Here is a 144,179-nt window from a genome sequence, read left to right on the forward strand (position 1 = left end):
TAGCCAGAAGTCACGCAGTACAGGTATGTTGTTTGTGATTTTGATGAGTGCCGTCTCAGTGCATGACTAGGTTTTGAACTCTGAAGAGAAAATAATGTTATGACCAAGTGAGGAGGGATAGAATGGCTCCCCTGTTTTCAAACTCCGCATTTGATCTATTTTTAAAAGGATATGCTTGCCAATTCAGTAAGTGTTTAACTATTCATGTGTTGTGACTATAAAAGATACAAACTGACAGGTTTCAATTAGCATTTTGGAAAGAAAAGAGAATGGTATTTATTGTACTTAACACAGTCTAATTGAAATAATTTTAAAAACTTTCCAACTTTCGCACACACATAGGAGTCAATACTGGCAAATTAAATGGAGAGAGAGAGAGAAAGAAATAGAACCTACTTAGGGTCTCAGTTACAGCTCCTCACACCCTGCTTCATGTAAGGTCCCACGCCTTTCTCTCAGTTCCTTCACCTCCGTAGCACTAGTTACGATGATGCAACTTTCCAAAACGGCGCTTCTGACGTGTCTTCCCTCTTCCTTAACTGAGGTTTCCCACCCACTGTGGTTGACAGGGCCCTCAACCGTGTCCGACCCATCTCCCACACCTCTGCCCTCACACCTTCTTCTCCCTCCAAAAACCATGATAGTGTCCCCTTTGTCCTCACTTAATACCCCACCAGCCTCCACATTCAAAGGATCATCTTCCTCTATTTCCACCAACTCCAGCATGATGCCACCAAACACATCTTCCCCTCACCGCACCCCCCCCAGCCCCTCCCCACCACCCCACTGTCAGCATTCCATAGGGACCATTCCCTCTGGTACACCCTGGTCCACTCCTCCATCACTCCCAACACCTCACTCCCTTCCCATGGCACCTTCCCATGAAATCGCAGAAGGTGCCATACCAGCCCCACACCTCCTCCCTCCTCACAGTCCTAGGTCCCAAACACTCCTTTCTGGTGAAGCAGTGCTTCATTTGCATCTCCTTCGATTTGGTCTACTGCATTTGTTGCTCCCAATGCGGTCTCCTCTACATTGGAAAGACCAAACACAGAACACCTTTGGTCAGACTTTCCTGTTGCTTGCCATTTCAACACACCACCCTGCTCTCATACCCACATGTCCATCCTTGGCCTGCTGCAATGTTCGAGTGATGCCCAACACAAACTGGAGGAACAGCACCTCATCTTCCGATTAGGTACTTTACAGCCTTCCGGACTTAACATTGAGTTCAACAACTTCAGATCATGAACTCTCTCCTCTACCTTCACTTTTTTTTTTAATCCCCTTTTTAAATTTTATTTTTTATCCACCTAGTTTCATTTTTATTCATTTAGTCATTGTTTTATCCCCTTTCTATCCTTTTTCCATCCTTTTCCCCAATCACTGTCCCCTCCTCCCACCCAGCCCCCAAAAGGGCTAGCTGTTACTTGTTCCATGTTATTCTTTCACAGAATGCTTACCCTTGTTCTGCTATTAACACATTTTGCTTTTTAACCTTTATGTCACTATCAGCACCTCCTTTAGCTCTCACCACTAGCATTAACATTCCCTTTGTCTTTTCGTCCATAACTTCTTTGTCAATCTCTCCTTAGCCCCCACCTATCTGCTGGCCTTCTTTCCTGCTTCACCCCCTTGAACAGTATAAATTTCATCACATTTTTACCACTCTTTATCTCTGAAGAAGGGTCATATGGACTCAAAACATTAACACTGTTTCTCTGTCCACAGATGCTGTCACCTGCTGAGTTTTTCCAGCATTTTCTGTTTTTATTTCAGATTTCCAGAATCTGCAGTATTTTATTTTTATCTTAGTTACTTGGCCTGTTTTTTCAGAAAAAAAAACATTTGTTTAAAGTTATAAAGAGTTGTCTTGTGACATGACCCTCTCTCTCCAATTGCTCAGTGATCTAAGTACGGCCATGGCTAGTATATTCCAGTTGTAACTTGATTAAATCATGACTCGGAAATCCTCTCTCAGCCAGGGTTCCATTGTCCTAGTGATTCTGATTTTCTTCCATGCAGTTGAGTACCCAGTTGATTGCCTGGATGCTTTGCTAATTGGATAGGAGATGGCCCCCATTCATACTCTTTGAAGGCAGTTGTTCCTAGTGAGGCTTTGCAGACAGGTTAACTCCACTTAATGGTCTTCAAATGGCTGGTTCAGTTCAGTTTCTGGTCAATGGTAACCCCTAAGATGCTGATTGTGGAGGATTCAGTGGTGGTAATGCAACTGAATGTAAAGAGGAGATGGTTGGATTCTCTCTTGTTGGAGATGACCATTGCCTGGCACTTGTGTGGCATAAATGTTACTTGCCACTTACTAGGCCAAGCCTGAATGTCGTCCAGGTCTTGCTGCATGTGGATACAAACTCCTTCAGAATCTGAGGAGTTGCGAATGGTACTGAACATTTACACTCATCATCAAACATCGCCACTTCTGACCTTATGATGGAAGGCATTGATGAAGCAGCTAAAAATGGTTGGGCCTAGGACACTACCCTGAGGAACTCCTGCAGTAATACATTGGGACTGAGATGATTAGTCTCCAATAACCACAGGCATATTCCTTTGTGCTAGGTATGACAATTGCCAATACAGCTGAAGAAAATCACAGTCCCCACTTAACTGGAGATAGAGTCAGGAGCAGCAGTAGCAGACCTGGGCCAGCTCGAGTTTGAAAAACTGAGACAAAGATCGAACTCTAACATCACAGGAAGGTCACAAGCTGATTGTCTGGTATTGTTGCTATTTTTTCCCTTTCTCTGAAGGTAAGGAGTTTAGATTACTAAGAGCTGGGTAATTTAAAAAAAAATTAAGTAGTAAGCGTTAACAAGGTATTCGGTTTCCCTATATTTAAGTGACATCAGCAGAAGGGAGTGAGTGGCTGGTAGATCTTTCTCTTCTTTTAAGTAGTAAGTTTTATTAAAAGCAGCAACATTTCTTATCTAATAGATAGAGGAATGGCAGGGCAGTTCTAACCACTCGAGTGCACATCTTGTGCAATGTGGGAACTCCAGGACATGGCAAGTGTCCTGGATAACCATATGTGAAGAAAGTGTCATCAGTTGCAGTAGCTTGAGATCTGGGTTTGGGAGCTTGAACAGCAGCTGGCATCAGTGCAGTGCATCCAAGAGGTTGAGAGCTTCATGGATAGCACATTTATAGGCATGGTCACGCCACAGCTTAAGAGTATGCAGTCAGAGAGGAAATCAATGATCACCAAGCAATCAAGAAGAAATGGGCAGGTAGTGCTGGAGTCTCTGAGTGCATTTCATTCTTCAACCAGTATTTAGTTCTGAATGCTGGTCAAAGTGATGGCTCATCTGAGGAATGCAGCTGAGCCAAGTCCATGGTATGATGGTTGGCTCAGCTGAGTGTGTGTGTGGTGGGGGGGTGGGGGAGGTGGTGGTGGAGGGTCAGTGTGGAGCACAAAGGAGGCTGGAAGAGCAATGGTGATAAGAGATACAATAGCAGAACAGACAGGTATTTCTGTGGCTGAAGACATAAATCCAGGATGGTATGTTGCCTCCTTGGTGTCAGGATATCAAGGATATCTCTGAATGCCTGAAGAGCACTTGAGGTGGGACATCCACCAATAGTGGTCCACATAGGAACCAGTGACAAAGGTAGAAAAAGGGACATGGTCCTGCAGTCAGAATCTATTGAGATATGTAGGAAATTAGCAAGCAGGATATCAAAAGTGGTAATATCTGGGTTATTGCTGAGATCACAGAAGTGAGTATAGAAATAGGAGAATAAAGCTGATGAATGCATGACTGGAAAGATGGTGTAGGAGGGAGGACATTAGATTCCTGAGACATTTGGGTCAGCTCTGGGGGAGAGGGGAACTGCACAGGCAGGATGGGTTGCACCTAAATAGAGTCAGTACCAATTTCCTTGTGGGGTGATTTGCTAGTGTCACTGGGGAGGGTTTAAATTAACTTGGCAGGAGTGCAGGAACCAGGAGGTAATATTAGAGAGGAATACCAAGGTGCACAGAATACTGGAAGAGACCTATAGCATTAGAGCAAGAAATAATAAGTGATTCATTGGGTTCAGAGGAAAGGGGAAAGTGAAGTCTAAATCAGGGTTACTCTGCATGTATGTGAATGCACGGAGTGTAGTAAATATGATTGGCAATTTGCAGATGCAGATAGCTAAGCAGAAATGGTGTGGCTATAACAGAGATCTGGCTCAAAAGAGGGCAGGACTGGATATTAAATATTCCTGGATACAAGGTGTTCAGGAAAGATAGGAATGGAAGGAAAGGGGGAGGGTATTGATTAAGGGGAGCATTGTAGTGCTGGAGAGAGAGGGTATCCCAGAGGTGTCAAGGACAGAATCCATTTGGCTAGAGCTAAGGAACAAAAAAGATGCACCGAGATACATTGCTCAGTATAGCCTATAGGCCATCAATTGTGGAAAGGATATTGAAGAACAAGTTTTCAAGAAAGTTACAGAGGTGCAAAAATTATAGAACTGTTCTGATGAAGAGTCAAATGGACTAGAAACGTTAACTTTGTCTTCCTTTCCACAGATGCTGTCAGACCTGCTGAGTTTTTCCAGCAATTTTTGTTTTTATTTAAAGGGGCAAGAATGAGTCCCACAGAATCACAGAATTGCTATAGAACATAAGGAGGCTATTTGGACCTTCATGTTTGTGCCACCTCTCCAAAAGAGCAATGTGCCACTTCCCTGCCTTCTCCCGATAAACCTGCACATTCTTACTTTTCAGAGAATAATCAAATTCCCTCTTGAATGCCTGACTGAACCTGCCTCCATCATTTTTGCAGGCTGTGCATTTCAGCTCTTAACTACTCCCTGTCTGGAATAAAAGGTTTCTCCTCATACCTCCATTGCTTCTTATGCCAATTAGCTTAAATCTGTCCTCTCTCATTCTCAATCCTTCCACCAATGGGAACAATTTTTTCTCAGCTACTCGGTCCAGACCCCTCATGATTTTGAATACCTTTATCAAATCTCCTCTCAATCTTCTCTTCTCCAAGGAAAACAGTCCCAACTTCTCCAATCTATCTACTTAATGGAATTTCCTCATCCCTGGTACCGTTCTTGTGAATCTTTTCTGCACTTTCTCTCATACCTTCACATCTTTCCTAAAGTGCCCCAGAACTGGATGAAGCACTCCATTTGAGGCCAAACCAGTGTTTTATGCAAATTTAAAATAACCTCCTTACTTTTGTATTCTATGATTTTATTAATAAAGCCTCAGAGCGTTATTAACCACCCACTCAACCTGCTTTTTCTGCTCTGAAGAAAAATCATATTGGACCTGAAATTTTAACAATATTTCTCTCTCCGCAGGTGCTTCCAAATCTGCTGAGGTCTTCCAGCACTTTCTGTTTTAATTTCAGATCTCCAGCATCAGGATTATTTTTGCTTTTCTTTTACAGCCACCTCCAATGAGTTATGCACATCTACTCAGGTCTCTCTGCTCCTACACCCCCTTTGGAAATGTATTATTTTGTATTGTCTCTCTGTGTTCTTCCTACCAAAATTTCACACTTCTCTGCATTGAATTTCATCTGCCACTTGTCCGTGCATTCTGCCATCTTGACTATGTCCTTTTGAAGTTCCACACTATCCTCCTCACAGTTCACAATGCTTCCAAGTTTTGTATCATCTACACATTTTGAAAATGTGTCCTGTACACTAAGGACTAGGTCATTAATATATATAAGGAAAGTAAGGCTCCAAAAGTCAATCGCTGGGGAACTCCACTATAAACCTTACTCCAGTCCGAAATACGTCCATTGACTAGTACTGTCTGTTTCTTGTCACTCAGCCAATTTTGTCTCCATGTAGCTACTGTCCCTTTCATTCCACATTCAATTACATTGCTCACAAGTCTGTTGTATGGCATTTTATCAAATGCCTTTTGGAAATCCATGTATACCACATCAACCATATTATCCTCATAAACCCTCTCTGTTACCTATTCTAAAATCTCCGGCATGTGAGTTAAACACGATTTTCCCTCAAGAAATCCATGCTGGTTTTCTTTAATTAGCTCACTTTTGCCAGATTTTGTCCCAAATTATTGTTTCTAAAAACTTGCCTACCACTGAAGTTAAACTGACTATCCTGTAGTTGCTGGGCTTACCTTTACACTTTTTTGAACAAGACGTAACATTTACAATTCTTCAGTCCTCTGGCACCACCCTGAGTCTAAGGAAGACTGAAAAATTATGGCCAGTGCTTCTGCAATTTTTACTCTAGTTGATCAGTATCCTTGAATGCATCTTGTCCGTTCCTAGTGCCTTATTAATGTTATGTACAGACAGCTTATTCAATACCACCTCCTTAGCGGTCTTAACTCTTTCTAGATGCATTGGTGCTAATTTTCCAAAATTCTTTAGATTTTGGAAATGTTTCATCAGACTGGAAAGTAGCAAACATAACTCCTCTATTCAAGAAGGAGGGAGGCAGAAAACGGGAAACTATAGGCCTGTTAGCTTGATATCTGTCATGGGGAAGGTGTTAGAGTCAATCATTAAAGAGGTTATAGCTGGGCACTTGGAAAAACACAAGGTAATCGGGAAGAGTCAGCATGATTTTATGAAAGGGAAATCATGTTTAACCAATGTAACCAATTGAGTTCTTTGAAGGAGTAATATGTGCTGTGGATAAAGGGGAGCCTGTAGACATACTGGTACTTGGATTTCAAGAAGGCATTCAATAAGGTGTCACATCAAATGTTATTGCAGAAAATAAAAGCTTATGGCGTATGGGGTACCGTATTTGCCTGGGTAGAAGTTTGGCTGGCTGGCAGAAAACAGAGAGAATGCATAAATGGGTCTTTGTCTGATTGGCAGAATACAACGAGTGGAGTCCTGCAGGGGCCTGTGCTGGGACCTCAACATTTTGCAATTTACATCAATGAATTAGATGAGGGGAGCAAAGGCATGGTAGCTAAATTTTCAGATAACACAAAGATAGGTAGGAAAGTTTGTTGTAAAGAAGACATAAAGAGTTTGCAGATGGACATAGATAAGTTAAGTGAGTGGGCAAAAATCTGGGAGATGGAGTATAATGTGGGAAAATGTGAAGTTGTTCACTTTTGGTAGGAAGAATAAAAAAGCAGAGTATTACTTCAATGGAGAACGGCTGCAGAATTCCGAGCTGTAGAGGGATCTAGGTGCTCTCATGAGTGAGTCACAAAACATTAGTGTGCAGGTACAGCATATAATCAAGAAGGCTAATGGAATGCTATCCTTTATTATGGGGGGAATTGAACATGGAAATAAGGATGTTATACTTCAGTTATACAGGGCATTGGTGAGACCGCATCTCAATTACTGTGTGCAGTTTTGATCTCCTTATTTAAGGAAGAATGTAAATGCACTGGAGGTGGTTCAGAGGAGGTTTATTAGATTGATACCTGGAATGAATGGGTTGTCTTATGAGGATGGGTTAGACAGGCAGTTCTTGTTTCCGCTGGATTTTATAAGAGTGAGAGGTGACTTGATTGATGTATGTAAGATCCTGAGTGGTCTCGACAAGTTGGACTTGGAAAGGATGTTTCCTCTTGTGGGTGAGTTCAGAACTAGGGGGCACTGTTTTAAAAATAGGTATTGTCCTTATAGGGCAGAGTTGAGGAGAAAATTTTCTCTCAGAGAGTTGTGCGCCCTTTTAAATCTCTGCCTCAGAAGGCAGTGGAAGTGGGGTCACTGAATATTTATAAGGCAGAGGTAGGTAGATTCTTGTTAGGCAAGGGAATCAAATATTATTGGAGGTAGCTGTGAATATAGAAATTGAAACACAAACAGGTCAGCCATGATCTTAATGAATAGCAGAGCAAGCTCCAGGGGTCGAATGACCTACTTCTGCTACTATTTCGTATGTTTGTATGTTCTAGTGTCTGAATTAGCTTGTCTTTTTCCATGCTCTGCACAGAATCTTTTTCCTTAGTCAAGACAGATGCAAACTATTCATCTAATACTTTGGCAATGGCACCCCGCCACCCCCTGCACCCCTCCCTCTGCCTCCATGCATAAATCCATTTTTTGGATCCCTAAGCAGCCCTACCTTCTTTTACCCTTTTACTGTCATGACTAAATAGCTGTCAGCTGTGGGCATGAGGCTTGTAGCAGTACTAAATGAGGGTGAGGGAAAACTGGGAATGTTCGGTATGAGTTATGATTATTAGAGAATGTTGGTAGGTAACTGATGTGTGAGACTGCAGGTGCAGTTGATGATTGATGATACATTCATGACCTTGACCACTCATGTGTTGATGGAAGTTCATGTGGCACTGCATCCAGGTGATTGGGGTTAGTGGGCTGGCACTGACCCCAGGTCACTGTTATCTGCTCCCACTGCCTTTGCCGTGTCCATCCGTATGGTCTCCCCATCCCTTATGGATGATGGACTTCTCTCTTCCTATCCACTAAGGCCTGCAGTGTAGCTTTGGGGTATCTTGGACCCACTCTCAGTCACATTGTGCCACTTTTGTGTCTTTTCCAGGTCAAATGCACTTCTAAAATGACTTCCAGCACTTGCACCAGTCAAAATGCCAGTCCCCTTAAGTAGTGCAGGTGTTGTAACTCCAGCTATCTTCTCACAATTTTTCAACCCCTGTTTAGGCATGCAATCATTTAACGCTATACTTGGTGTTGACTGCGAACTATATTCATGTAAATGTGCAGGCAGCATGAATTGCAATCCCCATGCCCACTTTTGGGCCTTGATGAATTGTGTGGCCATTCAGTTTAGTAACAAATTTTTAGCAAATGAAGGGTTATTGACCTGAAATATTCATTCTGTTTCTTTCTCCATAGCTGCTGCCTGACCTGCTGAGAATTTCTAACATTTTTTTTTGTATTTTGTCCTTTTCAAACAGTTTGCTTTATTGAAGCAAGGATCCTGCTTCCAAGCATGAGCATTGTTGGAAGAAAATGCCACTGCACAATGACTTGCAATAACAGAATATGACCTTGACGCTTTCATCTAATGGCACGGAATTAAAATTCTAACGTCAGCTTATCAGATATTTTTATTCTCTGTACAAGGACATGAGGCAATATAACATGGGGCTAATTTCTATCTAACAGTAGCTGTAAATTGAAATTTGCATCTGACATCTGCATTGTACTGTAGGCTTTCACAGTACAGACATTGTTAGTGAACTCAGTGTATAAGTACCTGTACACGTGACCATGGTGTCACTCGCAGGCCATAAATTTAGGAGATCCATACACATTGGCCAACAGTTTGCTGGAGCGCTGCATCTTCTGGCAATTAATAAGTTGGAATTCTTAACCTCACCATTGAGATTATAGTATTTTTGTGCTGCAAATTGCTGGAATTCTGAATTGATAAAGGCACAGCAAGTTAACAGGCATCTGGGATCTCATGAATGTTGGGTTCAATAGTTTACCTCCTTAACCAATTAAACAAAACGATAGCGAAGAAACAGAATGAAAGGCAAACAAGGAAATAGGCTGAATTAGAGTCATATTAGAGACAAAAATGAGGAAAAATAAAATTGGTTTAAGAGACAATGAAAAAACATGGAAAGCCAAAGTCAAGAATAAATATAAAAATTTATGGGGAAGCTTTTGTTCAAAGTGGCCTATGCAAATTATGATGTTTCCCGGGCGACAGAGTGCCGTCGACCACTATCTGTGCAGCGCATGCTTTTTTGTACATTGATATCATGAGGAAACCCACACAGGCTGTGCAGGTAGTGCACCGTAGCACTGTCCAATCCCAGGCAATCAATGGAGTCTGCGTAGCACGGCTTTATGCAAACCAACTTTTTCTCAAAATTTAAAAGACCTCTGGAATAATGTAGGATCTGTGTGAGTGATAATCCACAGCTTTGTTGTAGCCTTTCTGGGCCTCCGAGGTGGAGTGACACATCAGGATCATTAATCACGTCGTTACCAGGGTCTTTACGACATTAATTACTAGCTTTAAATGTGTGTGGGGTGATTGAGGGCTTGAACCAGAGATTTGAAATGCAATGGGGAAGGCTCATGACAAGGTGGGTTTTCTTTTGGTTTTTTGAGAACAGCAGGCTGTCAGGAAAATTGGAATGATTAGAGACCCATGTTCTATGTTTCTTTGTCACAAATTGCTGAGTTCGTTTATGAATTAATAATGACAGGTTCCATTAACTCACCATTATTTTTCCAGTAATTTTTGAGTTCATTAGTCTTGGTAGAAGTCCCAGGTGTCTCCCACCGGTGTATATGAGGTCAAGGGATGTTCTCTTATTGTAAGCCAGTGGATGTAGTAATTATTGTTCCGATAAACATAGGACTGTAGCTTTAAGAATAATCCTGTTATAAGATCACATGATCTGTGTAACCCAATCAGTTAGCAGCATGGGTAACCTCTAGGAGGGAGTTCTTCTTTAGTTATAGTTAGATGCACACATGAAGTTGCTACTGCTGTTTTGTAAATAAAGTTCAATGTTTCCACCAAGAAAAGTTGCCTGGAAAATCAACTCAATAACAAATTGGCGATGAGGATAAATCAGATCTGGTACTATCCCTTGCCCAGCGATTGTGAGTATCTAAGATAATTAACAAGAAAGGAAGATATAGTCACCTGAGATGCCACAGTTTGGCAGAATCGATCCCTTTGAACCAGCCATAGACGACTGGTCTCAATATATAGAACATCTTGCATTGAACTTTCAAGCTAACAAAATCATGGGGGAGGAAATGAAGAGAACGATTCTCCTGAGTATTTGTGGGAGAAAGACCTACAGTTTAATTCGAAGCTTGACAGCCGCCAGTGCACCAGATTCAAAGACCTTCAGTGAATTAGTAGACCTCATTAAAGGCATTTCCAACCTTAGCCCTTAGAGGTTCAGGTTCAATTCATGGAATAGAGACCGTGGGAGGTCTTTGCTACCTACATGGCAAAATTAAAACAATTAATGGAATATTGTAATTTCGGTGAAACCCTGAATGACATGCTCAGGAATTAAAAACAAAAAAACTGCGGATGCTGGAAATCCAAAACAAAAACAAAAACAGAATTACCTGGAAAAACTCAGCAGGTCTGGCAGCATCGGCGGAGAAGAAAAGAGTTGACGTTTCGAGTCCTCATGACCCTTCGACAGAACTGTCGAAGCAGTTCTGTCGAAGGGTCATGAGGACTCGAAACGTCAACTCTTTTCTTCTCCGCCGATGCTGCCAGACCTGCTGAGTTTTGCCATGCTCAGGAATTGTTTGGTGTGTGGGGCGCAGGAGGATGCTATTCGGCAAAGATTGCTGGCTGAAGTGGACCTTGATTTTAAGAAAGGATTTGAAATAGAGCTGGCGATGGAAAGTGCTGTAAGCTGTGATTCAAGGTGCAAAAAATTGTGCCATTCTCCTAGGTGGTTGGGAACAAGCAGCTGAAAGTGGCGTGAAAAACCGGGATTCCACCGTGAACCAGAAAACAGCCCCCGCTAACCGAAAATTTAGTGGAAACAGCTAAGCAGTTGAAAACTAATTTTTATTGACGTGGAAACAATCATACTCCTAACGATTGGCAATTTAAAACGTTAGAGTGTTATTTTTGTCACAAAAGTGGACACATAATGAAACCTTGCAAAATGAGATTTAAACAGGCTTCCAGACAACAAACAAAGTCCAATGAAGTATATAGTGTAGAAGAGCTAGAAACAACCAATTCTGATATTTATTCCATATTTAACATGAAACTTGGGAAGACAGAGCCAATTATTGTCACAGTGCAAGTGAATGGTAAACCCTTAAAAATGGAAGTAAACACGAGTGTTTCTACCACTGTAATAGGAGAACACACTTTCAGATATTTAAATAAAGGTACTCAACAATTAAATTTGGAACAAACATCAAGTTGAAAATGTACACAGACAAAGAAATCCAGGTAAAATGTATCACTGGTATAACTGTTCATTATAGACACTAATCCAGACAGCTACCAGTGATGGCGGTAGAAGCTGAAGGGCCAAGCCTTCTAGGTCATGACTGGTTGAAAGAGATGAAATTAAACTGAAATCTTACAGTTGTGAGCAGAGGGACTGGCAGCATGCTAAAAAAAGATGATACCATCTTTAAAGATGAACCGGGAAAAATCCAAGTTCTACAGGCAAGATATACATGGACCTAGAAGCAATTCCTCGCTTCTTGAAAGAAGTCGATGCCATACGTCTTGAGTGAGAAGGCTGATGCTGAGTTAAACTGGCTAGAGAGGCTGGGTGTCAAAAAAGCGATTCAGTTCTCAGAGTGGGCAGCACCCACAGTCCCCTTCCTTAAGCCAGACTAGACCGTCCGGATCTGTACAGACTATAAAATAACAGTCAACAAAGCAGCCAAACTGGATAGGTATCCTATTTCCAAGACTGAAGACCCCTATGCCAAACTAGTAGGAGGGGCAACGTATACAAAGCTTGACATGAGTCATGTATATCAGCAACTTGAACTGGATGATGCCTCCTGAGAATCTGTGAACATAAACACCCACAAAAAGTTATATCAATACACACACCTGCCCTTCGGTGTTTCTTTGGCCTGTGCCATTTTTCAGAGGACAATGGAGAGCTTGCTACAAGGACTACCTCAGGCTGTGGTCTACCTGGACGATGTACTGATAACTGGATTCACTGAAAAGGAACACTTGGCTAATCTAGAGGAAGTCCTGAAATTATTTTTAGAAGCAGGAATGCACTTAAAGAAGGAAAAATGCACTTTTCAGGCGAATGAAGTCATTATTTGAACTACTAGGTAGATGCCCAAGGGTACCATCTGTTGAAGAGAAGGTTAAAGCAATCATAGAGTCACCTGCACCCAAGAACGTCTCTGAACTTAAATCATTTTTAGGGATGGTAAATTATTATGGACGATTTCTACCAAATTTATCAATAGTTCTAACCCCTCTACATTCACTGCTAAAGAAAAACCAGCATTGGGTTTGGAGGTCACCCCAAGAAGAAGCCTTCATGAAAGTAAAACAGCTCTTGCACTCTTCAAATTTGTTAGTGCATTATGACCCCTATTGAGTGGGAGCATTACCATCTCACAAGATGGATGATGGTACAGACAGACCAATAGGCTATGTATCCAGGACACTCACCATAGCTGAAAAAGGACATTCGCAGATCAAAAAGCAAAGTCTGTCGTTTACTCTTCGTGTGAAAAAAATCCACCAATACGTGCATGGGCAACATTTCATGACAGTATCTGACTACAAATCAATTTTGTCTGTTTAGTGAGGAAAAGACTATCCCTCTCATAGTTTCTGCATGAACTCAAAGATGGTCCCTAATTTTGGTGACATATGAATACACCTTTGTGCATAGACCACGGATTCATATAGCAAATGCTGAAGCCCTAAGTCGCTTTCCTTTGCAAGAGAACAATGACCATGTCCCAATTTCCCAAAGGCTCATATTAGTGATGAATTTCCTGGGTTCTTCAACAGTTTGTGCCAGGAAGATAAGAAATTGGACGAATTGTGATCCAGTCCTGCCTCGAGTGAGAGACCAAGTATTACATGGTTGGTCCCAGTAACCACTCTCTGATGAATTGAAGGCATTTTTTCAACCGAAGATACGAGATGAGCAGTCAAGATGGTATTCCATTATGCGGCGCATGAGTAGTAGTTCCTTCACAAGGAAGAGAGCCACTCTTAGTAGAGCTACACAGTGCCCATCCAGGAATCCCACGAAATAAGACGATAGCACAAAGTTATCTTTGGTGGCCGGGGATGGACGGCGATATTGAGAAGGTGGTTAAACATTGTGTGCAATGTCAACAGCTACAAAAGTTGCCGGTGGCAGCCCCATTGGGAGTGGCCTGTGGACCCTGGGTGAGAATGCATATAGATTACATCTGTCCTACCCTTGGAACCATATTATAGATGCTCATTCCAAGTGGCTAGACATTTATGAGGTAAAGTTGCCAACATCAGGTGCTTCTGTAGAAAAACTACGCCAAAGCTTCGCTATCCATGCATTGCCGGAGGTAATCGTCTCAGATAATAGTATTGTGTTTATGAGCCATGAATTTGACAGTTTGTCAGCTTAAACGTTATCAACCACATGAAGACTGCACCATACCACCTGTCATTTAACAGACTGGTGGAAAGTGCAGTACAATCTTTTAAGGCAGGAATGAAAATGTTAACATGTGAACCGTTGTAAACTAAACTTGCTTGTTTCCTATTTCACTACAGAACAACCCCACCACACTACGACAGGAGTAATGCCTTCAGAATTACTGATGAGGCACCGTCTTTGAACAAGACTAAGCCTGATACTTCCCAATTTGGAGGGAAAGGTGGAGGAAAGTCAAGGGAACCAAAAAGCGACTCATGATTTGCATAGTCGTAAGTGACAATTTGCTGTTGGAGAAGCAGCATATATAAGGAATTTCAATGGAAGACCGAAATGGTTGCCTGGTAAAGTAAGCTCTGTGACTGGTCATACCACATGGATGCGGAGGGCCGGATCACCCATAAACATGTTGATCATTTAAGAAGAAGGGAGATACCCCTACAAAATAATATTCCACCTGTGACCATTGCTGAACCTGTGGCTCATGTTGAAGTTGCTCAACCAAGGATAGACATGCCTGATGTCTCTGTCAGAGTGGAAGACACTGAACTGAATGTGCCTAATGAGGTACCTGATGTTAATGCAGTTCCAGAGAAGGTGGTTCCTGCAAAGGAATCAGAAGTCATGGAGCTGCGACGTTCCACACAGATCAGGAAAACGCCTGAAAGACTGAACTTGTAATTTCATGACCTGTGTAAATATTGTAATATCATGAGATAACTATCGTTGTAAATACAAAATGTACAGAAAAGTTAAATGGGAAGGAATGTAGTAATTATAGTTCTGATAAATGTAGGACTGTAACTTTAAGAATAACCCTGTGTTGTAAGATCACATGATCTGTGTAAACCAATCAGTTAGCAGTCTAGGAGGGAGTTCTTCTTTAGTTATAGAGTTTGATGCACGCACGTAGTTGCTGCTGCTGTCTTGTAAATAACATTCGGTGTTTCCACCAAGAAAAGTTGCCTGGAAAATCAACAATGGTGTTGCTACAATGGATTCACCCTGGGGCAACCACCAGAGCTTGTGACAAGGGTTAGAGAAGAGCTACCCAAAAATATGCCCAGTCCATTTGCAGAGGCCTTTTTGATAGAGATTTATTATCCCCCAGTTACATCAAGCTTAAATCTCTTTGGATCCTTGTAAAATCCTAGGGTGGGGCTCTAATCTGGTCAACTACTTCCACCAGCTGGGAACCTGGTATTCCAGCCACCTGCCCAGTGGATCACAGACTAACAATTAGGTCTCCTCCCCTGGCCATGCTCTCCTGCTCGCCTGATTTGTGAAATGACTCATGGAGCAGAAATTGGATCATGTTGGTACCTCAGAGTCAAATGTGGCAAGTCGTGTGAAAGACTGGCATTTAAAGCTGCCCAAGAGTGTGATGAGAGGTGGGTTGGGCATAAAGTAGGGTGGGATGGCAGGGTGAGTGCCATGCTCATTGGCAAATACCAGTGGAGGTAGGTAGCAGTGATGGAGCAGACGGTGGGTGGGCTTGGGCTAATAGAGGCCCTTAAATGACCAGTAAAAGAGGCTTTCCCTGCCATCCCTAGTATTTTACTGTGATGGGGGAGGTGGCCCACAACACCTGGTGATGCCAACAAGTATACACTGGGGGCCTGTCTGCAGGCTTTGGTGGGAGAGGGTTCCTCCTTTCTAGGCATCCTGTGCCTCATAGAGGCCCCATCCCCAGTGGAACAGGCCATCCGCACTTGAAGAACTGCCCTTGTCCTCTCGATTGTGCTCTCCCAATCCACTTAAACCCCACCCAACCATCGTCAGGTCACGCCTGACTGGTCCCAGTAAGCCCACCTTGCCTGATCTTAATTGCACTGCCTCTGGTCCCAGGTCTACTGCAGTCCCAAGAGCGGCCACAGCTCCACTGGTGTTGCTGGAATTAAGCACTGCTGGTCCCCTGATTGGCCAGCAGCTCGTAAAGGTGAGACATCCTCCTACACTGAGGCAGAAACCACGGTTTCAGGCGACTAATTGCCTGACAACTGTCAAATCCACTTGTGAATTCCAGGCCTAGTGGATGCGGTCTCACCCCCAACTTTCTAGCTGGTGGCAAGGCTACCTTCTCCATGTTAAATCCTGGCCCGTATATGCATTCCATACTGGGAGTGTACCACCCACCATCTTGATAAAGGTTCCTTCTTGGGTGTCCAGGGCACATGTCTGAAACAGGCATTAGGGCAGCCTAATGACTAACCCCCTCTACAAAATTCAATTGTGACTGGCTGCAACTTGGGCAATATTTGTCTAATCAACTCTTCAGGTGCTTACCAGCCAAACCAATGACCTTTAAAGAGGCCAGTTGAGGTCACCACTGAAAAGGTAAGTTTCAACCTTTGAGTTACTTCAGTGTGGAGCCAGAGGAGCAGCATTGCCCATTCTGGCTCCACACTAAATCTACAGCTCTCTGCAGGCTGCCACTTGCTCCCCTTTCGATTGCCTCGCCCTCTCCCAGACTCTCAGACTTCTCTCAGAAGTTCCTCCAGGGTATGAGGTGACTGATCTTGCTCCCTCCCCTTATCGAGGATAAATGACATAGATCACCAGTAATAAACAAATGAGGCCAGTAGACAAATTCGCCAGGTCTTCCCAAGATCCACTTTATGGGCCAGTATGTGTGCAAGTACGAATATCAATTTAGTAAAACATTTTCCAAAGTGCTTTAATTTATAAAATAACTAGGAAGTTCAATGGACCCCTGTGCAGTGGTGCAACTTTTAAAACATTTGAGTGCTCCAGAAAGGCATTAGAATGATACACTTATTTCTCGAGCAAAATTCAATTGCTATTCTCATACTCAATTAGTTTTGTCTTTAGATAGCGTTAGGGGAATATTCCATATTATCACTTTGGTAAAGTAACACTATGTTGCACCTCTCTCAATAATGTCAGTAACTAAGCAACTGTTTCTGTCCCTCTGTGGGCTGTGAATGAGGAGGAGGGAGAATGCTACTTACTCCATCTATTTCATTACCTTGCCATAGTGCAGAGTATTTCCACAGTCATCTAAAGTCATCCACAACCAGTAATATATATCATATCATTTCTACTAATCTTATTTCATTAAAAAGTGAGAGTCTATTTTTCCAAAAATATTCTTGCGGTATAAATTGCTGATAGTTTGTTATTGCAAAATAAACATGCATCTGTCTGGTGTTTTAAAACTTTAATTGTAGCTGGCAAGCTATTTGACTAGTTTCTTAATAAGGAGGAAGAAAAAACAATTTATTGTACAGTGTTATTAAAAAAAGAACCACCAACTTCCTACTGCTCTCTTCCATTAAGTATTTTCGGACCAAGTGCAAAAGTGGTGCAAGAATCAAAGAAATGCAAACATTTATTGTAACTAACTTCTTCAGGAGCTTGTGACATAACAGAGACACATTTTGCTTTGAGGTAAATTTTGCAGGCCAGTTTATGCAGTGAGAAAATGTAAGAAAATCCATTGCCATTGCAAGGTATGTGCAGAGTAATTTCTTGACAATAAAGGCTCTTGATTCTTAGCCAGGAAAACCTTAGACACAATAACCTTATTTAACAAGTTAATGCACAAGAGAAATGAGGTTGGGTATTTGACCTTAAGTGTACGTGAGCTAAAATTATGCTTTGGAAATTCTCCTTGAACTAAGAAACAATTGATATAAAAAGTATGTCTTAAGCTCACCCTGAAATTACAGTTCTTCACTTTGATCTCTAATGTTGTAATTGTGTTTATTTCCTTACAATAATAGTTAGTGGCCTCTAGTTGTAACTGTCAGGTTGGAAACCATTGTCAAAGGGCAGATAGATAGTAAGATTCCCTTCATGAACTCCTGCCGTTGAAACAAAAACTTGGAATTTTAAAAAGTATTCTTTTAGAGCATGATCTTAAAATGATACAACTGAAAGTGTTTAAAAATGTTTTTTTTTTAAATTCTTCAGACAGGAATAATCTAGCTGATCAATGAGCAATTTCTCATTTAATTTATCTCACTTTCTCCAAACAAATGGTGTTGCTATGGGTCCTAGATATGCCTGTCTTTTTATGGGATTTGTGGAACATTCCCTCTTTCATTCCTACTTTGGGCCCCTTCCTCAACCTTGTTCTGGTATATTGATGATTATACCATGTCCTGCTCTCACCCTGATTGGAAAACATAATCAACTTTGCTTCCAATTTCCTTTTCTCAACTTTATGTGATCTTTCTCCAAATCTTTCCTTTCCTGACTTCTCTGTCTCTATTTCTGTTGGGCAATAAGCCCACTGACTCCCACAGCTACCTCAAATGCACTTTCTTGCACTTTACACCATTTCATTCTCCCAGTTTCTCCATCTTCACCACCTCAATTCCAATGATGGATCCTTCCACATAGGTCAGAGGTTAGGAATCCAGTGACGAGTAATTCACCTTCTGACGGGGTGTCAGTCCACCATCTACAAGGTACAAGTCAGGAGTTTGATGGAATACTCCCCACTTACCTGGATGAATGCAGTTCCAACAACACTCAAGAAGCTTGTCACCATCCAGGACAAAGTAGCCCACTTTTATAGGCACCCCATCCACAAACATTCACTCCCTCCACCACCGATGCACAGTAGCAGCAATGTGTACCATCTACAAGATTCACTGCAGAAACTCACCAAGGCTCCTTAGACAGCACCTTTCTAACTCAAAACCACTACCACCTAGAAGGACAAGGGCAGCAGATAAATTTGAACATCACCACCTGGAAGTTCCCATCCAATCACTCACCATACTGACTTGGAAATATGTAGCCATTCCTTTACCGTCTCTGGATCAAAAGCCTGGAACTCCTTTCCTAACAGCACTGTGGGTGTAACTACACCACATGGATTGCATGCAGTTCAAGAAGGCAGCTCATCACCACCTTTTCAAGGACAACTAGGGATGGGCCCAGCCAGCAAAGCCCACATCCCATGAATGAATTTTTTAAAAGCACCAGTGTCTCTGAGATGTCTGTTTTTTTCTGCAACCAAGGATTCCTCCCCACTGTGGTTGATAGAGTCCTCAACTGTGTTCAATACATTTCCCACACTTCTGTTCCCATCCCTCTCCTTCTTCCCAAAACCATGATACAATGTTCTTTGTCCTCACCTTCCATCCCAGCAGCCTCCCTATTAAACAAATTGTTTTCCACCATTTCCACAACATACAGCATGATGCCACCATTAAATACATCTTCCCCTCCCCTCCCCTTTTAGCATTCTGAAGGGACCATTCCCCCTGTGATGCCCTGGTCCGTTCCTCAATCTTCCACACCCGACGGCACCTTTCCATGTAACTGCAGGAGATGTAACACATGTCCTTTTACCTCCTCTCTCCTCACAATCCAAGGCCGCAAACACTACTTCCAGGTGAAGCAACAATTTACATGTACTGCTTTCAATTTGGTCTACTGTATTCGCTGTTCACAATGTGGTCTTCTCTACACTGGGGAGAGCAAACACAAACTGGGTGACCGCTTTGCAAAACATCTCCTTTCAGTCCACAAGCACAACCCTGAGCTTCCAGTAGCCTGCCATTTTAATTCTCCACTTTGCGCTCACACTGACATTTCCGTCTCTGGTCCGTTGCTCTGTCCCAGTGAAGCTCATCATAAGCTTGAGGAACAGCACCTCATCTTTCAATTAGTCACTTTACAGCCTTCCAGACTCAACATTGAGTTCAAGAATTTATTTTCTTGCCCCATCACCATTCCCTTGACTATGTAAAACTAATTCTTCTGTCATTTAATCTCTCCTGTTTTCCATCCTATCACAGACCTTCCCTTTATCCTTGTCCTACCCACCCCTTGTTCAAAACTATTACATCTCTAACTTTTCCCAGTTCTGACGGAATGTCATTGACCTGAAATGTAAACTCTGCTTCTCGCTCCACAGATGCTGCATTTTCTGTTTTAATTTCCAATAATCGAGAGGCTGAGGCTAAGCTTAACAAAAAACGACAAATAAATTATTTTGAATTATTGTCCGGTATTTAAAATTTCTGCAGGGCCAATTTTGTATTCCCTGAATAAGTCAGCAGGGAGTGCAATGTGGCTACAGGGAAATCAGTTAGGACATGGATATCCTGGATAATTGGCCAGCCCACAGGTTTCCTCAGTGCCCCTTCGGAGTGAAACCTTTGTCTGCCCAAACATGGCCCATGTTATCAGAGCAGGTAGGGCCAGGGAAGAGAATTCCAATGCAAGAATTTCCTTAGACTTGGGCCAGAATTTTCCGGGTGTCGGATGTCATGGCAGGCAGGGTGTGAAAATATGGCGAGAAGACCAAAAATCAGTTTCACGACATCGTGAAACCAGCCTGCATTCGTCTGCTCCATCCGTCAATGGTGGGTCGCATTTCCTGCCACCGCAAATCGGGAACCTAATTTCAATGCTTTAGCATCTCATTATAAGATCATACACCCATGCTGGATCATTCAGGCACTTCGGCATTATTGCCCGTCAATGTGTTTCACAACTGTACATAAGTGACATGTACCCGGTGAGCTGCACTTCACTTGGGACTTCGAGGTTTGTGTGCTTACTTTGCTTCGGGCAGCGCTCATGGTCATCAGTGCCAAGCTTCACAGGCAGCACCACAACAATTTTAGGGGGCTCACGGGCAGATGTCTATCTAACAGGCCAGCCGTAAGGCGGAGGTGACTTTTCAACAATTGCAGGACTAGGGCTTGCTTGGGGAAGGGGAAGAACTGGCTTCAGGCAAGGGAAGAGGCTGCAGGGATAGGGCTGTACTGGAGATGGGGGGGTGGTATCCGAGGGTGTGAGTGGGGGCACATGTTGAGTTGTGCAAATGGTCTCAAGATGGTGAGGACTGAGGATGCAGTCTCCAGAGGAGATGAGGCCAGATGGAGATGTGAGGGTGAATGTGAGATAGTGAATGATGTCCCTTTAGCTAGCAGTGAGTGAGATTCTAGTGAATATGTGATGGCCTTATGAGTGTATGAGTATAGACTGATAAGATAGTTGCCTTACCCTGGCTGCACGGATGAGATCATTCATCCGTTTTCTGTGCTGGATGGCTGACCTCTTGCAGCATTGGCACAGACCACTCTGCTGCCACCTCCCAAGTCAGAGTGGTGAAACTGATGGGCCTCCTGCGGCCAGGGCAAGGGTAGAGGACATCGCGCCGGGCCTCCACGGTGTCCAGAAAGCATCCCAGGGATGTGTCACTGAATGGGGTGGGTTGGGGGGGGTGGGGGCGTGGGGGCGGGGGTGCTGCACTCTTCTTGGCCTTTGGAGCCATGTCTTCACTGGAGTAGTCCTGGGCTGCAAACATTTGTGCATGGCTGCAGTTTAAATATGGCACCCTGCGTGAGGAAGCGACAAAGTGATGACGTGACAGGCAAATCGCAGGCTGCCCGTAAGCAAGATGGCATGTTTCCTGTGGCTGCATAATTAATGAGGCTGAAATGGGATGATACAGCATGAAAATCTGCCAATGCGGCCAGTGAGTAAAACGGCTTTTGTTCCATGTGCTACCGAACTTGTGCAAATCTGGGATGGTTCCCTAAAACATTAACATATACTGTGAATGCTGGGATGAACCTGATGTGCAGGTTTGCTTAGTGCTATACTAGAGATCACCTTTTAAATTTCACTTAAATTAGGTGACCTCACCCTCACCCCAGTCACGGATCTCTGATCAAAATAGCAGCTGCATCATTAACATTGGCCTGCATTTAAAGGTGATCAATTGGCTGAAATAAAACAAATTTGAACTGATAAAGCAGCTGGTTAGCATCACTTTTGTTGCATCCCATCTGACAGTTACCCAAAGTGCATCAAGAATGCTCACTTTCACTCAAGTTAGAGAACCTCATTTTGCTCCAGTCATTTTGGCAGGGTCAGGGGTCACCAGTGTTTTCAGCTCCAAATGCAAGTACTCTAACGTGTTAGGAAAATGTTCAGTCCTCAGCCTGCCTGTGTGCTTTGCTAAGGTAAAACTGGTGTCACTGATAGAACTGTTGAAATTTACTAACGGTTACTAGCATGCCATTGTAAGGCACTTTTTGAACTGGTCAGAGATACAAGTATTGAAATGCATTGCGTGATATACTTCAGGAGTCATTGATAGAAAATACATTCTATCCAAATATATCCATGAATTGCATGACATTACTGCACTTATTTGTTGTGATATGATGTGCATGCACCTTTAAGGGAGTGTAGCTTGCATAAGAAAGCATCTTAAACTGTTGTCAATCATTACACACCTGGACAGAATGAGATGTATTTGTTCCATGACTTGTATTCAATCTTCAAATAGCAGTGATAAAGATTAGGTGTAGGAAATATAGTCTCCTAGTTAACTCTATTTGAAGATGAGACTATAAACAGATAAAGAACCAACATTATTGTTCCACCAATTCTTGTGTATGATTAGAACATTTATGTCAAAGAGAAAAAGAATGTAACATGGTGGCAGGGTAGCAGCACAGTTTTTGAAGATCTAACTGAGCAAAATATAAGTCTCAACACCTTCACATCCAGCAGAATAAAGAATGTGTATGAAAGTGAAGCAGCTATCAAAAACCCACTGTGATTCTGCAGCTCTGTAGGAACTCACATACCGTCCCTCCATTCTGTGATCCAACGTCACTCCAGGCAGTAGGCACCAGGTCCCAGTAAGATTGTTTAGAATTGGGAGAGCTTAAATAGTAAAAGTCTGCATGCTGCAAAGTTTAAGTCGGAACAGAAAATAAACAGCAGACTACAGGTAGTCATGTTTAAAGCAGAACTCCACAGACAGGAGAATTCATTACTTCTTACTGGAGGTCTGAAGAAGAAGGATCTATCCATAACAGCTCCGAAAAGCTAAACAAAGCCTGTGGGGGGAAAGAAAAGGTTATTTCACTGTTTGCTTTCACTTTTGAAGTCCTGCAGCCTTTTTCCCACCTAACTCTGTTTTGCGGGCAGAACTTCGATTCAACCCGGGAAAAAACCACAGAGTTCAACAGCGCTACGATTCCAGTCAAGCAGTAACCTATGACCAGCTATTCAGTGGTCACAAAAGATTCAACACAGAGCTAAATTAAGCTTAAAAGAGCTAGAAGAAACCTGAATAGCTGTCAAAAGCTCCAGATAGTATTTAAAATCCTGCAAAAAAGTAAAAGGTGACCACAACATTTCCAATGCTCAATTGGAAGGCAACGGATCTCCTAACTGAGTTTACTTTATTCCAACAGCACATCAAACTATGTTTTCTGGACTTCAATATTACCAAACAAGATAAACAAGCCATTAAAATTAAAATTGCTGTAGGTAAATGGAAACCTCCATAGATTGAACACATCAGGCCTGTCCAATGTTCATTAGAAATATCCAGATAAAATATGGTCAACACTTGAAGATCAATTCTGAGTGAAGATCAACTTCAGAATATGCTGTCTAGAATTCAAGTCCTTTAGGCAACAAATAACAGAGACCATTGACTAATTCATAAGTAGATGCAGAGACAAGAGGCATGATTGTGACTTTACAGCAGTAGAGCTAGCTGACAGAATAATTGAATTCGTGAGAGCATCTATCCCAGTTGAAGCTTTCCAATGAGACATGTTGGACCAACCAAAGGGTTACACCATTGAAGCACTACTACAAAATGGACACAAATACAAAGCCATACTAAGGGTAAACAGAGTCTACAGGCTATGTGTAATTTGTCACCATTGGCATGATAGGCAAGGCAGGCCAAGCAGCATCATGCATGCACCCAGGAATTGCCCAGCTTTTAACTCTGTATGCAAAGCATGTGGCACCAGAAGACATTGGAAGTGCGCATACACAAAGCAAAGGCTGGAACAAGTGGTTCAATGTCATTAGAAGCCACAGCCAGAGGCAAGACAGTTCCAGCATTCCAAACAATCAAGAGCGTGTACCGAACTGCGCAAAGACAACATCCACGAAATGTTTAGCCAAGCTACACGGTCAGATGACAAGGATGACCAGACCATCGACAAAATGAGCAGAAATTCAGCACGGTGAACATTAAAGAGAATATTGGCACAGTGGTGTCAACTGAAGCCTTTGCCACTAAGCTGAATAGCTTATGCGCCCACAGGAGAAGGATCGAAGGATCTACATAAGTTATATACAAAACTCAATATAGGTGCAGGTACAACATCCTTCTGCTTCACACACTGAAATATATGTACCCACAGAAGTGGCAAGTGATAATTCAAGCAACCACTGCCAAACTTACCACATACAATGACTCCAGCTTCCATCCCTGGGATCCATTACACTCAAGTGTTGCTAGAAAAATTCACCCTGATCACTCCGGACATTTTATATTGTGGACACCATAGATCCAGTGATTGCTGGCCTACAGGCATGCAAGCACCTCTCCTTGGTCATCATTCATGTTATCATCAACACAATGGTGAAGACCAGAGACCACAAGGAGTACCACCAGAACCCTGTGCTTACACAGGGAGAAGATCACCTAACTCTGCAATGTAGATCATCAGCCAAATGGCTACACAACATTGATTGAACCAAATACATATGCCCATTCTGAACTTGCAAACTCCATATTACAGGACCAATGGGGAATTACTATTTGCAGACAAGTGTGGACAAACCTCCTGACTCATCACCCGTCGATACTCCCAGGAGTACTTGATTCTTTGAAACACATTGCTTGAAACAGGAGAAAGCGAAAGGTGCTCGTGACCAGCATGTGGGCAATGAATTACCCAAACATACATCGGACAGAAAGTTTGAGTACGGCACCCAAATGATGGCCCCGGAATCCAACAGAAATCATCAACCTATGCCCAGAACCAAGGTCGTATCTAGAAGGTATAGCAAATGCCATGACAGTGCAACAAAACAGATGTCAAATCAGAACAATACTACAAACAGAAACACCAGGTAACCCTGTTGTGACTAAACACGAATATTGCACCTCTAACCAGCCATCTGAAACTGTACTGCAGCCTCCAGCAAAGATCACCATAACTATATATGGATGGATAATCAAACCACTTAGACATTTCAGAGACTTGTAAGTATTTTGCACTGTGTTAGAGTACATTCAGACACAATGTTATTTTCTTTTGCTTTCATGTAATTAGCTTGATTCTTTAATGGTAAATCTTTAATTAGAAAAAAAGGAGAATGTTGTGATGTGATGTGCATGCACCTTTAAGGGTGCAAATCTTAAACTGCTGTCAGCCATTACTACCTCAACAGGATTTGATGTGTTAGCCTCATGACTTGTAGTCAGTCTACAAGCAACGTGGTAGACATTGATGTACAATCCATATCTCTTAGTTAACCCTATCTTATCTTCAAACAAAGGAGTTACATTGGGCAGAATTTCTCGTGCCCTCCAGCATCGGGCGTGTTCAGTGGCGTGAGCGGAGAATATGGCGAGAAGGCCAAAATTCAGTTTCAGGATGTTGTGAAATGAGTTTGCAATTGTCCACTCTGCCCTTCAATGGTGGGCCACGTTTCCCGCCGTCGGACGCCGGGAATTTCATTGCAATATATCTGCATTTAATTATAAGGCCAATCCGCTAGAATCATCCCCCAATGCTGGATCATCCTTATATATGCTAGAGTGTATATAAGGCATGCACTTGATGCGCTGCACTTTGAGGGGTACTTAGAGGTGAGTGTACATTAATGTTGCACAGTGCTTGCGAGGGTTGCCTGTTGTACTTCAAGGCTGAGGTGCATTGGAGGTGGGGGGCAAGGGCTGCCCTGCAGTTGAGGTGACTTGAGAGCGGAGGGGGTGGTGCAGTTGGCAAGGGCTGCCCAGTGGTTGATGGTAGTGCACAAGCACATGTGTCGGGAGGTGGTGGGGAAGGAAGTGGCCACGCATTCGGGAAACCTTGTATAAAGTGGCCATTCCTCTGCAGCTGAGATAGTTCAGGCGCAGATACATTGACATGCGTAGTGTTGGGCCTCTAGCTTATCTGCCCATTCAAGCAACGCAGAGGCATGAAAGTGCCAGCGAGTGCTCCAGTTGGGCATGGACTACAAACTAATGAGCATTTTAGTCGGCTGCAGAACAGTTGGCCAACTGGTCATGTTATACAATCTCCTTGCCAAATCAGGCCATGCAGCAGTCACTGGTCGGGTGCGCACAGCCCCTTGTAATGTCATCATCCTGGTTTGGACCAGTCTCCCCCATGGTTCAAGCTAACAGTGCAGTCTTGCAACGCGAGTATGGAGAATGTCTATGTCTGAGCTGCCAACACAGCATGCAGCCCAATGGGCAAGGCTGCTGCCAATCGGTCAGGTGGAGTGGGGTGGAGGAGGGTGGGATTTCGGGCAGCCATGCAGCGTACTAAACTCCGGACATCCAAGCAGTGGCCAGCACTCTTTGGAATGCGTTAAGGGGCCTTCAGATTTAACCAAGAGAGGTTCTTAGAACACCCAAGCTAACCTATGGGTCTCTCTCTTTCATCCTGCGGGAGGAGTTCATCAGGAGCACGGAGCATGGTGACCTAGCTGTATGCCTCATGGTGTACAGAGAGTGGAGACAACAGAGAAGAGATGGTCAGAGGCACCAGGCTGCGCTGAGTGAGCGGCAGCAACCTCAGGAAGAAAAGGCAGCTGGGGCTCCTGGACATGCCACTAAAGAGCCACAGCGAGCTGTCAGTGGTCCGTGCCTAGCTAGACCTAGGGTCTATAGATGCCGCCTTTCATTCCTGCAGATGACCGAGAACCAGTGTCAACAAAGACCGCGCAAGTGTAGCAGTCAGCTCCAATGGGGAGACGAGCTTCCTGAGGAGAAGATGGAGGAAGTGGAGGTCTCCTCCGATGAGGAAGATGTCAACAGGGATGAGGGTGAGGAGGTCCTCGAAGACAGCGATGACAGTATGAGGCCCTCATACTGGCCAGGCGAGGCAGTCATATCTGGCAGTTGCTGCAGGATTTGGCGCCACAGGGACATGGAGGACATTCATTGCCTGTGGCCAGGAAATTGGTCGCAGCCCTCAATTTCTACACCAGTGGCTCCTTTCAGGGCTCCACGGGTGACATCTATGGGATATCACAAGGCTCCATCCACAAATGCACCCATGAGGTCATGGACATCATCTTCGTGAGGGCACACAAATTTGTGGATTTCACGTGGGACAAGGAAAGCCAGGATGCAAGAGCTATTGGTTTTGCCCAGACCTCGGGTTTCCCACAGTTGCAGGGTTATATTGACTGCACTCACGTGGCGCTCAGATCTCCGTTGCAACAAGCGGTCAACTATGTCAACCGCAAGGGTTTCCATTTGCTGAATATGCAGCTGGTGCATGACCACCACAAATGCATCCTGCAGGTCTGCGCACAAATTCCAGGGAGTGTCTATGATTCCTACATTCTCAGTTGGTCACAGATCCCTGACATCTTCCAGGGTCCACAGAGGCATGAAGGATGGTTCCCCACAGACAAGGGTTACCCGCAGATGCCATGGCTGATAACAGCTGTGCAGCGGCCTCAGACTGCAGCAGAGCGAAGGTATAATGAGGCTCATGCTGCAGCTCACAACTTGGTGGAACAAACCATCAGGATTCTGAAAATGAGGTTCCAGTGCCTGGACCGGTCTGGTGGAGCCCTGCGATACAGTCCATGGAGGGTCTCATGCATCATTGTTGCCTGCTGTGCTCTTTACAGCCTGGCGCTCCAACGGGGAGACGATCTGACTGAGAAGGAGATGGAGCAGGTGGAGGTCTCGTCCAATCAGGAAGATGTTAACGGGGATGAGGGTGGGGAGGTCCTCGAAGGTGACGACGACAGCATGAGGCCCTCACACTGGCCAGGCAAAGGCAGGCACTCTTGGGAGGCCCACATAGCTGCTGGATTTGTGGAGGATAATGATGACATGCAGTGAGGAGACATCGTAGATACATTACATCTATGAACGTTTGACACCAGTCCGGATTATGGCAGCGTACATACCTTCTGTGATAATACTCCTGTCATGGAGGTGCAGTGGAGGCCCTAATAATCACTCGATTGCAGGAGGATGATGACAACATGCAGTGAGGACATTCCATAGAGCTTCACATAGACATCTGACTCTTGTCTGGCAACTCGTTTGCGTTCTGTGATCAGGGTCACATCATGGAAACACAGCCATGAAACATTAAAAGCACCTGATTCTTTGTCAGCCTTCAGCACCTGACCCCTTCAGGAGCACAACATTACTGGACACAGATGCTGACAAGATGGGAGTGAGCTCCACCTTAAGGGTGCTGAAGGCATACAGAGAGAATGACAGAACTCTGTGATGCCCGCCCATGATGTTCAGGCAGCAATGACTAGCACCATCGAGGTGCAGGCATCAGTAATGTTTCCAGGGAGTGTGAGGCTGGACCATCATTTTGGTCTGAAGGCTGCACAAAGCACAGGGAAGAGGCTCTGGACTGAGACACTTGCCTTTATCTTGTGCAGAAAGGATTCACATCTGAGTGACGTGAAAACTGCCCATCAGAACAAGGAGCCATAGGTAGGGAGACATTCTTGAGAGTTTATTTACAATAATGAATATTATATACAAGTGATTAACATCCACGCCCAGGCTGTTCAATTGCATCTGCTTAATGTTCCTAACCCTGTCTTGGTGCTCCCTGGACAGGAGGGGTTGAGGCAGCCTGCTGACTGCTATGTCCTGTCTATGATGACCTTCACGGGCATGCTGTGGAGGGCCGAGACCTGGAGGGCCCTGGTCTGCTTTCAGGGGTCCTGCTGTGTGACAGTGGCGCCCTTCTCGGCCTGTGGAGCTGAAGCTGCCAAGGTTGCAGAAAGAGGCGATTTAGATGGGCTGGATTCTCCTGGAGTCATCTGGGTGGATGGCCCCGGGGCGTCCAGGGGCCCTGGCTGACTGCTTGATGGGAAAGGGCAGCTGGAGTGAGATTGAGCTGCCCTACACCCCTCTCATGTCCACACCATTGGAGGCCAACTATAGCATCAGTGATGGAGTTCAGTCCACGCAGCGGTGCAGGAGCGACGTCCTGGACTAAAATGTCCAAGGAAGCTGCCAGCCTACCAGTGTTTACCTCAGTGCATTGGCAAGCCGGTGCCATCACCTCAGCCTGAAGGTGAAGATACTCCTCTATAATGCTTTGTAATCTGAGGAGTGCAGCAGACATCCTTTCCCGAGCTTGCCTTTGCAGCTCCAGCAACTGAGATATGACTGAGTCCTGAAGTTTGTCATCTGATTCAGATTCAGCAAATTTCTGACCTCCAGCAGTCCTCCGAGTGCCGGGACCTGGGAAATCCCTGCCTCTGCCTATTGTGGATCAGAAAGTATAATGTGCTCACCAGATTGTGATCCCGAGGCTACTGTAAAGCTAGGTCCCACCAGATATGTTCCTCTGCGCTAGTGGAGGGTGTGGGTGAGTGCTGTGATGAGTCTTCAATGAGGGGGCCTTCAGCTTACTCTTCAGTGTTTTCTTTGGGGCTTGATTGGAGGTACTGGGTCGTGGACTCCATAGGCTGTTTCCCAGATGCGCATGCGGAAGCAAGGAGAGATAATTAGTGCATGGCAGTGGCCTGTCAAACAGGACTCATCCCTCACAGCATGTTTGTTTTAAATATGTTGCACTGCTGGATCCTTACTTGGTAGAGCAGCACCGACCTAATTGTCAACACAGGAATGGTCCAGATCCTCGCCGGACAGCTGAATGGTTCTATTTTCTATTTGATTTCACGCATTCCTCCACCAGTCAGTGACTTCTCCCTCTTGCTGTGTGCCAGCTTGTCCTGCATGAATAGAGATAGAAAGAGTGTAAGCAGGATGCCTGCCAAGCTAGATGTAAGTATGCCTGGCATGTGTGGGTGGTGAGTGGTCCCATGGATGGGATGAGGACAGTTAAGTTGTGTGTGTGAGAGTGAATGGTGATATCTCTTGAACTGGCAGTGAGTGAGGTCCCTGTGGATGAATGATGGGTGTTTGAGTGTGTGAGTTTAGAGTGATGAGAAGAATGACTTACCCTAGCGGAACGGAGGAAATCATTCATCCTCTTGCGGCACCGAGGCTGTCCTCTTTTGCAGGGCTTTTGACCACCGCTACCATTGCCTCCCAAGCCAGATTTGTGATGTTGCTGCCCATCCTGTGGCCAGAGCAGGGGCAGAGGACATCACAGCGGGCCTCCACAGTGTCCAAAAGGCACTCGATCGATGCGTCATTACACCTGGGGGCTGCCATCTTCTTACCTTTTGGGGCCATACCTTCTGTGCAGCAGTCAGGGGATAGAAGCACTGAGAAGTGTGCATGCAGCTGCACTTTAAATATGGCGCCCAGCATGAGGAAGCAGAGAGGTGATGATGTGCAAGGCAAATGAGAGCCCACCTGCCATCGAAATGGGGTGTTTCCTGGGAATGCATAATTAATGCAGTGGGATTGGGACGGTAGGGCGTGAGACGATGCTATTGCAGCTGGCGGATAAAACATCATTTTTCCCACCCGCTACCACACTAGTGCAAATCAAGGACGATTCTGCCCATTGTTCCACGAATCCTTGGTAATGATTGGATCATTTACATTAAAGGGAATAAGAACATAATTTTTTTAAACTCTATCTTCTGTTTTCTACCAATGTTTGCTCTTTATTACCTATAATGCTGGGCTAAACGTTTCTGTTCCTGCTCCTGGGTGCATTGGATCACCTTAGTTACGGTGCGCAGAGGAAACTCTGACAGGAAAGGAGTGAACGCCTCTAAAGGAGGCCACCTAACTTTTCCAACTATTTAAGTTCTGGCAAAGACTATCTCATTCAGCAAGGTCCTGAATTAAAGTTAGCACCTTTCAGTCTGTGTACCTCAGCTACTCACTGTTTTAACCCACTGGAGAGCTTGTACTTCACTTCCAACCAATAAAACAGAACATCTCACTGCAACTTAATTAAAAAGTACGTTTTATTTTACTGTCATAGAACAATATTTAAAATTGTAATTCAATTTTTATATGTTTCATTAAGAACTACGTGTATTTAAAACTATATAAAAACTATGTGTATTTTCCTGAAATTTAGAAGGTTAAAGGATGATTTGATTGAAGTTTTCATGATATTAAGGGGAACTGAGGGTGAAATAGAGAGAAACCAGTCCACTGATTGGGAAGCCTTGGGCTAAAAGGCGTTGTCTAAAAATTAGAGCCGGACCTTTTAGAAGTGAAATTAGAAAACACTTCTACACATAAAGTATGGTAGAAGTTTGATACGCTTTTTAGCAAGCAGCAATTGATGCTGGATCAATTGTTAATTTTAAATCAGAGATTGATAGATTTTCATTAACCAAAGGGAATACAGGATGTGGAGCAAAAGCAGGTATTTGGAGTTATTTCGCAGATAAGCTATGATATTGAATGGTGGAACCAGCTTATGGGGGAGCTTAATGCTTCTGTTCATATGTACCTGCAGTTCATTATTTGGAAACATGTTTATATACTAATCAGATAATCTTCCTTTTCCTGTAGTTCTTGATTTTTTGTCTGAATTTTTACTGACTTTCTTACATATTTCATTATAAATACGGAGGCCAGAACCTTCTAGCCCCCCACGCCAGGCCTGGCGAGTCATTGAAATCTCCGTTAACATCGGCAGGACTGGAAGATCCCACCAGCATGAGGGGCTGGAAAATTTCAGCCTGAGAGTGCAATGAAAAATAAGAAATTAAACTGTGGCTTGAGATATAACTTGCTTTTATCTCTGCAATATTGCCCTTCCTGAAACAGAAGCAAAATACTGAAGATACTAAAAATCGGAAATAAAAACAGAAAATGCTGGAAATGCACAGCAGGTCTGACAGCATCTGTGGAACAAGAAACAGAGTTAACATTTCAGGTCAAGGACCTTTCTTCAGAACAAGTTGTAGTAATGGTTGTTTTTCAAACTAGAGGATGGTAAACAACTACAGGATGCGCCCCAAGAGTCAGCCCATGCCCTTTCCGCTGTTTACAATGAGCAGGGTACAGACTGTACCCAACCAGACTGTGCTTGCAAAACTCAAAACACAGTGTCCAACATTAGATGTGATCCTGTGATTGTACAACATTTTCTGAATAACGTCCAGTGTGCTAAGAATTACACTGACAATCAATTTAAGATCGTCAGTCAAGCTCACAGTGTGGCGCATTTGCATGTACTGGAAGTTACATATGTTAATACATAGGGACCCATTCTTTGCAGACAGAAAGAATACACATTGCACCTATTTCAACCAAACAAAATAAGTGACAGCCAATCACGTATTCCTCAGGGCAATGACTTGACCAATCACGTCAAGCTCACTAGTTTAAATTGCAAACAATGTTTGGCAGTTAACTGTTAGTCACCATCAACTGGTGCATTCTCCATGGTAACACCTCTACCAATCGGAGTCCACTTTTCATGTGATATAGATTGTTGTTCCCTTTGTTGGTACTCTTGCAAGTTGTCCTGATGAGTGCAAGATGAAAAGCTTTGACAAAAAAAATCTCTTTTTTCAGCATTACTCAAATATTAGTTAGCTGTCCAAATGTAGTCTGAATGAAATATTTTGATTCCACTTACTCTTTTAAAATGCCTGTACAGAAAAAAAAAACTAGAGAAGAGAAGGGAGGCTGACTTCAGTTCTGTGTGCTGTGTGAGGAAGGGCTAGGAATACTCCAAGTCCTGATCAGCACCAGGGCAACGGCACTTCATGATCCCTCTCAATGGTCATAAGAAATAGATAAAGGCAAGGAGCTTGAGATTCTGTACTATTTATACCACAAACACCATTGAATATTCACACTAGAACCAGGCATTATTTGACGTATGCTGATGTATGCGTGGAGAAGATAAGGAGCACTACTGATATTCTCCACAAATTCTGGGCTTGGCCAAGAGCGATTACAGCCTTCAATTCTAAAACGCCCCCAAAAATCTGTGGTGAGTCAATTGCCAGTTTAGTCTAAATCTGTGTATGATAGAATTATTTTGTTAAACTTACTCACCAGCAGGTTTCTGGTGTCATGGTTACATGGCAGTGAGGCCATGTGGTGCTGTCCTTAATTTATTTTTATTTCGTATTATGTCATCAATTTAATTTCTCTGGCAAGCTGTGTATCTGATGATCCGACTTCCCTGGCAGCCTGATGCATTTGACCTGTGTGAGTTCCTCATGAGTCTGGCGGGAGTAATACATATGTTTTCCCTGGCAGTCGAGCAACAGCATATTTGTGCAATAGTCCACTGGGCCGAATTTTTCTGTATTCCCTGGCAGTCTGGTGGATCAGATGCATTTTTGATTTCCCTAGTTTGTCTGGTTGAGTCAGGTGCATTTTATTTTCCTGGTGGTATAATGGTTTGAAGTATCCAAGTTACGCCACTCAGCAACAGGCTGAGTTTAAAACAAAACAGAATGTAGATTGAGATATGGTTTCGGGGACTAGAATCCAGGCACTGAATGTATTCAAATATCTGTCTCTAGTTTGCACCACAGAAATATTTTATTCTTTCTAGAGACAGCAAAGACTATCCTACGGTATTGGATGAAGTCTTCATTAAAGGATCCAGTGTAACCTCAAAAAAAAGTTTTCAAAAAGCCTTTGAAGTTTCCAATATCCAGAGTTGCCAACTCTGATTGTGTTGCTGAAGTTCTGATCATATGACTTCCAACCTCAAAATTCCCCATCTCCACAGCTCCTGCCATTGGTCCATTGTCCAGACACACTGCCTTCTTTGATATCTGATTGAATTAATCTCGACTGTTAGTCAAATATATCCAATATATTTACCTCCAATATATTTATAATAAATGAAAGTAGTCAAAAATAATGAAACATTTTTAATGCCCCCATGATTTTTCTCCTGGGTTGTTTGCAGCACTGCCTTGGTAAATGATTTTCAATTCCTCCAGAACAACGTTGGGAAGGATTATCACTCACCCAAATACCTTTGTGTGCAACCTAGCGGTGAACCAAAGAGCCCAGAAAGTCCCTAGTTTGTGCAGGGCACCCTAATCTGAACCAAAACAGCAACTGAGGCACAAGGCTTTGAAAGGAAAATACCAGCTAGGTTTGTTTCTCCTGAACTTTATTCAATAACTCTTACTGGAAGTAATGTTTGCAAGAGCAGGAATTAGAAGTTGTGTTAGCTGTGGTGTAGTTGGTAGCAATTTTGCCTCTGCGTCAAAAGGTTGTGGGTTCAAATCCCACTTCAGGACTTGAGCATAAAAATCAAGGCTGACACTGAGGGCAAGCTGCACTATTGGAGATGCCACCTCTTGGGTGAGATGTTCAACTGAGGTCCTCTTAGGAAGATATAAAATATCTCATGCACTCTTTCGAAGAAGAGCAGGGGACTTATCCCTGGTGTCTGGTCAATATTTATCCCTCAATCAACTACACAAAACCAGATCATCTGGTCATTATCACATTGCCGTGGGAGCTAACTGTGTGCAAATTGGCAGCCATGTTTCCTACACTATAACAACAAATACACTTCAAAAGTATTTCATTGACTTTAAAGTCTTTTGGGGTGTCTGGTGGTCATGAAAGGCCCCATACAAAAGCAAGTCTTTCTTTCTTATGGTTTAGTTATGATGTTACCCTCCCACTCACCCATATTCAAATTGCCCAACCTACTCCCAGGGTTCATACATGAATTATGGCCACTTGGCCGAGATAGTACAAGGCCCAGCATGACTTCATACCATTCAGAGAAAGGAAACAATAATTGGATGGAAGAGAGCAATTAAAATAAAGGATAATTTTAAAAGTGTCCTTTATGCTGATCTGAAGCAACCAAAAACAGAACCATAATAAAAACAGAAAATGCCGGAACAACTCAACAGGTCTGGCAGCATCTGTGGAAAGGGAAACAGAGTTAACATTTCGAGTCCGTATGACTCTTCTTCAGAGCTAAACATTAACTTTTTCTCTCTCCATAGATGCTGCCAGACCTGCTGAGTGGGTCCAGCATTTTCTGTTTTTATTTCAGATTTCCAGAATCCGCAATATTTTGCTTTGATCGTGTAAGCAGAGCCGTGTTTTGCTTTATCAGATATGAAAGATGCTATATAAATGTAAGTACTCCCATGTTCATAAAAAACTTTCGACTTCATCTTGATCCATGTCCTTTGACACACAATATAACAAAAACACTATTCTTCAAAGAAGGAGTTTCTTCTTGTGACTGAACGACCAAACCAATGACTGGCACTTCTGAGTTTTGAAGGCACAATCCTCCCCTTTGCTCGTCTTTTGAGATTTTTGGCTTCATTTTCTCTCCTGATGTCAAATGGACCTCCCCAATGGTCTCCAATAAAAGTAGTGTCCTCTTCATGTCAAATACCCAATTACTGACCATCACAGTGAGAATATAACACCCAACACCCAATTACTGACTCTCAATGCATATCTCTTTCGAAACTTTCTAACTTTTTTACAATTCATTGATAATTTATATCACAATACATATTGCAAACAATCTTTTTCAGAAGAAGCTCATGACAAATGGTACCAAAAAGATGCAACAATAACCGGTATTTATGTAGCATCTTTAGCTTAATAATGTGTCACAAGGTGCTTCACAAAGGCTTTATAAAACACCAAGCTGAATGAGGAGACATATGAGCAGCTGACCAAAAGCTTGTTCAAAGCTTTTGTTTTGTTCAAAAGGTTTATAAAGAGGTTCTTAAAAGAAAAAAAGTGAGAGAGCTATAGGGAAGGAATTCCAGAGACTAGAGGCTAGGCAGATGAAGACATGGCTGCTAATAGTGGAGCAATTAAAATCGGGATGTTCAAGAGGCCAGAATGAGATATCTCAGAGGGCAATGAGGTGAAGGTGATTACGGAGATGGGGAGGGATGAAGCCATGGAGGGTTTTGAAAACAAGGATAATAATTTTAAAATCTAGGTGTTGTTTAACAGGAAGCCAAGGATGATACATGAATGGGACTCAGTGTGAGTAAGGACAGCAGAGTATTGCCTCAAGTTTATGGGAGGTAGTATGTGGGAGGCTGACCAGGAGTGCATTGGAGTAGTTGAGACAAAAGATAACAAAAACATGGATGAGGATTTCCGCAGCAGGTGAACAGAGGCAGGGGGTAATAGGGCAACGTTACAGAGGTAGAAATAAGTGGCATTAGTGATGATGTAGATATATGGTTAAATGTTCATCTCAGAGTCAAATGTGACATCAAGGTTGCTTAACAATCTGGCTTAGCTTCATATAGTTGCTAAGGAGAGGGATACAGTAGGTGGCTGGGAACATAGTTTGGAGTAGATACCAAAAATAATGACTTTCATCTTCCTAGTATTTAATTGGAGCAACTTTCTGGGAAGGGAAGGAAATCTGCCATCCTTAGCTGGTCTGGCCTACATATGACCCCAGATCCACAACAATGTGGTTGACACGTAAATGCCCTCTGAACAAGGGCAATTAGGGATGGGCAATAAATGCTGGCCTAGCCAATGGTGCCCACATCCCATGAATGAATTAAAAAAAAATGTTGGATAAGCAGTCTGTTAACATGGAGACGGAGGAGTCAAGAGAGATGGCGGTGTCAAAATACATGTGGAAACTGGCACTAATAATGTTGCCGAGGAGCAGCATGTAGCTGAGAAATAAGAGGAGGTCAAGGATAAATCTTTGTAGGACATCAGAGGTAACAGTACAGGAGCATGAAGAAAAGCCATTGCTAATGATTTTCTGGCTCCGTTATGCTGATATATTTTTTAAATTAACCCAAAAATCCTACAATTAATGATTCAATGTTATTTAGTGATTATGTTTTTTTTTTATTTTGTTCAGAAATGAGACCTCAAGATTATGTGACTTTCAGCAAACTTGTGGTTAATTGGGAATGCAATTAGCACATTCAGAATCAATTTGTTAAATCTATTTTGAAGTTAAAACATAATAATCCTAGCTCAGTCAAAGAACGCAAATGTGAAACTATTTGTTGCAAACGTTTTCTGCTAAGCTTTTCTATTGTACCTTTTTCTCTTACTCATCTCCATCATCTACTCTTGCTGAACTCCTTGCCCTCACCAGGCTTCTTTCTTTAGCTAGGATTGTGAATTGGTCTGAGTTGTTTTTGTCTATGACTACAAATGTTGTTTCATGATTGGGCCATGGGAATTGCACTTTCAGGAGACAGGACAGGTTCTACCAGCCTTTTTTTTAATCCATTCAGAGATGGAACATTCTACTGCCATCTAGAGACATAGATAAAAAATGGCAAATATAACTGAACTGAATGTCAGTTCATTGAGTTTGAGATTTTAATTCATGACATCCTGGGTTCGCATTACTCACACAACCCATTTTAAAATAATTCCTTTTCACTTATGTTACAGACAAAGAAGAACATCAGTATCAACATCAATTTTGAAATTTCAGTTCATCTATAAAAAGAAACACTGGTAAGTTATCACCAATGAAAAGAAATATTTTTAATAACAAATGAAACAAAATTAAAACAACAATGCTTCACAAATAAATATTAAAATTAAATTTGCCTAATGCTTTTGGATGGAAATAATATTTGTTAACATATGCAGTATACTCAAAGGTTTCAAGTAACATGGTGTGATTAGAAGGAGGCTGGTTGTTTGCTGTGGTCAGTGAAGCATTGTTATAGTCATAGTTTGATTCAACTGATGGGTCTGTCTGGGGCTGATTATTCATTGGTAGTATGGTTTGTGTGTGTTTAGTGTAGTGTTTGATGCAATGTCTGTCTCAGCTCCTTTGATTATGCTTCCCCTTTGTTGCTAATTTTGTTTCTGATAGAAATTAAATAGAATTTTATTATTAGAAACTGAAATTAAATACAAATAAGAATTCACATAAAACAAGTGAATGGAGAATTCAGTAGAGCACATACCTCTGCCGTGCTGCATTAACTCAATGTTCTTGCAACTACACAGCTCTTCCTTCAGGGTTTTCCTGCCTGGTTGATGCTCTGTAACTACAAAGCTTAAAAAACATAAATAATTTTATTAATTATTTATAAATTAATTTCTTAATAAGAAAGCTTCAGGTCAATCCACACCCAACAACCTGCTCTGAAAACTTTGCTCACATTTTGACAGCTGTGGCAAATTCTGCCAGAGCAGCTGAGACAATCCACAAATTTCTTAAATAACAGTTTTCTAAATAATACAGCCCACAACATTCTGAAAAAAAGTCAATTTTCCCTATCTCCCAATGTTAATAGTTCTTATAAAAAAAATCCAGGATTTGGACCCAGATCTGTATCTTCACCAAAAACTTATTAGTTCTTCCTTGGGCCATGCCCTACCTGTGTACCAAGTTTCACTGAAATCCATCCATTCATTTTTGAGACACATTGTTTACAAGGAAACAGAAAAACCATAAATGGGAACAAAAACATTACCTCCGCCCACCTTCAGTGACAGAGGCAACTAAAAAGAAAAACTAATAATTAACAAGCAACACTAATAAAAATAGAAGCTATAATTAAACCAAGTATAACTCAAACCATTCTGCCAATGGGTATGTATTGTGACGAATGCTACAATGTTAAAACATGCTGCCATGCATGTAGTGTTATTGAGAACATACAGCTTGGAAATTTCATAAATTAACTATTTTGTTATCATCCAATAAGAGGGTTTTCAGCAAATCAACTGCAATCATGTTGACAATCAATCTCAGTGATGCCAATTCTGAGGAGTTAAAAGATGACCTTACAGGAAAAATAAATTGACTGAACTCTTAGAGAGGACATTGAAAACTATGTTCATTATTGACATCTTTGGCTGTTTCAAGTTGCTATTGTGCTGTTAAGTTCTGTTTTCTACCACTATGACATTGCTATTCCATAGGCGAAATAAAATGCTCTAGGACTACCTCCATGTAGTATGAAATTCTAGTACAGATATAACTTTCATTCTAAGTATGGATTTTGGAGAAAAATAAATTGTCTTTGTTAGAAGCTGAAGAAAATATAGGGCGGAATTTTATGGCCCCATCGTGGCAGAGGCGGGGCCATAAAATGCGGCGAGCCATTCAAAAGTCATTGACTGGCGGGATCGCAAAATACCACTGGCGCAAAATTCCACCCATAAAAGAAAATATAAAAGCAATAAGGATGGAAACTGTTAGCTCAGTCTGAACTTAAAGGAAGGATTTAAGACTTGGTTGAAAATAAAATGCTAAGTCAGAAGCAGAAAGTGTAGTTAATTGTCACTGTTAGGATGATGTGGTTGGATACAAGCTTCTCAAGATTGCAGTTTGTAATGTGATCTCAAGAATGTGGATCTTTAATTAGAACAGTCGTAAAACAAATCAGGACAAAGTATATTTGTTGCCTGGAATGAATCTGAGCAACGTAACTGATGGCAGATGCCTGGGATTGCTAGGTGTGACAAAATCAGTTCTGGAAAGTGAAGCTAAAATACATAAGTCTCAGGTTGTTTCTGGACTTGAGGGACACAGAGTCAAAAATCACAAAAAAAAAGAAAAACTTGAGGTGTACAATCAGATCAAAGTAAGTTAAAATGGCATAACTTGTTAGAAGTATCACATCAGGGGACAGTTATTACCACAATTATCAACCACAAAATCTACAAGCAATTCAGTCATAGGGGAGTTATAATAAGTATTGGTAACACATTGATAGCAACCATAGTTGATATTGATGAATGATAGTCTCTGTAGTCTATATGGAAGGTGTAATTAAAATAAAATTAAAGTGAAAGAAAAGCTGATGGTGTTGTTTTATCCATTTATCACTACGCTCCTAAGACTGCAGATGTTTGTGGACTTCAAGTGTTTCATTGTCTAAAACAGAAGCAAAACACTTCCATAAGCACATGGCACTTTATCAAGATACTGGGTCTCAACTTTCAAATTTTGATACATGCAAAGTCTGCTTAAGAGACATTTGTTATTGATCCTGCTTTTAGTAGTTTTATATAGGTGATATTGTTATTTTCTTCAGTTTATGGGAATCTAACTGTTTTGGTGATGAATTTATGGGTCTGGTAATTTTTTAGATGGTTCAAAAAGACTCACTACTTCAGTACAATGCATTAAGAAGCAGCTGTCCAGTATGGGTGAAAGGTTTGTAGTTTTTAATGTGAGTTTAAAACATTAACAATTGATTTCAGCAGTTAGCAAGGCAGCTGCAGTTAGCACCATTAACTGATGGATAGATACAATTGAATGTAGCCATGTTTCAGTTTCCAAATACATCTGCCATAATTAAAGCTCAAACATGTAATTAATAGGTTGAATGATTCATTAAAGCCAGCAAGAATAATTTTGTCATCATGTTTGACGAAGATGAAGAAGAACAAGTTGCTAAGAAAAAATTTAGTCATTTATTTCAGTCAAGAGAATTTCCCTTACCAAGATGAAGGGCAACACAAAATACAACAATATAATATATACATATTTAGACATATGCAACGATGATTGCTCTTCTCGCTCTTACAGAATAATTGTCCCTCTTTTACAGTAAAACCGCATACATTACAAGAACCTCCATGTGTTCCTCATTGGTCACAGTGCTAGCAGCAACAAAGCAAATAAAAGCAAACATAATAGAGTAAATCTTTATCTTTACCACATGGGCAATAATTTGAGAAGACCAGCCATTCATTAGTTTAGTTTGTTGATTTTCATTCTGTTGATTTCATGAACATATAGGTAAGGTTTTTCATGTGTTCAGTTTTTTAATTCTTCATTCACTTTTATTCAGTACTACAAGGTAGAGGGTTTGGTTCCTCATATCTCAAACCTCCTCCATTGTTGTGTTATTATAATGATATAAAGGTGCCAATCACTCATAAGGGATTGCGTAAACAAGTTGAGGGTTTAGTGTGGGTTCAGCTATTTGGACTAAGCACATGAGAACATTTATACAAAGGCTGAAAGCTTGAAGACATCATATGTGTATGCTCTGTTCAAAAGCAAAAGTGAAACTAAGATGAGATCGTATGACACACTTCTCTTCTAGTGTTGTCATGCTGTTATCCCTTACAGGCATATCACAACAACAACCGAGAGACTGCCTTCCGATGATTTAATTTCTTTTGGGATAAAAACTCCCCTGGTTAAGCATACAGTTAAAGTGTCTCGACGGAACTCAATTTCACTGAAGGTTGAGAAAGTTTACTTAACTGGGGGATGTTCTACACCAGGCAGATATGTTTCATGACACAGAGAGTAAGAGGGAATTGCAACAGCAAGGACAAAGGAGGCAGGCTGAAAGCTGAAGAAAAGAATGCTATTTATAAAGATAGTGTACTGCTCTACCGGCAAATCAAATGCAAAACTGATTGATGCATGTGCTCAAAAGCCTTTTCTCTTTTCATAATCACACAAGATTTAATTTAAGAGACTAAAACAAGCTGCTGATGGTAACTGTGAAGCTTATTGTTCTTGTACAATTGGACTGGTGATCTTTACATTTTCTCCTTTTCCCCTTGAAGTAAGTTGTGTTGACTTGCTGCTGTTGGTGTGGGTCAGCAATGGTTTGGTTTACGTGAAAAGAACTGGGCGTTAAGTTGTAAGTGCAACTTAAAATATTAATATTCAATCATTTACATTAGGGACAAGAAGTTTTTGAAGAGTCAGTGGGGACTATAAGCAGTCCCCAGTTTCTAAGTCCCAGAGTTCAGGACCAGTTAAGTGTGGGAGGTCTCACAGCGGGGAGGGCAGGTGAGTCCCAAGGGTGGGTGGGGGGGTGGGGGCAGGGAGAGGTGTGTGTGTGTCTTGATGGAGAGGCCAGAGGTGGAGGGAGCACCCACAGAGGGGCAGACCTTGGTTGGGGTGGGAGCAACTGATGTGGAAAGGGGGCTCTTAAGGGAGGTAACCACGCCCCTCCATTCCTGCCTAAGGCCTGAGCAGGGCGACTTACCGGGCCTCCCCTCCTGCCTCTGAGCTCCTCTTACCAGCCTCAATATTGAGGCTGGGGTGAGAAGTGGCCTTTAATTGGTCAATAATTGGCTATTTAAGGACCTCAATTGGGGCACAGGCAGGAGGGCAGCACTAGGTATTGCCTGCTCCACATAAAATTGAGGAAGGTCGAGGACAGGCAGGAGGATGGCGAGAAGGCAAACTAGGGAGTTTACACCTTAATCTGTAAACCTGCCAGTGGGGTACCGTAAAATTCTGCCCTACCTTTCTGTTGTTCAATCCTGCCAGCTGCTGCAAATATGCAGAACTATGTTTTCCCGCAGTGTCAAAGATAAAGTCAAGTTTGGAACTTGCTATCACATGGTACAGTTAAGGCGAATGGAATAATTGGCCTTAAAAGAAAACTAGGTAAGTATATGAGGGAGAAAGGGAGAGAAGTTATGTTGATGGGATTAAGAAGTGATGCTATAAAGAAGATGAGCAAAACTTACCTCACATTTTCCAACTCAAGGTACTCATGCAGAGCCAGTGGCCCAGTTGACCCAGACTGACAGTACACTGGCTCTGGTGGCAGCTGTAGTTACAAACACATCTTTCGACCTTCATTAAGAGGTAGCAAGCCATTCCAGTCCAAGGAGCATCAGGATACATACATTCTAATCAAGATTCTTATCAATGTGGTTGACTCTTAAAATGCTCTCTGAACAAGGGCAATTAGGGATGGGCAATAAATACTGGCCTAGCCAGCGATGCCCACATCCCATGAATGAATATTAAGAAAAATCAAAATTAAGCAATGGGGAAGAAACACTAGTTGACACATGATGCATAGTTTTGGTATCAATAAATTTAACTTATTTGTACTTTAAATTACTATTTGAGTTTTCTTGGTGCTACATAGAATACATAGAAATTACAGCACAGGAGAGGCCATTGGGCCCAACTAGTCTATGCCAATGTCAGTGCTCCACATGACACCCTCCTATTTATTTCATCTAACCTTATCAACATTACCTTCTGTTCCTTTCTCCCTCATTGGCTCATCTAATTTCTCTTTAAGTCCGTCTATTCTATTCACCTTGACTGTGGCGCATGAAAGCAACCTTCACATTCTAACCACTCTCTGGGTGAAGAAATTTCACATGAAATCCTCCTCATTCATTTGGCGCATGAGGCCAATGGGAAAATGATAACGTGACCTGAACCTGAAAGTCGGAGACCCATGGCTACACTGCCAATATCATACACAATCGGCACCCAACTTAAGTTACCCACTATGTTGCAGCTATGCAATAATGTTGCTCTGACTTACGTGATGGTGATTTTGAAATGGTTTGGAATGTTCTTCCAGATATTTTATGAACAAAGTATATTTTTCAAAACAAAAATAATGTTGCTCTGATACACTGGTAGGAAGCAATCAAGGAAAACATCAAAAGGTTTTTCATCCTCAAAGGCATCCAGAAAGCTAGAAAGGAACAGAAGGAAATGTCTCAACTCCAGAAAAACATGCAGAACCTGCTCTGGCTGCAGTTGATGGGAGTTGATGTCAAGGAGAAACTCCAAGAGGTGAAGAGCAAGCAAGCCTCGCTCTTTGCCTCAGAGGCCTCCAAAATCAGCTTCCGGTCCAGAGTCCACTCCGTGGAGCAGGATGAGACGTGATCATGTTTCTTCTTCCAAAAGGTACACAAAAAGAACTCTGTGATCAGCAGCTTGAAGGAAGAAGACAGCTCAGTAAAGTCATCGCAGTCTGACATTTTGAGATCAGCAAATCCTTTTATGCCGGACTGTATGACATGAAGCCCACAGGCAGTGCGGCCTCCCAGTCCTTCCTGTCCTCTATCATGGAGGTCTTAGGCGACAGTACATGGGAGAGCCTGGACAAACTGCTAACTCCTGATGGACTGATTAAGGCCCTTGAGTCCTTCGAGAAGAGTAAGATTCCCGGAAGCAACAGAGGCTTGCCGGCTGAGTTGTGTTCAGCTCTGTGGGACTGGACGAGAGTATGCTTCTATCCGGCAGCATGTCAGAATCCATGAGGAAAGGCACCATCACCCTAATCTACAAGCACAAGGGGAAAGGGAGGAAATTAGAAGTTGGCGACCCATTTCACTGTTGAGTGTGGACTATAAGATTCTGTCCAAAGTCATCGCCAATCGGGTTAAGTCTGCTCTGTAGTTGATGATCCACCCTGACCAGACCTGTGCAGTACCCGGCAGGAAGATCTCTGACAGCCTTGCGCTACTCAGGGAAATGATCGCCGATATGCAGGACAGGGGTGTGGATGCCTGCCTCATCAGCCTGGATCAGGAGAAGGCCTTTGACAGAATATCGCACACCTACATGGTGGATGTGCTCCCCAAAATGGGGTTTGGGGAGGGAATATGCAACTGTATCCAGCTGCTCTACACTAACATCAGTAACGCAGTTTCAATCAATGGGTGGGAATCAGATAGCTTTCCAAGTAAATCTGGAGTCAGGCAGGGCTGCCGTCTCTCCCCTGTCCTGTTTGTGTGTTGCATAGAACCCTTTGCTGAGTCCATCAGGAAGGATCTGGGCATAAGAGGAGGGATGATCCCAGGCAGTGGAGGCACTCAGGTCAAAGCCCCCTGTACATGGACGATGTCGCCGTCTTCTGCTCGGATCCACTGTCGGTGCGCAGACTGATCCACATCTGCAACCAGTTTGAACTGGCCTCAGGAGCCAAGGTAAATTGTGGGAAGAATGAGGCCATGTTCTTTGGGAACTGGGCTGACCGATCCTTTGTCCCCTTCACCGTCAGGGCTGACGGCCTGAAGTTGCTGGGGATATGGTTTGGAAGGACCAGGGCATGCTTTATAAACTGGAAGGAGCGAGTGTCTATGGTGCAAAGAAAACTGGGCATGTGGGAGCGACGCTCCCTCTCCAATGCGGGTAAGAACCTGGTCATCAGGTGTAAGGCACTCTCGCTCTTGCTGTGGTGCAGGTCTGGCCCTTTCCACACTCCTGCGCGATGGCGATCACCCGAGCCATCTTCCGCTTTATCTGGAGGTCGAAAATAGATTGTGTCTGCAGGGACGCGATGTACAAGCCTCTAGATAGGGGGGAGAAACATGCCCTACATCGCCCTCATCCTGATGGCCACCTTTGTATGCGGCTGCATCAAGCAGTGCGTAGGACCTCAGTACGCAAACATCAAGTGTCACTACGTGCTGAGGTTCTACCTATCCCCGGTGTTGCGAAGGATAGGCACGTTGCCGCGCAACGCTCCAAGTAGTTGGACCGTGCCTTACCATCTGTCCCTTGTGGAAAAATTTATGCAGAGAAACACCTTTGACCACAAGTCCATCAGGCAGTGGTAGGCACGTAACGTCTTAGAGGCCCTGCAGGAAAAGGAGAGGGTGGATCCTGTCAGATGGTCCCCCAAGCAGACTGTCAAAGTCATTTGGCAGAATGCCTCATTACCAGAACTCTCCAACAACCACCAAGATGTAGCTTGGCTGGTGGTGAGAAAGGCCCTCCCTGTCGGATCCTTCCAACACGCCAGGAGTCTCACCCCCTCTGCACGTTGCCCTCGAGGTGGCTGTGGTGGGGACGAGACCGTTGTTCAGCTCCTTGTGGATTGTGCCTTTGCAAAGAAGGTCTGGAGAGAGATGCAGTGGTTTCTGTCGAGGTTCATCCCGAGCAGTACTGTGACACAGGACCCTGTGCGCTATGGGCTGTTCCCAGGGACACACACCAAGACAAACATCAACTGCAGCTGGAGGATCATCAACTCGGTGAAAGTTGCTCTTTGGTCTGCCCGAAATTTGTTGGTCTTCCAGTGCAAAGAGTTGACTCTGACCAAGTGTTGCAGACTGGAACATTCCAAGGTCCAGGGCTATGTGCTGAGGGACGCACTAAAGCTTGGAGCAGCCACTGCAAAGGCGCAATGGGGAAAGGTCGCGGTCTAAGACCTTACTGCCATAGTACACTGGGGGGCTGGGAATTGTATAGACCCCTCGGGCTGTATGGCTCACAATGAATGTATGCATTGAATACTAATTGTATTGAAGCATCTCAGAGTGCAACATGATGTACGTTGATAACTCCAATACCATTGCACTGTTTGACTGTCTGTAATGACCATATTGAAATGATTGTAATATTCATTGATTGTATTGAAGCATCTCGTGATCCATGTGTAAAAGTTGAATCTGATTGTACTTTTTCTGATGGCGATTTAGAAATGTTTTGTAATGTTCTTCCAGATATTTTATGAAAAAAGTATTTTTTCAAAAAAACAATGTTGCTAGTAGTGTACAGGCAGACTCTATCTTGTTAGAGTTAAGAAATAAGGAAACTGCTACTATATGAGACCTCCTTCCAAAGCCACTGATTGTGTCTCTGTTTACCACAATACAGTACCTGTGGCTTGTGTCATTTTCTGCCTATTTCCCATGTCCACCTACCTACCCTCAAGCAATGTGTTCCCATTCCACTCAGGCCTCAGCCTCCTGGTATCTATTTCCTCTGGCAAAGAAATCCAGGAGATGACGACATAGGGCCTGAACTTCTGCAGAGTGGCGATCAGAGTCGGTTTGCCACTCTGCTCCAATATTTTTACCTTGTAATCTTTTTGATCCTGTCTCACCCAACCTTCCGACTCAGGCCAGGTAACAACTGTGCAGGGAAGCATGCTTTGAGGCTTTCAGTTGAGCGCTGCTGAATCAGGGGCAAGGAGCCAAGCACCATAGAGTCATAGAGTTATACAGAACAGAAATATGACCTTCAACATATCATGTCTGTGCCGGCCATCAAGCACCTTCTAATCCCTTTTTCCAGCACTTGGCCCGTAGCCCAGTATGCTATGGCGTTTCAAGTGCTCATCTAAATACTTCTAAAATGTTGTATGGGTTCCTGTCTCTACCACCACCTCAGGCAGTGTGTTCCAGATTTCAACCACCCTCTGGGTGAAAAAAATATTTCCTCAAATCCCCATGAAACCTCCTGCCCTTACCTTAAACCTATGCCTCCTGGTTATTGACACCTCCGCTAAGTGGAAAAGTTTCTTCCTATCTATCCTATCTATGCCCCTCATAATTTTGTATAGCTCTATCAGGTCCTCCCTCAGCCTTCTCTACTCTAAGGAAAACAACCCTAGCTTATCCAGTCTTTTTTCATAGCTGAAATATCCCAGCCCAGGCAACATCCAGCTACCGTAAATCAGATAGGTTTAAAGTCCAGCCAGGGAGAGGGTAGGTTCATCAGGTAAGTGGTTAGAATTTTTGTTGGAGTGGGGGGGTTGTTGTCAGGCAGCCAGAGGTGGTTGGGCAGTTTGGGGGGTGATGGGGTGGGGGCCGGACAGTCAGGTTGCAGGGCTGTCATGGGGGAGGGCAGACAGCTGGGGATGGGGAGGTTTGGACAATAGGCGGGGGGGGGGGGGGGGGGGGGGGGGGGGGGGGGGGGGGGGGGGGGAGGTGGTGGTGGGGAGATTGGATTGGGTCAGGCCTAGTGGGGTAGTCAGGGCTTGGGGCGAGTTCCATGGGAGAGTCCCATGGTGCGGGAGTGTGGGCATATCCTGTGGGGGAGTCGGTGTTGGTCTGTACAATAGCTATCCAGAAGCTAAAAGTGGTTTTAATTCTTCTAGCTTTTTTGGGGGAACTATTGGTGTAAGGTAGTTGGAACCACCCAAAGTTTGTGATTTAAATCGCATTTTTGGATGATTCCCAGTACGGGGCAATTGCCACGCCATCCTTACCTGGGAACTTCCGGGGGTTTCCCCAGCGCATCTTTGGGGTAGCCCCCAGATACACTGCTCTGCAGCTCTGAAGTTACAGCCCAAAATCTTAAAATTTGAGCTAGGCCATGAGTTTGTTCTTTTGCTGATTCGAAAATTAATGAGAACAAGTTAATTCATTCACTCCATAGTTTGTGTGAATCCTAATGGGAGGTTACCAGTGTAAATGTTAAAATAATCTAAACTGGTTGACGTAAAACAATTCAGAAGCCAAATTTAATCACTATTAATCTCTAAGCATAGGCTGAGTGATAAACCCCAGACAATACTTGATGAGGATGTAAGATTCCTTTGGTGCCTTGGTGAATATTATTGTCAGGATATTAATCCACTGTTTTCTAATCTCGTGATCTTCCAACTTGTACCTTTTGTACTGCTGTAATACAGCCAAAACTCCAGGTCATTAGAGCTACAACTGGATGCATTTCAAGACTTGGCAGGAGGATCCACATATGTTGCCATCCTAAGAGAACACTCTGATATACGGCATTCCTGACATACCACTAACACCAGGACCTGACTCCCGTTAGCCACTGATCCTCCAGGAATGCAGATCTAATGATACAAATTTGATCAAAGTATTGCCCTCTGGTGCTTGTGTAAAAATCAGTCCCAATCCTTTCCAGATCTAGCATTTCTGATATCTAAGGAAGAATTCTGAGCATCCAGGTCAAGCAAGGAAGAAATACAGAACATGCTTGGTGTATTGTAGAATCCATTTGCAGATGTCCTACAACAAGCCATATTGAGTCATGGAGTCATAGAATCCCAATTGTTCTGCATGGTACTGCACATTTAAATATGCCACCTGAGGCATATTATTTGGTATTGTCCCAATGTTTGCATTTACTTTTAATGCTCTGCTAACATCTTTTTTCAAAAAACTGGAACAGTGAGATCTATGTCAGCAGGCTCTTTAGCCAATAGCAATGTATCCGGACCCTCCATACTGCCACTTCCTCCTCCTCATGTTCCACCAGCAGCTCTTCCTGCTCTTTGTGTGTTTCACTTAGTTCACTCCAGTTAGATTCAATCTCTCATTTCCCCAGGTTGGATGTTTCCGACTGGGGCTTTACATGGGTGAAAGAAATGATGCGTTGGGCCATGCTGGCAAAGCCCAATCCATTGTGGGGATGGCAGGCAGGGGCTGGCACTGCTTCCTGTGGCATGTGTAGAGTAGTGGAGAGGAAGGCAGACTAGTAAGCAATGTTGCGGAGTTGAGTTCATGGGCAGAATATTTTGGTAGCGGCGAGGTTGTTAGTGGAAATACCAGAAGTGTACGGCACTTCCACTTGTAAGGCGGGACAGCTGGCCATGCACAATCACACAGTGGCCAGCCAGTTAGGTATTTATGCATGAGTAGTATCATGTGGCGGGGCTGGACAGGAAGTAAAGCCCCTGCTGTTACCTCACAGGTCGCGGGTCCAGGTGCCATTTTTACATGGCATTTATTCCCTGCAAGCAAGGAGCATTATTCTCACTGCCTGAAAGGAGGTATTGGGAACTACCACTGTTGCCACCTGTTGATCTCTGGAGCTGATGCCACATGCTCTCCACCTGCTGCCCTTGGATCCCTGGAGCTGATGCCATCCCCTTTCCAGCTATTGATCCTGATCACCTGCTGTGGCGCCAAACTAAAGTGGACAAATGTCCAAGCGCAAACAGCGAGTGGCCCTATGGTTCAGTGATGTCACCCTGCAGGTCCCCCCACAGACCAGTCAAGGGAGCAAATGTCCACCTGGATCTAACTTGTTCTTGTCCTCAGGATGTGTTGATGTGCCAGTGCTCATCTTCACTGAGAGATTCCCTCTCTGGTATTGCCTGCTGTTAGCTTTGTGGCCTTTGTTCTTGGACATTAAGAGCTCTCCTTCATATTCTATCCTCCTGTTCCTGAGGTTGCAGCAATACAGGATGAATGAGATCTATGGTTATTGCAGGTGAGGTGAGATTGACTGCCCTTGACATCAAGGCCACATTTTACCATTTTTGAATGCAGCATCAACGAGCCCTAGCAAAACTGGAGTCAAAGGGAATCAGAGGGAAAACTCTCCACTGGTTGAAGTCAAGCCTAGCACAAAGGAAGATGGTTGTGGTTGTTGGATGTCAGTCATTTCAGCTCCAGGACATCACTACAGGAGTTCCTCAGGGTAATATCCTAGGCCCAACCATATTCAGTTGCTCCGTCAATGACCTTCCTTCCGTCATAAGGTCAAAAGTGGGGATGTTCGTTGATGATTGCACAATGTTCAGCAACATTCGCGACTCCTGAGATACTGAAGCAGTTCATGTCCAAATGAAGCAAGACCTGAACAATATCCAGGCTTTGGCTGACAAGTCGGAAGTTACATTTGCACCACACAAATGCCGGTCAATGACCATCTTCGACAGGAGAGAATCTAACCATCACCCCCTTGATGTTCAATGGCATTACCATCACTGAATCTCCCACTATCAACATCCTGGGGTTACCATTGACCAGAAACTGAACTGGACTAGCTATATAAATACTCTGGCTACAAGACCAGGTCAGAGACTAGGAATCCGGCGACGAGTAACTCACCTCCTGATTCCTCAAAGCCTGTCCACCATCTACAAGGCACAAGTCAGGAGTGTGATGGAATACTCCCCACTTGCCTGGATGAGTGCCGCTCCAACAACACTCAAGGAGCTTGACATCATCCAGGACAAAGCAGCCCACTTGATTGGCACCACATCTACATTCACTCCCTCCACTGTTGACACACAGTGGCAGCAGTGTGTACAATCTATAAGATGCACTGCAGGAATTCACCAACGTTCTTTACACAGCACCTTCCAAACCCACGACCACTACCATCTAGAAGGACAAGGGCAGCAGTTAGATGGGGAAACCACCACCTGGAAGTTCCCCTCCAAGTCACTTATCAACCTGACTTGGAAATATATCACTGTTCCTTCACTATTGCTGGATCAAAATCCTGGATCAAAACCCTTCCTAACAGTACTGTGGGTGGACCTAACAGTACTGTGGGTTATCCATCTGCAGTGCCGGGTTGGCCTCTTCTGACGGGGCTTTTTGTTCATAGACTAGGTTATCACACAGTCAGGGAAAATGCTAGGGACGTTCTCCTGGAGCTGCTCTGTCTCCCTGACATTGCTCGGCTTCTCTAAAATCACCGGGGACATGACCATCTTTGATCCCACCAGGTCATTTCTGAGGAGCTTGTTGACCCCATCAACAGGTAAACTGGGGACGACTCCCACTGTCACATGTCCTGAAATATGATTGCACTCCAGCTGCACTCTCGATAAAGGTATGGGCATGTATTCTCCCTTGATAGTCTTTACCAGTACTTTGATTTGTACTCTACTCTCTAGGGGAAAGGTCATGCCTGTTCCCAGCAGTAGAGATTGGTTGGCCCTGGTACTTCTCAGTATGACTACAGGCTGACTTGCCTCCATTCCAGATTCCTGGGAGTAATTAGGGAATGGTTTCCTTTGGGATGTAGGCTTCTGGGCAACCTCATAATCATTAGCCAGAGGTGTTGCCTGACTGGATCCTGCCACTTTCTATTTCTCTTTGTGCATTTTTATAGGGAGAGGGAGTGAACTTTTGAACTCATTGAGGAGGATTATTTCTTGAAGGTTTTCATACATGGCTTTGGCCTGAGGTGCTCATATCCACTAATCAAACATGAACTGCTTAAGCCATTCAAATTTGATGTATAGACATACATCATGCCTTTTTGGAGGGTAAGGAATTTCTGACAGTATACCTCCAGCACCATTTGTATGCACTTAAAATAGCCTTCTTTGCCACCTCATACATTGCCAAACATTCATTAGGCAACAGAAAGTAAACTGTGTGATCCTTGCATGATAACGTACTTTGTAGGAGCAGGGTCTGGCTTTCTACTGGCCACCTTACTTGCTGAGATACTCTCTCAAAAGAGATGAAAAGGCTTCCACCTCTTCCTTATCAAATTTATGGATTAAATGGGCAAAGTAGAATTAGTCAGTACACAGAACTGAGCTAGAAATGCCTTCAGTGACCGCAGGGGCCTGTGCCTAAACAGTTCACATAGCTTTATCTCCCTTTCTTGCTGTTCTTTTTGGAAAGCTCATTCTCTCTTGCTTTCCTCTCTTTTTCTCTCTTTCTCCTCTCTTTCTTTCTTCTCCCTTTCGCTAGCTTGGAATCCTAGCTCCATTTGTTTCTGCTCTATCTGTATTTTTGCTAAAGTTAGGCTGTCTGTTGCAACCTCTCCAGGTTCACAATCTCATTCTCTAGCCACTAGTTTTAAAATTCCAGGTTTCCTGGCTTTCAGGTGAAATTCTAACTCCAAATCCTTCACTACGCTTTTCAGGTCTCCAAGGGGCAGAACTGTTAAATTATCAAAACAATTTCCATTAGTTCTAGAAAGGTACTGGCTCCAAATGTGGACATTTTTGAACTTTAGTATTGTAAACCCAAGAAAACCTGTGGCAGTTGTTTTCTTTTAAAAGAAAATTTGCTTGTAGGAAACTATTTACTTTCCCAATTCCAATTCTCTTATTGTCTAGGGATCTAAGCTTGGATGTTAGCTGTCAAATTTCAGTTACAACCACGTGAGGAGGGGTAAAAATTGAGTCTCCTAATTTATCACTCTAGGTCTGGCTGTAACAGGGTTTAGTTATACAATTGATGAGGATGTGCTCTGCCAATACTGCAGGAGTCCCACTATGTACACTTTCAGATTATAAAGAATTAATCAGGAAGGTTTTCTGAGTTTAAAGCAAAGAATGAGATAAGTTTATTGACTCTACTTTCCAAATTTAAAAAAAATTAAATTGTAACTCTCATTCATACATGTCACATATTCCCTGGGCCCCACACACGCAAGAGGACAGATGGTAGAATACAAGGATAGAATGTTTTCTACAGTTCACGAGGAAAATAAACAATAAAAGGAACATGCGGTTAACTGGCCTTTGGCTGGTTTCGGCACAATGATTCCACTTTGTGGCCATTTTGTATAGTTGTCTTCCTGGGTGTAGCTGTATAAAACAGATTTCCATGTTTTATCCCCAAAAGATCTTGTTTTACAATGGATTTTCTTTCTTGGGATGGTTACTCTGCAATATGCATGCCCAATACTTCCAAAAGAGAGAGCGAGAGAGAGAGAGAAAGATGGGGCTTTTTGCAGCCTTTCAGTATATCCTTCTAATCTCCGCTCTCTGGCTTGGTAAGCAGTTCTTATAAAGCCTTGGTGGCTGTGCATTCCAGAGAAATTTGATTAACATAAAAACAAAAATACCTGGGAAAACTCAGCAGGTCTGACAGCATCTGTGGAGAGGAATACAGTTAATGTTTCAAATCTGAATGACTCTTCATCAGAACCAAGGAAAAATAGCAAAGAGGTGAAATATAAGCTGGTTTAAGTGGGGGGGGTGGTGGAACAGGTAGAGCTGATAGAGGGCCAGTGATAGGTGGAGATTGCTAAAAGATGTCATAGACAAAAGGACAAAGAGGTGTTGATGGTGGTGATAATAGCTAAGCTGTGAAAGTGCATTTTAGTAAACACCTTGTTAAACACCAGGAGAGAAATGGAAAGCAATGAAGGTAAACAAGGCAAAAGAGATAGGCGGAAATCCTGTCGGAGAGAAGAACAATGCTTCTTCAAGATAGACATTCCTTGAAGAGAGGTGGCATTAAAATTAAACACTAAGATAAAAGCAAAATACTGCGGATGCTGGAAATCTAGAACAAAAACAAAAATACCTGGAAAAACTCAGCAGATCTGATTAGCATGTCTGCTGTTTTCATTGTGTCATAGAACAGGTAACTACATTTTTGATGTCTCATCTCAGAAACTTTTGACGAGTTTCAAGATAGTTTGAAAGCCAAAGGGAGATGGGGTCTTTAACACTCCTCCGGGGTGTTCCCTTTACATTGAACTTGGGTGGAATGTAAGTTGAGTATCATGGCTGTCTAGCAGTCTCCCATTGCCTTAATAAGATTACGATTTATTAAAATCCAGCCAGGAGAACAAAGCATGGAGAAATTGTATCTTTTTCTTTAAGAAAAACACATCCTCGTAACAATCTACAGGAGGTTGGTTTGTATTAGGTAAGCTTGAAGATGGAACCTGGTAAGGGGGAGAGAGGAGGTTCTTTATTTCTCTTTCAAGGAACTGCAATGTGGCCCTTATTTTTAACCTGGCTGATTAGACCATTCATTAGCTTTCTTGTTAGCCCCTTTCTTCCTGTGTGATGAAGTTTTGTCATGGAGTTCTGTCTATTGCTCTATTTTTAACAGGAAGTAAAGATGGCCAAGGTATCGTGTGACCCTGTAACAAATGCCAGGTCATCTTCCAAATGCGACTTTCTGATTATTTAATTACAGTCAGTATCATCCTTTTCCCACCTGCTGGAGTCTATTTACATTTGTTGAGCACTCATTGAATTCCAAATGTCTCAATGTCTGAGAATGCATCCTTTTGCCTCCTCATGAGATAAAAGAAAAATGATTTTAAATCCTCAAGAGAAGTTGTGTGACCTCAGACTCCATTTTGACTTAAAATCCATTTTTAAATATGCAACCTGTAAAGTATAGTATTCTCAATTTATAATACTGTCATGACAATGTTCATTGACATTCTTCCCTTTCTCTTGCAGGACAAAGTGACCTATAACTGTAGGGAGTACCAGAGAACCAGCTGAGGCAGACATGCCTACACCTTCTGGGGGCTGGCAGTGACTAAGGCCATTGCAAAGGGAGTTGCTGAAAACATTCAGGATGACCATATTTTCCTGCCTTATGCACCTTCTCAACTCCCAGCTCACCCTTATCCTGCTACCTGGCTTGATGTACAAGTTGCAAATGGTGTGTCCATAGACCACTTAAATTCCACCCCCACCCCTTCCCTCAGCTCAACCCTTCTCTTCTGTATTTCTGCTTTCAAAAACCCAAGAAGTGCTGCTTACCAGCTATAGCCTCATGAAGAACAGCTACACCTGATTTATGATGAAGAAATACTGCCACTTGATCATAGCAACCAACTCAGACATTTGCACTGCATATATCTTAGAGGATAATATAGCATTTTTTTTCTTTATTCTTTCATGGGATGTGGGTGTCATTAACAAGGTCAGCATTTGTTGTCCATCCCTAATTGCCCTTGAACTGAATGACTTGTTAAGCCATTTCAGAGGGCAGTTAAGAGTCAACCATATTGCTGTGGGTCTGGAGCCACATGTAGGCCAGACCAGGTAAGGATGGCAGATTTACTTCTTTAAAGGGCATTAGTGAACCAGATAGATTTTTTGACAATCAATGGTAGTTTCACAGTCACCATTACTGCGACTAGCTTTATATTTCAGATTAATTAATTGAATTTAAATTCTACCAGCTACTGTGGTGGAATTTGAGCCCATGTCCGCAGAACATTAGCCTGGGCCTCTGGATTACTAGTCCAGTGAAGTACACAACTGAGTCATTGGGCACAAATGGACTGCAGCCAGTCCAGGACAAAGGATGATTCATGTTCCAGTGCCTTGACAGATGAGGTCACAGAGGGATTCTGCTGCAGGGGACTCAGAAATGGATTTTGATGAGACAGCATACTGGAGATCATTAATGATCATTCACGTTAAAATGTATAGGGCATTTGTTGGCCACCAGACAGTCTCTTATCGTTATCTAGAGCATGGAGGAATCCAGCTCCAATTTGCATCGGGCTTTCTGCCAAGCTTGGAGGCCATCCTTTCCAGTGGAAGTGGTTGCTAGCTCCATGATAGCATTTTCTTCTGTCCTCTCGTAGGGTGACAGCATTTGTCTTCTCAATTCACAAATGCCTTTCCTGTTGTCTTTTAGCAAGCCAGCCCAGGCTGCTGCCACCCATGCCAAGGTGCTGCAATCTGAAGCTGAACCCTCAAGGCCCAAAGCTGCTCAGGATTGTCCTGCAAATTCATCTGCACGTCCCCACATTGAGTAGTCATGTTGTAACACTCACATAGGACTGCATAAGTTCACTAAGCAAGGCAAAGATATCAGTAAGAAAGACATTACAGGATTGTGCAAGGCAAATGAATAGTTAGGTTTTGTCTGTATCATTGGAAGTGTCACTGGATAAGTTTTCTATGGAATTTTTTTTTTGGTGGCTATATTTCAAGATTTTGGCCAAGTGGACGTTGTGCTGGTCCATTGCAGACAGATGGAATTGTGCAGAATTGTGAAGCAACTGCGATGGTGGCATGATGCCATAGGGGGTGAAAGTCTTATGGCAAAATCATGGCAGAGGGGAGCAAGATTTGGCAGGAAGCCAGGAAGTCAGGAAATTAGTTTGGAATCTTGTTCCCCTGAATTTTATGGTGGCTTAAAGTCAAGTGTCAAGTGGATCTATTCGGGAACCCCATTTGCATCTCATGAATGCTCATTAAATGCCCAATACACCAAAATCTTGCCTCCCCTCTAAATTTAGTGCCCCACCATCAGGAATATAGAATGTTCTGTTTCACAACTGTACATAAATGGTGTGTGCCTTGGAAGGGAGACTGCCTGGACTCACCGGGCGCTTGACACTGCCTTCCCCATTCTTGTACACTGCTCTCAGGTGCTGGGAGCCAAAGCTGTGCCTTGGCAGGAGATGGTATGCATGGGAAGGGGAAGGGGGAGGCGTGGAAGGCCAGAAGGGGAAGTGAATGTGGAGAGGCTGGAAGCCAGGTGAAAGGCTCAAAAGAGGGTGGAAAGATGGAAGGAGAATGATAAAGTGCCAAAGGCTAGAAGTGAGCAGATGGAAGGCTGGAAATGCAGCTAAAGTGTCAAAGGCTGGAACGAGGTGTGGAAGCTGGAAGGGAGGTGGAATGTCAAAGGTTGGAAGTGGGGTGGAAGGATGGAAGGGGGGGTTAGAGTTTCTGGGGATGTAGGGGCGGAGTGTTTCAGATGGCAGTGTCTGTGGAAGCGATGATGGGGTCCTGGGTGGAGAACTCAGGGTACTGATGGTAAGAGAGAACAGTGACAGTCAAAGGGGGAAGTGGGATTCAGTAGGGTGGAAGTTCAGGGTGTATGTCTGGCATATGTATCAGTTGGGTATGGAGGGGAACAAGAAAGGTGGCATGGATAATGGGAGTAGGCAGGGTCAGGATGGACATGGGCATAGTAACAGGTGTGGACTCCAAGGGGGAGAAAGGCATGTGGAGGTGGATAGTGATAGAATCCAGGGTAGTGTGGGGATGGTTCAAGGGTGACAGAGGGGAGGGTAAAGGTCACATTGGGTGGGTCAATGGTGATGAGGGAATTTGATGGATGCAAGGGGGAGGGTAAACAGTGGTGGAGTGGGTTTGGAAGGAGACACACATCTCTGCAGCAGCAAGGCAATGCCCTCAATATCAAGCTGCAATATATTGAGGTGGGAGGAGGATCTTTTTGGGTGGGTAGAGCTCAAGGTCAGCACAATAGGCTGAATAAAGGGACACCCTTATAGCAATGAGGAAAGTGTATGAAAACTATGGTCAGTTGAGATCCTCATTCTATGGTGAAGCCCACACAGCAGTAGGACTCTCGCAGAGTCATGGGTCCCATAATATCAAGATCCCAGCAATGTGTGGAGCTGTCATTCATTCTGAGCCATTTGCCATTGGCTGCAGTCAGAGGGATGGATGGATGGAAGTGGATGCCTACAAGGAGTATGGATGGTGGATGGCTGCCAACTTGCGACTCCTGTCCACCATCCTTCTGGGTGAAAAGTTGTGGCTGAAAATGGATCCATCTGTTCTCTGTGCTGCTGTGGCAATGCTCTCTATACAGAGTTTTGAGAGTGGTGGTGACAAATGGAAAAGTGTCCATGTCTGGCTTCTTGCACATGGCTCTCATCACCTGGTCGAAGAGTAATGTCTCCGTACACATTCATGCATAAATGGGAGGAACACCCATTTCTGGTTTTCCAGGATATCCTTTAGCTGGCAAAGGGCGATGGTAGCAGGTTACTCAACAAGACTGATGAGCGATTCTCCCCCACCCATATATCTGCCTGAGATTGAAGAGTTACATGTGTATTGGTCAGCCATCATGGTCATACATTATGCGGCTTTGCTGATGGCACAGATGTGGAGATAAAGCTTAGTCACTGTGGTGAGATTGTATCAGCATCTGAAGTTCCAGATGGGAGCTCTTTGTTTGACCCCTGAATGTACGCATAATGTAGTAACACCGGGATATCCAGTGAATCAATAAAACTTGGAGAATGAATAGAGCAGAATATATTTACAAAAGTGCAAAGTATTTACAATGAGTGAACACCATGCCCCAAGTGTGCATTCAAAATTTTTAAATGTTCCTTACTCTACCGCCAAATCTAGGTGTAGCCCCAACATCTGCAGCAGAGGTGGAGACAGCCTTCTAACTGCTATGCCCTGTTGTCTGAGATAACTTTGGCAGGTCCAAGGCATGGAGGGCCCTGGCCTAGTAGGTGTCTCCTGCCCTGGCGCAGGGGCGCCCTCCTCAGCCTGACCTGCTGGAGGTGGTGTGGTCGCTGTCAGAGAGGAGATGGAGCAGCAATGCACCCTTGGAGTGTCCTGGGTGGAGTCCCCTGGGGTGCCTGGCTGGCACACCTCCTCCCAGTGGGTACCAGAGAGCTTCTCCTTGACTTCTTGAGAAGAAGGGGGACCTGGAGGGAGATCAAGGTGCCCTGTCCCCCTCTTGCCTAGCCACTGCTGGATCCCACCCACGGCTAGAGCGATGGAGTGCAGGTTTGAGTGCAAATCTAGCAGAAACTATGCCTTCTGCTTGACCTAGGTCTCCATGGTGGTAGCCACTCTTCCTATGGAGAGTTCGATGTACTCGCATGCCTGAACCACAACATCCGAGAGAGTGCAGATGGATTCGTCCATCTCTTGTCCTAGTCTGTTGACAGCCTCAGACCTGATATTCCTCTATGTCTCTTTGCATCCTCAATATATGTCCTCAGGCCAATTGCAGATTCTGGTGATAGGACTTGGACTCTGCAGGGGCCTGGTATTCAGCAGTCGTCTGAGTGCCAGGAACCTCGACTGTCACTACCTCCACCTGCTGTGGACCCATGTCAGCAAGGTGACCATCAGAGTATGAATCTGAGCCCCCTCTAGATCTATGATCCACCAAAATGTGTGTCTCTGCACTGGTGGAAGGTGCAGGTGAACACAGTGAATGCTCCTCCAAGGTGGCCTGGGGACTGGGTCTTTCTCCTGTGGAGGATGCTGGCCTCCCCCTCTTCTTGCTGTTATTGGAAGGGAGAAAAGTGAGAATGAGCGATCACCTAGGCTGGCTCAAACATTACAAATAACTCACAGCCGGTGTCTGAATGGTGTCTCTGTATAATGGATGCTTCTTCACTGGGCTGTTGAGGGATGCCGATCGTGCCATTGGCACAGCCGCAGTCTGTGTCTTCACCTGCCAGCTCAGTAGCCTGCTCTTAAAACTGCATGAGGTTCCTCAGCTCCACCTCCTACCTTCTCTCTCGCCCTCCTGTTATGGGCTATCTTGTCCTGCAAAAAGACAGGTGGATTAAAGATCGCTTCAGAAGGTTGCATGCCTGCGGTGTGTGCTAAGCCCTCCCCAGTAATGGATTCGGAGGCCTTTTGTGCAGGATCTTAGATGAGATGGTGTTGTTAAAGTGACTGTCCACTATAACCAGAACAACACCAACCCAGCCAACTGCCGCCCCATCAGTGTAGTTACAGTCATGAGCAAAGTGATGGAATGTGTCATTGGCAGTGCTGCAAGCTGGCACTTACTCAGCAATAACCTACACTATGAGGCTCACCAGGGCCACTCAGTTCCTGACCTTATTACTTATTCCAGACATAGACAAAAGAGTAGAACAAAAGAGGTGAGGTGAGAGTGACTGCCCTTGACATTTGGCATTTGACTGATTGTGGCCTAGTGAAGGAGCCCTAGTGAAAATGGAGTCAATGGGAATCAGGGGGGAAAAATCTGCCAACTCAGCATACTTCCAATACATGCATGATATACCCCCATTTGTTCCCTATCAGTCAGAGCGGCAGTGAAAATGACCAGAAGTGTCCTGGCCAACATTGTTTTCAGTTTAGGATTTCAGATGCATCGGAGACAAATTTTGTGGCCAAGAGATTTTGACAATGACAATGACCTGTACATAGGAGAAACTTATTAGAAAAATAAACGATTCAACAACCAATTATAAATGCTCAGACCGTTGTGAATGATTTAACAGTAGCCTAATATCTTTTATTCTGACCCACTTTAGCTCTGCAGGGACTGCAATATTTTTCAATCCGTCTCCCTGTTGTTTAGCAATTTTTCCTGGCTTATGCAGCATTTCACTTACTTTCTACATTTCTAGTAATGTTTTTCTTTGGCCATACTTAAAATGTGCTAGACTCAAGGTTGTTCCTGCCAAAAACACACATAAAGTATAGTATGTTTCTGACCTTTCGCAAACCTTTTCATTGGCTTCAGACCCTCATGAGTTTATTTACAACTTTTCAGTGGATGACTTCTTCCAGGAGCTGTGGAATTTTGATAATTCTGAATGGATACAGGAACCTCTCACTTTGTCCTGTATTTATTTCATAAAAATATTGAAGTTCCTATTTAACTCCCATCAGCAAGTCACAACAACAATTTGATCTATATAGCATGTGTCATGTAGACAAAGGCCAGACGTTTATGCTCCCCCTCCTCTGCCAGGTTTTTAGGCAGGGGTGGGGAGCGTGAAATTGAAGGGAGGAGATTCTTTCCTGGTTCCCACCCACCCCAACCTCACAGTGATTTTACGCTGGGACGCCAAGGCCTCAGGTGGGAAACCCACCCTTGCCCCAGTTGACAACCTTAAGTGAACAATTAATAGCCTCTTAAGGGCTGTTTCCCACCTAGCTTCAATTTTTAGGCTGGTGGGAGGATTGAATCTCCGCGGGGGAAACCCGAAAATAAAGAAAGTTAGATCTCAGGTGGAAAGTGGGTGGAGGGCCACCTCTATCAGAAGCCCCCTCCTTACTGGGGACTTCCTCCTCTTAAAGCCCAGTGATCTCCAGACCTCCCTACCCCCACTCCCAGCCTATCCCCCGAGACCCCAATCGAACCCCTCCCCCCACCATCGTCTCCCACCGAGCCCCAGGCCTTCCCTACTCTCCCCGCCCTAGGCCCCCTCACACTTGCCTGGGTCTCCAGTTCCCGGGACTTAGTCTCAGGCAGCTCTGTGCAATTCCTCTTCTGGCTACTGCAGCACTGTTGCTGTAGGGACTGGAGAGCTGCCAGCCAATCAGATTGGTTGGCTGCTCTCCAAGGGACTTGCTCCCAAGTGAAAGGTGGAAGTCCCACCTAATGCCAATCATTGCATGTTGGGAGTGTAACTTTGCAGCAGGGCAGCCAAAGTCCATGGGGATGTGTTCCCCACCAACTTTTCAGATGGCCCCCATCATGCTCAAAGCTCAGGCCAAAGGTCCCAAAGTTTTTAAATATATCTATAGTATATTGAAATGTACTTGTTATGTGTTTTTCTAATGCTAATAATATAGGCTTGAGACATAGGAACTACATATAGAAGGCTAGTGGAAATTTGGAACTCTTTTCCCCAAAAAGCTGTTGCGAGGTCAACTGAAAATTGCAAAAGTGAAGTCCATCAACTTTGTTAGGCAAGGGTAGTGAAGGTTGCAGATTGCATGGCCGGACAGGTTCAAGGGGCTGAATGACTGATTCCTACCATATCTCCCTATCTTTCTAACCTTTGCATTGTCTGTTAATGATAAATTACTGATCAAAACATGGCATCTAGGGAGGCGTAGTGTTAGGATGGAGTGACTCATCTCGTGTGTTGTGCATGATTCAGTTATCCAATATGCAATGTGAGATCAAACTCCATTTTCATTACAAACAATTCAGTTTTCTGCAGACTTTTGGCTTTTTCTTTTGTTTTGCTATGTTTCAAAACACTGGTGTAAACTTTATCACCCTAGAGATAACTTGAAGGACTGATTTTCATTCTGTTCAAATTAACGAAATTGTTGAAGCAATTTCTTTTCAGGGCTAATAGTAAAGATGAGCATTCACAAATTACCTGCAAAAGTTACATCCATTTTAGTGAATGGTATTCTGCCATCAGACTGTGATGGGGTGTTAGGTCTTTGTAATTGTAATCCTTATGATACTTGGACTGTACTCTATGAGAATGTTTGCTTGTTTTCAGCTGAATGTAGAAGACAATCTTGATCATTATTCATTCCCAAGATGTGCACAGACCATTTCAGCTGCATTTTGATCAGCATGTCCTTGATTCCAGACAAATCAGTATGAAACATAGAAACATAGAAATGAGAATCAGGAGTAGGCCATTCGGCTCTTCGAGCCTGCTCTGCCATTCATTATGATCATGGCTGATTATCCAACCCAAAAGCCTGCTCCCACTTTCTCCCCATACCCTTTGATCCCTTTCACCCCAAGAGCTATATCTAACTCCTTCTTGAAAGCATACAATGTTTTGGTCTCAACTACTTTCTGTGGTAACAAATTCCACAGGTTCACCACTCTCTGGGTGAAGAAATTTCTCCTCATCTCAGTCCTAAATGGTCAACCCCATATCCTCAAACTGTGACCCCTGGTTCTGGTTCCCCCACCATTGGGAACATCCTTCCTGCATCTACCCTCTCTAGTCCTGTTAGAATTTTATAGGTTTCTATGAGATCCCCCCTCATTCTTCTGAACTCCATCGAATATAAAAACAAAAAACTGTGGATGCTGGAAATCCAAAACAAAAACAGAATTACCTGGAAAAACTCAGCAGGTCTGGCAGCATTGGTGGAGAAGAAAAGAGTTGACGTTTCGAGTCCTCATGACCCTTCCATAGAACAGGTCATGAGGACTCGAAACGTCAACTCTTTTCTTCTCCACCGATGCTGCCAGACCTGCTGAGTTTTTCCAGGTAATTCTGTTTTTGTTTTCCATCGAATATGATCCTAAACGACTCAATCTTTCCTCATATGTCAGTCCTGCCATCCCAGGAATCAGTCAGGTAAACCTTCGCTGCACTCCCTCTATAGCAAGTACATCCTTCCTCAGATAATGAGACCAAAACTGCACACAATATTCCAGGTATGGTCTCACCAAGGCCCTGTACAATTGCAACAAGACATCCCTGTTCCTGTATTCGAATCCTATGGCTATGAAGGCCAACATACTATCTGCCTTCTTTACCGCCTGCTGCACCTGCACGCTTACCTTCACCGACTGGTGTACGAGAACACCCAGGTCTCGTTGCACATTCCTCTCTCTCAATTTATAGCCATTCAGATAATAATCTGCCTTCCTGTTTTTGCTACCAAAATGGATAACCTTACATTTATCCACATTATACTGCATTTGCCCACGCACTCATTTTGTCCAAATTGCACTGAAGCAACTCTGCATTCTCCTCACAGCTCACCCTCCCACCCAGCTTTGTGTCAGCTGCAAATTTAGAAATATTACATTTCAGTCCCTCATCTAAATCATTAATATATATTGTGACTAACTGGGGTCCCAACACCGATCCCTGTGGTACCCCACTGGTCACTGCCTGCCATTCGGAAAAAGATCCATTTATTCCTATCTTTGTTTCCTGTCTGCCAACCAGTTTTCTATCCATCTCAATACACTACCCCAAGCCCATACGCTTTAAATTTATGCCATTAATTTCCAGGTATACTGTAGATTGCCCAGTTTAACTTCAACAAAAGATCTGCAGGTATCCCAAGAAAAAGGTTTAGATACTATCCCACCACGTTTGGAATTTTGTCTTGCCACCTATAAAGAAAATATGGGGTCTTAATTTAACATCTCATCAGAAAACTAGCATCTCCAACAGTGCAGCATTCCTTCAGTACTGCATTGGAATGTCAGCCTTCATTTTGTAGTCAAGATCTGGAGAGTGACTTGAACCCACAATCTTATGAGTCAGAGGTAAGAGACCTACCAATTCAGCCACAGCTGACACGTTATGGAATCTACTGATTCTGTGAATCTATGGGTAGAATCACAATTCCACCTTGACACATCACAATGTGTCAAGAATATTCCTGACCTCCTGCCACATAACTATTGAAAGCCTTGATGATGACAGCCATATTTGTAACTGCAGGTTATTCAACCTTGCAAACTTGTTTCCTACCAATGTACAAGCGCTCAGCCTAGCCATGAGGCATGACTGCAGCTGGGTTTACTTGGGCCATGCAAATAGTCAGGGGAAGGACAAACGCTGGCACCTGTTTCCCCTGAGGTGCACTCAGTGGATGCCCATAGATCACGATGTACCCTCTAAAGTTCAATATTTTTTGAAGGCTACAGAAGAGGCAAAACCAATTTGTTTATGCCTATGTGTTGACGTCTTACTTTGTGTCAGAATACATAAGGTCAAGAATCAGGTTCATTTATACAAAATGGCTCAACTTATTTGTACAATACCTCAGAATATAAATATAGGCAACCTACGGTCTCTCTTTTGAAGTGCACAGATGATTTGTTTAAGTGTGTGGCCCCTTTTTATTGCACTGTCATATACACATGCAATTACTTAAAGGGGCTGAATTGTGTGCAGCCTAAGTGGAAACTTTCAGGTTGCTGCACAGCCACATAGTCATGCAGCTTAGATGGAACATTGGCTATACAGGGGGCTGGATTTTCTCTGAAATTCACCTGAGGATGAAGTGGAGATAAGTGGTGTTGGGTCTCTACTGCCTGTGCTTCACCCTGGGATCTCTAGGGCGTCAAAATGCACCAACAGGGCCGATGAATGTAGTAACTGCTTTACTGGCGTAAAAGCCTCTTACGTGGGGCTTGCCGAGTCCACCTGTGCTTTTTCTTGAGTAACCCATATAATTCAGCCAGTACTGTTGACAAATTTGGGAGAAAACAATGTAGTAGTTAACCATTCCTAAGAAGGACTTGAGTTCTGTGGCATTTTTTGGGGCTGGACCCCTCCCACCTTGTCTTTTACTGGGTGAAGGTCCTGCAAGTCGACCCTATGACCCAGGTAAATCACTTCTTTTGCTTGGAAGATACATTTTTCCTTTTTCAAACATACTCTGGCTGGTGAGAAACACTTTAATACCTCTTCCAAGTTAGCCAGGTGTTCTTCATCAGTTAGTCCTGTTACTAGGACATCATTGAGATAAACCACCACATGGGGCAGACATTGGAGCAAATTTTCCATTGTCCGTTGGAAAATGGCATAAGCCAATGAGACTCTGATGGTTAACCTGGTAAACTAGTATAACCCCCTATGTGTGTTGATAGTCACAAAATCCCGAGAAGCCTTTTCTAGCTCGACTTGTTGGTAAGTGTGGCTCATGTCGAGTTTCGTATATGGGGTTCCCCCTGCGAGCTTGGAGTACAATTCATCAGTTTTTGTTCTAGGGTGCCTATCAAGTCTGGCTACTTTGTTACCGTCAACTTGTAGATCCTGCATATTCGCATATTCTGGTCAAGCTTTAGAACTGGGACTATGGGTGCTGCCCATTTGGGATATTGTACAGGTTGTAAGACTTCCAGCCCTTCCAGCCTTTCCAGCCTGTCTAATTCAATATCCACCTTTTCTCATAATGCATAGGGGGACTGGCCTCGCCTTCAAATATCTGGAGGTTGCTCTGGGGTCTACATGGATTTTGGCTTGCAGTCCCTGAATCTTCCTGAGCTCTTTCCTGAATACAGGGCCATATTTCTGTAATATTTCTTGTAGGTCTTTCATTCTGATTTGGAAATTTCAGTCCACTCCAATTTTATTTCCTTAAGCCTATTCCGACCAAGTGGAGTTGGACCCTCCCCTGCTACCATTATCAGGGGTAGGTTAGTAACTGGCCTCCATACTGTACTGGAACCTTGCATATACATTTCACTTGTATATTTTCACCAGAAAATGTCTTGAGTCTGGCATCTGAGTTTTCCAGTGGCCTCCTCCATTCAGATTCCTAAAAACGTGTGTTCTCCTATGACTGTCATGGATGCGCTTGTATCCACCTCCATTCGAAGGAGTTTTCTGTTGGCTTCTACTGTCACGTAGATTGGCTCTGTTTTACCCATTTTTAAATTGTGCAGGGAGTAAATATTTGACTCTGTTTCTTCTGGCTCCTCCATCATATAAATTTCACCACTTCTGCCTTTTTGTTTGAACTTTGGCCTCAGTCTTACTTTACAATATCGCACAATGTGCCCATTGCGATAGCAGTAGAGGCACTCGGTTCTTTTAAATTGTCATTCATTTGTAGGCTCCCTGGTTTGAATGCTGCTGTTATGAATGTGGTTTTTAGCCGTTAAGCCATTGCGTTTTGCTGGTCTGTTAAAGGCGACTATTTCCTGCCTTTTCACAGAGCCCTTCGCTTCTGTGCCATTTCTAGCCGGTGCCTCCCTCCCAACGTGAAAAACGGCGCCATTTTGTGCTCCCTTGACTTATTCTGAGTCCCTGACTCCGCATTCCATTGCGAGCGCCAACTCCAGGACCTTGCTGAAATCGAAATTTTTCTCAGACAGTTATCTTTTTTGAATGGCATCTTCGTTAACCCCACACACTAATCAATCTCTTAACATGTCACTAATCGACGTCCCGAATTCACAGCGCTTTGTCAATTGTTTTAAGGATGCTACACATCAAGAGACTGTCTCTTCAGGGGCACGACACCTCAAATTGAATTTGAATACTGTGTTGTTACTGACAGTTTCACTTAGAAATGGCCTTTCATTAGATTCACCAACTCATCAAAGCTTTTGGAATCTGGCGTGTCGAAAGAGTAAGAATTAGGCTGTACATTTTACTTCCACATGTCAACAAGAGGATTACCTGCCTCTTCTCCTTCCCTGATATGTTGTTGGCCAAAAAGAAAAATGCAAGGAGTTCACTATAATGTGATCAGCCATCGGTGGTATTATCAAACGGTTTGAAGTGGCCAAATTGTGGCATATTGGAGGGAGATAACTTCGACGACAGTCAGGGTTTAGAATTGTAATGTACTTACAATCAGCCTGCAGGGCATGGCTACTTGAGTACAGTTGAGTTTTCGCGGCTTTCCTTGGTGTCGTTGACAGGTGATGTTTTGCCTCATTGCCAGTTGTTATGTTTTAACTATGGGTCGTTTTGCTTGCGAACTGGTTACACACTTATCCGCCGACGAGTCGATTACAATATACTGCACACACAGAGACCAAGGTGAAATGAAGCACATGCTATTTATTTACACAAACAACAGAGCATTAACATGATGTGTGCTTTTCTAGCCAGACCCTACTCTAACATTTACATGGTAGCCCATGTTACAAAGCTATTGGGTCTTACAGTCATGTGGTCAATCTGCTCATGGTCATTAAAGGTGTATTACACCTCAGATTGCCACAGCGCCAGAAACGGCAAACTCAGCCCTGTCAACCATGTAAAGCCCTCCTGTCTAACATCTGGGTCTTGTGCCAAATATGGGAGAGCCTGTCTCAAAGACTAGTTAAGCGACAGCCTGACATAGTCATACTCACGGAATCATACCTTATAGATCATGTACCAGGCCATCATCACCATTCCTGGGTATGTCCCAGCAGGACAGACCCAGCAGAGGTGGCAGCACAGTGGTATACAGTTGGGAGGGTATTATCCTGGGAGTCCTCAATATTGACTCTGGACTCCATGAAGTTTCATGGCATCAGGTCAAACATGGGCAAGGAAACCTCCTGCTGATTACCCCGTACTGACCCTGCCTCAGCTGGTGAATCAGTATTCCTCTATGTCGAACACCACTTGGAGGAAACACTGAGGATGGCAAGGGTGCAGAATGAACTCTGGGCCGGGGACTTCAGTGTCCATCACCAAGAATGGCTCGGTAGCACCACTACAGACTGAGCTGGCCAAGTCCTAAAGGATATAACTGAGGTAGGTGGCAAGGGAACCAACAAGAGGAGAAAACATATTTGACCCCATCCTCACAAACCTGCCTGCTGCAGATGCATCTGTCCATGACAGCATCTGTAGGAGTGACCACCGCACAGTCCCTGTGAAGATGAAGTCCTGTCTTCACATTGGGTATACCCTCCATCGTGTTGTGTGACACAACCACCATGCTAAATGGGATAGGTTTCAAATAAATCTAGCAACCATGAGGTGCTGTGGGCCATCAGCAGCAGAATTATACTGAATAAAAATGTGTAACCACATGGCCTGGCATATTCTACACTCTACCATTACCATCAAGCCAGAAGATCAACCCTGGTTCAATAATGATTGCAGGAGGGCATGCCAGGGGCAGCATCAGTCTTACCTAAAAATGAGGTGTGAACTGCTGAAGCTACAACAGAGGACTACTTAAGTGCCATCAGCTTAAGCAGCAAGTAACAGACAGAGCTAAGTGATTCCAGAACGAATGGATCAGATCTAAGCTATGCAGTCCTGCCACATCCAGTCATGAATGGGTGGACAATTAAGCAACTCACTGGAGGAGGAGGCTCCACAAATATCCCCATCCTCAATGATGGGGAAGCCCAGCACAACAATGCAAAAATAAGGCTGAAGCACTTGCTATAATCTTCAGCCAGAAGTGCCAAGTGGATGGTTCATCTCAGCCTCCCCCAGAGGTCCCCAGCATCACAGATGCCAGTCTTCAGCCAATTTGATTCAATCCACGTGATATCAAGAAACAGCTGAAGGCACTCGATACTGCAAATGCTATGGGCCCTGACAATATTCTGGCAATAGTACTGAAGACTTGTGCTCCAGAACTTGCCGTGCTCCTAGCCAAGCTGTTCCAGTACAGCTACAACACTGGCAACTACCTGGTTATGTGGGAAATTGCCCAGGTATGCCCTGTACACAAAAAGCAGGTCAAATCCAAGCCAACTAATTACCGCCTCATCGGTCTACTCTCCATCATCAGTAAAGTAATGGAAGGGATCATCAACAGTGCTTTCAAGCGGCACTTGTTTTGCAATAACCTGCTAAGTGATGCCCAGTTTGTGTTCCATCAGGGTCAGTCATATCATGACCTCATGACAGCCTTGGTTCAAACATGGACAAAAGAGCTGAAATTGAGAGGTGAGGTGAGAGTAGCTGCCCTTGACATCAGGACAGCATTTGACCTAGTGTGGCGTCAGGGAGTCCAGCAAAACTGGAGTCAATGGGAATCAAGGGGAAAACTCTCCACTGGTTGGAATCATACCTAACACAAAGGAAGGTGGTTGTGATTGTTGGAGGTCAATCATCTCAGGCCCAGGACTTCACTGCAGGAGTTCCTCAGGGTAGTGTCCTCAGCCCAATCATCTTCAGCTGCTTCATCATTGATCTTCCTTCCATCATAAGGTCAGAAGTGGGGATGTTCGTTGATGATTGCACAGTGCTCAGCACCATCTGTGACTCCTCAGATACTGAAGCAGTCCGTGCTCAAATGTAACAAAACCTTGACAATATCCAGGCTTGGGCTGACAAGTGGCAAGTAAATTTTGCGCCACACAAGTGCCAGGCAATGACCATCTCCAGCAGGAGCGAATATAACCATCACCCCTTGACGTTCAATGGCATTACCATCGCTGAATCCCCCAATATCAACATCCTGGAGTTACCACTGACCAGAAGTTGAACTGGACCAGCCATATAAAGTCTATGGCTACAAGATCAGATCAAAGGCTGGGAACTCTGTGGCAAGTAACTCACTTTCTGGCTCCCCAAAGCCTGTCCACCATCTACAAGCCACAAATCAGGAATCTGATGGAATACCCTCCATGCCTGGATGAGTGCAGCTCCAACAACACTCAAGACACTTGATACCATCCAGGACAAAGCAGCCCACTTGATTGGCACCACATCTACAACCATTTACTCCCTCTACCACTGCCGTCCAGTGGCAGCAGTGTGTACCATCTTCAAGATGCACTGGATGAACACACTAGGGCTCCTTAGATAGCACCTTCCAAACCCACTATCGCTATCATCTAGGACAAGGGCAGCAGACAGATGGGAACACCACCACCTAGAATTTCCCCTTCAAGCCACTCACCATCCTGACTTGGAAATATATCACGGTTCCTTCACTGTCATTGGGTCAATATCCTGGAACTCCTTCCCTAACAGCACTGTGGATGTACCTACACCACATGAGCCGCAGTGGTTCAAGAAGGCAGCTCACCACCACCTTCTCAAGGGCAACTAGGGGTGGGTAATATATGTTGGTCACCCACATCCCAAGAATGAATAAAAGAAATCAAGTTGATGTATAGAGCCGGCTTCTTGATGCGCTGTCAATTTTGTTGGTTTAATTCCACTACCTGCTCTCAAACATGCACACTCTTCCACATTAAGGCTCCGCCTGCACTATCTGTTGTGGTGGCATTATTACTCTATCTAAATAGATATCTCTTTTTATGATCCACAAAACCCAATTACCCTGAAATAGTTATAGTCAGTTCTTGTCTTAACATTTCAAAGATAATTGCACATTACATACTGCACTTATATTCCTGATGATAGCAGCCAACCATATCAAGCACATGATAGTACAAGCTGAGGCTATTGCTATCAATCCAAGAAAACTGATTTAAGAGAGAAAGTGGGTGTGATGCATTCAATAACATCTATTCCATACCAATTATATTTAGAGTAAACAGAAACTTTTTTACAGCAATCATTTCAAAGCATAACTTTCACTGAACAATTTTAATGCCTAAAAAGAAATGATGCATTGGTGTCAAAGTAATTGACTTTGTAAAATTAGAACAGAAAATGCACGCAATGATATAAGTTAAATCTGTAAGATGTATATTGTATGAACATTCATGGACGTAGAACCATAGAAATGTTACGGTGCAGAAAGAGACCATTCAGCTCATCATGTCTACGCAGGCCAAAAAGAGAAAAAAGAAACTAGCCACTCATTTTAATCCCACTTTCCAGCACCTGGTCCATAACCTTGCAGGTTACAGAAATTCAGATGCAGATCCAGGTACCTTTTAAATGAGTCAAGCATTTCAGCCTCAACCACCAACTTAGGCAGTGAATTCCAGAAGCCCACCACCCTCTGGGTGAAAAGGTTTTCCTCATGTGATTGATTCAGGATCATCAATTGGACAGTGCAACTTCATGCACCATTTTCCTCAATCACTTATAGTGCTAAGAGGAGACAGCAGAAAAAAGGTTGGAATTTCACAATCCACCAGGGACCTATTGGCAGGGTGTTAAATTGGGCGCCATTACAGCAGCACCATGCACTCTGCCTACCTACCCACGCCCATTGGTATTTTACCCACAGCAGGGGAGGTGTTGGGCAGCTTGCTCACTTGTGGGCCAATTGAGGCTCTTAAGTGGTCAATTAATGACCACTTATGAGTCTCTTCCTGCCACCTCTGGCATTATACCCATGGCAGGGAAGACTGGCACAAAATGTTTAGGCCACCCAGTAAAACCTGGTGAACTTTGTGACCAGGTTGGGTTAAGGGTTGGGGGGGGTGCCTTCTAGTCAGGCATTGTGTGCCCATCGGAGACCCCCACCCCAAGTGTTATTTCACATTTCCCTGCCCCTCACCCACACTGTCGATCCTGGCTCCCCCTCTCTGGGGCCTAATAGCCTAGCCCCAATGAGACCCCAGACCTATAAGTCTGGTTCAAAACTGTACATCTTCAGGGACTGCACGCAGTCCCAATAGTGGCCACATCTCTTGGTGGCACTGCTGGGACAAGAGACCTGCCAGCTATTTGATTGGCTGGCAGCTCTATCAGGCAGGTCTTCCTGTCTAATGGATTGGAAGGCTGCCTCAAGCCAATTAAAGGCCCAACAGCCATTAAATGGCTGAGGGGTGGGCTGGTGAGATGATTGCAAAATCTACTCAGGGTGTAACCACAAGTACTTGTTTTTAATTTCAACAGGCATCTTGCATCGATAAACAAAGATAGACTTGTATTCATATAGCCCCTTTCATGACACCAAAAGACATCTCAAAGCCAATGAAATACTTTTGAAATGACATGCTGGAAAATAATATAGGAAACACTGTAGGTAATCTACACACAAGCTCCCACAAACAGTGATGTTTTAATGACCAGATAATCTGATTTTGTGATGTTAAGTAAGGGATATTTAATTGCCAAGACACCAGGAATAGCTCCTATGCTCGTCTTCAAAATAGTGCCATGGGACATTTTACGTCTGCCTGAGTGTGCAGGTGGGCCACAGTTTAAAATCTCATCAGAAACAGCATCTCCAGCAATGCAGCACTCCCTCAGTACTGCACTAAAGTTTCAGCCTTGGGTTTTGTGCTCAGGTCCTGGAGTGGGGCTTAAAACCACAACTTTCTAACTCAGAAGGTTCTGAGATAGATGTAAGATAATATGCTTGCTGTGAAGTACACAGAATAATGTCCTTGTAATAATGGACAAACTGCATTTCAATCTTATTAAGAAATGTTCACTAATTTTTCCGATTGTTGTTTTCTGAAGAGATGAGCACACAATATTGGCAGACATTTTAGTGCAGGAAGAACCATATTGTCTGAGGTGCCGAGTTGTTCAAATGAAGCATCATCATTCTGTTCAGATCAGCGATCTTGTGCCACTTGTTTTGAAGAGGTTTATGGGGTTCTTCCAGTAAGGAACATGTATCTCTCAATCAACATCACCTAAACAGATGAAGTGTTTATTGAATACATTTCTATGCTCAAAATGACTACCACATTTGTCTGTAGTGTTAGTGAACACATTTCAAAAGTTATTCACTGGCTGTGAATTGCTTTGGGACATCCTGATAAAATGACTGGTACTATTTTAGTCATGGGCTTGGAAGCTAAGGAGTCTTGGTGAGTTCCTGCAGTGCACCTTGTAGATGGTACACACTGCTGCCACCGTGCATTGGTGGTGGAGGGAGTGAATGATTGGGGATGGGGGGGGGGGGGCAATCAAGCCGGTTGCTTTGTCTTGGATGGTGTCAAACTTCTTGAGTGTTGTTGGAGCTGCGCTCATCCAGGCAAGGGGAGAGTATTCCATCACACTCCTGACTTGTGCCTTGTAGATGGTGGACAGGATTTGGCGAGTCAGATGAGTTAATCACCACAGAATTCGCAGCATCTGACCTACTCCTGCAGCCACAGTATTTATATGGCTAGTCCAGTTCAGTTTCTGGTCAATGGTAATGCCCAGGATATTGCTATTGAGAGATTCAGCGATAGTAATGCTATTGAATGTCATGCGATGGTTAGATTCTCTCTTTTTGAAGATGGTCATTGTTGGCAGTTGTGTGCTGTGAATGTTACTTACCAATTTTCAGCCCAAGTCTGGATATTGTCCAGATCTTGCTGCGTTTGGACCTGAACTGCTTCAGCATCTGAGGAGTCATAAATTGTGCTGGAAATCGTGCAATCATCAGCGAACATCCCCATTTCTGACCTTATAATGGAAGGAGTGTCATTGATGAAGCATCTGAAGGTGGTTGGTTCTAGTACACTACTCTCAGGAACACCTGCAGTCCTGGAACTGAGATGATTGGCCTACAACAACCATAATCATTTCCTTTGTGTTAGGTATGACTCCAACCAGTGGAACGTTTTCCCCGATACCAGTTTTGCTTGGGTGCCTTGGTATCACTTTCAGTTAAATGCTGCTTTGATGTCAAAGGCAGTCACTCTCACCTCACCTCTGGAGTTCAGCTCTTTTGTCCATGCTTGAACCAAGGCTGTAATGAGGTCAGAAGCTGAGTGATCCTGGCGGAATCCAAACTGAGTGTCGGTGTGCAGGTTATTGCTAAGCAAGTGCTGATTGATAGCATTGTTGATTACCCTTCCATCACTTTACTGATAATGGAGAGTAGACAAAAGGGGCGGTAATTGGCCAGTTGGATTTGTCCAGCTTTTTGTGCACCAGAAATACCTGGGCAATATTCCACATTGCCGGATAGATGTCAGTGTTATAGCTGCACTGGAACAACTTGGCTGGGGGCGCGGCAAGCTCTGGAGCACAAGTCTTCAGTACTATTGCCAAAATATTGTCAGGCCCCATAGCGTTTGCAGTCATAGAGTCATAGAGGTCTACAGCACAGAAAAAAGCCCTTCCACCCATCGAGTCTCCGCCAGTCAAACAAGTACCTATCTATTCAAATCCCATTTCCCAGCACTAGGCCCAAAGCCTTGCATGCCATGGCATCGCAAGTGCACATCCAAATACTTCTTAAATTTTATGAGGGTTTCTGCCTCGACCAACCTTTCAGGCAATGAGTTCCAGATTCCCACTACACTCTGGGTGAAAAAATTCTTCCTCACATCCCCTCTAAACCTCCTGCCACTAACTTAAATATATGCCCACTAGACATTGATCCCTCCACTAAGGGGAAAGGTTTGTTCCTGTCTACCCTATCTATGCCCCTCATAATTTTATATACCTTAATCATGTCCCCCTCTCCTCTGCTCCAAGGAAAATATCCCCAGTCTATGCAATCTCTCCACATAACTAAAACTCTCCAGTCCAGGCAACATCCTGGTAAATCTCCTCTCTAGTGCAAGCACATCCTTCCTCTAATGCAGATTCCAGAACTGCATGCAATACTCCAGCTGTGGCCTAACCAGCGTTTTATACAGTTCCAGCATAACCTCCCTGCTCTTATATTCTATGCTTTGGCTAATAAAGGCAAGTATCCCATATGCCTTCTTAACCACCTTATCTAGCTGTCCCACTACCTTAAGGGACTGGTGGACATGCACATCAAGATTCCTCTGATCCTCGGTATTTACCAGGGTCCAACCATTCATCATGTATTCCTGTGCCTTGTTTGTCCTACTCAAATGCATCACCTCACACATATCCAGATTAAAATCCATTTGCCATTGATCAGCCCATGTGACCAGCCCGTCTATATCCTCCTGTAATCTAAGCCTATCCTCCTCACTATTTACCACCCCACCAATTTTCGTGTCATCCACAAATGTATTGATCAACCCTCCTATGTTCAAATCTAAATCGTTTTTATATACCACAAACAGCAAGGGACCCAACACCAATCCCTGTGGAACCCCACTGGACACAGGCATCCAGTCATAAAAACACCCCTCAACCATCACCCTCTGCTTCCTGCCACTCAACCAATTCTGGATCAAATTTCCTTGGATCCCATGGGCTCTTACCTTCGTTATCAGTCGGGACCTTATCAAAAGCCTTGCTGAAGTCCAAGTAAACTACGCCAAATGGATTGCCCTCATCTACACACCTAGTCACCTCTTCGAAAAATTCAATCAAATTGGTCAGACATGACTCCCCTTAACAAAAACCATGCTGACTGTCCTTGATTAATCCCTGCCTCTCCAAGCGTAGATTAATTCTGTCCCTCAGAATTGCTTCCAAAAGTTTCCCCACCACTGATGTTAGACTGACTGGCCTGTAGTTCCCTGGTTTATCACTTCCTCCTTTCTTGAATAACGGTACCACATTGGCTGTCCTCCAATCCTCTGCCACCTCTCCTGTGGCCAGAGAGGTATTGAAAATTATTGCCAGTGTCCCTGCTATCTCCTCCCTTGCCTCACTCAACAGCCCGGGATACATTTCATATGGGCCTGGACATTTATCTACTTTTAAGCCTGCCAGACCACTGAGAACCTCATCCCTTTCTATGCTAATTTCTTTAATTATATCACAGTCCTTCTGCCTGATTTCCATAGCTACATCGTACTTCTCACTTGTGAACACCAACATAAAGTATTCATTTAGTACCCTACCTATATCTTCCGGTTCCACCCACAAATTGCCACTATGGTCCTTAATAGGTCATATTCTTTCCCTAGTTATCCTCTTATTCTTAATGTACTTGCAAAATAACTTTGGGTTTTCCTTTATTTTATCTGCCTATGTTTTTTCTTGCCCCCTTTTTTCTCTCTTAATTTCCTTTTTAAGATCCCCTCTACACATTCTATACTCCGCTAAGGCATCTGCTGTTTTGATCCCTTGGTATCTGCCATAAGCCTCCCTTTTTCTCTTTATCCCATCCTGTATATCCCTCAACATGTAGCGTTCCCTAGATTTGTTGGCTTCACCCTTTATCTTTACTGGAATATGTTGGCCCTGTACTCTCCCTATTTCCTCCTTGAATGAGTCCCACTGCTCTGACGCAGATTTACCTAAAAGTAGCTGCTTCCAGTCCACTCTGGCCAAATCATATCTGATCTTATTAAAATCAGCATTCCCCAATTTAGAAATCTGATTTCTGGCCCATCCTTGTCCTTTTCCATAACAATCTTAAATCTAACGCAGTTATGAGCATGATCTGCAAAATATTCCCCCACTGATACCTCTACCACTTGCCTGGCTTCATTCCTTAAAATTATGTCCAGGAACGCCCCCTCTCTTGTAGGACCATCTATATACTGCCTTAAAAAGCTCACCTGGATGCATTTTAAGAATTCTGCACCCTCTAAACCTATCACACTATGACTAACCCAGTTAATGTTGGGGAAGCTAAAATCCCCCACTATTACTACCCTATTATTTTTTACACTTCTCTGAAATTTGCCAATGTATCTGCTCTTCTATTTCTCTCTGACTGTTGGGGGACCTATAGTACACTCCCCAGCAATGTGATTGCTCCTTTTTTGTTTTTAAGTTCTTCATTTGGCTTCATTTGAGGAGTCTTCTAAGATGACATCCCTCCTTATTGCTGTAATTGATTCCTTGATCAATATTGCCACATGCCTTCTATTTTACCTCCTTCCCTGTCTCGCCTGATGACCCTATATCCTGGAATATTGAGCTGCCAATCCTGCCCCTCTCTCAACTATGTCTCTGTGACAGCAATGACATCATACTTCCATGTGCCAATTTGTGCCCTCAATTCATCTGCTTTATTCGTCCGACTCCTTGTATTAAAATAAATACCATCCAACCTTGCCAAACTCCCTTGTGTCTTAACTGGCCTATAATTTCTAGGCCTTCCAGGCTCACTTGCTCTCTCTTCTAATTTTGGCTGTGCATCTCCCCCTGCTGAACCTCATCTCAGAATTCCATCCCCCTCCAAGTTAGGTTAAACCCTCCCCAACAGAACTAGCAAACCTCCCCGCAAAGATATTGGTCCCATTCTGGTTCAGGTACAACCCTTCCACCTTGTATATGTCCCACTGCTCCAGAAACAGTCCCAATGTCCCAGAAGTCTAAAGCCCTCCCTCCTGCACCATCTCTCCAGCCACACATTCATCTGGACTAACCTCTTATTTCTTTACTCACTAGCGCGTGGCACCAGAAGTAATCCAGAGACCTTTGAGGTCCTGTTTTTTAATCTGCTTCCTAGCTTCCTAAATTCTGTTGCAGGGTCTCATCCCACTTTCTACCTATGTCGTTGGTACCGATATGTACCACGATCTCTGTCTGTTTGCCTTCCCCTTTTAGAAAGACCTGCAGATGTTCAGTGACATCCTTGACCCTGGAACCAGGGAGGCAACATACCATCTTGGAGTCACATCTATGACCACTGAAATGCCTGTCTGTTCCCCTTAAATCGGGTCTCCTACCACTATTGCTCTTCCGCTCTTTTTCCTCCCCTGCTGTGCAGCTGAGCCACTCACAGTGCCATGAGCCTGCCTGTGCTCCCCCAAGGAAACGTCATGCTCACAGTTTTCCAACATAGAAAAACGGTTCTCGAGCGAGCTCCACCCTGGGGATTTCCTGACTACCTACCTAACACCTTCCTTCTGACTGATGGTCACCCATTCCCTCTCTGTCTGCACTTCCGTAAGCTCTGGGATGACCACGTCTAAAAACATGCTACACACAAAACTCTCAGCCTTATGGATGAACCTCAGTGCCTCCAGCTGCTGCTGAAGCTCCGAAACCTGGGGCTCAAGTAGCTGCAGCTGGTGGCACTTCCTGCACACACGGTCGGTCAGGGTGCAAGGAGTGTCTAGGGCTTCCCACATGTTGCAGGCGGTACATAATATGGGGCTGAGCTGCCCTGCTATGCCACTAGATGAAAAAAAAATCTTTACTTTAAGTTAAAAATAGTAAAAAAGTTTAATTATTTATGCACTTTAAATAAGAGCTAGAACTGTTACCTTTCCTTAGCTTTATCTATTTCAAACCAGAGAAAAATGAGGAAAAACTGTAGAAAACACTTACCCACTACTCAACAATTACTTCTTATCTTTGTGCTGACCTCACTTTTTGAAGCTTCCCCACACTCACACTCTGATATCCACCACTCTCTCCCGCTGTCTTGTGATGTCGCTCTTGTTATTTTCAACAAGAACTGACTACAAGACACTCTTTCCAGACTGCTTCACCGTGCTGCTGACTGCAGGACACTCTTCCCAGTGCCTTCACTGTTTCTAGATATCACGTGGAGTGAATTGAATTGGCTGAAGACTGGCATCTGTGATTTTGGGGACCTCTGGAGAGGCTCAGATGGATCATCCGCTTGGCACTTATGTCTGAAGGTTGTTGCAAATGCTTCAGTCTTATCTTTTGCACTGATCTGTGGAGCTCCCCCAACTTTGAAGATGGGGATATTTGTGGAGTCCCCTGCTCCAGTGAGTTGTTTAAATGTCCACCACTATTCATGAATAGATGTGGCAGGACTGCAGAGCTTAGGTCTGATTTGTTGGTTGTGGAATTGCTTAGCTAAGTCTATCGCTTGCACACAAGTAGTCCTTTGCTGTAGTTTCATCAGGTGGATACTCATTTTTAGATATACCTGGTGCTGCTCCTGGCATGAGCTCTTGCACTCTTCATTAAACCAGGGTTGATCCCCTGGCTTGGTGGTAATGGTAGAATGGGGGATATGCTGGGCCATGAGGTTACAGATTGTGAGCACAATCCTGCCACTGCTGATGGACAGTTTAAAACAGTGATGGGAGAGCCAAGATTTTTACACTTTCAACAGCGAGAAGAGAGCCAGGATTTTCACAGCTTAAAGCAGTGAGAGGAGAGCCGGGAGCACACGGAGACCAGACCTGCGTGAGAAGGCGAGATAAAAACTGGCGGCAGAGGAGCCCCTTCAATCTGTTTCTTCCTGTAAGGGCTGAAGTGTGATGTCACAGGAAAACGGGTAGGTGATGGTGGGTATCTCTTCTCTGTCTCTTTTGATTGGCCAAGTGGGTTAAATCAAGACACGTTATTACTGCTGAAGAGTACAGTTAAGAAATTCACTTTTAAAATATTTAACATTGAAATTAATTAATTAAATAGAATAGAGATGGCTGGGCAGGCAATATGTTGCAGCTGTAGTATGTGGAAGCTGGTGGACACCGGTGAGATCCACGGTGACCACATCTGCAGCAAGTGTTGGCTGCTTGAGGAACATCAGGCTCACTGCTGATGGAACTGGCGTCCGAGGTGCAGACACTGACACATCTGGGAAGGGGAGAGTTACCTGGACATTGTGTTTCAGGAGGCAGTCACCCTCCTTAGATTAATTACATCTGGTCAAATTACATTTGGTCCGTGGTCAGAGACAGGAGGGTGTGACTGCAAGTGAGGCAGGTATGGGGATCCAGAGTTTAGCTTTGAAGGAGCCTCAGCCAGTGCCCTTGACCAATATGTACAAGGTTCTTGCCCCGGTGAGGACGAGGGCGCAGACTTCAGGAAGGACGAGCAAACTGACCACAGCACCGTGGTACAGAGCGCCATTCAAGTGGGAGGAGAAAAGAGAAAAGTAGTAGTAATAGGGGATAGCAGAGTTAGAGGAATAGATACTGTTCTCTGCAGCAAAGACAGAGAGTCCTGAAGGCTGGGTTGTCTACTTGGTGCGATAAGGACATATGTTCTGGGCTGGAGAGGAACTTAGAGTGGGAGGGATCCAGTTGTCGTGGTTTACATAGGTACCAACGACATAGGTAGGACTAGGAATGAGGTTTTGCTGAGGGACTACGAGCAGCTCAAGGCTAAATTAAAAAGCAGAACTACAAAGGTAATAATCTTCAGATTACTACCTGAGCTATGTGCAAATTAAATTAGAGTAAATAAGATTAGAGTGGTAAATGCATGGCTCGAAAATTGGTGTGGGAGAAATGGGTTCTGATTCATGGGGCACTGGCACCAGTGCTGGGGAAGGAGAGGCTTTTCCGTTGGAATGGGCTTCATTTGAACCATGCTGGGACCAGTGTCCTGGTGAATCGTTTAACTAGGGTTGTAGATAGGACTTTAAACTAGTTGGGGGGGAGGGTTCAATTGAAGGGAAGTTTAAAAAATCAAAAAGAAACAAGGGAGCAAAGGTGCAGGGTAGTGAATAGGTGAACGATAATCAAAGTGTGACAGGAAGGGACAGAAAAAAAAGCAAAAGAGTGCAGCATAAATTAGAGCCAGAATGAGTAATAATGATAAAAAGTCACAGTTTAAGGCTCTTTATCTGAATGCACACAGCATTTGTAACAAGATAGATGAGTTGACAGCACAAAAAAGAATTAAATGGCTATGACTTGATAGCTATTACAGAGACCTGGTTGCAGCGTGACCAAGACTAGGAATTCAACATTCAAGGGTATTCAACATTCTGGAAAAATAGGAAAAGCAGGTCTGGTAGCTTTGTAAATAAAGGTATCAGTGCAGTGGTGAGTAGTGATATAGGTGCAATAGATCATGATGTGGAATCAGTTTGGGTGGAAATAAGGAATAACAAGGGGAAGAAGTCATGGGTGGGAGTTAGCATGCAGGTGCAGCAAGTAAGTAAGAAGGCAAATGGAATTTTGGCCTGTATTGCGAGGGGGTTGGAGTTTAAAAATAGGGAAGTCTTGTTACAACTGTACGGGGTGTTGGTGAGGCCGCACCTGAAGTACTGAGTACAGTTTTGGTCCCCGTATTTAAGAAAGGATATATTGGCATTGGAGGCAGTTCAAAAGAGATTCCCTAGGCTGATTTCTGGGATGAAGAGGTTGACTTATCAAAAATGGCTAAACAGGTGCTTTTATTCATTAGAGTTTAAAGAATGAGGGGTGATCTTATTGAAATGTACAAGATTCTGAGGGGACTTGACAAGGTAAATGTTGAGCAGGGGAATCTCAAACTAGGGGACATAGTTGCAGAATGAGGGGGCATTCATTTAAAATTAAGATGTGAAGGAATTTCTTCTCCCTGAGGGTAATGCATGTCTGGAATTCCGTACCTCAGGGAATTGTGGAGGCTAGATTACTGAAAGTATTTAAAGAGGAGGTAGGTAGGTTTTTTGAAATATTGGGGTGTTGAGAGCTATGAGGAGCTGGCAGGAAAGAGGAATTGAGGCCTGCGGCAGATCAACCATAAGACATAGGAGCAGAAATAAGGCCAATCAACCCATCGAGTCTGCTCCACCATTCAATCATGGCTGATAAGTTTCTCAACCCCATTCTCCTGCCTTCTCCCCGTAACCTTTGATCCCCTTATCAATCAAGAACCTATCTATCTCAGTCTTAAATATGCTCAATGACCTAGCTTCCACAGCCTTGTGTGGCAATGAATTCCATAGATTCACCACTCTCTGGCTAAAGAAGTTTCTCCTCATCTCTGTTCTAAAAGGTCTTCACTTTACTCTGAGGCTGTGCCCTCGGGTCCTAGTCTCTCCTACTAATGGAAACATCTTCCCCACCGTCCACTCTATACAGGTCTTTCAGTATTCTGTAAGGTTCAATCAGATCCCCCCTCATCCTTCTAAACTCCATCGAGTATAGACCCAGAGTCTTCAAATGTTCTTCATATGTTAAGCCTTTCATTCCTGGGATCGTTCTCGTGAACTGCCTCTGGACCCTCTCCAGGGCCAGAACATCCTTCCTGAGATATGGGGCCCAAAATTGCTCACAATATTCTAAATGTGGTCTGACCAGAGCCTTATAAAGCCTCAGCAGCACATCCCTGCTTTTATATTCTAGTCCTCTCAAAATAAATGCCAACATTGCATTTGCCTTCCTAACTACCGACTCAACCTGCAAGTTAACCTTAAGAGAATCCTGGACTAGGACTCCCAAGTCCCTTTGTACTCCAGATTTCTGAATTCTCTCTTCATTTAGAAAATAGTCTCTGCCTCTATTCTTCCTACCAAAGTGCATGACCTCACACTTCCCCACGTTGTATTCCATCTGCCACTTCTTTACCCATTCTCATATCCTGCCCAAATCCTTCTGCAGCCTCCCCACCTCTTCAATACTACCTGTCCCTCCACCTATTTTTGTGTCATCTGCAAACTTAGCCAGGATGCCCTCAGTTCCTTCATCTAGATCATTAATGTATAAAGTGAAAAGTTGTGGTCCCAACACTGACCCCTGCGGAACTCCACTTGTCACTGGCCGCCATCCTGAGAAGGACCCCCTTACCCCCACTCTCTGCCTCCTGCCAGACAGCCAATCTTCTATCCATGCTAGTACCTTGCCTCTAACACCATGGGCTCTTATCTTACTGAGCAGCCTCCTGTGCAGCACCTTGTCAAAGGCCTTCTGGAAGTCCAAGTAGATAACATCCATTGGCTCTTCTTTATCTAACCTACCCATTACCTCCTTGAAGAATTCTCCCCTAGATGAAACCATGCTGACTTTGCCCTATTTTATCATGCACTTCCAAGTATTCTGAAATCTCATCCTTAATAACGGACTCTAAAACCTTACCCACGACCGAGGTCAGGCTAAACAGCCTGTAATTTCCCATCTTTTATCTCACTCCCTTCTTAAACAGGGAGGGGGCGGGGTGGGGGGGGGGTTACTTTAGAGATTTTCCAGTCTCCTGGGACTATCCTTGACTCCAGTGATTCCTGAAAGATCACCAATAATGCCTCCATTATCTCTTCAGCTATCTCCTTCAGAACTCTGGGGTGTAATCCATCTGGCCCAGGTGATTTATCTACCTTCAGACCTTTCAGTTTTCCTGGCACCTTCTCCTTGGTAATGGCTACCATACTGACCTCTGCCCCCCAACTCTCTTGAACTTTGGGGATGTTACTCGTATCTTCCACGCAAAGTACCTATTCAGTTCCTCCGCCATTTCTTTGTTCCCCACTACTACTTCTCCAGTGTCATTTTCCAGTGGCCCAATGTCCACTTTTGCCTGTCTCTTACCCTTTATATATCTAAAAAAACCTCTTGCAATCTTCTTTTATATTACTGGCTAGTTTACCCTCATATTTAATCTTCTCCCTCATTTCTTTTTTAGTTGTCCTCTGTTGGTCATTGTAGGCTTCCCAATCCTCTGGTTTCCCACTGCTCTTTGCTGCATTGTATGCTTTCTCTTTAGCTTTTATGCTGTCCCTGACTTCTCTTGTCAGCCATGGTTGTCTCGTCCTCCCTTTAGCTTGCTTCTTCTTCCTAGGGATGAATTTTTGCTGTGTCTCCCAAATTACTCCCAGTCAATTCTGGCCAGTTCCTCCCTCATGCCTCAGTAGTTGCCATGATCTTATTTAATGGCGGGGCAGCCTTGAGGGACCAAATGGCCTACTCCTGCTCCTATTTCTTATGTTCTTATGTCCACAGTACCTCAAGGTTGCCCAGTCTTGAGTTGCTAGATCTGTTCAAAAACTATCCCACTTAGCATTGTGGTTGTGCCACATAACACGATGAAGAGTATCCTCAATGTGAAGATCTCCACAAGGTCTGTGTGGTGGTCTCTCCTACCAATACTATCAGGAACAGATGCATCTGTGGCAGGCAGGTTGGTGAGGATGAGATTGAGAATGTTTTTCCCTTCTGTTGGTTCTCTCTCCACCTATCGCAGACCCAGTATAGCAGCTATGTCCTTTAGGACTCAGCCAGCTTGGTCTGTAGTGGTGTTACCGAGCCACTCTTAGTGATGGACACCCACCCATTCTGCACCCTTGCCACCCTCAGTGCTTCCTCCAAGTGGTATTAAAAATAGAGGGGCACTGGCTCATCAGCTGAGGGGTGTTGGTACATGGTAATCAGCAAGAGGCTTCTTTGCCCATGTTTGACCTGATGCCATGAAACTTCATAGGGTTCGGAGTCGATGTTGAGGACTCCCAGGGTACCTCCTTCCCGAATGTATATCACTGTGCCACCAACTCTGCTGGGTCTGATCTGCCAGTGGGATAGGACATACCCAGGGATGCTGATGGTGGTATCTGGGACATTGTCTGTAAGTTATGGTTCCATGTGCATGAATATGTCAGGCTGTTGCTTGACTAGTCTGTGAGACAGCTCTCCCAATTTTGGAACTAGCCCCCAGATGTTAGTCAGGAGGACTTTGCAGGGTTAACAGAGCTGAGTTTGCTGTTGTCGTTCCTGGTGCCTAGGTTGATGCCAGGTGGTACGTCTGGTTCCATTCCTTGTTAATGACAGGTGGACAATAGTTAGAACAGTTGATTTAAAATCAGATTAGGCACAAAAACCAACATAAATGGAAAGAAAGAAAGATATGTTTAAGAGGCAGAGAGCCAAAGCAGACAGAAAGAAGTTAAATAAAGCAATATATTTAAATGTTTTTCTTTTCTTAAATCTCCAACGATAATTAAAATCTAAAGGAATGTGACTCCAAACTTATAAAAGTAAACTTTCAGTGCCTGAGTGGGTGTTTGGCAGTTAATAATTTATTTACATTGGAAAGGACAAGCCTTAACTTTTATTGATGAGTTTAATGGGTATCTATCACATAAGTACAGCAGCTTCATGTGGTCCATGTCTCACAAAGTCAAGTTTTCGGTGAGATACCAGTGCAATGCAGCTTCTGGAGCATCAGGCATCTTGGACAGCAAATTATGGATTTCTATGTTTAACAATGCATGTGTGGTCACTGGAAGCTGCTGCCTAATTCACACTTCAATAATGCTGAGTTAGTTTCGACATTGGGTGGAATTTTCCCTTCATGCGACTAAATGCGTGATGGGTATTTTCAGCAGTGCCCACCCCGCTGTTCAGAATGGTGGGAACTTGTACCCAATTTTGCACTTGGAGCATTATTAATTATGCAAAGGCACGTATCGGTCTGAATCACCTGGTGGGTTGGGAGTTGATTCCCTATTTAAAGGCCAGTCCAACACACAATCTCACTCTCTCCAGCCCACCAAGAGATGTCTGGCAGCCAGAAAAGCAAGGCTGAGAGCCTGAAGATGAAGGCAGCACCCCGCTTCATGCACTAGGCACTCCCAGGCCTTGATCAGAGGGATGCAGACGCAAAGGCAAGTGCCCTACCCCAGGGATGACTGTAGCATAGCAGCCTCACCTCTCTGGCCTGGTAGGCCGTGGCGAATCAGGTCACTACGGCTAGCAACCGCGCCTGAAATGCCACCCAGTACTGGACAAAGATGAATGATCTGATCTGCTCTGCCAGGGTAAGTCATCCTTCAACTACCCCCTATATCAAACTCTCATCATGGCATCATGCACTCAAACAGCTACTCTCTTCAGGGGTCTCACACAACCATTAGCAGGGGACACGTATCAACACTCAATCTCTCACCGAGGCTTCCACATCTCCACCATCCCATCTATCATGTTGTTCACACTCCATCCTCTGGCCCTTCTGGGGACAGGGGACATGCATCTCACCCAATCTCTGCTCCATCCCTTCTCATCACATCCCTTTCTTTCTTCTTCATACAGGCCAAGCTGGCACAGAACAGGGGTGAAAGATCACAGACCGGGGGAGGGATGGCCGACATTATTGTGCTCACTGAGTTCGAGGAGGCTGCAGCCGAGCTGGCTGGGGAAGACAGGATCACTCCTGTGCGAAGATAAGATCGGTCTCTCCCACCAACTTAGTATGGATCAAAGCGTGATCACTTCTTCAAATCTGAACATCCACAGTGAGTCACATGCTGTCTTAACTAGCCCATGCTCATCAACTGAAACTCTATTTTCTTGCCACCAGCAGATCGAGCTCCCAAGCCAGTTGAGCATCAGTGCGAGCCCACAGACTTCATCCGAAGAGGAAGCTCCAGAAGAACCCTCTCGGCACTTAAACACACCCTCCACCAGCTAGGAGACACACAAGTCGGTGGGGCACAGATGTAGATTAAACTTGGGCTCACTTTCTGGGGAACACCTGACTGACACCTGATCAGTCTAAGTCAGGTTACGAGCCTCTGGAAGCAGCTGCCAAATCAATGCTGGAGATGCAACAGCAAGCAGGGGGACATCAGGCAGAGATTCAACAGTCACTCAGCAGACCAGAGCGATGGAGGGGTCCAACCACGTTCTGTCTATGTCATGGCTCTGACATGCGAGCACCTCGAGGTCACCATGGGAAGACTGGTGGCCACCATGGAGACCTTGATCTAGCAGGTCTTGCCAGATTTATGCTCAGCGGTGCACTACACACCCTGGTGGGCACTATTAAGATGTAGGCAACATGGGGACGAGGCACTTTGACCTCTATCCAGGTGCACCATCTCCTGCAGGTGTCAGGGCAGGGCCCTCAGGCACCCACATGGAGGATAAGTGTCAGCTGGACACCCGGAGGCCTCCTCTCAGGGCACTCCAAGGATATGCAGCCGCTCACAGCTTCCTCTGCTTGTGACCCCATCCAGTCCAGCTTCTCAGGTCGCCGAGGGTGCTTCTGCCCCTGAGCAGGTAACCTTTGTCAAACCGGGGCCTACTAGAAGACATCTATCAAGGTCATCATAGACATCAGGATATAGCAGTCAGCAGACTGCCTCCACCTCTGCTGCAGATGTCGGGGCTGCACCCGAGTGTAGCAGTAGATTTAGGAAAGTTAAAAAAATTGATGTCACTTTTGGGTCACGGGTGTGCTAGACATGTAAATAAATTGCACTTTTGTTAATGCATTTGATGGTTATATGAATGTTCCTGTCAACTGGAGGCTTTGTGATTTTGTACTTTGTAATCCTATTTCGATGTTTAGCCTTCCTCCCACTGTGTGATAGTGTTGAATTAATCTCCGCACCATTGTCTGATGTCAGCGAGATCTGCTTAAATCTTTATTTGAAATATGTGATCTAAGTGTTTCTAATCCTTCTTCCTCAAGAAACATCATTGAGTGAGGGCAGCTCATCAGCATTGATATTCTAGCAGCATTTGTGTCTCCTCAGTGGTAGTGGCAGAAGAAAAGACTTGCAAGGGAGGAGGAGATCCCAAGGCATGTCCACATCTCAGTCGCAACAGTGTTTGCATCATTAGATGGCAGTGAGTGCTTCAAGTCTTCTCTCGCATCTCTCTTGTTCGTAAGTAGGCTCTCAGTTCCTATAGTGAGCTCACTCACAGGGATCCACAGACCAAAGCAAAGATCATGGCCTGCCAATTCATGAAGTCAGAACGTGCAAGGACTAATTCTTGCAGCAAGTGGGTGGACATCCCCTGAGTTGAAAGAAAGTGGCATTGAGGGCTAGGAGAGATGTAGCCATATTCTCTCACTTAAGTTTACTCTTCATGGAACCTAGCAGCAATTAACATATTACGGGTATGTCTCCCATGTCTTCCTTCCTCCATGGCATGATTGAGCTCATACTGGCCCTCAGCAGCCCTGGGATGTTCCTGGGCCTCCGGATCTTCATCCTCCGATGGGCTCTCATCCTCCTCCAAGTCATCCTCTGGCAGGGGGTCATCTCTTTGCACTGCCAGATTGTTAAGGGCACAATATACTGCGATGATGTGGGAAACCCTGTCGGGAGTGTATTGGAGTGTGCCACCTGAGTGCTGCAAGCATCTGAAATGCATCTTCAGAAGCCCTGTCTGCTCTATAAGGGAGTGTATGGACCTGTGAGCAGCGTTGTACCTCTCCTCGGAATGACACTGAGGGTGACGCACCGGTGTCATCAGCCAGCATTTCCGTGGGTACCTCTTATCCTCAAGCAGCCATCCCTGCAGACGTAATGGCCCCTCAAAAATCTCAGGCACCTGGGAGTGACTCAGGCTGTAGGAGTCATAGAAACTCCCAGGTACCGTACATTACCGTGCAGTATGTGCTTCTGGTGATCACACATCAGTTATACATTGATGGAATGGTAGCCCTTGCGGTTTATAAACATTAGGGCCTACTGCCGTGGAGCCTGTATACCACATGGGTGCAGTCTATTGCACTCTGCGCTCTTGGGAAGACTGAGTTGGCGGTGAAGCCAGTGAATCTCACAGCCTGGCTGTCTTCATCCAGAGCAAACCTGACATTATGATGGGCCTTCCTGTAAAGGGCACCTGTGACCTCCTTTATGCATTGATGTGTTGCGGACTGAGAGATGCTGCTTAGGTCCCCTGTTGATCCTTAGAAAGAACCAAAGGCCAAGAAATTGTGTGCTGCTGTCACCTCCAAAGCCACTGGCAGAGAATACCCTCCGACTCCACATGGTGCCAGATCTTCACTAGGAATGTGAGATGAGTAACCCAACCTAGCTCTGTGCTCCAATCTCTGATGTGGCATATTAATGACCACCAATTGCTCATGGTTAGTGAGTAAACACCCTTTGGCCCATTAGGAGGGTCAATTCTGGTGAACATGTGACAAGCCTTCATTGATGGAATGCCACATATGGTATAGATGTGCCTCTTTCACTCTTGCTTGCATTCCCAAATTCTACATTCCTATGTGTTATTCTTGAAATGCAGTGGCTGTGATGTGAAGCCACTGAGTTCTGAGTAGCCCTTTAACAGTGCTAATGAAGCCATTGGCTTTCAGGGGCTTTCATCACAAGGGGGTCTTCCTCTTTTCTTTCTAAGCACACTCCTGCGGCAACAAGAGGTTAGAGGGCGACTCTAGAAAGGCCCTCCTCATTTTGCCCTTCCCTCTCACTGCCATTCCAGAGCCTTCCCTCCCTGTTGCCCACTTTGTGTTCATCAAACTCACCCTCACCTCACAGCCCACCCTTGGTTGAAATGCTAGTTTCTGAATGTGGAAGCCTGCATGAGTGCCACAGCACAGTGATGTTCTTCGGGACAATGTACACAAAGAGCAGGGGCAGACCAACCCTACAGCCCCAACAGTGTGGCATTCATCGCAACAAGCTGGGCGCAGTGCTATGGGAAGTAGGCAATGTATGTTCCACTCACCTCGAAGTCACGAGCAAACTGAGATCTGACTTGTGCATGCCATCCCTTTTCAAACGGATTTGAGGCCAACATAAATTCCCACTGGCATGACGCAATTTGGAAGGCCTGGCAAGATTCCAGCAAACAGCTGTTTTAATGAGCATTCATGACATGTTAATGAATGCAAATTGTGTTCACGTCACTAGTTGGCAGGATAACTGGCCCACCCACCATCGGGAGAATTACAACCTATTGTTATAATGGTGTATTTGTGACTTTTTGCCTGCTGCTGGATTCTCCGTTCCCGCTTGCCGCGTGGCAGGCAGGATGGGAGAATTACGCCCATTATTTCAATAGCAAAGTCCAGCCCATGTGTTTGTACATATTTGTAGTATTGAGGATTCATATGGCAGTTTCTTGCAATGTAATTTCACGGCTTGAGTTACATATTTTAGAAACCGAACGCTAAAGATACCCCTCCCTCAAAAAGTTCTGATGTTCCTGTCACAGTATTTCAATTTTGCAGATACATGGAGCCTCTCAGATCACTCAGATAATCTTTGATTTTAATTGGCACCAAGATCAGAACTAGTAACCACTAAACTTAAGAAGTACAGATGAGAAAATTTACTTAGAAAACAGATGATGATCTGAATCCTGCTTTAAATGCAATATGACTAGCTGAGTTCATTTGAAAGCACTCAGGAATGGAGATTCCAACCATTCTATAGAGAAAATAAAGATGTTTGCATCATAGTACAATTCAAAACAAGTCAAGGAAACAGGAACTTAAGAGGTTAAAAAATGACTAGAAACCTTGGAATTCTGAAATAAAAATAGAAAATGCTGACAATGCACAGTGTGCTCTGTCCACATCTAAAAAAGTGAATGTAATAATGTTTCTGGTTATGCGTGTTTATGAGAACCAGAAAAAGAAACTTTAAAACATGACAGGAGTTGCAGATAACATGAGCTCTTGCATGCAACTTTGAAAACATTCTGTAATTCAGATCAGTTTATGATTCATTAAATAAGTACATACTCAGGGAGAACATATACAATCTAACAGTTAAACTTCTGAAATGCCCTTGTCTGTCACAACGTGGTTCAGATTTTCTGGCATATATGCCACCATTTCAATATTTTTTTAATGTATTTAATGGAACTGAACTCACTACATCCAATTACTGGAACTGGGTTTTGTTATAAAAATATATTAAAGGCACTGGTATCAAAGAGCAATAGATACTTTGCAGGCATCCATGGGGCATAGGTCATAACATTGTGAAACGGGTCATTTTTGTCCCTGTTTTCCATTTGATAAATGAGCGCAACAATAATTGCTTTTTAGACCTATATGTTAGCTCTGCTTGCCAAGGGGTCATCGTTCATAAAAAGCATTACATGATGGAATTTGCATGTGATAATTCCTGCAGTTCAACAATTCACTGCACAGATAACACAAGCAGAAAAAAAATCTCAGTAAGTAAGTTCTTAAATGATGTTCTTGCAGGAGCTTTGAGATATATCACAAAATGGGAGAAAGGAGGCTATGCAGGAAGAAAGACAATGGGCAGAATTTTCCAAGCCCGCTGGCGGTAGGTGTGACAGTGGTGTGTGCGTGGAAAATATGACGGGGCCCACTTCACAACAGCTTGAAGGCAGGTCTTGATCTTCCGCTCAGCCCGCCAACGGAGGGCCGTGTTTCCTGCCGTTGGTCGGCGGGGAGCTAATTGTAATACATTAGCATATAATTAAAAGGCCATCCCATCGGGCTCTTGGAACCCTGTCGTATCGTCCGTCTACGTTGAAGGGAAAGCACGGCGACGTGTTTCACAACAATACGCAGGTGACGTGCACTCGGCGGCCTTCACTTTGGGGGAACTGAGGTGAGTGAGTAGCAGCGTTCTCCACAGCTCACCTGTTGTTTCCAGTCCTCAGGACGCTGGGGGAAACTGATGCCTGATGTGTGGGGGGTGTCCAGGGCAAGTGCTGGCCAGCCTTGGAGGCAACTGCTGAGGCTGGGTGGGTTGGGGGGGGGGGGGGGGGGGGGGGGGGGCTGGTGGGGTGGTGGGCGGGAGGGTTGAGGTCAAGTGCTGCCCTGGCGCTCCATCCCGCGCACAGACAATCGAGCTGGGGGGCAGGGTAAGCGAAGGAAGTGGCATTAAGGGCACCTGTATAAACTGACCATACCTCTACAAGTAAGGCAGATCAGGCGCAGCCACAGTGATATTATTGGTGTCAGGGTCTTAGCTTGCCCGTCCATGCAAGCAACATGGAGGCACCAAAGGGCCACCAAGAGCTCCATAATTTACCCCACCCACTGGCCCCCTCCACCTGCCCCACCCCCCAGCAAAGACTTTGTGTCCGCCACCACTTTACTAGACCGTGGAGCAGTTGGACTGCACACGTTATACAATCTCCTAGCCAACTCTGGTCATGTAGCAGTCACTGCTGGAGGTGCTCACAGCCCCTTGCAATCTCAGTATCCTGGTTGGTCCAGTGTTCCCCATGTTGCAGGCTGACAGGGCAGTCATGCAGTGCTCTCATCTCTGGCCATCCGAGGGGTAACCAACACTCTCCAGTAAGCATTAAGGGGCGGTCACACAGGGCCAGGAAAGGTGCTAAGTACAGCCACGATAACCACATCTCTCTCTCTCTCTTTCATGCTGCAGGAGGATCATGTTAGGATCATGTTTCCTGGTGACCTAGCTGTATGCCTGATGGCCTACAGAAACCATAGACGATGGAAGAAAGAGCAACCTGACCACGCAAAGTCAGGAGCAACCTCATGAAGACGAGGCAGTAAAGGCTCCTACACACATTGCCCAGGATCGACAGCGAGCTGTGGCTGGTCGGCGCCTAGTGACACCCACTGTCTATAGATGCTGCCTGCCATTCCTGCAGATGACTGAGAACCAGTGTCGTCGATGACTGCACATGTCTAGGGACCTGGTGGCTCACATCTGCCTCTTACTGCAGGACTTGGCACCAAGGGGACATGAAGGGCATCCACTGCCAGTGGCTGTGAAAGTGATTGTGGTGCTCAATTTCTATGCCAGTGTCTCCTTTCAGGGCTCCACAGGTGACCTCTGTGGGATTTCACAATTCGCCACCCACAAATGTATCCATGAGGTCACAGATGCCATCTTCTCCATGGCACACAACTTTGTGCATTTCGCCCAGGACCGGGACAACCAGGATGCAAGGGCCATTGGGTTCGCTCTGATCTCGGGATTCCCACAGGCGCAGGGTGCAATTTCTGCACTTGTGTGGCACTCGGGTCTCTATCGTTACACTCGATGGACTTCATCAGCCACAAGGGCTTCCACTCACTGAACGTGCAGTTGATATGCGACCACCAGAAATGCATCCTGCAGGTATGTGCACAATTTCCAGAGTGTGTGTACGACGCCTACATTCTGAGTTGCTCGTGGATCCCTTCAGTCTTCCAGGGTCCACAGAGGCTGCAGGGTTGGCTCCTTGGGGACAAGGGCTATGCACAGAGGCCATGGCTGGTGACACCCATGTGACAGCCTCAGACTGCAGCAGAGCAACGGTATAATGAGGCTCAGGTAGCAGCTTGTAACTTGGTGGAGCAAACCATCAGGATGCTGAAAATGAGGTTCCGGTGCCTGGACCGGTCTGGTGGAGCCCTGCAATACAGTCCACAGAGGGTGTCACACATCAATGTCTTCTGCTGCGTACTTTACAACCTGGTGCTGCAACAGGATGAGGAGCTGGCTGAGGAGGAGATGCGGAGGACGCTGACGGGGATGAAGGTGAGGGTGTCCTTGGTGTTGACGACAGGGATGAGGCTCTCGCACTGGCTAGATGAGACAGGCACACTCAGGAGGCCCTCATAACTGCCAGATTTGTGGAAAATGATGACAACATGCAGTCCCTATAGATCCACTCATTGCAGTTGTGAACATTTGACTCCAGTCTGGCTTATCTCAGTGCCAATACCCTCTGTCAGGATGCTCCTGTTATGGAGATGCAGTGGAGGCCCTAATAGTCACTCGATCGCAGGAGGATGATGACAATATGCAGTGAGGGAAGTCCATGGATCTTCACATGGCCTCTGAGAATGTCTGACTCCTGTCTGGCTGAGGGCAGCTTGCTTGCGCTCTGTGATCAGGCCCTCTCAAGAGACGCAGCCATGAAACTTTAGATGCATCTGATGCTGTGTCCGCCTTCAGCACTCTCCAGGAGATGGTGCACAGCATCACTGGTCGCAGATGCTGGTGTGATGGGGGCCAGCCCCACCTTAAGGGTGATGACAGCACACAGAGAGAATGAGAGAACTCTGTGGCACCTGCCCACTACATTCTGGCAGAAATGACCAGCACTGCCGAGGTGCAGGCATCAGTAATTTTTCTAGAGATTGTGAGGCTGGACCATCACTTTGGTCTGAAGGCCACACAGGGAACAGAGAAGAGACCTTGGACTGAGACACCTGCCTTTTGTCTTGTGCAGAAAAGTTTCACATCTGAGTGACAAGAATACTGCTCATCAGAACAAGGAGCCATAGGCAGGAGGAGTTTATTGACAACAGTGAACATTATGTACAAGTGATTAACACCTGCTCCCAGGCTATGCAACTAATTCTCCTTAACTTTCCTAACCCTGCTGCTACATCTTGGCATCTTGGTGCTCCCCGGACACCCACAGCGGAGGTGGAGGCAGGCAGCCTGCTGACTGTGCCACCCTGTCTGTGATGGCTTTGGCGAGCGTCCTCTGGAGGGCCGAGATTTGGAGGGACCTGGCCTGCTTTCAGGGTCCTGCTCGGCTTAAAGCTGGAGCTGCGGTGGTCACAGGAAGAAGGGAGTCAGATGGGCCGGTCACTCCCAGAGTCACCTGGGTGGATGGCCCCGGAGTGTGCACCTGCTGATCCTCCTCCCTACGGGTGCTCAAAGGTCCTTGGCTGACTCCGTGAGCGGAAGGGGTAGCTGGAGTGAGATGAAGCTGCCCAGCACCCCTCTTGCATACATACTGTTGGAGGCCAACTATGGCATCAGCAATGGAATTAAGCCCACACAACAATGCTGAAGTGACATCCTGGACCCATGTCTCCATGAGGGCCGCTATCCTGCCAGTGTTCACCTCAGTGCCAGTGCTATCACCTCAGTCTGAAGACTGATCGTGCCTTGCAATCTGAGGAGTGCAGCAGACATTCCTTCTTGATGTTCCCGAGCTTGCCTTTGCAGTTCCAGCAACTGTGCCATGACCGAATCCAGAGGCTCGTCATCTGACTCGGACTCAACAGGCACCTGGCCTCCAGCAGTCCCCTGAGTGCCGGGGGCCTGGGAAGTCCCTGCCTCTGCCCGCTGTGGATCAGACTGCGGTCCCAAGATTACTCTAAAGCTAAGTCCCATTGAGGTGTGTGTCTCTGCGCCGGTAGAGGGTATGGGTGAACTCTGTGATGGGACCTCAGGGAGGGTGCCTTCAGATTCCTCTTCAGAGGTTTCTTTGGAGCTTGCTCAAAGACTCTGGGTTGTGGACTTCATCAGCTGCTTCCCAGATGTGCCTGCGAAAGCAAGGGGAGATAATTAATACATGGCAGTGGCCTGTGAAAGAGGACACATCACTCACAGCATGGTTGTCTGATGGATGTTGCACTGCTGGGTCCTCACTTGGTCGAGAGCGCCGACCTCACTGTTAGCACAGGGCAGGTCCCAGTAGTCGCCAGCCAGCTGAATGGCTCTGTTTTCAAATTCTGTCAGAACTTTGAATTCCAGCATCCCTCCCTCCACCTGTCCGCGACCTCTCCCTCCTGTTGTGAGCCAGTTTGCCCTGCATAGATAGAGATGGGGAGAGTGGATGCCTGCCAGGCCAGAAGCTAAGCATGCCTGGCCTGTGTGGGTGGTGACTGGTCCCATGGATGGGATGAGGACAATCATAGTGAGTGTGAGAGAGTGAATGGTGATGTCCTTTGCACTGGCAGCGAGTGAGGGCCCTGTGGATGTGTGATGGGTTTGTGAGTGTGAGAGTTGGAAGTGATGAAAAGAGTGACTTACCCTGGTGGAATGGAAGAGATCATACATTTTTTTGTGGCACTGAGTGGCTGTCCTCTTCTGAAGGGTATTGGTGCTGACCACCGCTGCCACTAGCTCCCAAGCTGGGTTGGTGACATTGCTACCCATCCTGCAGCTAGAGAGGGGATAGAGCACATCCCAGTGGGCCTCTACAGCATCTAGCAGTTGCTCGAGGGATCTGTCGTTGAAGCAGGGGGCTGCAGTCTTTTTGCCTTTGCAGGCCATGTCTCCTGGGCAGTGGTGGTGAGCTGGCGGTGATGAGCGCTTTGCTGGCTGCTACCTTTTAAAGATGATGGGCGGCATGATGGAACAGTGGGGTGATGGTGAGCGGGCGAATGAGAGCCCACTCACCATGGAAATGGCGTGTTTTGCAGGAGTGAATATAAAATCAGGAAGATACGGCATGAAGACCCACCATTTGCATCGGCGGGTAGGACTCAATTTAACCCGCCTGCTACCCAGTTGGTGCAAATCTGGGAAAAATCAACCCAACCTCTCTCCTATTAATTCTTTTAAAACAATGGGCAAAAATGTTATCTCGGCAGATGGGTGCACGCCCGACCAGCTCAAGTGTAAAATGACACGCATGTTGACGTCCGGCAAGCTTCCCAACATGAACACGCAGTCGCGCAAAATTTCGGTCAGCCAGCAGCGCACCCGCTGAAAATTAAAAGACCTATTGAAGCCATTAACAAGGTAATTAAAATAAATTTTTTGCTGCCTGTCCAACCTTACGGTTGGTGGGCAGAGGGCAGGCGAAAAGGCCAGGCAGCCTTTGCACGGGCGGGATGAGGCTTTCTAAAGCAAATAAAAATAAAATAATTTTAAAATTGAATTAATAACATGTCCCTACTCATGTGACTCTGTCACATGACGGGACATGTTTTTATGACATTTTGCTTTTTTTTTAACTCTTCATCTCCCTGAGGCAGCTCTGTGCCCCAGGGAGATTATCAAGTGTGCACTCGCATGCATACGTAAAGTTCATGATCACCCCGCTCGCCCCACTCCCCCCGCCCACACAGGCAGCGCTGAGCACTGCTGGTCGTGCTTCACACTGGGCGGTCCTTATTTGGCCCACCAGCGTGAAATCGCCTTCCCGCCTCGATCGCAGGTAGCGGTCGGCTTCCTGATCGTCCCCGCCTGCCCCCCGGCAAGGGCAAAATTATGCCCAATGTGTGCATTTGTTCTTCTTGTTAGACTGCCCCTTTTATATTGCAAAAGGGGTATTTATTCAGTTTTCAGCAACAATGGAAGCAAGCAGCTGTGTTTCCAATGCTTACTTGCATTGCTATGAAGTTGAAAAAGGTGCACCTCCTTCAATAAGTAGATCATATGTTCAGCACGCTGCTCATTGGCTGCTGACTGGTGCTAAAATTTAAAGTTTTATTTTCGGTCCTTTCTTCAATATTCTATCTCCTTGAGGGTGCTGATTGATACTTTGTGGTTACCTTTTGATACCTTCCCCAACTAGTTACTTTTCAAGCATAAGCCTAGCCGAAGGAGTGTTGGCAAGCTCTTCTACCATGTAGGACATCATAAAGAAGCCCAATATTGTCCTTAACTGGAATTTAGACATGTGTTTTCAAGCAGGGGTCAATGAAAAATAATTAGATTCATAATCCATGGCTGATCTTGTACCTCCCCAGCCCATGACACAATAGAATTAATTATAGAGATCCCACTACCACCCCAACTGAAATAACTAACACCAGGCAGCCCAGAAATCAAAATGGGGAATGTTCCTGCTCTGTATCGCTCAGTTTCAATTGAGCAATATCTTTGTCAGCTAGCCTGCTTTGGTAGACTTTCATAAGGTTTTAAATGATTAAATGCAGCTCATAGAATCACCAGCTCTTTTTAATCAGTAAAATGTGAATGATGACGCAGCAGGCTGCTGAAGTTTGTTTTATTAACTTTTAAACCTTCCTTCTTTGGCAGATGTCTTATGAGTTGCTTTTCATGGTGCTATAAATATGCATTGCTAGCAAAATGAGACCACAAATCCCAGATATTTTCCCCACCAGGGCAAATTTAAGCAGTGACAATGTTTGACCATTTCACTATTTGGTGCTGGATCGATGCCCAAGCGGCCACAATAACAACAAACTCTGGTGAGACAAAAGGACCAGATGCTTTAGAAAAACAGTGAAATGAGGCAGAAATTTTTGTGAGCAATCGCTCAATCCCGCTTTTAATGTATTTGAATCAACATTAGTAACAACAGGCACAAACCTTTAAGCATCCCTTGTGACAATATTTAAAACTCTTGTCATGTGCCAAAGTCAAATACTACATATATGATTTATACATGTAAACAAACGTTTAAAACATTTTTGTTTTTCATTTAAATATAAGTCAGAAGTACTAAAGTATTTTCAGTCCATCTGATCTGAACCCCTAATCTAGGTAAGTGACGTATATGGCAGCAAAGATGTCATTGGCCAGGATTTTTACCCTGTCAGGCGGGCACGGCGGGCATGCCTGGAAGTGGCTGTGAAAGCAATCGCCGCCCGCGATCGGGCCCCGGCTGCGATTTCACACTGGCAAACCAACTAAGGCCCACCCAGCTGGCCGGGAATGGCCAAGCAGGGGTCTGTTTGCCAGACCCAATGGCGACCCGGCGTCTGGTATAAAGAAGGTCCAGGCCACCCCAGAAAGGCTGCCAGGGACATTCGTCTGGCTGCCGTTCTGAAGATGCACTCGAATGCAGCAGCAAATGCCAGGCAGAAGGGCAGGTTGGGTGGGCACTCGCCGCACCCCCCACCCCACCCACCCCCACTTTTTAGATGAGTTCCTAGCGGTCCTGCTGGGTGGCTGCCAGGAGGGATGCCCTTGTCCCAGAGATGGGAGGAGGTGGCCACCGTACCTCACCAAGAGGGCATGGGAGGAAGTGGCAGCCCAGGTGAGCAGTCATGACGTGGTGCAGCGCACATGGGTGCAGTGCCAGAAGCATTTCAATGAGCTGCTGCACTCAGGCAGAATGAGTACCGTGTTGGCATGGGTCTGGATGCAGAAGTGCTAAGGTGTGGCCGTCCCCCCGTGGAGCTCAGGGGTGCAAGTGTCTGAGTGCCAAATGCCAATCACACCAGAGCTGGCCAAGGAGGTGAGCCCTGGCTGTTTGGACTGAGTGCCATGCGCCTCAAGATCCATGACTCGGATGTACCTTGTGAGGTGTTCCTCAGGTGGGGTTGGCCAGGTTGCAATGGTGCTGCAGGTGGAGAGTGGACTACTCAATGCTCCTCTATCCTTTCTGGAGAAGATAAGCCATAACCAAGCAGAGAGGGTACATACAAGTGGAGGCCCGCCCAACCTACTGATGCTCTCCTGGCTCAAGCAAGACGTCCTGAAGCTGGAGAGCCGGCACGCTCCCCATGCAACCACGTGCGGAGAGGTGGGGATACCAGACAAAAGTAAGAGCGCAGTGCCCAGAGGTGAGACTTTCGGATTGTGCAACCAGTCTAGTGCAGTCTCCTCATTGATAAGAGCCTCCAACCTGGTGTCCCCATTGATCGTTGAAAGATGATGGCACTGTGATGCAGATCTCCATTGTCTCACCAGGGTGATTGGCATGTTCAGTGACAGTGTGATGAATTTAACATGACATGTCCTTGTTTTTTCTTTTAAGTTCAGCAGTAGGCATCCCATCTGCAGATCCTGAAGGTCCACCCCTGATGCCAGGGGGCCACTGGGCGTCACTGTCACTTGCGATCACACCCGCTCTCTGAAGCAGGCACTAGCGCAGATACCAGCACCTCAGTGGGCATTATGTCAGTGGCTAGTATCTTGGTGCACATTGGTGAGGGCACTTCACACTTGCTTGAGGTGCAGGCGAAGGCAGAGAGTGTCCAGGGCGCCAGCAATCGGAGGACTGCTGAGGATCAGGACAATGCTCATTCAAAGGCTGATGATAAGCCTCTGGAATCGTCCATTAGGCGGCAGATGCTTGATGTTCAGTGAGATATGCAGGAGGATCTGGTGGAGATCCATGAGGGTCTGCGTGCCATGGTCTCCATAATGGAGGAGTCCATGCAGAGTGTGAGCACTGCGTTGATTGTCATGGTCGACCACACTGCCTTCTCCATTGAGAGAGTGGCGACTCTCATGGAGTCGCAGCTCCAGAGACAGAATCAGGGGTTCCTGGGGTTGCACTCGGATCAGCAAACCCTCACACAGATACTGACCTCAGGTGGTCAGTGTCCATATGGGAGATGGCTGAGGGACCTAATATCCCAGCTAGGTGCCTGCCTATCAATGGTGTGCAGGTAGGTCTGTAGTGACCTCAAGCTGGTGCATGAGCTGCCCGTGGTCTCTGCAGGCTCCGTCTCAGGGTGCTAGAGATGATGGCAGCAGCTACTTTGCCCCTCTGCCAGTGACCGTGTCATCTGATGAGGTTGGGAGGACTAGGGAGATGCCAGCTGTGGCACTGGCCGCTCCCTCCCAGGCGGAGCCAGCACAGGCTCCACAGGCCAGAGGTCAACCACCAAGGTCATCAAGGCCAACAGGACAGCAGAGTCAGCAGGCTGACTCCAATGCTGGCGAGGCGGAGGCAGTGGGGGGGTTGGGCACCTAGACATAGCACTCACAAACGTAAGTTAAAGGCACTGTGAGCACAAGAGGGACAGGTCACGGGTGATTTTATGTTGATTTATGTTTAATTAATGTATACTGGTCTGGGAATTAAGAGCAGAGAAGTTGATGTAAGTAGCCTGTAATTGTCAAAATGATATAAATTTTCTTTTTGTCATCATTGCCTGAGATTTTTGTTTCGGGGAACGCCAGTATGTAATGCTGGACGTATGTGGCTCTGACCTTTATTGCACAGGTACTGAGTGTTCTTTGTATTCAAATGAAAGAGTCCTTTCAGACATCCGGGATGGAGGCAGCAGCCCTGGTATGTGTTTGAAGCTGATTTTTGGTAGCCTAGCTGAAGGAGCATTGGATCAAGGCATCTCTGGTGTAACTGCCTCCCTTGAGGTTACCGAGGTCTACCTCCATGCCCTCAGCATTCTCCTCATCGTGCTCATCTTCAGACTCACCACTGGACTCATCATCTGTGGCCTGTGCAGCTGCATCAAGATCCTCTTCCTCCAGTGGGTCCCCCCTTGCCTGTGCCAGATAGTGGAGAGTGCAGCATGCAACCACGATAAGTGACACCTGCTCTGGGGGTTACTGTAGTACTCCCCCTGAACAGTCCAAGCATCAGAAGCACATCTTGAGAAGGCCTATGGTCCTTTCTACCACCGCCCTTGTGGGGCTATGACTCGTATTGTAATGCTTCTCTGCCTTTGTTCATGGGTGGTGGAGAGGCATCATGACAGCCTTATCACCCAGCAGCCATCCATCCAGTCGGGCTGGAGCACTGAAGAGCCTCGGCACCTGGTAGTGTCTCAGGATGTAAGTGTCATAGGAGCTGCCTGGGTATCTTGCACAGACTTGCAGAACCTCTTTCCTGTGATCACACACTATCTGCACGTTCATAGAGTGGAAGCCCTTCCTATTGATGAAGGCACCCGGCTGGCTTGCTGGTGCTTCGATGGCCACATGTGTGCAGTCAATGGCACCCTGGACACGGGAGAACCCAGCAATCGCTACAAAGCCTCTGGCTCGCTCAGCCTGGCTGGCATTACCCGTACGGTAAAGAATAAAAGTCAGTACCCACCTGAACAGAGCTTCTGTCACCTGCTTGATGCAACTGTGGGCAACTGATTGGGAAACTCCAAACAGATTCCCCCACTGACCCCTGGAAAGAGCCAGAGGCACAGACGTTGAAGGTCACTGTGACCTTCAAAGCCACTGGCATGGGGTGTCCATCCACATATTCGGAGCTGATCTCAGGCCCATTCATCTGGCAAATGGTGGTCACACTTTCCCTTAAAAGGCAGAGCCTCCTTCGGCATTGCACCTCAGACATATTGAGGTAACTGCATCACCGCCTGTAAATCCTGGCAGCAGGATAGTGGCATCTTCTGCGGCCCCTTCTGCCTGGGACTTCCTGCTGGCCTTACGTCTCTTGTGCCTGCGCCCACAGGCCCCTCCCCTCGAAGCTTCATTGGGACACCTGGCCTCCTCCCCTTCTGCCTTTCTCTGCCTCCTCAGTGGAGGTGCCACCAAAGGAGACCAAAATCCCCTTTACCAGTAAAGGAAGGCTCTCTGATACCTGGAAAGCTCCACACGGTCTGAATCCGGGGGCCTCGCAGGCAGCAAGGGGTCTTGAAATGAGGCTTGGCAATGCTAAGAATGAAGCCCCAAACAGAGATTAAGCTGCCAAGTACCAATAAGCAACTAGCTGCAGACTATCTCCAAAATTCCTCACTACTCACACTGGCAATGCTGCTGACACATTTTATCCCGCCCTTGGATGAGGTCTGTGAAAATGTTGGCTGGCTGCCGGCCCATTTTGCCCATGAGATGAGCAGAAAATCGCACAGGTAAGGAAAAATCACAGACAATTGGCCTTAAGTGGCCTGCTAATTAATGGCGGGCGCCGCTCCGGCACCCACGCGCACCCACCGAGCAAAATATCACACGAGTGCATGATGACATCGGGACACTCACCCGACATCATCACACACTATTTTACTCCTGTTCAGGTCAAGCCCGCGCCTGCATGCAGGACGAAAAATTCTGCCCATTCCCTCTCTTGTAAAGGCCCTTGGTAGAAATATTCAACTTTAACCTTAAGTATTTCCATCGCCTTGCAATGTTGCTAAGCCTCACGAATTTTAGGAGATCTCTTTTTTTTTACAAAATAGGCTTTTTAATTTAGAAATTATGCACAATTTTCAAGCTTGACTGTTCAGCTTTGTTTTAAATTTCCAAAATACGGTAAAGAATTTAGTGATTTCACTGCTTCACTCTCTCCAAAGAATGAACTGTGGCTTTAGCAGTTAAAAGAAAAACATTGTAGGTTCAGGATGAGGTAGAGCTTAGTTCAAACTCTAGTCAATTATTTCAAATTATTTTAGGGGGTAATTCTAGCTGTAATAGTAGATATCCCCAACAGTTAATTCTTAGGGAATTTAAATATGTGTATTCATTTTATGAATAGTTTCCAAATTGCAACATTAGAAAATTTAACATTAACATAGTAATGCAAGGAACCAAACTAGGCCATTCGGCCCCTTGGACCTGTTCCACCATTCAATTAGATCTTGGTTGATCTGGGCCTCAGCTTCCGTTGGCTGTCTTTGCTCCATATCCCTGACCGAACAAAAGTCTATTTGTCTCAGTCTTGAAAGCTCATGCTCTGCTATTTGTTGCTTTTGACATAATTTTGGAAATAATTATCACTGCTATTATCTCCATAGGATTAAACTGAAAAGTACTGATCACTTGTAAATGGTCCCAGTCACAAGACATGCTTTATCATGCACTGAAGGATGAGGTAGTTGCAACTGATGGTGTGACAAAGACAACAATTAACCATCATGAATTGATAATGGCAGCATGCAGTTACCAGAAGCCAACCTTCTGCCTGTCTGTGGTTCTTACATAAACAATATAGTTACATTTAAAGATTGCAAAAGTTCTTACTTGTAATACATATATTGTTCATATTTTAAAAGAGATTATAATTTAGAGCGTATCATGATAGAACTTTTAGTTCAAGTATTAAAAGTAACAGTGTAAGTGTGAAATACAATAATAATATTTTTAGGCAACAAAATTCAGTAATACCAACAAAAGCTACAGGAGGTGCAGAGGAGGAGAGATGTCATCTAGTGACAGGGGGCCAGAGGGCCCTCCAGGCCAACATTGTGAAGGTAGTGGGGCCAGGCAACTGTTGAGATCAGTACCAGGAGCTGAAAGAAGTGTTGCAATAAGTACAATGACTTCACATAAGCAGTGAAGGTCTGTGAATGCATCTTCAAATGCCATTTCCCATCAATGGCACCACAATCCTCACATGCTGTTCAATGCACCACTCCTCGAAGGCCATCTACAGCCTTCCCTAGTGAATGTCAGTAGCCTTCCACCAGTTATGTTGCAGCCACTGGAGTAGCACTGTGTTGGAGCACTAGGATAGGCAAAGACCACAGAGGATAGGCACAAAAGGAATGGATAAGGGTAATTAATTGACATCTGTATACAACATAACATAGATTGAAACAAAAACAAAAATACCTGGAAAAACTCAGCAGGTCTGACAACATCTGCAGAGAGGAATACAGTCAATAAAAATTGACTTTATTTCAGCATTGTGGACAAGCAGACACAGGAATGGGCGATAACAGAAGAAAGGTAATGTGTGGGACCGTGGATGAATGGGGAATCGGAATTGTGTTTACTAGTTTCACATTTGGATGAGTTAATCACAGCCAAGCTAGCAAGAGAAGGGCTATGTTGGTTATCTCATCCTCTGTCTCCTTCTCAACTGGGTGCCTTATAGCTGGTGGCAAGGTAGTGCAGCCTTATCATGGCAAGACGTGCAGCTTGCAGCAGACCACCATGAATCTTGACATGCCCTAGTCTGCCAAGTGCTGCAGGTCTCCTCCAGATGATTCAGGCCACAGAAGCATTGCTTAAGCACCCCAATGGTCTGCTTGATTTTATTTTATGTGGCAACATGTATTTCATTAAAAGCATGATTCACATGTACAGCTGGGTTGCTCAATGGAGCCATCAGCCATGTCGTCAAAGGATTGACCTTGTCATCCAGTAACCGCCCTCTGATTTGTCATGGTGGCATAAAATCAGATGATGCAGGGGACTGCCAAAGAATGAAGGACTCATGACTGCTGCCAAGATACCAGATATTGACCCGCATGATGCACTGTTTATGGCCATACACCAGCTGGACACTGAGGGAGTGGAATCTCTTTAGGTTATGTCACATCTCAGAGTTGATATACCATGTCCACAAAGTGGTGTGCATACAATCAATGGCATCCTGCACCATGGGGAAGCCTACAATCCTCATGAAAACTGCTTTCTATCTCCCTGTTTCTGTCTGGCAAGAAAGAATGAAAGATATTCAGTTTTCATGCAATATAGAGCCTCAGGGACCTCCTGTGGATGGCAAACCACAATAATTGAAAATGTCACCTGCTCCAATCTAGAAAGAGCTGGATCCATAAAAGTCCATGGTCACGGCCACCCTTATAGATACTGGCAATGCTCTGAGGTTGCAGCTGTGGCTGTAGCAGATGGCAGATTTCAGTGAGGATGTCCTTAGTGAAATAGAACTATCTAACCCACACTTCCTCGTTGAGGCTCAGATAGGCAAATTGTTCCTCACACCCTGGGCAGGTATCGACTCCTGCTGAGAGTCCTTCTTCCCTTTCTTCTCTTCCAATAGTTCACGTCTGCTCATTCTGCCATGCTGTAATCCAAGGGAGATGCAAACTACTGCACCCATGTCTGGAAGCAAGTGCTTTGTGCAGAACCCTTTAAGTCAAGACAGAGTCCTTACAGAATATGCAACACTGCTTTCAATGGACTTCAATAATTTTAAATAATTATGGAAGACAGCTAGCATTCTCACAATTGCAGTATCCAGAACAAAAAAATGTAAAAATTGTGCAATAATAATACTGATCCAAAATTGTCTTGTATACCTTAAAATGGAACACCAGTAAAAATTGGGAAATAGGAGTAGTGGTCTGCACTGTTTTTTCCTTCTGGGTAAGAGCCAATAGAAATCAATCAACCACCAACCTGAAAGTAGTTGATGATTCCTTTAACTAGCACTAGTAAGGGTCCTTCCTGCTGCTGATCATATGGTTAACTGGGCGAGGTTAACAGAGGTCATTAACAGGAGCACTATGTTCCAAAATGGCTGCATTCGAGTCAGCATTACACAAGCTGCCTATTCAACATGTTTCCAGCAGGTGCTCCATGCACACATAAATGCCCTCATCAAAGTGGCATCCAGCGCAGCAAACGCCACGGAGGCCACTTGTAATGCTACAAAGTACTACAGAGCCAGATTCTGCAGCGTTAACTTTAATTATAGCTTTTTGTGTGCCACTGATAATGCAATTTATATAAAAATACTCAGGAATTAAGTAGATTTCCTCTGTTTTTAATCATGAACATGCTTTAAGTCATATATAAAATTTTTTCCAGTACATATCTAATGCTGACTGTTATGTAGAGATTAATTGCTGACTGTAATTGTATAATACCTTACGGGCTTCACTAGTTATGAATGCTCCTTGAATTACAAGTTTTTACCGACCACCAAATTTTCCATTTGAATCAGTTTCACTTCATTTGGCAGGAATATTTATCTTCATATATGATTTGCATGTTGGAGTACAGTTATAACAGCACCAGGTGACAGGAGGATAACTTGGTACTGAAAGATGTAAGTCTAGAGCTTGTGAGGAGCCCACTTACCCATGAATCCAGAAGATGAAGTTCACCTGAATGAAAATAAAAACAAGCACAATTGCATAAATTATTGAACTATTCAAAAAGAAATCCAATGTTGCTTTATATAAAAAAATAATTTACCCCAAAAGGAGGTTTGTTTAGCTGATTGGAAGTCAAAGCATTAGACATTTACAGTAGCAAATAAATATACCCAAATAGAACAAACCTTATAACTTTCATGTGATGCTTGCAGTTTGTGTGACATTTCCAACTGTATAAACAATAATGGGACTGGTCAATGAAATAATGGCAGAAACGTTCAATTGCTGGTTGCTTATTTCTCACATGAAAAACTGTTGCAACCAACAGTCGCAAATCTGGTGGGTGGAAGAGTTCTCTGAGCCCTGATCGTCATTAGGCTAAGTTCTTTATTCTTCAGTCTCCTCTGTGCCCATGCTCATCCCCTCCTGCAATTCCATTCCAGTCGCTTCTGAATTGCAATGTTGTGAAGAGCACAGCAAGTAATCGTTACATGAGTGACCTGCTGGGGAGCATACTGGAGTGCTCCTCAAGATCTATCAAGAAGGTGAAATCTTCCACTCAAAATTCCAGTCCTCTGGGGATACGCTAGGGGATCAGGAGGCCTGTAAAATAGCAAGAGAAGGCAGGAGACAGTTGTTTTTCCACTATCATGCCATTTTGTCTGAGTCAGGAAAGGTAGCGGACTGTTCTCCCACCCAGAGGCCACTGAACACTAAAGTGGCAAATTAAGGGCCTCTGCCACCTGGGGAAATCTGCAGGTAAACAATGGAGGCCTCTCAGCAGGCTCAGGGGCAAGGCTTGGCTTCTTATTCAGACACTCTTTGGCGAAAGGAGGGCCCCCCCTGGCAGCAATGGACACCTCCATGACTACGGCACCCCTGCACATTCAAACTGTCTCTTCCTTCCACACCCCACCGGGGCCTGCCTGACTGGCCCAGTTGCCCTTAGACTCCATGAACCTCGGTTGGATGATGCCATCCATCCATCCATGGAGTCCTCTTCTTCCATGTTAAGTGCCAGTAGTGGCCACCACCCAAAGCTTCTTGGGGAGGGCAGCCAACATTAATGGGGTTGGCCATGCTCACGGCAGCCAATTAGCTGGCTGCCATTGACAAGATGTGGCCCTGGGTCCCACAGACTGCACAAATGGGGTCACCCACCACTTTCAGGTTCATTGGCAGCATCTCTGCCGAGAGAACAAAATCTATCCCATTGTTTCTAAAATATTAATTCTCGGGGTGTGGGCACCACTGGCCTATATTGTCCATCCCTACTTACACTGGGAAGGCAGTCAATAGGCTTGTTCTTGAACCACCTCTGTTAGTCTTTCTAATAGTGTTTGTTGCAACTAAGACTTGCTAAGCCACTTCAGAGGGCAGTTATGAATTAACTTTGGTGTAAAAACGCAGTCACTGCCTGACTGAGTAACAACAGCAAGCTGCTTTCCATAAAGGAACTTTAACGGATCAATTTGGTGATTATGACAATCTTATAGGTTTATTGTCACTTGTATTGATTTTAATCGTTTCAAGTATCGGGCATTGTCCCGTTATCCTTTTCAATGACAGCTAATGTTTTAACTTAGGTGTGATTTTCTGTTAGTGAGTTTAGCAGGCAAGTTAGGATCATGAGCCATCAGATTCAGAGCAAGGGGTACACCTTGTCTCCCAGAAACTTCCAGGATACTCCAGCCCTTTCCCTGAATAAAACTGAGGTTGGAATTCCTCCTGAGCACATCAAGTCAAATCCTGAACATTTGGCAATGACATATGAATTTAAGAACATACAATGTAGGAGCAGGAGTAGGCCATTTGGCCCCTCGAGCCTGCTCGGCCATTCAATAAGATCATGGCTGATCCATTTGTATTTCGAGTTCCACATTCCCATCAACCCCTAATAACCTTTGATTCTCTTGCCCAACAAGAACCTATCTACCGCTGCCTTAAAACATTCAGTGATCCCGTCTCCACCGCCTTCAAAGGGTTTTTCTCTCTGTCCTTTCCTGCTATTCTCTGACCCTCATTTCCCATTCGTTTCGATATTTCCAGCTATGTTCCTCTCATACTTTGATTTTTTTTCTCCTGTTTAACCTTTTAGTCATTCTGTGCCATTCTTTGTACTCTGATCACTCATCTGACCTGCCACTCATCTTTGCGCAGTTATATGCTTTCCCTTTAAGTTTGATGCTTTCCCTAACTTTTTTAGTTAACCACGGATGGTGGTTAATTTTTCTTTCTTCTAGGAATATACTTATTCTGAGTATTCTGAAAATTCCCTTTAAATGTCTGCCATGACTTCTCTTTTGATCTATCCCCTAGCTTAGTATCCCAGTTAACTTCAGCTAGCTCAGCTTTCATGCCCACATAGTTGCCCTTATTTAAGTTTAAAGTACTGTTCTTAGACCCACTCGTCTCCCTTTCAAACTGGATGTAAAATTCAATCATATAGTGGTCGCTTCTACCTAGAGGTGCCTTTACTCTGAGGTCATTAATTAATCCTGTCACATTATGCAATACCAAGTCTGATATAACCTGCTCTCTGGCTGGTTCCAGAATGTGCTGCTCGAAGAAACTATCTCGAATGCATTCTATGAACTCCTTATCTGGGCTACTACTGCCAATCTGATTTTTCCAGTTTATTTGTAGATTAAAGTCACCCACGATTACTGCCATCCCTTTATCACAAGCACCCAATATTTCTTCTTGTAATCTTTGTCCTACATTTTGGTTACTGTTAAGGGGTCTGTTGACCACTCCCACTAGAGACTTCTTTCTCCTATTATTCCTTGTCTCCATCCAAACTGATTCTACATCCTGATCTCTTGAACCAAGGGGCAGAATTTTACAGCAGCAGGATTTTATGTTCCTGCGGAAGTCAATGGAGTTTAGAATGGTTCACCTCATTTTACAGCCTTATCCTCGCCACGAAGGGCTCGTAAAATTCCGGCCAAGATCATCTCTAAATATGGCACCAATGCCATCCTTGATTAACAGTGCCAACCCTCCGCCTTTACCTAGCTTCTTTATCTTCTTGAATATCATATACCTCTCCAGGTTCAGGACCCAATCCTCATCATCCTGCAGCTGTATCTCCTTACTGGCTATCAGATCATATTTATTTAATTCAATGTGCGCTATCAATTTGTTTACTTTGTTATGAATGTAAACACATTCAGATACAGAGCCTTTAGTTTTGTTTGTGTTATCTTTGTAATATCTTTTCTTGATTGTTATTGCATTCTTAGGCTTTTTCTCTCTGTACCTTCCTGCCATTTTCTGACCCTCATTTCCGATATTACTTTATTCCTTTCTTACCTTGTCTCTACTCTTTGATATACCACATCTTTTCACAATTAATCTCTTTCCCCCACTATTTAGTTTAAAACCCTCTCTACTTCCCTAATTGTGCATTTTGCAAGGACACAGATCCCAACACAATTCAAGTGTAGACTGTCCCAGTGGCACAGCCCCCACTCTCCCCAGTATTGGTGCCAGTGCCCCACACACCGCAACCCACTTCTCCCACACCAGTCTTTGAGCCACGTGTTCATGTGGCTCAGGTAATAATCCAGAGATTATAACCTTTGACGTTCTAGCTCCTCATACTTTCTATGCAGAACGTCTTTTCTAGTTCTCCCTATGTCACTGGTACCTACTTGGACCATAACAACTGGATCCTCCCTCCTCCCACTGCAAGTTCCTCTCCAACCCTGAGCAGATGTCCTGAACCCTGGCACTGAGCAGGCAACACAACTGTCTGGACTTTCATTCTTTGCTGCAGAGAACAGTATCAATCCCCCTCACTATACTGTCCCCTACTCCCATTATGTTCCCCTTTTTGCTCCCCCCACTTGAATGGCTTCCTGTACCACGATGCTATGTTCAGTTTGTTCATCCACCCTGCAGCCCCTGTACTCATCCAAATAAGCTGAGAGAGCCTCAAATCTATTAGATAATTGCAGTGGCTGACACTTCTGCTTTCTTGCCCTTTGGGTCCCCTTACCTTCCTCACTCGCTAACAACCCTCCTGTCCCTGAACCGCTGGCCAAATCAAAAGACCCTATCCTAAGCAGTTTGTCTGTCTCCTGGTACAAAGCATCCAGGTAACTTTCCCCCTCCCTGATGTGTCGCAGAGTCTTCAGCTCAGCCTCCAGCTCAACGGCTGAACTGAAGTTCCTCGAACCGCAAAGACTTACTGCTGGTATTGTAGCTGCTCATAAACAATTTAAAAATTGAGGGCATTGAATCCCTTTCTACTCAACAGAATCTAGTAAAAGCTTCTTTTACAACATAACATTAAAGGTTTATAAGAAAGTAAATAGTGACAAATTGTTTCCATTGGTTTGGGATGCTAAGAGACCACAAATTTAAAATTAACATAAAAAGAATTTACTGGAGGTTAGGAAATATTTCTTTACATAGAGGGTATTTTGAATGTGCAATTTTCTGCTACAAGCTGTTGTGGAAGATGAATCCTTAAATTGCTTGAAAAGGGAATTGGATAGTAACTTGATAAACAGGAATACTAAAAGATTGGCCCATGTGAAAGAAAAAATACCAGCACAAAGTCGAAGGATTGAATTGTCTGTTTCTGTACTTTAACATTAATTATGTGACCGTGTAACTGAGGTTACCTTGAAGTATTTACAGGAAAACTAGCCATTTTGCAAAAATGTGCTTTATAGGCAATTGATGATTTAGTTGAAAAAAAATAACACCACCAAATTTGTTCCCTTAGGCTGTTAGGTAACTAATTAACCTTCACCCATATCGAAAGTTTCACAAATCACTACCCTTATTCCCAGAACATACAATGATCTCAGTGCATTCCCATATCACTGCCAACATCAAGAAAATAAAACATTAACATGTCTAACCATAATAAGTAACACAAAGCCGTACTTTCCAATGATGTAATCTTGAAACTGCTACACGCTCGGTCACATAAATTACACAAGGTAAACTAATGTGACCATTTGAAAACTTTCACATGCTGGTTTACGAACATTTTAACCATTCAGAGTGAGGGAAGGTGAAACTTCAGTAATTACAGTTGAATTTATAAATTATTTTTGAAGTTTTGCTGAGGAACTTTCATGGTCCATTAAACGCAAAAGCTTGTAATATCAAAACACACGAAAAGACTACAATAATCCACATTATATCACAGGAAAGTCATTGTTTAGTTCAGTTCTTTCACGAGAGCTGCAATTATAATTCTCAGAATAATATCTAAATACTCCCCCAACTACCACCACCCTTCACCAACAATCCCACTCTGCTCTGGAACAGAAATTAAATCCATCAATTCCAATCTTCTGACTAAACAATGAGGTACGATATGCCAACTCTGATGTTTCTAGGGGCCCTATTTCATCTGGAATCTATACCAGACTGGCTGAAATTATTTTAAGTACACAAACTAATTTATAAATGATTGAAGCCTTCATCATTAGGCAAATATCCTTGTCTCAATACAGTGAACATGTCACAGTTTAGACTTGAGGTGAATATGATATTGCTCACCATGAGTGGAATCTTCCTGGCTCCCTGGAGGCAGGTTTGTGGGGAGAGTGCTGAGCACCCAAAGTGTTGGCACCTCTGAGTGATCTTTCAGGAAATAAGGCCAAAGTGACCGTGTCCACCCACCCGGCAGTGGTGATTAACCAATTAAAGTCAATTAAATGTCATTTAAGCAGCACGCAGAAAGAGCAATGAGATCTTGTAAGCAGCAGATGCGGCCCCGGCCATGGCAGCTCTGGGCAGGTGAGAGGAGGTGGCCTAGATGTCAGACCCTCATTACTTTTGAGGCTGTTAAGGAGCTCACCAACAGTAAATGGCAAGGCTGCCACCTCATCTACCTGGCCCTCAGCAGTGCTCCCAGTGCGAGGCTGACGGCCGCCATTGCAGTGGGCCACAGTTTCCTGCATTCCCACCTCGGAATCTCATCTGTCATCCTTAATGGATGACGAACGCAATGACAGCCTCCTAATTGACAGCCTCCCAGAAGATTCACCCTTAAGCGTACTTCTGTGCAGGGTCAGAGCTCAGAAATAGACCTTGCCAGTATTCTACAAATATTCTAGTAGCAGAAGATTCTGCCCATATTTCAATGCAGCCACAGTATATTAAACCAGGCACCAGGCCAAACTATTACCATTGCAGTAGCCATGCAATGTAACATCAGGACAAGACACCACTATTGCTAATCAGCAGATGAAGTTTTAACACATCCCTGTATTGTATCCACCATTTTAATATATTCCTATTACACTTGTCCACCATTTAACACGTTTAAAATAAATGAGCTAATGCCTTTTTAAATAGTCAACATAGAACTTATGTCGTATGAATACGTTAAGCATTTGACCACTAATATTTCAAAGGTAATCACTAGGCTCAAATAGGAAGAGAGGAAAGGCATAGGGAAGTTGAGGGCTTTTCATCTGCTTGGTAGCTAAAACTAGTACCTTTTAGTCACCTCGCTCCTCAAATATATAACAATGTAAGGAATTACAGGACTGAAACAAATTTTGCTGTTAATCTGGAAGCTTTGTATAGGCCCAGAATTTCATGGAAAGCTCCAGTATAATTGCACTATTTTATTCTGTGGAAATTTACACAAGTTTGTTCCATTGCCAAGGTACATCTGCTGAAACTCTCGGTCTGTCATTTTCATTGCCCGCCCCAATATAAAAGAACAACTCGGCTGAGTTTCCTAACTTTCTGCAAAAAATGCGCTGGCATAAATTTATGTATAAATATTTAGGTGCAGCATGGCCTGATGACGCCTGAAACCAGCAAAACAGAGTTTCCTGAATTTATTGCTTTTGAAGGGTAGCTTGATAAAATGAAAAATGCAGTATGATCAAGCTCAACTACAGGAGTTAGCTCAACTTGAAATGGGTGATTCAGAAATTCATTTTGTTCGATAAATTTAGGGTCAAATTCACACCGATAACAGCGATGGTTCTATGCCAGGTTTGTATAAGGACACTGGTGAACTCCAAACCAACACATTGAGGGCAGAACTTTTAGGTCGGCGTGTGGGCGCCTGTCCAACCTGTTCGAGCATAAAATAGCACGTGATGACATTGGGCAAGCGTTCTGATGTCATTCCGCACTCGCGCGATATTTCAGTTGGCGGACACATGCAAAAGTCAGAAGTGTGTCCGCTGACAATTAAGAGGTTAATTAAGCCCATTAACATTCCAATTGTTCCCGATTTTTCATGGTCCATTCAACCTTACCATTGGCAGACAGGCAAATCTGCCAGGCAGACTTCGCATTTTTGATGAAACCTCTTCCAAGGGTGGGGTGAGGTTTTCTTTATTAAATAAAAAAAATAAAAATGTATGGACAGAATTTTCATCATGTATATGTTCAGGTGACTGATTTTGATGCGTGGACAATTTTTTTCCTGATTTTAAAATCTTTATTTATTGCTTTTAAATTCTTCAGCTCCTTGAAGCAGCTCTCTGGGAGCTTTCATTCCACACTCCCCCGCGCCCGCACTTACGGCAACACCCACGCTCCTCCCACCCCCACACTGGCAGCACTGAACATTGCAGTGTACATTTCACGCTTGCTGGCAGTTAATTGGCCTGCCAGCGTGAAATCGCTATCAGGGGGCAATCGTGGGAGGCAGTCTGAACCCCAGGCGCTCCCGGGCTCGCCATTCATGCCCACACATTGACCTAAAAATCCTGCCCCTAGTCTATTAACAGCAAGATATACATTAGCAAGTAACTTGAGGCTGCAGTATCAGTGAGTAGGCTGCAGTACAACAGTTGGCACCAGCACAATAACCGAGAAGTTAATAGGTATTGTTGATATCAAGACACACAACATACACACTCTACCTACAACTTACTTTATTATGTTATTTTATTGTACTATAGCAATACTACATGTTAATACATAATTATGTTACAATACTCATTTAAATGTGGATCCTGGGTTAAACAACCCGCAATTATGAACTGCTCTGTTTTCTTTGAAGCTCAGGGTCATACTGTGTACATGCAGACACAACATTATTGCTATACTTACATAACTGTACAGGCATGCTTGTTCTCCAAGTTTTCGACTGCAAGTGAGGCAGGATTGTGTTTTTCAATGCACTGCACTCAAGTGATCCTTAGTAACCCTAAAAATGGCAACACGGTCTTCTTAGTAGGTTTGTACCTTGGGGTACAAATCTGACCTTAACCTCATGAAAATTGAACCACAGAGTTAATTTGTGCTGCTGAGCTGTAGAGTGGGATTCAAGTCGCAGCAACCAGATTATAACAGTACGCACAGTTTTATCTGAATTTCCTTTTCTGCTTTGTTTTTGAAAAGAAGCAACTTGATATCAGATAATTCCAGATGAAAATACTTGAAGGATAACAAGGGTGTTTAGCAGGAGTCGATGGCAGTCACTTTGATCTCTCTACGGCAGGATACTCAGACACCATCCAGCTCCTGCAAAAATGTTGTTGGGTGCACATACAGCTGCATTCCATTTTTTAACCACTTACCCCTCCACCAGCAGAGAGTACAGGGTGGGAAGGTAGTTAATATTGAGGCTTTTAATGGGCGTTTTTCATTTATTTATGCAAAGCCTAAATTTATTTTTCTTGTGTCTAACAGGAACAAGTCTGGGGTCAATAACTTTCCTGGAGGTGCCCACAGTACCATAGGGCAGAATTTTGCCCTAAGTTGGCAGGCAGGTCCCACCAGCTCAGCAGTGGGCGGCCAGCCAAACTCCACCACCAAAGCGGGCCCTGCCGCCATTTTAAGTGGGCGGGCCAATTAAGGCCTGCCCAGCGGTCTGCCCAACAGGAAGTGTTATGCACTTCCTGTGCAGGGGGTGGAGGGATTCCCCATCTGTCAAAGAGCTGTCTCAGGGAGATTACTGACAGTGTCAAAAACATTAAAAATATAAAAATATAAAAATTATTAACATGCCCCCTCATGTGACAATGTCACATGAGATGGGACATGTTAAGAAAAAGGACATAAACTTTATTGAAGTTTTTAAAAACGGACATGAAACCTCATCCCGCCAGCGGGTGAAGTTTCATGAATAACCAGAAGCCCGCTGGGGCTCCTGGCCTGCCCACCAGCCTTAAGGTTGGACGGGCAGGTCTTTAATTATCTTAATGACCGTGTCAATGGCTTCAATTAGCCATTGACAGGTCGGTGGGCAGACAGCTGATTTCATTGTCCACTCGCCTTCCTAAAAATTTAAAGGGACTGGGATGACGTTGGGGGTTCCTCCTGACATCATCCCCCGTCATTTTCCTGTCAGCGAGTGGGCCCCGCCCCCCAATCGCCCACGGGAAAATTCTGGCTAATGAGAATTTACATTCAAAGGGATGGCTAGGTATATGTGGAAATTAGTTTTGTGTGTGTAAGTCAGCGACATGTAATATCTAAGCAGCCTGTAAGCCCTACCACTGTATCTGCGAAGGAACAAATCGAAAAGAACCTCATTTTGAATTTGTAAGGTAAAATGTGCTTTGCCTGGTGTCTAAGTCTATGGGTTATTGTTGCCCTGAGGAAGATTAATTTGGGGCTGTTTTTAGTGGTTATTATGGTAGTAATTTGTAGACATGTGTATGTGTTTAATACCTTGTTAAATTTATATATGTTTAATTTAATTTATATAAAAAACTTCCCCAGACCTGTTAGTTTTATTCCTGAATTCCGAGCTGCATCTCAAACATACTAATTGAAAATATAGGTTATGACAGATGTTTAAAGTTTCCCTCTGGGATTTTAAATAACTCAGCTTTACCAACTGCTGTATCATGACACTAAAACACAATGAGCTACTAGCTGTGAGCATCATCTAAATATTAAATTGGGGTCAGAGTAAGGGAGAAAGTAATAAAGTCTAAATCAGGGTTACTGTGCATGTATGTTAATGTACGGAGTGTGGTTAATAAGATTGGTGAGTTATTGGAACATAATTGCCATACAGAAATATTGGCCCATAACTTCTAGAGGAGTAGCAATTGAGTTAGATTGTCACTCTGCTCACAGTTGCTTACCTTCAAATCTAACCGCTACTATCCCGCCCGACCTTCCAACACAGGCCTGGTGAGATCTGTGTAGCACAGTTAGTTCCCACAGTCTTCTGTCCATGGCTGCAGCGTCGAAGAAAGGAGAACATGCCCCTTTTTTACGGCACTGGTGGCCGTAAACCAGGTCAATTTACAGGTCCAGCCACTTTGACAAGCCAGGGGGAAGGTAAGTGTATAAGGTAAGTGAGTAGAATTTGGTGGGGGGGGGGGGAATCAGATCAGTCCTGTGGGGTGAGGGCAGGGGGTGTCGTGGTCAGGGGAGGTAAGTACAATAGTTGTCCTGGGTAACTATTGCAGTATGACAATCAGAATAATCCAAAGTTTGCATTTTAAATCACATTTTCAGATGGTTCCCAGTGCAGGCAATTACCCAAAAGAAGTTTGAACTTCCCAGGCAATTGCCATGCAATCCTTACCTGGGAACTTCTTTTGTGGGGGGTGTTCCCCAGTGCTTTTTTGGGATACCCCCCAGATGCACTGCCCCAGAGCTCAGAGGTTATGGCCCATGATATTCTGGCAATAACGAAGAAAGGTTCAACTTCCTGGATACAAGGTGTTCAGGAAAGATGGGCAAGGAAGATCGTTGCAGTGCTGGAGAAAAAGGATGTCCCGGGGGGTGGGGGGAGGGGCGTCAAGGACAGAATCTATTTGGATAGAGCTAATGATCAAAAAAGGTGCAATTACATTGCTCAGTGTTGTCTACAGGCCACCAACTAATGGGAAAGATGCAGAGAAACAATTTTTCAAGGAAATTACAGGGAGGTGCAAAAGTTAAAGAGTAGTTATAATGGGGGCCTTTAATTATCCAAATATAGACTGGTACAGTAGTGGCGTAAAGTGCAGAGAAGGGCAAGAGTTCTTAGATTGTGTTCAGGAAAATTTTCCACATCAGTATGTTTCCAGTCCAACCAGAAAGTAGGCACTGCTGAACCTGGTTCATAGGAATGAGATGGGCCAAATGGATTAAGTGTCTGTAGGAGAACATTTAGGGGACAATGATCATTGTATCATAAGGCTTAGACTGGCTATGGAAAAGAACAAAGAACAATCCAAAGTAAAAATAATTAACTGGGGTAAAGCCAAATTCGATGTGTTAAGAACAGATCAGCCAAATAAATTAGAGGCAAAGGTTGGCAGGAAAAATGATAGCTGATCAATGGGCTACCTTCAAAGAAAAGATAATTCAGACACAGTTAAGGTATATTCCTTCAAAAGGGAAAGGTAGGGTAAAGAATCTAGAGCTCCCTGGATGACAAATGAGATAGAAATTAGTCGTCAGGTACAAAATACAACTGAGAACCAGGCTGAATAGAGAAGGTTCAGAAGGGAGGTTAAAAAAAACAAATAAGAGAAGCAAAGAGGGAGTATGAAAAGAGACTGGCAGCCAGCGTAAAAGGGAATCCCAAAGTGTCTAGGTTTATAAATAGTGAAACAGTGGTAAAAGGAGTAGGACCAATTAAGGACAAAAAAGGGGATTTACACATGGAGGCAGAACGTATAACTGAGGTACTAAATGCATACTTTGTACCTGTCTTTAACAAGGAAGAAGATGCTGCCCAGGCTATGGTGAAGGGGGAGGTAATTCAGACACTAGAATAATTTAAAATTGATGAGGCTTAATGTGCAATGGTGGGACTTCCAACATCTGTCATTTTCAACCCTGACCCATTTCCCGGGCGGGGTAAGGTCACTAGCATTTCATGGTGCATTTGTGGTACCAGGGGGACCCCCTCAGGCGTTATATTGAAAATTACTCTGGCATTTCACTGCAGGCTCATTTGGCTGGTGATACTAGCTGGAAATGTTAAGAAAATCAATATTCTTTTCTCATTTTTAAAATTGGCACTTTGCCTAATACAATTGATCACTCTGCAATTGTCTGCTGTATTCAAACTGACAATTTCAGTTTCCATCCCATTCTGATGTTATGCTATCTTTTTGCTTATCATTCTAAAATGCCTGCTCATATTTGAGCATGATATCACTTTCAACAAAACCTCCTAGAATGGACGTCAGAGAAAAAGCGTTTTCTGATTTCACTCCTGAATGGTCAAGCTCTAATTTTAAAATTAGGTAGCCTTGTTCTTGATTCTCCCACCAGAGGAAATAGTTTCTCTGTATCAGCCATATCAAATCCATTTAACAGCTTAAACACATCAATCAGATTACCCCCTCAAAACTTCTATCCAGAAACAAACATAAGTAAAGTTTCTGCAAAGAGTGCTCATAATTTAACCCAATAAGCCCTGGTTCATTTTATCTGGGCTGAATTTAAGTACACTTTTGGGAAGTTAAACTGCTGTAAAATGACTTCCTGGACAGAGAGCCTTCAGTCTTCAGTGTTTTGGGATAATCCCTTGAATTACAATGTCATTGTGCAGATGCGCACCAAAACCACTTCGCACCAATACAAAATTGGCGGCAAAATTAGTCTAAGTGAAAACCTTGGGCTGATTTTTAATGCCCTTACAGGTTACATATGTTCTCAAAGTCTGTGGCAGCACTGGAGTCCTATAAAGATGTTCTCTTCTTAATATTGCAAGTTCTGATGAAACATCTTGCTTGAAGCATTAACCCATCTTTATCGTTTAGATAATGACTGTGTAACTTACCATTTAAGTTAAGCTGATGAAGGATTGTCTGCCAGCTGTAATGTTGGCACAAGCTTTTTATTTGATTTTGTTCTTAGCTGATAAGACTATTGTAACAATACCACAGAAGACGTTATATGATGAAAACATATTTAACTGTATCTCATTTATTTGTTATAATTATTTTAAATTAATATCAAACAAAATGCAGACTATTTGCATAATTTTCCTTAACTTTTAAGTATTCAGCTTTTTCTACATCTGGTTCAGAGCTATCAGTTCAAACATGTCAGCTAATAGAACATGCCCTCAGCATAATTGCTGTCATTTCTACTTAAATTTCTGTTCAATCAGCATGATTGCTTATTCAATCAGTGCTCACCAGTTTGTCTTTTTGAAGAAACTGCACTTTTATATATATGTATTGCTCTAAAACAGCTGATTGTCAAAGCACAATCTTACCATGATAAACTTTGAAGCTCCAGAGTTGCTCCTCCATATTGGATGCCATTCACTGATATCACGATCAAAACAAAAAAGAATGCTTGCAATTATATAGCACCTTTTATGACCATGCAACGCACTAAACTCTGGTTATCCAAATGATGGCCAGCACTCTCTGGGATGCGTATAGGGGCCACCAGACTTAACCAAGAGAGGTTCTTAGTACACCCAAGCTAACCCAGGTGTCTCTCTCTTTCATCCTGCAGGAGATGTACATCAGGAGCATGGAGTCTGGTGACCTAGCTGTATGCCTTGTGGCGTTTATAGAGCGATTGAGATGCCCCCGACATCAACAGCAGAGTTGGAGGCAGCATGCTGACTGCTATGCCTTGTCTGTGATGATCTTCATGGGCATCCTCTGGAGGGCCTCGGCCTGCCTTCGTAGTCCTGCTGTGTGGCAGTGGCACCCTCTTTGGCTTGTGGATCTGGATTTGCTGGATCATAGGAAGAGAGGATTCAGATGGGCCGGACCCTCCTGGAGTCACCTAGGTGGATGGCCCTGGGGTGTGCTCCTGCTGATCCTCCTCCCTATGGGTCCCCTGGCTGACTCCTTGAGGAGAAGGGGAAGCTGGATGGAGATAGAGCTGCCCGCACCACCCTCTCACGTTGACACTGTTGGGGCCAACTATGGTGTCAACAATGGAGTTCAGCCCGCACAGCAGTGTAGGACTAAGGCCTCCAAGGCAGCCGCCATCCTACCAGTGTTGACCTTGGTGTGTTGGCATGCCGGCGCTATCAGTTCAGACTGATTGCAGACGGACTCCTCCATCGTGCCTTGCAATCTGAGGATTGCAGCGGACATCCCTTCCTGATGTTCCCAAGCTTGTCTTTGCAGCTCCAGCAACAGAGGTGTGACCGAGTCAAGAGGCTCATTTCCTGACTTGTACTCAGCAGATTTCTGGTCTCCAGCAGTCCTCTGAGTGCCAGAGTCCTGGTAAGTCCCTGCCGCAGTCTGCTTTGGATCAGGTGGTGCAATTGTGACCCGGAGGCTACTCTAAAGCTAGGTCCCACTGAGGTGTGTGTCTCTGCACTGGTGGAGGGTGTGGGTGAGCGCTGTGACGAGTCTTCAATGAGGGTTTCAGTAGATTCCTCTTTTGATGTATCTTCGGGGCTTGAGTCAAGGATCTGGGTCATGGACTCCCTTGGCTATTTCGCAGATGTTCTTACGAAAGCAGGGAGAAATAATTAGTGCCTGGCAGTGGCCTGTGAAACAGGACCCAGCACTCACAGGATGGTTATCTGGTGAATGTTCTGGATCCTCACTTGGTTGAGCATTGCCGACCTCACTGTCAGCACAGAAATGGTCCAGATCTTTGCCCTCCAGCTGGATGCCTCTATTCTCAAAGTCTGTGAGGACCTTGATTTCAGACATTCCTCCACCAGTCTGCCACCTCTCCCATTTGTTGTGTGCCAACTTGTCCTGCACGAATACAGATGGAGAGGATGCCTGCCAGACCAGATGTTAGGTATGCCTGGCATGTGTAGATGTTGAGTGGTGCCATGGATGGGATGAGGATAATAAAGGTGTGTGAGAGAGAGTGAATGGCGATGTCCTTTGAACTGGCAGTGAGTGAGATCCTTGTGGACATGTGATGGGTTTGTGAGCATGAGTTGAGAGCGATAAGAAGAGTGACTTACCCTGGCAGAAAAGAGATCACTGATCTTCTTTTGCAGGGTGTTGGCACTGACCACCACTGCCACTGCCTCCCAAGCCAGATTGGTGATGTTGCTGCCCATCCTGCAGCCTAAGCAGGGGTAGAGGACAGCACGGCAGGCCTCCACAGTGTCCATAAGGCGTTCCAGGAATGCGTTGCAGAATTGGGGGGCAGCAGTCTTGTTGCCTTTTGGGGTAATTTCTTCCATACCGCAGTCATGGGTTGGAAGCACTGAGATGTCTGTGCAGATGCACTTTAATTATGGTGCCCGGCACGAGGTGATGGTGTGGTAGGCGAATCGGAGGCCGCCTGCCAACGAAATGCTGTGTTTCACAGAAATGCATGATTAATGAGGCAGGCTTGGGACGATACAACATGAAAACCTGCCATTGCAGCCAGCAGGTAAAACGTTTCCCGCCTACTACCGAACATAGTGCAAATCTGGGACGATTCCACCCCTAGTCTCAGTGATGGCAGCCATGAAACTATCATCTATTGCCATTAAAAACCTATCTGGTTCACTAATGTCCTTTAAGGAAGGAAATCTGCCATCCTTACCTAGTCTGTCCTACATGTGATGCCAGACAATGTGGTTGGCTCAACTGTGAAATGGCCTAGCAAACCATGCATTTCAAGGGCAATTAGGGATGGGCAACAAATGACCTTGCCAGTGATGCCCACATCCAATGAAAGAATAAAAATAAAAAATTGGGTTACTCAGTGATCCTTCACTCAGAGGTTGGAGCTCTACTTCACAGGGCTGCAGGTTACAGAATGGGCACTACATGTTTACAGCTTTAGGCTTCTGATGCTTTGGTGTCAGCTGTGGCTCGGTCGGTAGCACTCTTCCTTGAGTTAGAAGTTGTGAGTCACTTGATCAAATGATTAGAGAAGCCAGTATGGATTTGTTAAGGGCAAATTATGTTGAACTAACTTCTTGGGAGCTTTTTTGATGATGTAACAGGGAGCATGGATGAGGGTAATACTGTTGATACGATGTACATGGTCTTCCAACATGCATTTGTTAAAGTGCCACATAAGAGGCTTCTGAGCAAAACTGGGCCTGAAAGAATAAAAGGGACAGTAGCAACATGGATACAAAATTTGCTGCGTGACAGGAAACTGAGTAGTTGTGAATCAAAAACAGAAAATGCTGGAAAAACTCAGCAGGTCTAACAGCAGCTGTGGATAGAAAGACAGAGTTAAGTTTTTGAGTCCATTTGACTCTTCTTCAGAGCTCAGTAGTTGGGAATGCTTGTTTTTCAGACTGGAGGAAGGTATAAACTGGGGTTCCCCAGGGATTGTTGTTAGGACCTCTGCTTTTCTTGATATAATTTAATGACCTAGGCTTTGGTGTGCAGGGCAGAATTTCAAAACTTGATGACACGATATTTGGACATTTGTCAACTGTGTGGAGGAGAGTATTCAAAAGGACGTAGGCAGACTGTTGGAATGGGAACACATTCAACAGGTGAAATTTAATGCAGAGAAGTGTGAAGTGATTCACTTTTGATAAAAGAATAGGAAGAGGCAATATAAAATAAAGTGTACAATCCTAAAGGAGGTGCAGGAGCAGAGGGACCTGAGGGTGCATGTGCACAAATAAATGCCAGGGCAGGTTGACAGCATAATTAATAAAGCATAAGGGATCTTAAACTTTTTAAATAGAGGCATAAAGTACAAAAGCAAGGAAACTATGATAAACATGTATAAAACACTGGTTCTGTCTCAACTGGAGTATTGCGTCCAATTCTGGACACGGTTCTAGGTATGATGTGATGGCATTAATGGGGGGTACAGAAAATATTCACGAGAATGGTTTCAAGGATGAGGAACACCAGTTATGTGGATAGATTAAAGAAACTGGGGCTGTTCTCTTTGGAGTAGAGAAGGCTGGAAGGAGGCTTGATAGAAGAGTTCAAAGTTATGAGGGGTCTGGATAGAGTAGATAGTGAAAAACTGTTCCTGTTGTTGGAAGGATCGAGAGCCAGAGGCTGCCAATTTGTGGTGATTGGCAAAAACAGCAGTGGCAACATGAGGAAAAACCTGTTCATGTAGTGATTGGCTAGGATCTGGAAAGCACTGCTTGAAAGGGTGGTGGAGGCAGATTTAATTGCGACTTTAAAAAGGGAATTGGATCATTATCTGAGGAGAAAAATTTGCAAGGCTCTAGGGAAAAGATGGGGGAATGGGACTAGAGGAGTTTATGTTACAGAGAGCTGGCACAGGCATGATAAGCCAAATGGCCTCCTTCTGTTCTAAGATTCTATGATTCAAATCCCACTTCAGGATTTGCATTCAAAAATCCAGGCTGACACTCCAATGTTGTATCTGAAGGGCAGCTGCACTGTCAGAAGTGCTCTCTTTTGGATTAAGATGCTAAAAGTGAGGCCCCATCAGCTCTCTGAGGTGGACATAATAGATCTTATGGTACATTTTCAAAGAAGAGCAGGAAAACATCCTGGGCAACATTTATCCCTAAATCATCATCTACTTGAAATGTTACCTCTGTTTCTCTCTCCAGAGATGCTGCCAGACTTGCAGTGTATTTCCAGCCTTTTCTGCTTTTATTTAACAAAAAAAAAATTCTGGTCATTACTACATTGCTGTTCGTGAAAAATTGCTGTGTTTCCTACATTACAACCGTCAATACACTTCTAAAGTACTTCATTGGCTGTAAAACACTTTGTAACATCCTATGGTCATTAAAGGTACAATATAAATGCAATATATTCTTCATTTCTCTATTCTTCTGTTAACTGAACACAGGATCACTAAAATTCCCCTCATACTTTGGTGCTCAGAGTTATGTAAATTAGAAATAACCAGGATCAAAGGAGTCACAGCTGCAGGGCACCACTCTTTTTAATTCATTGATTCACAGGATGAGTGTGTCAATGGTGAGGCAGCATTTATTGCCCATCCCTAGTTGTCCTGGAGAAGGTAGTGGTGAGCTGCCTTTTTAAACTGCTGCAGTCCATATGGTGGAGGTACACCCACAGTGCTGTTAGGGAGGGAGTTCCAGGGTTTTGACCCAGTGATAGCGATATATTTCCAAGTCAGGATGATACGTGGCTTGCGGGGGGAACTTCCAGGTGGTGGTGCCCCCATTATCTGCTGCCATTGTCTTTCTAGGTGGAAGAGGTCATTTGTTTGGAAGGTGCTGTCAAAGGAGCCTTGGTGATCTTGTAGATAAGGATTGCCAAAAATAGGACCCATGGGCCCCAATCCAACAACAATCTAGCAGCAAGTGCAAGAGAGAAACTGTCTGTGATTGGAGGAGCAGGGTAAAGGTGAGTGGCCATGGGCATTCTCTCTCACCCTCCCAGACATGCGCCAAACCCCTAAAGGAGCGCAAGGATCAAGATGGAAAAGTGGGCCAACGAGGCCACGAGGAACAGCAGTTGTAACAACAGTGCCCACCTGCCCCACACCACCGCCAAGGCAGCTGGAGTCTACAATAGGGAAGTGTGTCTTGGAATCATCACTGCCATCCCGAATTCCTTCACAGCAACAAAATGTCCAAACCTGCCAGGCCCAGGCTAGGAATGTAAGAGTCTGTGTCAGTGAGTTTGAATGAGTCCCAGTGGGAGCGCGAGTCCCAGTGGGAGCGCGAGTCCCAGTGGGAGCGCGAGTCCATGTACAAGCATGTGTGTGACAGAAAGAAAGAAAGAGAGAGTCTGTGTGAGTGAGAGTCTGTGTGTGTGAATGTGTGTGTGCTGAATCTGTGTGAATCTGAATAAGTCTGTGTGACAGTCTGTGCGAGAGCGAGAACCTTGAGACTGGAAGTCTGCCGGACATACATCCTTTCCCTCCTCCTCCCCCCTCCCCAAAAATCTATCTTCAAAGCAGAGTGGGAGAGGAGGAAAACAGGCTGAAAGGCAACCTACTTCCAACCCCCATTTTTGTACGAATTCCACCGAGGCCAGCTCAGAGTATGTGCCATAAGAGGCGAATGCAAGGTCAGTGTTAGTTAAACACAACTCCTTAGCTCAGCCCTAGTCCCCACCACTTCCCTGGTGACCAGGAATTGGGGCCTTGTCTGTCTTTTTAGTTCTAAAGCAAAAAGGCAAAAAAGGTTTCACTGGTTAACTTTGGGGCCTGACATTTTTAATGGACATTTTTTTATGAATTGGTGTGGGTTTTTTTTTAAATGATCAATTTATTGCTTTGACAGTGATTTTTTTTAAATTCACGTTGCTCATCAAACCCTTGAGTGAGAAAAAGATTAAGATATGACCCTTCACACAAAACGGTTGGTCAACCCTGTTATAAATGGTATGAAGGGCACAACTGTAGCTATCACCCTCTAAGGCATTGGAACCTGCTGTAAAGTCAAGGCTGCCAAAGGGAGGAAACACGCTGCCCCCAAATTTAGCAATGCCTTCCTTGGGCATCTGGTGGACGCTGTGGACCATTTATAACAGGGTTGGCCAACTTTTTTGTGTGAGGGGTCATGTCTCAATCTTACTTGCCACTTATCAGTCCAAACCTGAATGTTGTCCAGGTCTTGCTGCATTTGGACACTGACTGCTCCAGTGTCTGAGGAATTGCGAATGGTGTTGAAAATTGTGCAACATCTGTGAACAAGCTCACCACCATCCCCAATATCCCTGCCACGATCCTTAACCTGTAATGGTGTTATACTCCTCATGAGCATTATCTGTTTTCAATAGTTATCCAGCCCAGTTCTATGCTGAATTCTTTCACTTATAACTTCACTCAAAATCTTTCATGTATAACATTGAAAGCAAATGTTACATTTATGTAGTGCAGAATTGTCCCAGATTTGCAAGAAGTGCCGTAGTGGGTGGGGATAAAGGGCATTTTACCCACCGACCACAATGGAGGTTTTTCTCGCCATGTCGTCCCATTCCCGGCGCATCCTGCCGCATAACAATGCATTCCTGGGGAACATGCCGGGTTGCCGGTGGGGTCTCTGATTCGCCCACCCCACCGTCACCTCAGGCCATCAGTAATCCAGCTACCATATTTAAAGGGGACAACTGTAGCTAGCACCCTCTAAGGCTTTGGAATCTGCTACAAAGTCAAGGCTACCAAAGGGAGTAAACATGCTGCCCCCAAATTTAGCGACACCTTCCTTGGGCACCTACTGGACACTGTGGAGGCCTGCCAAAGTCCTCTATCCCTTGCTCTGGGCAAAGACCAGCAAGCAAGGTCACCGATCCAGCATGGAAGGCAGTGGCAGCAGTGGTCAGCGACAATGTCCTGCAAAAGAGGACAACCAACCAATGCCAAAAGAGGATGAATGACCTCTGTTCTGCCAGGGTAAGTCACTCTTCTCATCACTCAACTCACACTCACAAACCCATCACACATCCACAGGGGTCTCACTCACTACCATTTCAGGGGACATCATGATTCACTTAAACACACCTTCATCTGCCCTGCAGATCGTGTCCTCATCCCGTCCATGGCACCACTCACCACCCACACGTCAGGCAACTTTATCGTCTGGCCTGGCAAGCATCCTGATTGCGCTCTCTCCATCTGTATTCATACAGAACAAGTTGGCATACAAAAGGGGGATGTCACAAACTGTTGGAGGAATGCCTGACATCATGGTCCTCGTGGACTTTGAAAAGGGTGTCATCCAGCTGGCTGGCAACAATCTGGGCCAATGGCGAGGTCAGCGGTCGATCAGTGCAGCATCCATCAGACAACCATGCTCTGAGTCAGTTGCCCGTGTGAGTCAGTCCCTGCCATGCACTAAGTATCTCTCTTTGTTTTTGCAGACACATCTGGGAAGCAGCTGAGGGAAGTCAATGACCCAGGGCCTGGACTCAAGAATCTGATGACACCCTAATTAAAGACCCATCACAATGCTCACCCATACCCTCCACCAGAGCAGAGACACACACCTTGGAGGGACCTAGACCTAGAGTAAGGTCAGGACTACAATCTGGTGAGCGTACTGCACTGTCAGATCCACAGCAGGAACTTCCCAGGTCTCCGGCATGCAGAGGACTGCAGGAGGCCATACATCTGCTGAATTCAAATCAGATGAGGAGCCTCTGGACTCAGCCACATCTCAGTCACTGGAGCTGCAAAGGCAAGCTCAGGAACAACAGCAAAGGATGTCCACTGTGCTCCTCAGATTGCAAGGCACAATGGAGGAGTCCGTCTGCCTTCAGTCTGAAGTGTTAGTGCTGGCATGCCAATGCACCTCTTTCAGTGATCCCAGCAACTCAAGCTCCACAGGCCAAGGAGGGTGCCACTGCCACAAAGCAGGACCCCAGAGAAGGCCAGGACCCTCCAGGTCTCAGCCCTCCAGAGGATGCCTGCCAAAGTCATCACAGACAGGCTGTAGCAGTCAGCAGTCAGCCTCCACCTCCAATGTGGCTGTCGGGAGAGCACCAAGATGCAGCGGCAGGGTTTGAAAGTTTAGGAAGATGTCAATCTTCTGGAGTTAAAGCAATTAAACTAAATTAACAAAATAAGGGATAAATCAAGCACAGCCCCTAAGTCAGGTCAGCTGTAAAACCAAGGACAAAGTTTAAAGGAAACTTAAAAACATTAAACCAAAATGTGATTAAAGGGGTCAATAAAACACCCCAGTCCCCGCGGTGCCCACTGAGCACAGAAGGCCTCAAGAGTGCCGACAGACATCGCGTGCTCCCTCTCCAGGGACACCCAGCTGCGAGCGTAGCCGCGGAAAAGGGACAAACAATCGGGCAGGACTTACCCCTCGATCGCCCACTGCCTGGACCTGTTAGCTGCACAGCCTGGGCACTGGTGTTAATCACTTGCAATTAATGTTCACTATCATAAATAAACTCCCAAAAACGTCTCCTTGTCTATGGCTACTTGTTATGATGAGTAGTGTTTGTGTTATTCAGATATGAAACTTTTCTGCACAAGATAAAGGCAGGTGTCACAGAACAGGGTCTCTTCCTTGTGCAGTGAGTAACCTTCAGGCCAAAGTGATGGTCCAGCTTAACACTCACTGGACACACTACTGATGCCTGCATCTCAACAGTCCTCATCATTGCTGCCAGGATGTCATGGGCAGGCATTGTAGAGTTCTGTCATTCTTCCTGTATGCTCTCAGCCGCTTTGAGGTGGGGTGGCACCCCCCCATCTCTTCAGCACCTGTGGCCGGTGATGCTGTGCTCCTGAAGGGGACAGGTGCTGAAAACTGACAAAGGATCAGGTACATTTAAAGTTTCATGGCTGTGTCACCATGATAAGACCCTGATCACAGGGCTGCCCTCAGCCAGACAGGAGTTAAACATTCACAGAGGCAATGTGAAGATCTATGGAATGTCCTCACTGCATGTCATCATCATGTTCCTGGGTCTAGGGCCTATTAGGGGCTGGGCTGGGCTGGATCTCCATGACAGCAGCCTGAGCACTAACAGTACGTGCACTGCTATCAGCCACACAGGACTCAAATGTTTGCAGATGCAAGGTGAGAATGTCAAGACTGCCCTCACTGCATTTTGTCATCATGCTCCAAATATTCATGGGTATGTGGCTTTTCGAAAGGACAGGCAAGAAGGAAAGGGTGGTCGGGTAGCTTTGTTAGTATGGGATGGAATAAGTGCAGGGCAGTTTCCTAGAACAATACGTTGAGGATCCAAGCAGGGATCAGGCTATTTTGGATCTGGTAATGTGTAATGAGGCAGGTTTAATAAATGATCTCAGAGTAGAATATCCCCTAGGAAACAGTGACCATAACCTGGTGGAATTTAACATTCAGTTTGAGAGTAAGAAACTTAGTTCGGAAACATCTGTACTAAATTTAAATAATAGTAATTACAAAGGACTGAGGGCAGAGTCGGCTGGAGTGGACTGGGAAAGGAGCTTAGCAGAAAAAACAGTTGATGAACAATGGCAGACATTTAAGAAATTAGTTCATGACTCACAACATGGATATATCCCAATGAGGCAGAAGGATTGTAGGAAGGGGATAAACCAACCGTGGTTAACCAAGGAAGTTAAAGATTGTATCAACGTGAAAGATAAAACATACAAAGATTAGTGGTAAGCCAGAGGATTGGGAAAGTTTTAAAAACCAACATAAGATGACAAAAAAAAGAACAAGAAAATAAACTTTGAGGGTAAACTAGCAAGTAATTTGAAAACGGACAGTAAGAGCTTCTTTAAATACATAAAATGGAAGAGAGAGGCCAAAGTCAAAATAGGCCTCTTGGAGAATGAGATTGGGGAAATAATAATGGGGAACCAGGAAATGGGGGAGGAGTTGAATAGATACTTTGCATCAGCCTTCACGATAGAAGGCACTAATAGCATGCCAAAAATACTAAATAATCATGGGACAAAAAGGCGGCGGGGGGGCTAGGAAATAAATACAATAACTATCGCTAGAGAAAAAGTACTAGGGAAATTAATGGGACTAAAGGCTGATAAGTCACCTGGACCAGCTGGGTTGCATCTGAGGGATCTTAAAGGAAATAGCTGCAGAGATAGTGGATGCACTGGTAGTAATCTTCCAAGAATCCTGAGATTCTGGAAAAGCCCCAGAGGATTGGAAAACTGCCAATGTAAGGCCTCGTTGGTACTGTTGGTCTGCTGCTGTCTGAGACCACTGCACGGCTGCCATCAGCCACATTCTCTGTGGGTAGCCCTTGTTCCCAAAGACCAACCCTGCAGCCTTTCTGGACCCTAGATGTCAGGCACCTGAGACCTGCTAAAGGATATAGGAGTTGTGGACACTCCCTGGGAATCATGCACAGAGTTGTAGGATGTGTTTGTGATGGCTGCACACCAGTTGAATATTCAGCTAGCAGAAGCCTTTGCATTTGGCACAGTTAACTGCATGTTGCCACAGAGATCTAAGCACCACATGAGTGCAGTTGATGGCACCCTATACCTGTGGGAAACCTGTGATCTGCACAAATCCCGGCAATCTTGCTTCCTAGCTTTCCTGATCCAGGGCAAAATGCACAAAGTTCTGTGCCTTTGCAAAGATGGCATCCGTGACCATTTTTAAAATTCATTTATGGGATGTGGACTTAGCTGGCTAAGCCAACTATTTTGCCCGTCTTTAATTGCCCTGGAGAAGGTGGTGGTGAGATGCCTTCTTAAACTGTTGCAGTCCTGTGGTGAAGGTGCACCCACAGTGCTGTAAGGGAGGGAGTTCCAGGATCTTGACCCAGCCACAGTGAAAGAACAGCGATATATTTCCAGGTCAGGATGGTGAGTGGCTTGGAGGAGATCTTCCAAGTGGTGGTGTTCCCTTGTGTCTGCTGCCCTTGTCCTTCTAGGTGGCAGTGTTCATGGGTTTGGAAGGTGCTGTTTAAGGGGCCTTGGTGAGTTTCTGCAGTGCATCTTATTGATGGTACATACTGCTGCTACTGTTCATCAGTGATGGGAGTGAATGTTCGTGAAAGGGGCGCCAAACAACCAGGTTCCTTTGTCCTGGGCAGTGTCAAGCTTTTTAAGTTGGAGCTGCACTCATTCAGGCAAATGGAGAGTATTCCATTACACTCCTGACTTGTGCCTTGAAGATGGTATACAGGCTTTGGGAAATCAGGTGGTGAGTTACTCGCCGCAGGATTCCTATCCTCTGACCTGCTCTTGTAGCCATTGTATTTATATGGTTCATCCAGTTCTGTTTCTGGTCAATGGTAACACCCTCAGGATGTTGATAATGGGGGATTCAGAGATGGTAATGCCATTAAATGTCAAGAGGCAATGGCTAGATTCTGTCCTGTGGGAGATGGTCATTACCTGGCACTTGTGTTTCAAATGTTGCTTGCCACTTGTCAGCCCAAGCCTGGATATTGTCCAGGTCTTGCTGCATTTGGACATGGACTGATTCAATATCTGAGGAGTCATGAATGATGCTGAACATTGTGCAATCATCAGCGAACATCCCCACTTCTGACCTTATGATGGAAGGAAGGTCATTGATGAAGCAGCTGAAGATGGTTGGGCCTAGGTCATTACCCTGGGGAACTCCTGCAGTGATGACCTAGAAATGAGATGATTGACCTTCAAAAACCACAACCATCTTGCTTTGTGCTAGATATAACTCAAACCAGGGGACAGTGTTCCCCCTGAATCCCATTGGCCCCAGTTTTGCTAGGGATCCTTGATGTCACACTAGGTCAAATGCTGCCTTGGTATCAAGGCAGTCACTTACACCTCACCTCTGGAGTTCAGCTTTAATGTCCACGTTTGAACCAAGGCTGCAAGAGGTCAGAAGCTGAGTGACCCCGACAGAACCCAAACTGAGCATCACTGAGCACATTAATACTAGGCAAATGCTGCTTGATAGCACCGTTGATGACCCCTATTGCCCCATGGAACACTACAATGTTCCAGTGAAGGTCAACTCAAACTGGAGGAACAGTACCTCATCTCCCGATTAGGCACTTTACAGCCTTCCAGACTTAACATTGAGTTCAACAACTTCAGATCATGAACTCTCTCCTCCATCCTCAACCCTTTTTGATCCCCTTTTTTCAATGTTATTTATATATTTTCCCCACCTATTTTAATTTTTAAATTTAAATTCATTGTTTTATCCCCACCTTTTAGCCTATTTCTACCTTTTCTTCCACACCGTTCCCTCCCCCAACCCCACCCCCACTAGGCCCATCTGTCACTTGCAAATTCTGCTTTCTACTTTTATTGTCACCATTAGCACCTCCTTTAGCCAGTATCACTACCATCAAACCCCTTCGAACTTCTGCTCACGACATATTTTGCAATCTCTCCTTTGCCTCCACCTATCACTGGCCTTCTATCCAGCTTCACCTGTCCCACCCCACCACCCACTCCTCCACCTCTTAAGCGGTATATATTTCACCACATTGTTACTTCTCTTTACTTCTGAAGAAGAGTCATACGGACTCGAAACATTAACTCTGCCTTTCTCTCCACAGATGCTGTCAAACCTGCTGAGTTTTTCCAGCAATTTTTTGTTTTTGTGTCATGTAATTGAAGCTGGTTTCAGGGACTGTATGCTAATTACCCCAGGACCCAGCAAGTCTATTAGAGCCACGAGTCATCAGCCAGTCTGAGGACCAGACTCAAACTAGCTGCAAGTCATCAAGCAGCTAAAATACTTAATGTGCTCCTGTTTGCAACTTCACCTGAGAACCAGCCACCTAAATATGACTACAGGTAACCTCACAATCTGCTACAAATCCTTCACTTTAGAAAATTCCCACATCACCTTAAAGCATCAAATCCATTCAAGAAACTATCGGCCTGCCATATGGGCAACCGGAAATCATAAATCAGAGATTGAATTAACTGTAATCTGTAAATGTGCAGTATCTTTATCAATATCTAGTCATGTGTTTACTTGCGACATGGCATTAATTAGTTAATTCTGGATAAATGAGAGAGAATAAATAACCTCCTTTATATTCAACTCACAGAAGTTTGCTGCTGAGGTAATTGGAATACACTTTCCAAGGGTAAGACAAGACACACTTCTTTCCATACAAAACAACAATTTCAGGCACAAAGAAAGTAGATACATTCTGTTTGTGACAGATAAAAAGGGAATTTTCCAGTTTGGCACAAAGTGTATGGAACTGAAAAAATTGCATATGGAAAATAGAATTTGGTTGACAAAAACAATAAGGGTTGGAATGCCCAAACTTATATTTGGAACTCTCCCAGGATGTGCTGGAAGCAAAAAGGAAGAAAATTCCCCCTTTGTAAGGAGTCAGAAATGATCTTTCTAATTCATTCTGACTTATGATAAAATTATTGCTGCAGATATTTCTGCAGACAATAGATTCCTTTGATTTACCTGATGACTGCAGGAAATAAAGTGGTTGCAGGTCACTGGAGTCTGAAAGAAATTATCCCCAGGAATGTTAAGGATAACAGAGTGCAGAAGACTGCTCTTGCTCTGTTATGGCACAGCTGATAGTAAAAGCTGAGCTGCTCAAATCCCAGAGGGAAATTTGAAACAACTGCTACAACTCTTTTGCAATTTGTATAAATTTCAAGATGCATGCCTTTAATTCAACAGTAATAAGACCACCAAGTTTTATAGGTTTCTTACAAAACCAAATTAAACCTTTAGTAATAAAAAAATGATTTTAAGTACATACATAAATCTACAAATTACTACTATGATAACTTCTATATCCCCTAGTTTATCTAATTCCCAGTTACATTTTCGTTAAGGCAACAGTAAGACATAGATTTTAAAAGGCGCAGGCAAAGAAACATGATACCCTGAACAATCCAATTCAAAGTGAGATTTCTCAAATTTGGTTCTTTGTAGACAGCAGCTTGAGGCATAGGTGCTGGAGACTTTTTCACACTTATTTTAGATCTTAGAATTCCTTTCCTTTATACATATTTTCCACTTTGAATGCAAATTCCCATTGTTTCACTTGCCTTTGGACCTCTGATAATAAAAATCTCTCAGTAATTTATCAGTAATCCTTGGGAGAAATACAGTTTCTTAACTGGCTAGGTGTAATATTTCACTCTCACCCTTTGAATTCAATCTAGTCTGGTTTATTTAAAAATGCAGATGTTACCTTTACATCTATGTTTACCTACTTAAGATTTCAAACCTAGTTTATCTTCTGTTACAATAAAGCCTTCAGACCAGCTGCCTTTAATCCAATACACACATACAGATCCCATTATTACTCTACTTCACAAATTCTGATAACATAATGAAAATTATTATAGCTTCCTGACACTCCTCCTAGCCCAAGAAAACAAAATAAATGGAATGTTGCTGCCAGCTCTGGGATTCTATGTGGCCTGTGCATTTAACTGTTAGATTTGTCTGAATTGTGTCACTGGGCCTTGGCATCTAAATTTTTGTCAGGCCCTTGCTTGCCCATGGGTGGCAGCTTCATTGCTCCTGGAACCAAGGAACTCAACTGGAGTCTGGGAGGGGCAGGGAGCAGTTAATGCTGCAGGAAAATGGCAGACTTACATTTTAACCTCCTGCCTGCACCATTACCACCTGGGTTAAAATCAAGGATTAGGTATCTTAGAAACAAAGCACATTAGGGCTTAGGAGCAAGAATAAGCCATTCAGCCCTTCGAGCCTGCTCCACCAATCAATTAAATCATAGCTGATCTGGTTGTGGTTTCAACTCCACCTTCCCCTCTCCCCCACAACCCTTATATATCAAAAATCTAATTCTGCCTTAAATAAATTCAATGACCCAGCTTCCACTGCTTTCTGGGGAAGAGAATGTCACAGCCTAACAACCATCTGAGAGAAAAAAATTCTCCTCACCTCCAACTTAAACTGTAGACCTCATTCTCAATGTGTGTCTGCTAATGCTAGACTCCGCCACAAGTGGACATCTTCCCGGTACCTACCTGATCAAGTCCCCTCAGGATATTTTTGCTTCAACAAGATCACCTCGCATTCTTCTAAACTTCTATGGGTATAGGCCCAACCTGTTCAACCTTTCCCAGAAATGAAAGAGTGAACCTTCCATGAACTGCTTCTTATGCCATTATATCCATTTTCAAATATAGAGAGCAAAACTGTACACAGTACACCAGATGTGATCTCACCAAGGCCCTGTACAACTGTGGTAAAACTTCTCTACTTTCATTTATTTATATTATTCGTTCATGGGACTTGGGCATTACAGACTAGGCAATCATTGATTGCCCATTCTTAATTGCCCTTGAGAAGGTGGTGGTGTGCTATCTTCTTGAACCATTGCAGCCCATGTGTTGTAGGAACATCCATGGTACTATTAGGGAGTAAGTTCCAGGATTCTGGCCGAGCGACAATAAAGAAATGGAGATATAGTTCCAAGTCAGGATGGTGTGTGACTTGGACAGGAACTTGTAGATGATGGTGTTTCCATGCATTTGCTGCCTTTGTCCTTTTAGAACGTAGAGGTTGCGGGTTTGGAAGATGCTATCTAAGGAACCTTGGTGAGTTGTTGCAGTACATCATGTATATGGTACACACTGCTGGTTGTGTGTCGGTAGTACAGGAAATTAATGTTGAAGGTGATGGACAGAGTGCCAATCAAGTGGGCTGCATAATTAATGAGACAGGAATGGGACAATATGGAGCAACAAAAAAAAACCGCCATTGCAGCCAGCGGGTAAAACAACATTTTTCCCACCTGCTACTGCAATTTGTGGAAAGCTAGGGTGATTCCGCCCTGTGGGTGGAATTTTCCAGTCCCATCCCACAGTAGGTTTCAAGGTAGGGGGTGGACCAATGTGAAGGGAGCTGAAAAATCAGTTTCCCACCAGCATAAAATGACAGCAGGAACTTGCATTCCAGCCTGCCATGGCAGGTCACCATTCCCACCAGGAACCAATTTGCATCCAGTTAATGGGATGCAACTGAAGGCCTGACCAGAATTACATCCACCCTGCTCAATGTCCATACCACCAGGATATCACCATGGTCCAGATCATATCTGGACTAACTTGGTGTATACATGTCGACATTTACCTGAAATTGACCTGGGGCAGTTTGCACAGATCTGAAGAGAAGATGGAGACCTCCAACGACTGGATCCTGGAACACCACATTCAGCAGTGGGTGGTTGGAGCATCAGCCACATGAATCTTCGAACTGCAGCAGCTTCTTCCAGGATGTGGATCTTCAAGCTGCATGCAGACAGCTGCAGGAGCTACTGGGAGGTACTGTCAGGCAGTAATGGTCTGAGCTAGGGCAGGGTGTAATTAGACAGGGAGGAGAAAGATGAAGAGGTAGAGCAGCTATAGAGGTCTGGAGGAGGGTTGGGCAGATTGAGGGGGGTAGGGGAAAGAAAGTGCTGCAGAAGTCATGGGATGGGTGAGGTGGTATGGAGTGGGAGGTTGGGAAGAGCTACGCTGGAGCATGGGCAGGTGGGGGTAGGTGTGCAGGTGTGAATGGGCATGGGATGGAAAAGGGGAGAGGTGTTCAGGGGGAGGAATCTGTGGTATCGATACATATATCCTCAGGGTGGGGGGTGTGTCAATGGCTATGGGGCAGGGTAGTGGAAAAAAGCTTTTGATTCAACTTGGAATGTTCCTCACACCATGGCTGCTCACTATGCAGAGCCTTGTAGTGGAATTGGGTCATTGGGGGTGGGCTGAGATGCAGGTCAGCTCAACTGGACAACTGAAGGGAAGACCCAGCATGTACTACTTACAATGCTGGGGCCTTGGGACAAATGAGAATGTGGAGGACAAAGGCTCAGCGTGAGAGGCTTCTTGCACATAGCTCACAAGGGCCTTGACAAAATCCTTTGCCTCCCTGCACATGCCTGATTACAGGGGACATGGAGTGTCCCTCGGGTGATGTTGGGTGAGGGGGGTGAACAGGCCTAAGGACTATCACAAATAAACCACATCAGACATGATTACAGTGCAAGTGAACTACATTTACAAAAGTATGATAAATAACAATCATAATGCACCCATGCAACTTGTGAAATCAAAACTTCTTAAATTTTCCTTTCCCTGCCACTACTTCTAAGTGCTCCTCTGACATCCGCAGAGGGATGGAGGCAGCCTGCTGACCAGTTTGCCTTATTGTCTTGGGTGACCTTGGCGACCATCCTCTGGAGACCAGTGGCCTAGAGGGCCCCAGCTTATTTGGCTGTCATGCTGTGGGGCAGCTGCTCCCTCTGTGATAACAGGGGATGAGGTTGAAAGGTTCACAGGCAAAGGGGGTTCAGGAGGGCCAGACACCAGAGAGTCCTGAGTGGAGATTCCAGGGTGTCCAACTACTGCTTCTTCTCCCTTTGAGTGTCTAAGGGCCCCTGCCTGACTCCTTGAAGGGAAGGGAGGTCAAGGTGCCCATCCTCCTCTCGCATAGCCACTGCAGAAGGTCACCCATGGCTACAGTGATGGAGTGCAGGTCTGTGCTCATCACCAAAGGAATGTGTTGGGTCAGGTTCTCCATGGATTCTGCCATGAGGTCCCCATGGAGACCTCGATGTGTGCACAGGCTGAGACTACTTCAGACAGCAGGTGGACAGACTCCGCTGCTTTGTGTACCTCTGTGCTGAGGGCCTCCGATGTCTCTGCCTGATTTTCTTCCACCTCTTGCAGTGTCTCCAGCATTTCTTGGAAGGCTGTTTCCAGGGGCCTGTCATCGGACTCGTGCCTCACAGATGCCTCTTGTCAGCATTCCTCTACATGCTGGTGAGCTTGGCTGACCCTGCCTCCCCTTGCTGTGGAAACGTGTCTGTGCAGTGACCACCAGAATGTGAGACCCCTCCTAATCTAACTGCTGTTATGCCTCTACATGTTCATTTTCTTCCTCCAAAATGTACTTGGTTCTCTCCAAGCCTGTCTGGGCAGAACTTTGTCTGTTTTGAGCATTGCCTTCTTCCTGGTGGCACCTGTAAGTGAGGGAGGAAAGTGTAAGTGACTACATGAGCTGCCTCCAACATGGGAGAATGCGTGACCTTTAGAGTTCAATATGAAATGCATGGATGCTCACAGGATAGAGGCCTTGTGCTGACCTTTCCTTCTCTGGGGGCCCTGTCTCGGTTCACCCGACAGCTGGGCTGCCTGCTCCTCAAAGTTGGTGAGGTCTTTCAAGTATGGCCGACCCCTCCCATCTTCTCGCTCTCTCCTATTATGGCTTAACTTCTCCTGTGCAAAGAGAGAAGGTGGGGCTAAAAGCAATTGGGTTTCATGTACGTTCCTCATGCTTCCAATCTTACAAATAACCCACTAGATCGTGTGCCATGTGATTGCTGCACTGCAGGTTGCCCACAAGTGTTCTGGGGTAGCACCCTCCAGAGCTGTTAAAACTTGCAGACAAAAGAATGAATGCTCGGAGGCATTTAATTAGTGGCGCTTGCTCAACACCTGACACCCTCACACCCCCGCCCCCCTGGCCACCCGATAGGATGACAGGGCGTCATCCAGCCCACCTGCCCTGTGGTACGTCAGGAAACCCCTGACTGCATAATTAATGAGGCTGGGGTCATGCACAAATTCCCAGCAGCCTCCGCAGTGGGATACATTCCCCGTTCCCACCCCTGCCACGTGACTTAGTCACGGAATGGAAAATTCCACCCTCTATACCTGGTCTTAATAGCCCAGCACCACCGAAGACAGCTATGAAGGAGCAATAAATGCAGAACTTTCTAAAATCAACAACATCCCAAGAATAAACTTTTTTTTTTAAAACCCTTAATGTCCTTTCCAGTGCAAGAGGGTTTACGCTTATCAGACAAGCAATAGCAGTAACAATAAAGATCAGAAAAATAAAAAAGTTCAAGCAAAAAAGTTGAATTTAGTTAATATTTAGAATGTAATTTAATGCTCAATATAATACAAATTTACCCTCTTACAGTACCAGCGCACCAGGCAGATTAAAGGCAGCAGTGCACCACTTAACTGTGTAACTCCACATGTGAAGCTATTTGGGGACAGGTGACTGGGAGGATAAAGCAGTGTCAGATTAGGTAGAGGCTGTGTTAGATGCAGTTAGGATATGGGGGCTGTATGGGCTCTATAAAAGAAATGAGATTCAAGTTGGCCAGAACAGTGGCTGCACATATCAGGACCTGGCCACTATATCCAGAGGTCGTGACTGGGGCCCATCGCCTATTGATCCCTATGTTAGTAGTGTCTCTCTCTCTCAGATGAATGTAAAAGTCCCATGGCATCACTTCGAAGAGCAGTGGAGTTTTCCCTGGTTTCCTGGTCAATGTTTGTCAACCTATTAACATCAGAGCAGATTACCTGTTCATCACATTACTGATTGCGGGAACCCGCTGTGCGCAACGGGGCTATTGTGTTTGTTACAGCTGTGAATACAAGTGCTTTGGTACATCCTGTAGGCATGCAGGGTATAAATGCAAAAGTCTTTCATCAGCTGATTTTCTTTTTAAATCTTTTAACAACAGTTTCACCATTAATCCATTCTCAACAGTGAGAAATCCAGTTCATGTTCAAAGGTGCCAATCCACCCAGGGACTTTCTCATGAGTTTTTTTTCCCCCAGAATGATAGAAACTACAGCACAGAATGAGACCATTAGGCCCCTTTCACAAGTTGTTGCTGACTTCTTAAATAGAACAATGTACTTGAATCCCATTTCCTGACCTTTTTCTGTACCTTATTATAGTTCTCCTTTCCAAATATTAATCCAATTCCATTTTTAATAGTGGCCAGAATCTTCTGCCTCCGCAGGTGAGGAAAGACCTGAGAATTTGATGGATTTGCATCAGGGCCGACACCCGAGCTCTTTCCGCCTCCACTGGAAGTAAGTCCTGGGTGGGAAGACTATGACTGACCTTCCTGCCCCACTTCCACTTGAATCCCAAGCTTATTAACGACCAATTAAGGGCTTCTTCCTGCCTCCACTGCACTCTTTCTAGTTCCAGGCAGGCCTGCCGACATGTGGCCTGCACAACTGGTAAAACGGTGCAGGCCGTGTATCAGCTGGGGAGTGTGGTCCCGCGAACTGTACTGATCTGGGCATGATTGAGGACTTGGCTAATGACAGCCACACCCCTGCCATTCTGCTGAACCCCCTCTCCCCACAACCCACACCCTGCGAGAACCCCCGCCCGCTATATCCATATCCCATCCCAACAGCACCTACCTTTTCCCTAGGTCAGTCCATGATCATGAGGCTCGGGGGTGGAGGGGGGAAGCTATTCTGCAGCAACCACAAGTTTCCTCCTTGGCCTCTGATTGGACGGCAGCTCTTAGCAGGTGGGGAGTGACCTACCGGGATCCTCAGCCCGCCGCTGAGTCCCGTCGCTGTCCCCTTGACTGCCTGTTGGGTGTAAGGTTAGACGGGCCTTTCTCTTCAGAGTCAGTGCAGGTCAGCGAGTCAGATTTCTGCTGAGAGCAGGTGATTCCACCCAGTGTATTTTCTGTCCCAGTGTTTCCATGTTTGAATAACTCTCTGGGAGGAGAAAAAGAACTGTGTAGATTGTATATGATTGGTAAAGGAGAAAGCCAGTTGAAGGATTAAATTGAAGACTTTCTTCTCTATTTATGATTAAACATTACCAAAAAAAACACACCTCCTAACCCAACCACCCCAGTTCAGCCTGTGTCTATTTATAGGGCTCAAGTGAATCGCCAGTTAATGCCCACCACCTGAATACAATTAATTTACAATTAAGAGATTTCAAAATCTTCTGTTTCATCAGCACTTCAATTATGACCATCAAATCTGTTCCATCCCTCAGCAAGACAAAGGTTCTACTTTGTTTGATAGCAAGTCGCCTAGCTGTTGAACTCACGTTTAAGGAAAAGGAATATAAAAATGGGAATGCTACTCAGTGAAAAGTAAGAAATAGGTCATCCAAACAACCAATAGTGGCATCTAATTCATGAGCATTTTTTTTAAATTACCTATGAAACCTGCATTGTTTGTGTACTAAACAAAACATGGCCAGTTATTAAAACGGCAGTTTAATTAGTCAATAAACAATGCGCTAACATCTTGATTCTATGTAGAATGATGATCTGACTCCCTCTAATGAACTGAAATAATGACAGTACCTGAATTTGCGGTTCATAGACAATCAAAAAACATTTGCTCGCACCTTTCACATCCTCAGGAAGTACCAAGACACTTCACAATCAATTAAGTACTTTTGCAGGTTGTCACAGCTGTATTGACAGTAAATGCAAAAAATTGTCCACAGCAAAGTCCCACAAACAGTAATGAGACGAATATTGGCAGGGTAACACCCCTGTTCTTTGGATAGTACCATCCATCTCAGAGGCGAGGCAGGGCCTTGGTATAACATCTCATTCAAAAGTACAGCATTCCCTCAATACTGCACTGAAGTAAAGTGTTAGCTTAGAGTTTGTGCACAACTCTTTGAAGTGCAACCTTTTAATTCAGAGATAAAAATTCTACAACTGATCCAAAGCTATGCTGATAGGAAAGAATAGAACAGGGAAGCATCAACATGTAAATAAAATGGAACAAGTAAATAGAATAAGTAAAGTACTACTGCTGCAGCCAAATTAAATTATATTAGCCTGGTTAATGGCCAATGGCTATTCTTGTATAGAAAACCATTTAACCTAAGCGAAATGTTATAATAAAAACAAAAAACTGCATATGCTGGAAATCCAAAACAAAAACAAAAATAAAAATACCTGGAAAAACTCAGCAGGTCTGAGACCATATGCGGAGAGGAACACAGTTAATGCTTCGAGTCCGTATGACTCTTCAACAGAACTAAGGAAAAATAGAAGAGAGGTGAAATATAAGCTGGTTTAAGGGGGGGGTGGGACAAGTAGAGCTGGATAGAGGGCCAGTGATAGGTGGAGATTGCCAAATGATGTCATAGACAAAAGGACAAAGAGTTGTTGATGGTGGTGATATTAGCTAAGAAATGTGCTAATAGGTGACATTAAGGGTAGAAAGCAGGACGAGCAAGGTACAGATAGCCCTAGTGGGGGTGGGGTGGGAGGGAGGGATCGAAATCGGCTAAAAGGTAGAGATAAAACAATGGATGGAAATACATTTAAAAATAATGGAAATAGGTGGGGAAAAAAAATCTATATAAATTATTGCAAAAAAGGGGGATCAGAAAGGGGGTGGGGATGGAGGACAGAGTTCATAATCTAAAGTTGTTGAACTCAATATTCAGTCCGGAAGGCTGTAAAGCGCCTAATCGGAAGATGAGGTGCTGTTCCTCCAGTTTGCATTGAACTTCACTGGAACATTGCAGCAGGCCAAGGACTGACATGTGGGCATGAGAGCAGAGTAGAGTGTTGAAATGGCAAGCGACAGGGAGGTCTGGTCATGCTTGCGGACAGACCGAAGGTGTTCTGCAAAGCAGTCACCCAGTCTGCGTTTGGTCTCTCCAATGTAGAGGAAACTGCACAGGGAGCAGCGAATGCAGTAGACTAAATTGAGGGATGTGCAAGTGAAATGCTGCTTCACTTGAAAGAAGTGTTTGGGCCCTTGGACGGTGAGGAGAGGGAAAGTAAAGGGGCAGGTGCTGCACCTTCTGCAGTTGCATGGGAAGGTGCCGTGGGAGGGGGTTGAGATTAGGGGGTGATGGATTAGTGGACCAGAGTGTCCTGGAGGGAACGATCCCTGTGGAATGCCACCAGGGGGAGTGAAGGGAAGATGTATTTGGTGGTGGCATTATGCTAGAGTTGGAGGAAATGGTGGAGGATGATCATTTGAATGCGGAGGCTGGTGGGGTGATAAGTGAGGACAAGGGGGACCCTATCATGTTTCTGGGAGGAAGAGGAAGGTGTGAGGGCGGATTCACGGGAGATGGGCCGGACACGGTTAAGGGCCCTGTCAACCACCGTGGGTGGAAAACCTCAGTTAAGGAAGAAGGAAGACATGTCAGAGGAACTGTTTTGGAAAGTGGCATCATCAGAACAGATGCGACGGAGGTGAAGGAACTGAGAGAATGGGATGGAGTCCTTACAGGAAGTGGGGTGTGAGGAGCTGTAGTCAAGGTGGCTGTGGGAGTCGGTAGGCTTGTAATGAATTTTCGTGGATTGTCTATCACCAGATTTTGAGACAGAGAGGTCAAGGAAGGGAAGGGAAGTGTTAGAGATGGACCATGTGAAAATGATGGAGGGGTGGAAATTGGAAGCAAAATAAATAAATTTTTCCAAGTCCAGACGAGAGCATGAAGCAGCACCGAAGCAGTCATCAATGTACCAGAGAAAGAGTTGTGGGAGGGGGCCGGAGTAGGACTGGAACAAGGAATGTTCCACATACCCCATAAAGAGACAGGCATAACTGGGATCCATGCGGGTACCCATAGCCACACCTTTTATTTGGAGGAATTGAGAGGAGTCTAAGGAGAAATTGTTCAGTGAGAGAACTTGTTCAGCCAGACAGAGGAGAGTAGTGGTGAAGAAGAGGCGGTTGGGGCTAGGGAACTGAAATGTTATAATGTTCATTAACCCTGATCCAAACCGTCAGAAGTTGAACATAAATCTGTACTGTATTTAGTCAGACTTGTGAACGTTTTTATATTTGCATCCATGATTGTCTGCTCATGATTACTATCAGATCAGCAGCTTTTTGTACCATTCAATTAGTGATACAATATCAGCACAGGATTAAATATTTTGTGATACACTGATGCAACTGAACTAAATCTGGTCTAAATCTAAATGCAATGTACAAAAGCAAGAAGATTATGTTAAACTTGTAAAGAACACTATCTCAGCCTCAACTGGAGTATTGTGTCCACTTCTGGGTGCTACACTTCAGGAAATATGCAAAGAAAATGGATTCGTGATCCATCCAGGGATGAGGAACTTCAGTTCCATAGACTGATTGGAGAGGTTGAGGCTGTTTCCCTTGAAAAAAAAAGGTTGAGAGGAGATTTGGTAGAAGTATTCAAAACTATAAGGGGTCTGAACAGAGTGGATTGTCAAAACCCATTAATGGGAAGATCAAGATAGAGAGCATAAATTTAAGGTATAAGGCAAAAAAAATGAGTCATGAGAAAAAACTTTTTCACACAGTTGGGATCTGGAATGCACTGCCTAAGAGTGTGGTGGAGGCAAATTCAATTGAGGCATTCAAGAAGGAACTGGATAGTTATCTGAAAAGGGAGAACACGCAGGGCTATGGGGTGAAGGCTGGGGAATGGCACTTAATAAATTGCTCCTTCGGAAGGCCAGCGCAGATACGATGGACCAAATGGCCTCCTTCTGTGCTGCAGCAATTCTGTGATTCTGAAATCTGTTAAACTGAATGCTTTGCCCTCTCTTTGCACTTTTCATTAATTGCAATGAATCTGCAAAACTTTGCACAGCTCATTATAAAGGCCAATCTCTTGATGTACTATGTAAAATTTACTGCCAGATTCATTGAATCCATTTGTGATAACCAGGCTATAACTCATTGTGAGTGATTTCATGGTCCAGCTATTGTACACTTGCTTCATCTAACAGAATAGCAACGGCTTATCTAAAAACAATGTACAATGAGAAAGGACTGTGAAGGTTCTGTTTTACAACATGTGCCTACAATCACGTAGAGGGCGCGTGAATGACTCTTTATTCATTTTTTTTTTATTTAGGTAATGGGACAGTACATTTACAGCTATTGATAAACAAAATTGTGAAAGTCTATGAGTCTTGCCATTCACAAAGGACTCAATGCATTAGTTGAAGTAACTGTTTCAACTAAACAGTGTTTCTTTCATGGGATCTGAGTAGAAGGCTATGTTAAAAATGTGTCTGTCACTTGTCATGTTCTACAGATGCCTTTACTTAAGCACTTGTTTCAAATTATTGAAATGTTTGGTTAATTGGAGCATGTCATAAAAGTAGTTTACTTTTGTGAATACAAGAAGTGATACACTAAATCGTTAAGTCTAAGGTTTGCTTGTTTGATTAGTTTAAGGGGGAGGTAGAAACCAAGGCAGAAAATTATGACTTTCATATTGGTTTGACCAGCATTTCTCAGAATCAGAAAAAGACACAATCAATAATCTGTTATTCCACCTGAACTAATAGAGTTGATCTTTTGTACCACCAACTCCTATTCACTATTGCTGTGTTTCATTAGAAGCACTTTTTCTCCTACAAGGAAAAAAATCCAATTAACTTTATAATGAACTCTTTCCAGCAATTGAGTGACTTCCTTGTTCCTTGCTGAACTATCTTTTGTGTATTGAAGTAAAACATGACAGCATTTCAAACTCATACTAAACAATTGCACTGATTTTAGAACTTGGAAACAAATTCACTGTAGCAATACAAAATAGAACCATTACATAAAGCCCAGTGTGATAACAATGTGGCCTAAGTTTTGAAGAGTTATTTTTAGCCTTCGCCTCAAGGATGTTAGTTAATTGGAAATACTTGTCGTGAGGCGGATTTTGGAATGGACTGAAACTGAGTTTTTATTGGTAGCTAAAGAACTTATAAGAACAATACAGCCTTCACTTGAAGACCAAATCAATCATTATATGAAATTGTAAGTGGATAATACAATGCACATTGCATGTTTCAGAATCTTTCCTCATGTTCAATGTCACTAGTGCTTAATACTTTGTGCTGAGATATTTTGTTGAGCCTCTGTTCAAACTTTAGAGAATCTTTTGCATTTATTTTCAGTGTTAAAGTGACATTATCACCTCATTCAGTTACATTTTCAGGGAACAGCCAGGAAAGTCTGCTCCAAAATTGGATTTCATGACCAATGTAATCTTCTATTACATTAGGCAATTTAATTTGCTACAATATGTACATTGTCTTTTATTGTCTTTATGTTTTATTAAAATTAAGATCAGGATTAATAGCATTTGTGGTAGGATAGGCTGGTGTTGTTTTATTATTACAACTACATATATTTCTCCAAGATTTATTTGATTAATCAATATTTCAGCTATACTGTAACTTTCAATCTGGGGCTGCTAGCTACTGTTATACCTTTGACACTTATATTAGTTTAAATATTTTTTAAATTTTGTAACTCTCATAGGTAAGTTATAACTTCCGATGCATATGAGAATGTTTCCACTTAGACAATTTTCACTAACATTGCTAGGATAATTAACATAGCAAATTTTCTGTTAATTGATTTCAGCAACTGCGATTATCTTTGTCCCAGATCTTCCAGTCTTCATATGTCTGAGA

Source organism: Carcharodon carcharias, chromosome 3, assembly GCF_017639515.1.
Source record: "Carcharodon carcharias isolate sCarCar2 chromosome 3, sCarCar2.pri, whole genome shotgun sequence".
NCBI lineage: Eukaryota > Metazoa > Chordata > Chondrichthyes > Lamniformes > Lamnidae > Carcharodon > Carcharodon carcharias.